Genomic DNA, 118,912 nt, shown 5'->3' with positions numbered 1-118,912 from the left:
AAGGGCACGAAACCAGTATGCATTTTTCCTTTCTTAAGCAAAGCAAAAGGTACATGCATGTTCTCACTGTGACTTGCTCTGCTCTTTAACCAAGCAAAGCAAACATTATACACGTGATAACACTATGTCTTGTTCTTTTCTTAAGTAAAGTAAAACCTAAACGCCCGACACCACAAAGTTTTATTTTTTAACCACACAGCACTAGATCATGAATTAAGATTTAATTACAGAAAATAAATAATTTATAAATCCCCAATTTTGAAACATTCTTATATTATTTACAGTATGACATTACATTAAGATTGTTGCGATACTCGAAGACTTTAATGAAATGAATCGAGTACATCCATATTTCCATAAAAGAACAAAGACATACCCATGGGTTTACTTTTAATTTTCCACATCTAAAAGTAGTCATACGTTTAAAAGGGCAACATAAAAGCTGGTAAAACTATCCTACACCCCGCAAAGAAGTAATAGGAGGTACTAACACTATTCATCTCTGGTGTTTTGTTTCCCTGCCCAATCTTACAGGCCCGGCATGGCCTAGCGCGTAAGGCGTTCGACTGGTAATCTGAGGGTCGCGGGTTCGAGCCTCGGTCGCACCAAACATGCTCACCCTTTCAGCCGTGGGGCGTTATAATGTTACGGTCAATCCCACTATTCGTTGGTAAAGAGTAGCCCAAGAGTTGGCGGTGGGTGGTGATGACTAGCTGCCTTCCCTCTAGTCTTACACTGCTAAATTAGGGACGGCTAGCACAGATAGCCCTCGAGTAGCTTTGTGCGAAATTTCCAAACAAACAAACAAACAAACAAACCAATCTTACAAGAGAAAAACTGAAGTTTTCCTCATATATGTAAAGCGATAAGTATTCTATAGAGACGTTAATTTTTTATTGTTAAAAGTAAAAGTAGAGATGCACTGGACCCAAAAATATTTTTACTAGCAATAACAATAACAAAATCCTTGACCAGTTACGTTAAATATAAGACAGCATTGGGATGTCATTTTAAAATCGTAACACCAAAACAGGCACAATACGGGTAATAAGATGACAAATATAGTTTAAAAGTTCTAAAGCGAGAAAAGTTTATAGTAGCAAATATTATATTTTTTCCCCGTTATGAATCACGGTAAATCAGCCAGTTTATCAATTATTTGTTACTCTTAAATCTTATGGCGATGTATAAGGTAAACGCAAGTAACACACACACACGTACAGTTGGGTATGGCTCTAGCCTCGTACATTGGTTTCTGTGCATGTTTGTTCCAGAAATTTTAAAACAGAAATATTAACTAGATTAGTGTTAAAGGTTGCTAGAGTCATTTTTTTTTTCAATTTCGCACAAAGCTACTCGAGGGCTATCTGCGCTAGCCGTCCCTAATTTAGCAGTGTAAGACTATAAGGAGGGCAGCTAGTCATCACCACCCACCGCCAACTCTTGGACTTCTCTTTTACCAACGATTAGTGGGATTGACCGTCACATTATAACGTCCCCACGGCTGAAAGGGCGAGCATGTTTGGTGTGACGGTGGTTCGAACTCGCGATCCTAGGATTAGAGTCAAGTGCCTTAACCACCCGGCCATGCCGGGCCTTCTACTAGGGTCAATAAGCTAATTCCACTCGTTTACTATTCAGTAAGCTATATTCCTGATACTGTCTAAGGTATAGATAAGTGTTGCATATGGTTTGAAAGTAGTATCAGTTAATACCTTCTAATGGTATTCATCTACACTGAACAAGGAGATGTGCGTAAAGATTTCTAAAAACATATAACATATAACTGTGCAAAACCACGCAAGAATTTCAGATTTAGATATTTAGTCACTTAGTTAAAAGTAAAAACGAATAATTTCATAAAGCATGACATTAAAGTTCTAGTTATAAAATTAAATCAGCATTATATTTAATTTCTTAAAGAAATCACTATATAAAAACACACACATACAATCACTTCAGCGTATCCATTTTTCTTCATTTCAAAACCTTCAAACTGCCATTGTAAACGCAAGAACGTAAACCTTAACAAATAAAGCTTTCTTCATGATTTACGTGCAAGCAAAAATGGTAAGTACAGGCTTAGTGGGATGTATCGCAATACATTTATAGCTATATACAAAAAAATATAGCCCCCTCCGCTGGCGCAGCGGTAAGTCTACGGATTTACAAATCTACAATCATGGGTTTGATTCCCGTCGGTGAACTCACCAGATAGACCGATGCGGATTTGCTATAAGAAAATACACACCCACACAAAAAAGGCTGTAACAAATATACAAGATCTAGACAGATGCCGCCTGACAGAGAAAAGTCAGAAGTACGAATTAATAGCAAAAGTCTAAAACTCAAATAGGTACGTTAAAGAAACACTAAAAGTTTGCGATATTAAATACTGACCCTATCTCAACAGCTACAGTTAACGCACTTTGAAAGTATATGTATGTCATATTTTACTTGAGTATCAACCAAATATTGTTATCCATTTACAACTGAATTCGAAATAATTATCCAGTCTGTCTGTTAAAGACGTATTAAAAATGTAATATTTTTGACGACTGACCTGATGGTAATTAACAACCTCCACAAATCTATCAACAGGGTGGATTATGTGATCCTTCGGAACAATATAATTGTAAGCTATTACATTGATAAAACAATTTACGTACATCTAAGTTCTTTGTCGTATTGGTATCAGATTGAAATTTTGTTACCATAAACATAATAATTTTCAAGACAGTTTCATTTACATACAGAAACAAAAGCACAATATATATGCTTCTTATGAACATTCAAGAGTAATCTACAAAAAACACTAATTCTTACTAATACATCAAATAGTAATTTATTGGTTTTAATATAAACCTATTATAGTGTTTACTTTATAATGAACGTTTTTTAATTCATCCACACATAAAAGAATACCATTTTTTATAATAATACTCTAGAGCATTGTTTTAAACTTACTCATTCAGTGATACTGGTTGTTCAGTTAAAAGCTTGATAGCTTATAATTCTAATGTTTAGGGTTAGATTCTTGCAGTGGGCACAGTGCGCAATAGCCCTTGGCGTATGTTTTCGTTTAACTACAGTCTTAATCAATTATATTTTACTGCATAACTCTTTGATCTTCATTGAATATGATACACTATTATTACATTCATCATTTAAAAACTTATTTCGTTACAGAAGGAAGTGTTTTCTGATTAGACATATTGTTTTGGTCGATTTTTGCTCAGTTTTCTTTCTAACATTTGATAAATTTACAGAGGCAGTTATAATCTACCATGAACGATTTCCACTTTCCGATAGATTATCAATCACAGTCTTACTGGTTATTCATTTATTTTTACTTCTTTATCATTTCTTCCTTACCATACTATTAGCAGTATATCTACACTTAATTAATTCTCTAACACGTTTTACGTCTTATCTAAAGTAAAAGAAGGATTAGTCAATACTTAGATATAAAAGTTTAGAGTCACGTGTGATTAGTTTTATGATATTTTACATTTACAGCACATAATATTTTCATCACAGCTTTATTTTTTTTTTCAAAACAAAACTGAAACCACTAAAATAAAAGCCCTGAACAACAGATGAGGATCTCGGGAGATTAGTCCTATCAAGGTACTGTTATTCTAAACAGTTTAAACTTGTTTGTTATTACTAAACTCCATCTCATCGACAAAATCAGAGAATCCATCTTATCTCCAGTTAAGCATGATACACATATAATTTGAGAAGTGAGTTTAATCTGCCTTTTGAGTCAAAAATATTGTTTGAACGTGTTCGCATAAATGTATTTATTATAAGTTTCCTAGGCTTTCAGGCGGACATGGAGCAATACACTGATATTGAATAATATTTGTTATTCATGACAAAACAATTCCATATAATGGGATTCTTGTTTTTCTTGTCGTTTTTTCTTCAAATGAATAAATTAAACAAACTTAGTTGTTAGCGATAATGTCATTACAATAAAGGGTTTTGTCTGTTTGTTTTTGAATTTCGTGCAAAACTACACGAGGGCTATCTGCGCCAGCCGTTCCTAATTTAGCAATGTAAGACTAGAGAGAGGGCAGCTACTCATCACTACCCACCGCCAACACTTGGGCTACTCTTTTACCCGCGAATAGTGGGATCGACTGTCACATTATAACGCCCTCACGGCTGAAAGGGCGAGTACGTTTAGTGCGGACGGGATTCGAACCCGCGACCCTCGGATTACGAGTCTAACGCCTTAACCTACCTGGCCGTATCGGGCCTACCATAAATGGAAAAGGGTTTCTTTCCTATTTCTGCTTCAATTCAAAACCAATGATAGGTTAGCAAAGTAAGATTAAATTGTAATTTTCTCAGAAAACAATAGAGACTGATGTGTATCTAAGATGTGATTTAGAACTCTAATTAAATATGCTTATTCTTACATGTTTCTTTAAATATTCCTTAATCAAAAATTGTCAAAATATCTGAGAAGGTCAAGTCTTACTTGTGTGTAATACAGTAATGTAAGATGCTTATTGACGAAACAATGAGTTTTTAGGCTAATGTCAAAATATTTACGGTAGTACCAACATTATCAATCCACGATTATTCCACCCAGAATAATACCTGTATGAATACAATCATCAAAAATGTTTTCGAACAAAACCTACACAGTGGGTTATTTGCGCATAGCCACTTCCCCTTCTGAATTGATAGACTAGAGGGAAGGCAGATATACAAAAACACTCGACACCAGCTCTTGGGATACTCTTGCGTAAATGAATAGTGTAACTTGACTGTCACTTTTATATCGCACCAGCATTTCTACGGCAATCGGATTGGGACACAGTCAAGGGTCATCGGATTTACTGTTTGGAAGTGCTAACTGTTGGTCATGGTTAGCTCTAACGCAATGTAACTTGCATACCAATGTAAATATATCAAATTTCTATTTATTGCTATAACAAAAAGCACGTAGATTTAAAACTATATTTTGTTTCCTACTGGCAACAAATTACAATCTTTCTTCGCCTATCGCACTTTATTCGTTTTCTCTCACATCTCTCGGTCTTTCTTTTTCTTTTACTGAATTCCTGTCTTTTATATTTCTTTCTGAAATCTACGCCGAGCAAATCCTTTTCTTTTTTACTTTCACAACTCTTTACCTAATATCATTTTAAAATTATAAGACGTCCCGTGACCTTTAAAGCTGAACAAGAAAGTGGCCGCTCACTTCAATCATTTTCTAATGCCTTAGAGTACTGTAATTCTTTAGTTCCTTATCAAATGCTGACCATTTTCTCACCTCTCTGAACTAACATCGTAACACGCAATACGAATGGTTGAATGTTTGTTTGTTTTGGAATTTCGCACAAAGCTACTCGAGGGCTATCTGTGCTAGCCGTCCCTAATTTAGCAGTGTAAGACTAGAGGGAAGGCAGCTAGTCATCACCACCCACCGCCAACTCTTGGGCTACTCTTTTACCAACGAATAGTGGGATTGACCGTCACATTATAACGTCCCCACGGCTGGGAGGGCGAGCATGTTTGGCGCGACTCGGGCGCGAACCCGCGACCCTCAGATTACGAAGCGCACGCCTTAACGCGCTAGGCCAGAATGGTTGAATGTTTAAATACAGTGCAATTAAAATGATTTTATTTGAAAGCCCAATATTTGCACTATTTTTCTTAGCAATTACAGAAAATGTGTACATAATCAAACACGTTCTTGTAAATGTGTATTAATCGAGCATTGCACTCTCCTTTTTGACACAAATAGAGTCATATTTAATCAAAAAGACGTGATCTATGAAGTTAACCAGAGCTAAGTAAAAGGAAATATTAAAACTTCAAATACGATTAACATTAACAATAAAATACTTATAGCAAATTTACAGTCAAAGTTAATAGAAATTTTACTTCCAATAATTCTTCACAGTGAAAGGTATTTAAACGATTTTTTTTTTATATTAAGTCTGTATAAAATATTACTCAAAACTTACAGAGAAAAATCAAAATAACCCGTCTTACAGTGTTAAATTTGAGATTCACAGACAATTCTACTTTCTATTTCGTGTGATCTAAAACATACATTGACTGCCCATTTAAAAATTTGCTCACACACAGTGAAGAGTTGGTATAGACAAATGGTCTTTATTACCTGTGCAATTAGTTTCCAGATAATTTAATTGATTTAATGTGGAAGACAGCAAACGTGAAGGTGGAGTAGAGCTCGGTTGCTTAGGTGATCAACTAAAGTTTTGTGAATGCTCTCCTATTGGTTCTTACGTTCATTTCACGTTGTTTGTTTCCGTGAGAGTTGTCACAGAAACAAGCAACTTGAAATGAACGCAAGAACTAACGAAAGTATGTGTTCTGCTAAGCAATAAGCGAACATAGAAAAGCACTATCGTCACGCCCAGTTGAAAGTTTTCGCATGGCCGACAATGTAGCTAAATAGCCAATAATAACAATTCTGAGATAAGCAAATCAGCTGCTGGCGGGTCCATTGGCTTACATCAAGTACAAAATATAGTAAAAACTGGAATAATAAAAGTAATATATTGTAAAGTTCAAGAACTATCTTATTGAATAGTATCTCTGAGTAGGCTCGGCAGAGGCAGGTGATTATGGTGCTCAAGTTGTAATCTGAGGGTTGCGGGCTGGAAACCCAGTTGCCCCAAACATGCTCCCTCGTTTAGCCATGGAGGCGTTACAATATAACGATCACTTCCACGATTCGTCAGTAAAAGAGTACTCCCAAGAGTTGGCGGTGGGTGGTGACGACTAGATGCCTTCCCTTTAGTCTTACACTGCTAAATTATGGACGGCTAGCGCAGATAGCCGTCGTGTAGTTTTGCGCGAAATTCAAAAATAAACACACAATCTCCAAGTAAAAAAGACTCACGGTAAGAGTATAGACTTGTGTAGCTTTGTATTTAACTACAAATAAACTGACTAAAGAATTAAAAACCGGGATTTACCAAAACGACTGCAACACCGCAACCACAAAGGTTAATTATTAGTCGCTTAAAGCGACTTTTTTTTTTATAAAGGTAAAAACAACCGGGAAAAAAAGACAAGAAACTATCCTGTGAAGATAATAAAAGATAAAGTCACCCAATGTGTTCGTAACGTCTCAAAATATTAAAATCTATTAATTCCAAAACGCTGCTAAAGACCTAAAAGGTCATACTTTAAAAGAAAATAACAAAATAAATGATATAATAGGTGCTTCTTTAATTAAAAGTTAAAAAGTACAAATAGCTGAAAACGGAATTCCAAAATACCACAATACCACATTTCTCTGCCTTTCCTTGGTATCATATATCCAACAATAAGCCCTCATAAACTTAAGCCTATTTATGAATTTTATCAAGCGAATTTATTGTAACTTTATTACAATTCCTTATTTTATTTTATGTTTATTAATATAAAGTTAACAACAAATAACATGACATTCTGACTGTGATGTTATGTATCTTTGAATTGTAGGTGGACCATGTTCATGTCATTCTATTATTGAATCTAAATTCTGTATAGTTTCTCATATAAAAAGGTTGTTGCAATCCATACAATATATTTTTTCAGTATCAGATCGTTTAAGTTGTCTTTTTGTGTTGGAAAAAAACATTCCTAACAGATAGTTATTTTCTCCCTGTTCAAATGTTCTTTATATTTTAGTTCATTAACCAGGTTCATACAGAATTACACAGTAAACCAAATTTTCTAAATTCATCATGTTTTGTTAGGAAACTATTTCTGTAATTAAATTTTTAACAACATCAATAGAAAACGTTTCTCCTATGCCTTTTAGAAATATTTTATTTCTTCTTTCAACCGTTATTTTGAATTAAAAATAACTTTAGGTGCAGCTAATTATGTTTTATAACTCTTTTTTTTTTTTAGATCAAATTAAAATAACTATCAGTTGTGTCTGACGCCTTTCTTTTGAAAGAGGTATTGGTGTTTTTAGGTATTAAATTGATGAAATAAGTAATTATAGAGTTTTCAAACAAATTGAATGTTCAGACTTAATGAATTTGATAATGTTAGGAACTGTTCAACTATTAGCCTAGTAATGTATTCACAGATATCATCAACATTTCTGACATAAAGACAAATTCCTAATTTAACCAAACTCTTGACTTCATAATTAAGTATGTTCGTGAAGACGTTAATTAGAATGGGAAATAAAGAACTACCTATACTCATTTCTTCTATTTGAAAATAAAATTAAAGCATTATTGACTTTTTTACTTTATGTCTGATAAGAAATATAAGTTTCAGTTTTAATACACTAGAAGAACGTAGTGTTCTTGGACTTCATCCTTCTGCAGGCAGAAAGTGAAAGAAATGAGGAATTTTGCATTGTTTGTTTGTTTGTTTTGAAGTATGCACAAAGCTATACGAGGACTATCTGCGCTAGACATCCATAATTAAGCAGTGTAAGACTAGAGAAAACGCAGCTAGTCATCACCACCCACCGCCAACTCTTGGGCTACTCTTTTACCAACGAATAGTGGGATTGGCCGTACCATTATAACGACTTCACGGTTGAAAGGGCGAGGATATTTAGTGCGATGGGGATTTGAATACGCGACCTACAGATTAAGAGTCGAGCGCTTTAACCACCTGGCCATAAATTTTTATTTAGATACATATCTATATTTGAGTATTTTGCACCGGAGAAGATTGTTACATACCCTTTCCAAACCCCCCCAGTGGCTTAGCGGTATGTCTGCGGACTTACAACGCTAAAAACCGGATTTCGATACCCGTGGTAGACAGAGCACAGATAGCCCATTGTGTAGCTTCGTGCTTAATTCAAAACAATAACCCTTTCCAAAAACGACCAGTCTTTAGGGGCATTACACTACCTACACAACGCCAAACAACAACAAAATTTAGTTCTGATATGTGAAGTTATAATGCGAAAATAATCGATTGTGACTGCCATTCGACTTCCTTATTTTGTTATTTAAATCGCTTTAATTTAACGCACTCGGTCCGCTGTAGCTATCTCCGTAAGATTTACCGTAGGTTGGGAGATTAGTCTTACAAAGTAGATAAAAAATACTAATGTTAAAGTCATATCTGTAAAACAATATCAGGAACTCTGAAATCATTTGATAACCACACTTTACTTAACGCTCCAAACACATGCCTATATTTGTTCATATGGAGATGGAAACGTGGTTGAATCCAAAGCTGACTTCCAAATGTAAAGTAATCAAATGTCCGACATTTTACAAGTGCAGGAGGTGTGGAGGCGATTACAATGGCGAAACCAATTGCTCAAAACGTTAGCAAAGGTAAGAGAAGCTTCGAACAAAATAATAATTATCATGCGTGTAGGTGATCCACTTTGGTGAAATAATAGTTATCATGCGTGTGGTGGTCCACTTTGGTGAAATATTAATTATCATGCGTGTGGGTGGTCCACTTTGGTGAAATATTAATTATCACGCGTGTGGGTGGTCCACTTTGGTGAAATAATAATTATCACGCGTGTGGGTGGTCCACTTTGGTGAAATAATAATTATCATGCGTGTGGGTGGTCCATTTTGGTGAAATATTAATTATCACGCGTGTGGGTGGTCCACTTTGGTGAAATAATAATTATCACGCGTGTGGGTGGTCCACTTTAGTCAAATAATAATTATCACGCGTGTGGGTGGTCCACTTTGGTGAAATAATAATTATCATGCGTGTGGGTGGTCCATTTTGGTGAAATATTAATTATCACGCGTGTGGGTGGTCCACTTTGGTGAAATAATAATTATCACGCGTGTGGGTGGTCCACTTTGGTGAAATAATAATTATCATGCGTGTGGGTGGTCCATTTTGGTGAAATATTAATTATCACGCGTGTGGGTGGTCCACTTTGGTGAAATAATAATTATCACGCGTGTGGGTGGTCCACTTTAGTCAAATAATAATTATCACGCGTGTGGGTGGTCCACTTTGGTGAAATAATAATTATCATGCGTGTGGGTGGTCCATTTTGGTGAAATATTAATTATCACGCGTGTGGGTGGTCCACTTTGGTGAAATAATAATTATCATGCGTGTGGGTGGTCCACTTTGGTGAAATAATAATTATCATACATGTGGGTGGTCCACTTTGGTGAAATAATAATTATCATACATGTGGGTTGTCCACTTTGGTAGGATAGAAATACTTTCACAACAGCTCGAACAGAAAAACAAAAAACAATTCAAAATTACCTCTGGATCATGCCAGACACAGCCATGTACCATGCTATTGGGGGTTCATGATCTGCCGGTAACTCCATCTCCTACAGCCAGTCATATTTTCTGCCTTTGAGTCACAGATTCTTCAGGAAACACAAACCGCCATGTTACAATGGTATGAATGTAAGGAATACTATATCTTATGTGTTCATTGTAAGCAGAACTCGGATACTTTGTTTTGTTAGTATATACAGCATACATTCCAGTTTCTATATGCGTATATAAACACACACATGTATATACGAAACACTAAATATTCCAGATGCTTTGGTGGTTTTATTTTAATCTTTAATTATTATACTCTCATAAACACTTTTATGTGATTATCAATAATTACGATTTCCCTGATCGTTTTACACCATCTTTGGGCTTCTCGTATTCATAAATAGTAGAATGTTAACTATGTTGGACGATGCTGGTTTCACATCTCAACTTCAGTCTTAAATCGATACTTTCACGTTGTCTTCTGGGGATGGAAGAGAGGCAGTACTGTGTGTGACTATGTGAAAGCGATAACTCAATTCAATTACAGTATAGGTGTTTCAATCCATGGTATAATCTCCATGACAAGTGGGGTAAATGAAGAGTGCTATAGTAGAAAGTCGTAACCGCTCTCACATAAACAGAACAAGAACTGGTGCCCTCCTTGTATTTGACAGATACGAAGGAACTTCGTGATTTATCGCAGTGTTTAACATTTTCATAGGGAATATTGCGAGGAAGAGAACTGGTCATTACGCAAGCAAAGCAGACCAACTTACAAGTCCTCAATAAATCGCTTTGATGAAATAGCCTATAAGAGGTCTATGTTATGTGAAGTTACAAAACTGATTAAAAATATATATATTTTTTTATAAATCGGTGGTTTTCTGATTTAAAATATTACATCGAAAATTGGTCGTTGTTCAGAATTACCATGTTTTTCACTGAACAAACTGAAACTTTGACGTCGAACATTTATTAAAAAAAATATGTTTTACTAAAATTAATTACGCCTAATTTTAATGGCAAGAATCTTGTTATGAACTTGCAAAGACTATAAATTATTGTTTTGCGATAATAACAGAGCTAGTATCTCAGACCTTTAACACTTGCCTTTTATACTTGATTATATTAAATCGAACCTGTCCCAAGATTAGACAATTTCATTTGCAGTAAGTACGTCATATATTCTTCCATATCCTAATATTCGAGCTTAAAACGTTCACATTAATTATACTTTATAAAATATTAGACGAGCAAATATTTAATACAGCTTGGAAAAATTACATCTAAATTAAATCCCAAAATCTAAATGTCATTAGTTATGTCCAAGTTCATGTATCTTTCTGCAAGTAAGCTAGGCTGTTTTTGACACATTTTGCAAGATCTATCTACTTTGGAAACATAATATCCCCCATTTCATGTTTACATTTTTAATCATGTGTAAGTCTACTATTTTGGTAATAGCTTCAGTTTTAATTACTGCTTCCCTATAATCGTGTGACAGTTTAAATTGTTTGTGATAGATGGGGATATGTGACAATCACACATTAGAAGAGTTGTTCAAATAATGTGAAAACACAAAAATAAGTGCTTTTAACCTTGATTCATCAGGATTAATAGTGAAAAGGTTACAGTCTCGCATTCATATATTTTTGTATGAAAGATTAACGGATTTTACAATTACTAAATAAGTCAGTAGAAATGAATGTTAAATGCACGAAAAACTTAGCTTACATTTCACTGTGGTAAGCAATCAAAAACTTGACACAGATGACTTTTTTTGAATATAGTATGGAGAAGTGGTCTGTTTGTTTTGAATGCTGGGCCATTGTAAAGAAAAGCAATGAAAGAAATGTGAGTGTAGTTCATTAAATGAAACTGAAAATATAATCCCATACACTCATATATATATATACATATCTTTTGTAGTTCAGTAGTTCTGCTATCTTTGTTTTTTGGTATTCACATCAGTAATAACGCTAGGAATATTGGTACTTCTTATTGTTGTCTCTATCTATTAGTCTTAACTTTGGCGTTATGAAAAATAAAATAATAAACATTTATTGGAAGGCCTCAACTGAGCAAAGCTCTAGTCTGAAACTTTATTTTTTTTTTTAAAGATCTATGGCTCAACAGGAAATCTGAAGATTTATCACGCTACAATCCGGGTTTCAATATCAGTGGTAAACACAGCACACATAGTTTTGTGTAGAGCCTTATACTTAACACCAAACAAACTAAAATAAGCTAATGGCACTATATGTCATATCATTTATATGGACAGAGAATCAAAATTAGGCCTACTATTCTTCTACAAACTTTTCATACGTTTCTTAAAAATTGTGACTGATATTTTTCCTAAAATACAAAATAATAATAATAATTGTTTCGTCAGTCGTTATCGTCTCGTAATGTATTACCAGCATAAATAATTATTGGAGTAATTCATTACTGTTTGATTTACTGCAGCGTGACATAACGTAATTAGTCAAATGTTAGCATGTTTTATATGTCAACTGTTAATACAAATGAATAATAAATTTTATTTAAAGTGCACCATATGTCGGTATATACTGAACGTATTATGTATCCTAAGTAAGATAATGATTTCCGGTAATCTGTGGGGTATATCTTGTCAAAATGGGCCCATTAGTTTATCAGAAAGAGCCAGAAAGTCATTGAAGGCGGTAATGCCTTAATCGTCTGTTATTCCTCTTTGGAAGTAGTGCACTTCCATTTACGCATGCTCAATGATACTTCTAAAATCCGTGGCAAAATTATTAAACGTGTTAAGTGCTAGAAACATATTTACAAAAACTAATCCTTCATTAAAATGAACACATGAATCAAATAAAAAATTACATTAACAATAAAAATGTGTAAATTAATTCATGATTTACTACGCCCACCTTCCAGTGGCTCAGTGGTACATCTGACGGCTTCTGAGACCAAAAACAAGTTTCGACTCTCGTGGTTGGTATAGCATAGATAGCCCATTATTTAGCTTTGTCCCTCATAATTGGCCCGGCATGGCCAAGCGTGTTAAGGCATTTGACTCGTAATCCGAGGGTCGGGGGTTCGAATTCCGGTCGCACCAAACATGCTTGCCCTTTCAGCCGTGGGGGCGTTATTATGTTACGGTCAATCCCACTTTTCGTTGGTAAAAGAGTAGTCCAAGAGTTGGCAGTGGGTGGTTATGACTAGCTGCCTTCTCTCTAATCTTACACTGCTAAATTAGGGACGGCTAGCACAGATAGCCCTCGATTAGCTTTGCGCGAAATTCAAAACAAACAAACAAACCTTCATAATAAACAATCAAACAAATAATATACTACACTATATGTGTAAAAACACAAAAATTAAAATTATGAACCATTTTGTAGTCAGTACAACAGACTATCCTAGCAAACAATATAAACTGTGAATCCTGGTAATACATTACACTCACTTCCAAATAACTCCATGAGTAGTCTTCAACTTTAAATCTGATAACGATAAACTTGAGGAAATAAAAGAGAAAACAAGTATACCTTTAATGCTTAATACATGTATTAAGATGTGAAGTAACGTGGATTGTTTAACTTTTAAAGATAAACAATGTATTTTAATTTCTTTTCTACTGTACTGATAACATGTTACACCATAATAATTAATTAATTTATCACATCTTTATTTGAATATATGTGTGTCTATAAGTTAGTAATAAACATGTTGTACAGCTTCAAACAATTCATTTAATTCATCAAACATAAACTGTTTCACTTATTCGTTACCGTACATTCATATCCATGGAAACAAACAACGCAAACAGCTCCGTTTTCCTAAGTCTGATCAGCTCAGTGTTACCAAACCAGAACGGTAATTCGCGATTCTGATTTTCGACATTGAAAAATAGGAAAAACGATAACCAGTGTCATAATTACGCGTACTTGTTTATCTCGATTCCATTTTTGTAACGGCTACTATAGAAACGTAATATTTTGTTCTTGTTGTTAAAATGGTTTCACTAATTTGATGACTGAATTACTGAAATATCACTTTTACCTTGGTTAAAGTCCCATAAAATACCTAGATTTAATTATCACTGCATGGAAAAAAATTAATTTAAATTCGTTCTAAAACAATTTTGTTGTAATATTGAGAGCATACACATTTTTTTTTACTGTGAACTAATAAACAGTATGCAACGTTATGAAAGGTACACGATAAAAATATTTTAATGGTGTACCTGTTTTAACACTATACACAAATTACCACAAATATTACTCACTCTTTTTGTTCCTGGTAATTTTTTTTACAATATTAATGTTCTACAAGATACATAAACCCATGTTCTAATACACAGCATAATGTATTTTGTTATTGGGTACAATATGGGTACTACAAAATACAGCATTATCATTTACTACCTATACGACCTCCCCCCAGTGGCACAGCGGTATGTCTGCAGGTTTATAATGCTAGAATCCGGGTTTTGATACCCATGGAGGACAAAGAACAGAGAGTTCATTGTGTTACTTTGTGCTTAACTTCAAAACAAACAAACAAATACGATTTATATGGAGAGTCATTTATAAGTCGTATTTTAAATAAGGTTAGTTTCTATTGTTTTAGAAAGAAAGGTAGATTTGTAAAAACATACGGTATCTTACTGTAAAAAGCAAACAAACTGAAATTGAAACATCGTAACATGAATCTTATAATATGGGTAATGCCAACTCACACAGGGAGAGCAAGATGACAAAAAAGACGAAACGACAGCATAGTAGATTTGTTTGTTTGTGTGTTATACAAAATAAAATTAAACAGTGGTTCATCTGTACTGTGTTTACCACGGGTATTGAAATCCGATGTTTAGTGATATAAGTCCATAAACTTATCACTGAGCCACTGATACTTCAGCAGTATAGTAGGAGACCCAAAGCTATTTTCCTGGTCTCAATGCTCTATCGTTTTGAATGGATGTATTAAACAAAGAAAATCACATAAGTTTCGTCTTAACGTTTAATCTCTTAAAATATAATACCTTTTTTCACACCAGTAAACAAGTCCACATGTTTCTCAGGTGTTTCCAAAGTTAGACTGTGTAAAGCGCTTACACAGTTTTTTGTTTCATTGTTTATTTTGAAATAATAAAAATAATAACACTTTATATATAGTTTCTTGTCGACTTTTCCACGTTACCTATTCAGGACCAATAGGTACTTCCAACTTAAATATAATAACAATGAGAAAACAAGCAGTTGTTTCTCATTATATTTTACTTATTTCAGCATTTTTCACCTATGTATGTATAAACATAGATATGTGTGTAATTAAACTGAAAGCAAAATGTTATAATAGCTTTCCAGTTAATCTATTACTTATATAACTCTTTTACTAAACTTGGAATTGTATGAAGCCAAATGTATTCGATCAGTACAATATTGGGAAGCTTAACACATCCAAACAGTTTACTTAACGCTGAAAACCTACCCATTTGACGAACGACAACCGCTATCACAATGCAAATTATAAGAACTTTTAAAGTTCCTATAACATGTCACTGAATTATATAGTGGTAGTAACAAAACAGGAATATCAACCATTTTAGGATATCATCCGGTATTTATAATGTGAATTACATTCATTTTTGCAAGACAAACCGTGATCTTTTGTTACTAAAAAATGATCGTGAATTCCACCATGTTCTTAATCGCAAAAATTACTGTAAGGGCTTAACAGTGTATTCTATACATGAGACAGACTGGATAAAATCGTGAAAGATCAGCTACTTCAATAGTTCTCTGCCTATTGGATTAATATGGACTCTGGAACAGCAAGAGGGGTAATTATTAGCGAACAACATTAAGGAATATGTACGACTTAATATTCAAAAGATCCGTTTCAGCGCACTGTTAATATCGTAGATTGTTTGGACTTTTCTCAAAGTTTTTCTTTAGAAGCAAAGCCTCTAAAATTTAAAAAGAAACTTTCTCAATAAATGTATAGGTTTGGCTGTTCAAACCAACTAGCCACATGTTTTTATATTTATCATGAAAAATTCTTACTTAGAAATATTAAATTTAAACCATTAAAGTGAGAGTATATAACGTAAACCTGAGAAAGACTGAGAAATGGGGAACTTGTTTTCACTGAAAAGAGCGATACTAAATATAACATTCGTAAGTCTGCAGCCAGAACAACCTGCAGAACACACTGTGTGAGTTATTAACACGAATTACGTTTTAGCGATTTTCCACTTCCTGTAGTTCAAACTGAAGTAATCCAAACTATCACATGGATCTACTCTATTGGATACTTAACATACCAAATTTCAAGGCAATCCATGAAGAAATACACAAGATATAAATTTTCCAATTTTGCTTTAAACTTCATTTGAAGGAAAAATAAACATTACTTTCATAGATATTTTTCAAATTTGGTACAAAGTTATACATTTACAACCTACAATTATATGCCGAATTTGGTTTAAATATAAGCCACAAGTACAAAGTTATTAAAGAAAAACCGCTAAATTTCGAGCAAACATTTTAAGCGAACTAACGCAATAAGTCACGTGAGCTATGGGTCTAGAACTTTTACTACAGTTTCACTTAAGAGTTAAAATGAAACATTTTTATTTTTTGTCATTTGGATTAAAGACAACTGATTTAAAGCAACAAAACTATAGGGTGAAAGCCCATGTAGATACTTAAGTATTCGTTAGGCCAAGGAAACTGGATTAGCAGTTTCTAGTTCAAGGTTTCAAAAGAACCGTACGGGTGGACGGTTATTAGTGATTGCCAATTTTTCAGGACAAATTTGGAAAATGTTACGAAATGTTTTAAATTAAAGAGCGTTTAGCATCACGTGATATTATAGCAATTATTGTAAGTTATGGCGCACGATACGGTTGTACCGATTCCATGCGGGTGATAGCATAGAATCTAGATTCTATGGCGTTACTATAAACGCGAGATAATAGGTTCGTTCAAAAAAGGATCGAGCATGTGACTTAAAGGCGTGAACTCAAAATTGGCAGCCAAACTTTTATAGTGCTGACAAGAAGTTTACGGCAAATATTCATTCATTGGTTAACTAGGCCGCGCAAATATTCATTCATTGGTTAACTAGGCCGCGCATTTTGTTTTACTCACTATCATACCTCAGATAAAACAAAAACTCAGCCTAACTAACTAATAACTAAGTATTTGCTGTCAAATTCCTATCAACGCTATTAGTTTGGCCACCATTTCTTCTTTCATTCCTTCAAGTCGCACGCTCAGTCCTTTCTTATATCTATCTTTTTTTCATATCTAAGATGTTTTTGATTTGGTCATAATTGCATTGGTAAAAGTTTCTACCACCTCGTTCTTAACTAACTCTTAACGAAATTCAAACAGAATAATGCACTTTATTTATCGCACGAACTGCTATCAACGATGGACCGCCATGGTCAGGTGATTAAGGCACTCTGAGAGTCGCGTTTTCGAATCTCCGTCACACCAAACATGCTCGCCCTTTCAACCGTTGGTGCGTTATAATGTGACGGTTAATCTCACTATTCGTTGGTGAAAGAGTAGCCCAAGAGTTGGAAGTGGGTGGTGATGACTAACTGTCTTCCCTCTTGTCTTACACTACTAAATTAGGGACGGCTAGCGCAGATAGCCCTCGAGTAGCTTTGCGCGAAATTCAAAACAAAACAAACAAACCTTTCAGCCGGGGAGGTACTTTAACAAGACAGCTATTCCCACTATTCAATAGTAAAGAGTAGCCCAAGAGTTGGCGGTGGATGGTGATGACTACCTACTTTCCTTCCAATCTATCACTAGAAAATTAGGGACGGCTAACGCTAGTTGACCTCGGGTAGCTATGCGCGAAATTCCGCAAATAAACAAATCGATAGACTGATTAACTAAATTTATTTAAAATCCAGGTACATCACTAAAGCATATACTATATAAAAACTACACTGACAAACATAACACCAACATTGTTTATAAAATGCAACGTAACAACTTCCACGACTTCTATGTTGGAGAAAGAAGTAGAAAAATGAAAACCAGATTCAAAGAACACAAAAAACACTTTCACACGTTTTTGAACACTGCAAATCAAATAACCATAGCAAACACTGAGACAGTAAGTAAGGAAACAAATATAAAAAACGCAAAATCAAAGAATCCCTACTTATACGACAAGTAAAACCAAATTTAAATGAATATAAAGGAACACCTTTATATCTATACTATTTAATAACCTAACACCTAACTGCAACGCCCCCTACAATCCTGTACCTGTTTACATTCTCGTCTCTAAGACATGCTCCCGGCAACAGTCAATTGCAAACTGAAGATGACCTAAGAAGGTCGAAACGTTTTTTCTGCTTTATTAGTAAAAGTGTTAATACCCATACTAGCCGTCCTGAGATACATTAAATAAAACTATTCTCGCTAAGCTTTTCTTAATTTCTTATGATTAGTTTATTTTCTATTTAAAATTAATCAGACTCTCCAATGAAAAAAACAAAAAAAATTCCTTTATAAGTAACGTTGTCGAGATGTTTTTGTTGATTATATTTGTAATGACAAAATTTAATGCGCTCAAGTAGTTATTTAAGTACTTTGATAGGAAGGATTATTAGTGTCTGTTCTATGATAAACAGTGAGAGTAACCGAATGAAACCTTAAGTTGTATTATTCACGTAAAAATAATAATAAAATAGTTGTTTCTCTGTTTCGAATACGCTAATATTTTTCTCCAAGGTTCTCCTTTCGATGCAAAAACAAATGCGATAATCAAAAGCTAAAGACTGATTTATTAAAAATTAATCATCATTTTTTGTTGCACTGAACTGTCTGGGGAGTAAAAAAGTGAATTGCTTTCGAGATTCAAATGGTATGTAAAGAATTTAATAGTGTCCTGAAATCAAGCTATTAGCCAGTTAATTTTGGTTCATTACATTTAATCATAAATAAAAATAACCCATACCATTTTCATTCTCTTTCCCTCGGTATTTTATTTCTGAAAAATCAAACGTCTTAACAATTTTATTACGTTATAAAAATATTTCCATTATTCTGGCGTATTTAGCACATTTTATCTACAAAACAACAGGTAACATCATAGCTTTCACTTAAGAGGTTTTGCTCAGTTTTCCTTGTTTGTTTGTTTTACCGCAAAGGCTATTGCTATCAGTCTACCACGGGGAATTGAACTACGGATTTTAGGGTTATAATTCTGTAAAATTATTTCCTGATCCACTTGGAGTCTTAATTTCAATATTATCCTTTTATATTTCGGTATTTTCTTAAGATATGCAGAATGATAATTACGTTTGATAAATAAAAATATCATCTGGTGGAACAGCGATAAGTTTGTGGACTTACGTTGCTAAGATATGTGGTTCGATTCACCAAGGTGGATACGTTAGATAGCGCAATATAGCTTAGCTTTACACCAAACAGAGAAATAAAACCAAATAAAACTGTATTGGCCATCATTCATAACAGCTTTAATCTGAAACTTTAATTTATACGCTAGGTAATTATATCCTCATGTACAAAAGACGTACATTCTGGTCTCAAATATACATTTATAATTAAAAACAAATACGCCAGAATATTTAAAATCTACAATGAAAGTATTCTTTGGCCATGACAAAAATCTACAATGAAAATATTCTTTGACCATGACAAATCGGTACTAAAATGAAATTTTTTAAAGTGCATTTCTTGCAATATGCAATTTTATCATATAAGACCGTTTTTTTATATGCCTGTAACCTTACACCGCCTTCGTGTAAGGTTTAACTTCTTTATACGATGTCATAGTACCTTCTCAATTTTAAGCCGACGACTTTCACGAGCGTTCATAAGCAACTGTCACTGAAAACGATCGTTCTTGTGAAGAAGTCGTTGTGCCGTTCATAGAACGTACAACATTTAAATCAAGTTTTCTTTATTACATCACGTTAGTGAGGTTAAAAACTAGTAAATTCTATTAAAACAATATTATCTTCAGAAACAGTGTTTCATGCGAGTATTCTCGCATATTTTAAACCCGAAACATCCACATTCTTGTATTTGACAAGATAATCGTGAACAATTAGCATGTTGTATTAAAAAAATTAAGAGCAAACGGCAAAAACAAAGACTATATTTGATGTCATAAACTGTATTTACTGCTTCCGTAGTTCTTTATCTTGTGATTTGTTTAAAACTTCTGGACAATATAATCAATATCGTTTATATTTTTCTTCGAGGTGTATCGTTGTAAACATAAATGAAATTTTTATTGTTGCAGGAAAAATATTATAATATTTTATCTTTTACTTTGTTTTTGTTTTGCAAAATAAGTTTCTATCAGAAGAACAGAAACGGTTTATCTATGCTGTGAATACTAAAGTCAGAGCACATATCTCTTATGGACAGATATTAAAAAATTACTTCATCACATGATACTTTTAATAACCTTTAAAAATATAAAAAAATCAACTTGCAACTGAAGTAAACATTTCATACCTGGACTATAAATACTTCTGTACTATAAAGAGGATTGTGTTTATACGTCTGTTTACTTACTAGTAACGGAATCTTTCTAACTTCTCGAGCTATGTTACCATAAAACTTTTGTGGGTCTTGGGGTATACACCAAATGAATTACGAAACTTCCTACTTAATTCATTTTACAAGTTTAACAGCCGTTTCAGCTTTACCCCTTGCTATTGGTTGCGAAAGACAAATACGCACTCCATTCCGTCATCCCTGTGAGGCCAACAAAATAAAAATGATGCTCTTGCCTCAGATACCTTTGCTAGTAACCAATTGAAATTCGACAGCAGAATACTAGAAACTGGGTAAGTAAGGTAATTTCCCAAGGGCCTAAAGGTATAGTGGTTCCTAAAAGCCCACCGAATATTATATCAGTGTTTACATAAAAAGAAGAAACAACAAAGAAAGAGATAAAAAATATCAATAACTTAGATTTTTATCCTCGCGTTCAAGCTTTTAACTCCTCTCTGGTAAACTGATAAGAAATAAGAGACAGGCCTATGTTTAAAAGATAATGTGGTAAAAACATTATGTATTTAGAGCAGAATATTTAGCAAAGTTTAAATAAGGTATCTCCCTAACGTTATCCAAATTTGACTTTGCCATTAATTTTAGACAAAAAAATCACCCAATTACCTATCATCACAGTTTTGGCATTTTTATATTTTTATTCTGAACAGAACTTAAGCCACCTGTGGCCAGATCAAAAACTTTTAAGAGTAAAATGTAGTCATTCCTAAGGAACGAATGAACAAGGAAGCGGGGCAGCCAAGCAGCGCCCTCTTCACTTCCAAAGCATGCACAGTTTACACGATGTTTTCAATCATTTCAGTGACTTTTCCAGCACAAAACAACCACTTTTAAAATTGAAAACGATAAAAAGCTATCAAACGTTTGATCAGTCAAGGGGACTAAGAAGATCTGATATTCAATCAATCGATCAGAATACAGCCCGGCATGGCCAAGTGGTTAGGTGGCTCGACTCATAATTTGAGAGTCACTGGTTCGAATTCCCGTCGCACCAAACATGCTCGCCTTTTCAGTCGTGGGGGCGTATGATGTTGTGGTCAAACCATTCGTTGGTAAAAAAGTAGCCCAGTGGTTGACGGTGGGTGGTGATGACTAGCTGTCTTCCATTTAGTCTTACACTGCTAAATTAGGGACGGCTAGCGTAGACGGCCCTTATGTAACTTTGCGCGAAATTCAAACCAAAAAAGTTATTAAGACAAAGACAATCTGATGAAAGTGAAGAAAGAAAAAGAAAAACGAAGACCCAGAAAAATAAATAGTGTGAGATAGCGAATGTTGCCTTTTTTTCAATAAATTCGTACACTCCTAGGATTTTCCGGATAATAATATTCATTAGAACAGTGATAACTACAATCTTACTTATTTGAACTAGCAACGAATAAAAAAAAAGTCACATTCACAATTTTTATCTTGATGTAACCAGTGTCACTCTGTCCCTTTGCAATTTTTTCGAATTTTATTACTATATGTTTATTAAAAATATATAGTTTGTTTGTTTTTAAATTTCGCGCAAAGCTACATGAGGGCTATCTGCGCTACCCTTCCCTAATTTAGCAGTGTAAGACTAGAGGCAACGCAGCTAGTCATCACCACCCACCGCTAGCTCTTGGGCTACTCTTTTACAAACGAATAGTTGGATTGACCCTCACATTATAACGCCCCTACGGCTGAAAGGGCGAACATGTTTGGTGTGACAGGAATTCGAACCCACGACCTTCAGATTACGAATATATAGTTGACAAATGAATTTAAAATTACTACAATAATATGACACATTTTTAATGGTAATATTTTATTTCTCATTTCATAAGATATTTTCGGTTCTTTGAACACACTTTAAAACGTGTGTACAAGCATAACTTGTGTTTACATTTGTAAAGTATCCTTACCAGCTGTTGACATAATAATAAATGATAATAGTCAGTTCGTTTTAGTCACAGTATATCTCGCCAAAATGATGAATATTTCTAGAGGGGCAGATTTGTTGGTAATAATAGTTACCAGTTTTAACTTTCATATAGCAGAAAGCTACATAATGGGCTAAATGTACTGTACCCATCATGGGTATCAAAATCCGATTTTTATCATTATAAGTTCTCGGACGTACCGTTTAGTTACTGCGTAGGAGACTTCATAATCAGGGAAAATATCTTCATCAGGAATATGGTAATATTGTTATAGTACTTGACTCCCAAAATGTGGATCGTGGACTCGAATCCAGTTGACGAACGTGTTTGGTTACTCTAAAGCAACAAAAGCGTTAGTTGTGGGTGGTGTTGACTAACTATTCGTCTTTCCTCTTGTTCACCGCTTCTAAATTTCATTTATCAAACATAAAACATATTATTTTCAAAACTAGTTAAATAATTTGAAAATAAGATAATGAATTCATAACTACCGAGAACATTATAGACCTTACCATTTTATAAACGAGCTTCCTAAACTTTTTATGCATTATAAAGAGTTTCTAGATCAAAGTTTACCGATAGTCTCTCATTTTCATTTTACACTAATCAAATCTTTCACCTCTTCCTAGACAGCTGGCCTATGTTGGTGACGTTTGGATCTTAAATAAATAAATTATATAGGTGTGTAGAAAACAAAATGCAGAACTTAGATTTTTGGACTGTGAAATTTTCTCGGTTAATAGTTTTATATTTTGGACATTTTTTATGTTAATACTTCCAATATCTCGGTACTTGTTCAACTATTACAAAGTGATAAATGTTCTTTAACATTATTTTTTCATTAGGTTATATTTGTAAACTTCTCACATCATGTTAATTGTTGGTTTTGTATTGCCTAGTTTTTCGTAAAATGTAAGGCATAAGGGAAAACATTTGAGGAATTTTCTTGCTTAAAATGACTCAAACTAATATCTTGAAACTTGTCCAAACGTCTGAAAACATATAAATATGTTACAGTTCCTTTAGAAAGTTCCAAGCCAATGCTTAGTGAGTGACAAATAACAAAATAATTCCATAAACTGAGCGCCAGAATTCCACGTGAACAATCAATATCTGTTAGAAGGAAAAAGAAAAACACATGTAATACCAGCAGTAAACAAACTATCTGAATCCATGTTGATCATTAATCTGACTCAAAATTTAAACATAATTCAAATGCTGTGATGTTGTCCTCCATTCACAGAGGCTCTTTCAATATTTGTTGTGGCCATAACACAAATAGTTCATTGTTTAGCTTTGCGCTTATCAGCAAACAATGAAGTAAAATAAATCTACCCTAGTCAGAAAGAGACGTGTTTTAATGTTCCGTTGTGCATGTTTTGGAACTATAAAAGTAGTTAGCAAATGTTTTGTTTTTTTTTAATAATAGGAGAGTACGAATTGATACTCAAGTTTTGTAGATATTTGGCATACAAGCATTGCAAACTTTCTTACCTTCAATATTAATGAATACCGTTCACGATAGGCTTTTGCAAAATTCTGGCGTTCAAAGATGAGGTATGATCGAGATAAATAAACTTAACATATTTCTTGTAATTAAGCAGTTTAGAGATTAAAACTCCGTATTTTATAAAATACTGTATCTATCAGTTGTTTTACATTTATAAATAATCTTCATTCATCATGAAACTGCTGTTTGAAGATATGAATACTTTCAATGAAAAACTTCGTGAACGAAACTTCCATTGAAATATCACAAAATTTCAGTTTATGCATTAAATTTTGTATTTTTCAACTAACTTGAAATATTATCTTTGGTTTGGTTTCTTTTCAATTTCTCGCAAATCTACACGAGGGCTATCTGCGCTAGCCGTCCCTAGACTAGAGGGAAGTAAGCTAGTCATCACCACCCACCGCCAACTCTTGGGCTACTCTTTTACCAACAAATAGTGGGATTAACCGTCATATTATAACGTATCCACGGCTGAAAAGACAAGAATGTTTCATGTGACGGGGATTCGAACCCGCGACCCTCGGATCACTAGTCGAGTGCCTTAACAACCTGACCATGCCAGACGTATCATCTTTGTAATGTAATTCTATAGAGATGTCGGCGGTAGATGGAGAGGTGTAATGTTGTTTCCATATTTTTGTAAGCGGATCTTATATACACGTGTAAACACACATGTATTTGTATATTTTTACCAGAATAGGGCAAAATAAATCAGTTCTATTAGTTAAAGGTTCATTGAACAAAAGTGTATTACAAAAAGTTCTTGTCTTTTTTCTGGTTGTTGTGTGTTATTTATTTACTTTGGTCTTGAGACCAATCTATTTCCTTGAAATTAGTTTGTCCTACATACAAAGATTATCGCTGTACTTTGTAAGTGATCGCTATTACGTCAGACATACACTTTAATCGACCAGAAAAATCCCATTTTCGGTAAGGTTTGCGTTCATCCATTTCAATTGCCAGCTTTCATTAGTAGTCACCCGAGCACGTGACTAAGCAAACCATTACAGAGTAAGTAAAGTGCAGACACCCTAAAAACTTGCAGAACTCTTTATATCGTTGTTTTGCTAATTTTCCTTTTCAAACAAAAAAAAAAATGCGTCTAGTACACCAGCGTTTATTTAATCTCTTGACAAAAAAGTGGAAATATTTACAATTAGGCTAATTTAATACTAATGTCTTTTTGTGCAATTTTATGTGTTGTATGATTGTGTAGTGATATGCAACAATTACAGCGGTATTGTTGTTTTAGCGCAAAGTTATACAGCAGAATTGCTAAGCTCTGTTCAAATTGGGAAAATTGAATCTCGAATTTTAGCGTTACAAGTACTTAAATTTACTACTGACCTACGGAAAAAATGTACATGGATATACAGAACATCAACGTCATCTTAAATGTAATTTCAGAAAATATAAATTGTTGTTTCTTTGTTTTGGAATCTCACGCAAAGCTACACGAGGGCTATCTGCGCTAGCCGTCCCTAATTTAGCAATATAAGACTAGAGGGCAGGCAGCTAGTCATCACCACCTACCGCAAACTCTTGGACTACTCTTTTATCAACGAATAGTGGGATTGATAGTCACATTATAGTGCCCCAACGGCTGAAAAAGCGAGCATGTTTGGTGCGACCGTGATTTGATCCCGCGGCCTTCAGATTACGATTCGAACGCCTTAATCCACCTGGCCATGCCGGGCCGTATAAATTGTTTATTTACTGTGCTTTCATTCAGTTGATATTGTGTTAAGTTTCCATATTTCTGGTGCAGTTTTTACCGTTTTCCCTCTCTTCAATAATTTATCATTCTTTCGGATAAAAATTAACAAAGCTGGTAACATAAGAATCAAAGATGGAATTGCTATTTCAAATCTTCTCCTACTTTCTCGCTTGCTTGATGTGACTTTTGTTCTCCGTGTTCCTCAACTAGCTTAAAAACTGTGATGTTTAGGACTTTCATTTCATTTACCTGATCCGTTATTATATTTTTGATTTGAGGAACTTATTTCTATTGTTAGCTTACTTTAACTCAAAAATTATAAAGGTATTACGCCAGTGATTTCGTTCACATAATATGTTTGTAAAGAGCATAACTTAGCAACTCTATTTATAAGTAAGGGATACCAACACTACGCATCTGGGCCTACACTCACGCTCTCGCATCAGTGAGTTATTGTGTCTATTCAGCTATTATATCGACTAGCAAAGAAATTTTGTAAGTTTATTTATGAGTTAGGCATACCATTAGTCTCGGAATTTTTGTTCAAACGTTGTTTGTAATCTTAGGCATGCAACTTGTGTCAAAGTGAACGTAGCCTGCAACAAACGTTATTGGAGAAATAAATTAATTATTTATCGTTGTGTGGAATGGACCTGGCTCTATTTTTGCCAAATACACGTAATCCAAAAGCACCACGTGAGTCATAGCATATGGTACAACAATACCACAGTAGTTCTTTTAACCGTTAAAAGTCGCTCGTAGTGTGGTATGAATCTTACTGCCTCAAATGTACTATTTTAAAATGTAAGAATCTGATATAACTTCATATGATTATGAAAAATAAAGCCATAACACGGTGATTATTTTAGTAGTTTACGTTTGCATGTCCAGCAAAAGTATAATATAAAATTAATTGTCAACTTATCTATTTATCCTAATAAACGTACTTTAGAGGAGAAAATATAACAGATAACTCTAAAAAAAAAACAGCCATAGAACTGAAATCATATTACGTAGCATCACCTCCATGGGTCATGCAGCCACAAAAGTTAAACAAGGGGTTCCCTAATTTTCTCAGCACAAGACCCCCAGAATATTCCGCATACTGAGTGAGGCACCTCACCCAGTTAATCTATACATACTGTGTATTTTACTTTAATCTATACATACTGTGTATCATTGTGAACAACATATTAAAATTAAATGTTGACTATTTAATTTTTTCATCATTGTTATAATCTATACGCAATCTTATTTTGTGAAATAATTTGGTCTATTTGAATATGACCCCCATGAAACCTTTTTTCAGGCCTCCGTTTGAAGTACACAATAACCAAAATATATACAGTGTGTTCAAGTAATAATAAGACTGTCTTTGAGAACGTTCAAACCTCAACACTCTAAGACTGCGCGATCAGAACTCGGAGCTTTTGTGAATTCCTTCAAGCGTGCTAAAACACGAATAAAATCATGGTCGAAGGAAGTAATGTGATCGTGTGGTTTTGGAGGTTAAGTCCGGCGATAGTGCCCATTTAATTAAGCCTTAGTATCGATCCCTAACGAATAACTATTAGGAAATAAACAGCCAATTCATTTCGAAATATTCGTTCCTGAACCAATGATTACTTCTTAGTAGTTACAACTGGCGATAAAAAAATAATATAACTTCAACGAGGACCTGGAATTAATTGATTACCCCAAACAAATGGTAACTCTATGCTTAAGCTATTAAAAAAAACAAAAACAAGTGACGTTTATCAAATTCTGCAACCATTGATAATTTTATCTTTTTTGCGCCGGAACTTCCGCATAACAAAATAGTACACGTCGTGTCATTAATTTTTTTTTCATCTTCTATAAATGTCAAACAAAATTATAAAGAGAAAAAAATAAGTAAATAAACTAACTTTGTATTGATTATTACTGACAAAATATCTCACTCTAAATAGATTAACGATAGACTTTTTGTATGAAACAATTAAAGATTAGCAGTTGTATAGGATTTTCTCCCCGAGAATGCAATATAGTAACCAGATCTGCTAATGGCAAACGTCACTCGTTATCAAAAGGAAACAGTACCTAATATATGGTGAGAGTTTTCGAAGGATTTGTTCTATGGTCCATTTCTTCGATGACTCCCATAAGACCATACTTCATGTGGAATTAGTGGAGATATAAAGTTGACGTAGTTACACACTCTCATTTTTCTTTGATATGTATACGTGTGTTTCCATTTTATCTCACAATATTTCATACATGATACTAACCTAAAACACAGTAAGGAATTTTTGTATATGCTCATAGCCATTTTAAAGCCACAAACTAACAGATTCTATAACAACAGTGCTTGAGTTACTTAGACTTGTTTACAATAAACAGTATATTGCGCTGATCTATAAGGGCAAGGAAAGATTTATGCAAACAACTACTGTCATGATAAGGGTATGCTTATATAAATAATTATTATTGTCAAGATACCCTTTTATATGTTTACACTAGATGCATTGTATTAAATAATCTTCTATAAAGAAGCAAGAATTGAATGACTCATTTTTATGCTGTCTAAGAAATAAAAAAGATGAAAAGAAATGTTGCGATAAAGAGTCATTAATTAAAGTTATTATATATATAACATCTCTAATTGGTTATAAATCTTTATTAGCAATAAACTTGTTTCTTACAATATAGTATTTAAATGTACTTTTCATAATTAAAGCGTTTATACTACGAAAATATAATACCTACTGATACGAAATCAATTAAAATGTTAGTTCTTAGATGTTTTCTAAAACAAGTGAGACCAATTTAAAACATTTACATGTTATTAAGATTTAAATTTGTTACAACGCCGTGGAGGGCTTTCGCTGCTGGCTGGAGGTGGAAGGGGCTTTTGGCTCGAGAACCCAAAAGTAACGACGGAAGAATCGGACAGAAGAGACCGAAACGGTGATAACCTAACGAACTGTCACTTCGTTCTCAATCTTCACTCCTTACAAATATTTTTCCATTTTAATAAAATTATTAAAAATAGGTAAAGAAAATACTGATTTTGCTGTTATCACTTGCGAAAATTATGTTAATGTGAAGGATGCACAACGGAAACTTTGCTGAGTTAAAGAAACTTCGTTAAGTATGTAAAAACTCCGTCTTACAGGTATGAATAGTAGCTCCGATAACAATAAGGTAGGAAAGTCTGTGGAGAGTTTAGTCTCTGATTGCTGGTCATTCAACAAGTGAAAACAGGAAGGATAAAGATGTAGCCATCAGTTGCTCATCATGTCAGTATTATATGATGGTTAACCACCTGGTCTTCAACAGAAATATTCTACACGAGAAAGTTCAGTTCAGCAACGACACAAGGATGACCTATAACAATGGCCAACAGAAGTACTAGTAACTTAGCTGTACATCATTTCCTATAACAATGGATAACTGAAGTACTAGTAACTTAGCTGTACATCATTTCCTATAACAATGGATAACTGAAATACTAGTAACTTAGCTGTACATCATTTCCTATAACAATGGATAACTGAAATACTAGTAACTTAGCTGTACATCATTTCCTATAACAATGGATAACTGAAGTACTAGTAACTTAGCTGTACATCATTTCCTATAACAATGGATAACTGAAGTACTAGTAATTTAGCTGTACATCATTTCCTATAACAATGGATAACTGAAGTACTAGTAACTTAGCTGTACATCATTTCCTATAACAATGGATAACTGAAGTACTAGTAACTTAGCTGTACATCATTTCCTATAACAATGGCCAACAGAAGTACTAGTAACTTAGCTGTACATCATTTCCAGTTTCTCTGTTGTTAACTCTATATTATGCCAAGACGTGCGTACATATATGAAAAACTTCGAGAATTTTCGGTGAAAAATCTGTATGAATTAAAAAGAAAAAAAGAGTCTGGTATATTTTAAGTGACACTAATGAGTGTAAACTGTCATAGAAAAACTATCTAATACAGTGAAGTTTTATAGTAATAACATGAATTCTTTTCCGGGGATACATAAAACAAAAAAGTGTACTATCACAAACCTATTATACGAAAGAGCGAAATACAGTGATGAAAGAGCACACATTAACTTTAACAGAATCCCCATACAGAATAATATGTCCAAACGACATCATCATTTTGTATTTGCTCAATACAAGTCAGGTTAGGGCGCTCGACTCGTAATCTGAGGGTCGTGGGTTCGAAACCTCATCACACCAAACATGCCCGTCCTTAAAGTCGTGGAGGCGTTATAATAATACAGTCTATCTCACTATTCGTTTATAAAACATTAGTCCAAAAGTTTGCGATAGGTGATGTTCACTAGCTGCCTTTCCTCTGATCTTATACTATTGAATTAGGGACGGCTTGCGCAGATAGCACTAGTATAGCTTTGCGCGAAATAAAAAAAAACAAACAAGCACGAGCTAATGCGTAGGGTTGGAGCTCCATCAAACATCGGCACGGTACTATAACTAGTTTATGTCGATACGCTGTATAATGGAACAAGAAACAACAGTGTTTGCAACTCTGTTTCACGTAATTGTAATAGCAAGGACGTATCCAATATTTTCTAAGGGGAGGTGCTTACTTTTATAAATGTCTTATAAACACAATACGATTAGCACAATTCTTTTTCAATGCATAGACTGTAACCCTCCATATTATTATTGTACTACACAGTGAATAAAGTCTGGTACCATACAGAAATGTTATCACGAATATAAACACAGATAATCAAATCATCACGCCCAATCTCAGTAAATAGATGTACATCATCGTGCCAGAGTTTAATGTATTAGACTCTGAAATAGAACCATTCGCTAGAAAATATTCTATATTTATTATTCTAGAACTTCGAGAGGGGGCGCTCTGCAGAACTATTTTTTGCAATAGCACATATTCTACAACTCAAACTTAAGGTTGATGAACATACTGAAAGGAGCGTGCTATTGATGTCAAACGGTCACTTTTTGTGAGTAATTATAAATCTCATTCACTATCTGTTATTAGGTATCACAAATTAATTTTGTCTTGGCTGCCTTCTTGTGTTCAGATAAACGGGAAACAAATATTTGCAGTTTTTTTTGTAATGTTTGTCCACAAATACGAAGACTTTTGACACAGAAGTGTATTTTTATACTAGAGATCTTGTAGCCAGGTGGAAACATACTCAGCTATTGAATTATTATTTCCCTTGTTTAGAAGATAAAAAGTTCACGTATTTTACAAGCAACGTCCATAGGTTTTAAGCCATTTTGTTAGAGTTTGAGAAGGTTAATGTCACTGTGGGTGTCATGACAACCGTCTCAGAGCAGAGCGCTTCAACTCCACCGTTACTAACCCCTTTTCATCTTCCTCTCACGCGCTTTTGGGTGTACTTTTGTTTCTTGTAAGCTTTTCTTAATAACCTAAACGTGTGAAAATATTTCATTCCTATCCAAGAAGCTTATATGTTCTTTTCTGTTTGATCTTGTGTTATAGTTTGCGGGCTTTATGCAAATTGTAATCAAAAATAGCTTTTACATGAAACACCAAGCTTACTAAAGTGTATTTCACAAGCATGCTGGCGAATATGCCTGGAGGCTAGCTCTAATGATCTTCTACAAAAGGTTCGTTACATTTTGGAAATGCATAACTTGTTTAGTTGAAGCTTTATTTGAATAACGTGTTGGCATTTGTATGAAGCAGCAAAGAAATAAGCTGAATATTCACTTCTGAGTTTATTTTTACTGCCATGTTTATGATTATAATATGTAATTTGTTCAAGAGTAAATTACTCTCTAATCTCGAGCGAAACAGCGGTGTAATAACTATTTCGTATAATTAGCTGTGTTATAACTCTCAGTTCCAGTCGATTAAGTTATAAGTCTATGTTGTGTGTAGCACGTGACAAAGGAGATACTTGAAATATAATTCATTTTAAGTTAAATTGTAAGTTTAACAGAGAGGAAATCATTGTTAATACTTTATTATGTGTCTGTTTGACTGAAGTTAAGCACAAAGTTACATAATGGGTGTTCTGTGCTCTGCCCACCACGGGTATTGAAACCTGGTTTCTAGCGTTGTAAGTCCGTTTTAGTGGAGTCCAGTTTTCTGTACATGCAGAAGTTTCATACAAAATTATGTTTTTAAATCAACATATCCATGTTTACATCATCTTTGATCTGGAATGGATTTTGTTTGTAAAGCGTAAAGCTATCTGTGCTGTGCCCTCCACGGATATCAAAACACGGTTTTTAGCAGCGAACCACTGGGAAGTCTCTATAATGCAAGAGGGATGTCATTAGCCAAACGTCTAAAGAAGCGGTCTTCTAGAAAGATTCCAATGGAGGAGGTTTAACTGCGCATGCGTTATTGATCTGGAACGCGATTGAATGTGTGTTTTCAGCAGAAGATTTTGTCATGTTTTCCGTCTCTTTTTAAGATTAACTTCAGCGACATGATTTTTTTTTTCTTTTTAGCATAATCAAAGTTAGGATTGGGGTAACACACGGTTCTACTAAGTTTCAGTGGCCCACTAACCCAACGCAATGTCCAGATTGACGTTTAAATGTATATTTAATTTTCCCTATCAAATAACTTATTTCTTCCGAAACTCGTGTCGTTTCGTATTTGTTGTTGCAGCGAAGTTACAGCATCTCCGTTGTTTCTACTAAAATAAATTATATTATACGACTGACAGTTGAAACTGTAATTAAGTATAAGCATAGTGAAACTCCATAATTACAGAACCGAGGAAAAACAAGATTATTTTAGGCTTCACAAATACATAACTTATTCACGACCATGGTTTCGCCATGATGGATTTTACACGCGCAACCACGGTTGTGCATAAGTAACGTATCTGCAAAAGGTACAACTGTCTTGTTTTTCCTTCAATTCTGTGACTCGCTTTTCTACTCTCTTTTAATTAGCCTGTATATATGTACATAGTTGCATATGATTCACCTACTGGTGGACGTAGCTACGCCCATCCAGAGGTTTGACGTATTTTACGACGGATCCTATCTCTTGGATATTACAACTCAAAGATTAATTCTGTCTTGGAAACCTAGGCCTCATTAAGCAGCGTCCCGCATGACAACTCTAACACATAGCCCATTTAATTTTAATTTAATGAACAACAGGAAATAGTTCACACTATTAACTCCTATTACTCTGTACTACATATATACAAAGAAAGCTTTCACACTTCTCTACTGTGTACCCTTGTAGAGACTCGCGGTAGATTGTTAGATGGCTTTAGGTTTATTATAGCTGCTATCAATGAAGCACGTGATCGGTGTTGGCCTCAATACTACGCACATATTAAAATTCTCGTTGTGCTACTGAACACAGTTCTCCATTGTCAGTGAAAGGTAAGATATAAAGTATCACACAAAGATCGTGTGACCTCAAACGTTAACTGTAATTTATGTTTACGTTAAAAGAAATTTAGAACCAGCGTTACATTTAATTATCTTTCATAACAGAAAATATGTTCTTCCATATGTTAGTTAATGATATTAATACTACACGTGCATTTCGTGCATTAACAAAATATAATATTAATTAAAGTGCAAAATATATAGATATTTGAAAAAAAACAAACAGGAATCGCTTTGAAAAATTTTGAAACTAACAGGCTGAAGCAATGTTTCATTTTAATTTTCAGTCTAAACGCCTTTCAGTGGCGCAAGGCCCGGCATGGCCAGGTGGTTAAGGCACTCGACTCGTAATCTGAGGGTTGCGGGTTCGAATCCTCATCGCGCCAAAACATGCTTTCAGCCGTGTGGACGTTATAATGTAACGGTCAATCCCACTATTCGTTGGTAAAAGAGTAGCCCAAGAGTTGGCGGTGGGTGGTGATGACTAGCTCCCCTTCCTCTAGTCTTACACTGCAAAATTAGGAACGGCTAGCACAGATAGCCCTCGTGTAGCTTTGCGCAAAATTCAAAAACAAACAAACAATCAGTGGCACAACAATAAGTCGGTGAACCTGCAACGCTAAAAATCGAGTTTTGGGATCCTTGGTGCGCACAGCACAGATAGGCTTTGCGCTTAACTACAAACAAATAAGCAAATTCACCTTAAGTTACGTTTATGTAATCACTGTTAAAACTTATAGGGTGGAAGAGAATTTTAAGTTTTGGAAGATATTATGTTAAACGTCATTGATACTACTATTTGACACGAACATGGAAGGGATTAATACCTTTCACTGGTTTAAAAGAACACCCAAAACAGATGTTGAATCTCAAAAACACACCAAACGTTAAATCCCAATTTTAACCAAAATCACATTACACAAAGAGCGTTTCGATGACATATTCTTACGCTAGCAAATCATTTTTTATACTATATTTCTTAATGATTAAATGTTAGGTTATGTTTAATATAAATTAATGTAAACGACATTTATTTGCAAACGTTCTATAGTTAACTGTCATCTTAATGAAGTCTGTTACTTAGAGTCAATAATTCTAGGAATTATTTACTATGTCGCAACTTTACAAATGCGATTCAACTAGGGTCGAATCAATAACAATTACGAATTGTGACATAGGTTCGAAGGTACTCTTTACAATATCGATTTCCACTGTAATTTATTATATGCGCTTGTTAAGACATTGATGGCAATTAACTTGTGATCTTAGAGAGATGTGATTAACCGAGTGATATATTGTTGTGTATTCGCAACCTTCAGAGATAATTAACATACACGAGCAGTTTTCAGAATACTCAAAATTTTTCGTAGAACGTTTGCGATTTTCATTCATATGTTCTTCTTATTAAAAATACAATAGCAGCAACACTTTTGAAAAGTTTAATTTTTTATACACAATTTTAACTGAACATGCATATTTGACCCGATCTGGGGGTTATGGGGGTGGTTCGGTTCTAAATTTTGTCGTAGTGATTTTTATTAGCATACCACTCGTAAAATTGGTAAAGTAACAACGAAACAAGATGTAGATGTTACGAGTTCAACATGAGATTTTAAATGATGTTTTCAACAAGGCCGTCGGATTATAATAATAAAATCCAAGATTCTGATACCCGTATTGGGAACAGCAGAGTTGTATCATTGTATAACTTTGCACTTAACAACAAACAAAAACGTAGACATGCATGTTTCACTAGCCTACTATTGCATCGTATACACTAATATTTTTTATAGTAGTGGTGGTGAAAGACACTTAAGAAAACTATAAGCTCTATATGTGATGGAAGCTATGTTGTCAGTTGTTGTTATCAAGTTAAAACATGTTCACAACACCGAATGTAATGCAGGACCTCTAGCCAAGGGATGCTGCTGTCAGTTCCTACGCCCCTCATTTCATCGTGTAAATAGTGGTATGTAAGTATTTCCATCAAAGAAATATTTAGGAATACTATTAATATAAGAAGATAACAATAACACAAAAAAAAGAGAGTTGTAGTGCAAATATTAACCTTAACACTACAATACTTAATACCTTTTCTCCTTTTTACCACTACGGTTATCAAAAATAATCTTTAAGGTTAAAAATAATTTCGAACTCTAAAAAACCTTCCCTGTGACTTAATACTTGCAAATTAAGACTGTCTTTTCTAGAACTACTCAGATTCAATACTATAATCTTCGTTAACATTTATCACACTTAATTCACTTAAATCCCATAAAGGGGTCTAATTTTACTAGAATGACCGGCAAGTATTTATTAGAAATTGTAACGGATTTACTGTTATACATTTATTTTAATACCTACGTTTGTTTCACTTTGATTTATGTGACGTATAGTGTGGGATGTGTATTGCAAAAGTTCCACCTGTTCTCTAAATTTGTAGAAGATTCTCGAGAGAAAGAATCAACAATATATGGTTTACGAAAACACTAGAATACAATACAATGTTTGGTCGATAGAGTCACAAATAACACCATGTAACACAAGTTTTGTTCCTGGATAGTATGTCTTTTTACTTAATTGCTTATGTTGTAAAAGTATAGAAAATGGCCATTTATTCTCTTCAAACTTTGTTTTTGTTACCTGGATAATGAAATTTAGAAATTAACCTATTTTCTATATAAAAACGGGCAAATTTGCACATTTTCATTTACATAAGGTCTGAATAAAACAACATATGAATCAAGATTTACATGTATTTATACTATAGTTATACAAAAATGAACAAAAATGTTTAGAAGTGAGTAGGTTTTCGAGATATGCGACTGTAATGTAAATCACTTTCACGTACAGCCCCAAATATAGTCTCCCATCATGTTTTCGTCAATACGCTCCTTGGTAGCGGCGTTCAAAGTCTAGTATATCTCGGTGCAAGCGCTCGCCTTGCTCCTCTGAGTATGCTACCATGTTCTCCTTGAATTTATCAAAATGAGCGTCAAGGACATGGACTTTCAGGGACATCCTACAGCCCATTTTGCTGTAGTTCTTCACCAAAGCCTCGACCAGTTCCACATAATTTTCGGCCTTGTGATTGCTCAAGAAGCCCCGAAACATTGCGACAAAGCTGCCCCAAGTTTATGTCTCCCTTCCTACTGAACTTCTTTGGAAATTCTGTGCACTCCAGGATATTCTTTCTTTGTGGTTCAACAAAGACACCAGCTTTCACCTTTGCTTTAGACATCTTAGGGAAGAAGTCTCGAAAGTACTTGAAGGCTGCAGACTCCTTATCAATAGCTGTGATAAATTGTTTCATAAGACCTAATTTTATGTGGAATGGTGGGAACAACACTTTCTGGAGGTCCACTAGTGGCTCACATTTGAACTTGTGCCTCCCCACAAAAAACTCTGTCCGTTGTGGCTAGTGCTTCCTGTTGTAGTGTGCTGCGGTGTTTCTGCTGTCCTTGGAGACCCATCAGGAAAGCCACCATTTTGAAGTCGCTGATAACCTCCCAGCTATACTCATCATACTTCAAGGCTTTTAGCAAGGTCTTGATGCTGTTGTATTGCTCTTTGAGGTGCACCGAATGAGCTAGGGGAAAAGACGAATACTTTTTCCCGTTATGGAGCAGAACAGATTTAAGGCTTCTGGATGAGCTATCAATGAAAAACCGCCACTCGTTCGGGTTACAGGCAATTCCAGTTGCCTCGCACAGATCGGATACATTGTAACAGAAGCAGAGCCTATCTTGACGAGTGAAGAAGCTTGAGAAATGTCGGTAACGCTTCCTTTGATTTGCGACTTCCACTTGAAAATTCTTGTAAGTTCTACAACATTCTAGAAAGTTCTTGAAAATTCTTGTAAGTTCGAGAAAATTCTCTAATAGCTTCTCAGCACTGAATCTACCTGGAATGTTCTGGAAAATGGGTAAATTTGAAAATTTCACTACCCAGGCTACAAAAGCAAAGTTTGAAGAGAAAAATAAGTCTTTCCCATTTACTTTAGGCATAAGCAATTGGGAAATAACACTTTCTGTCCAGGAATAAGAAAAAGTAAAAAAGTTTTGTTACATAGTGTAATTATGACAAACGCTTATTAATCAGAAAATTACAGACATTTGACCAAGAACGTTTGTACATCTCGAACATTACAAACCTTTCAACTTCAGTGAATTAGGTTGAAATGTTTATGTTTCTATGAGAACATTAAATATCTTCGTCGGTAAAAAGTCAGCTTCTTAGCGGTGTAAGGCCAACCAAGAAAAGACAGCTACCTAGCTTAAGCAAGGTGTAACAATATCAACTCACAATTAATTTACTCATCGTAGACCTGAACCGTCGACAAAATATTCAGTTCTAGATCAAAGAGAAGATTTAGTTTAGTTTGCAAGTTTGTAAAACTTTTGTATATAAACAAATATTTCTAATAACAGTTTGTAACAACTGTTATCATAAATTGTATCGTTCTTTGTATATTAGAATATATTAAATAGAGTGTGTTTATCAATCTTGTTACCAATTATCGTGAAATTGATACATATCGAAATTCAATTAACTTTTAAATTTAAATTAAAAATTCCGGCTATTTGAAATGTAACGTATAACATACTAAATCGGAGAAGACCCGACATGGCCAACTGTGTTAAAAGCGTTCGACTCGTAATCTGAGGGGCGCGGGTTCGAATCCGGGTCGCACCAAACATGCTTGCCCTTTCAGCCGTGGGGGCTTTATAATGCGACGGTCAATCCCACTATTCGTTGGTAAAAGAGTAGCCCAAGAGTTGGCGGTGGGTAGTGATGACTAGCTACCTTCCCTCTAGTCTTACACTGCTAAATTAAGGATGGCTAGAGCAATAGTCCTCGCGTAGCTTTGCGCAAAATTCAAAACAAACAAACTAAATCGGAGAAGCGTCGGAGACAGATTATAATGCTTTGCAATGTGTTAGTGTTTGCAACATAAAACAGGATTATGTTATCAACAATCGTATGACCTTGTCATATCGCGCCAGTATTAATAAGACTGCTTGATGAGTTGCAACTAAAACAAGAGTTTAAATAACTATGATGATTTGAACATGAAACTTGAGTGATGTTTTCTGTAATTAAATGTATGCATTAGTCTACTAATTAGCATACATTTTAAATTAAAGATATTATCACTGTAGGATTTTTATAAACTTTTAATAATCATTAAATTAAACACGTAGGAAGCAAGTTTATCTAGCAAATAGGTCCAAACACTTATCACTGTGAACTTCAACCGACTTGAATTCTCCTAGCGATGAACTAAAACATTTTTCATATTAAAACCATCATCGCACTCGAACAAGTTCTTAAACTGGGGTGCTTTTAATTCGTGAAATTTAGCAATTTAGTTGGCAAAACTTATTTTATATTCTGAATTATAATTGTTAAAACGTTCTCAAATTTACAAAGATTATACACACACGAGACAAAAAGCTTCCACTTCTTTGTCTGGCGAATATTTAATTTTAGTGCTCAATCAATCGCATATGGTGAGATTAAGCAAATACTTCTGGCTTTAGATGTTCATTTTGAATTGTATTGTTTTAGAAATACTAGTATGTGCTATACTTTTATTCATGTTCACGGTAATAGTGTTATAAACATTTCCCATCGCTCTCCTACTCAAAATTAAAAAGTCATGCATGCATGTGTATACCATAGTCTCGAATTTAATCATATCAAATTACTCTTGAAATTTCCAGAAATAAAATTCTCTGATTCTCTCTCAAAATCTCTTCAGCGATTACAGATTAAAATGTGATATTAATGTTTCAAAATATCGCAGCTTAAATTTATTGAAAATAATCAAATTATTAATAGTAAAATTGCCAACGTCTTATTTTGTATTTATTTTTACATTCGTTTTGGTTGTTTGAAGATAAGCACAAAGCTACTCAATGAGTTATCTGTATCTAGCACGGGTATCGAAACCAGGGTTTTTGGCGTTGTAAGTTGTCTTTTAAGACGCATAAGACACTCAAGAAAGAGAAAAAAACAACAAAAATATAAGAATAACATTACACAGTATTTTGATAGATAACTTTAAAGAAATAATAGTCGATGAGAGAGTGTGTCTTAAAATAATTATGTGTCAATAACTAATTACTTTTTTAAAATATGAGTGAAGAAGCATTTAACAAAGTTCGAATAGCAGTAAACGTTCGCCTGCTTTTCTTATGGATATATTAAAACTAAAGATAATTTACCTGGCATGGCCAGGTGGTTAAGGCGCTCCACTCGTGATCTGAGGGTCGTAGGTCCGAATCCCCGTCACACCAAATATGCTCACCCTTTCAGCCGTGTGGACATTATATAGTTACGCTCAATCACAGTATTCGTTGGTAGAAGAGTAGCCAAAGAGTTGGCGGTGGGTGGTGATGACGAGCTGCCCTCCCTCTAGTCTTACACTACTAAATTAGGGACGGCTAGCGCAGAAAACCCTGGTGAAGCTTTACGTGAAATTAAAAAAAAAACAAAACAAAACGAATGTTATACACTGTAGCCATTTTCATTACGTAATAAGTATATTTTGATTGAAGCGATATTTTTAGTTAAGGAATGACTTGGGGTTAAAAAAAAGACTGTAACATAAGTATAAATACACAATGAAACTAAAACTTAATTAAACTTTACATTAGGATAAGTTATAGATGATACTATAGCATTCCAAAAAAGAATTAAAAATTCATCGTAAAGTTACAGCAAACCCACTTATGAGTTTTATCTGCCAATAAATCAAATGTTCTTCATTTCTTTGATATCATCATTAGACAATTTTGTGATTAGGTGATTTATTAATATGCATGTTGAGCTCAGTATTAATTATTAAAACTACTTTCTTTAATTCTGATTGCCAGATAACTAAGTTAAATGAGCACATGAAATTCAGTATGAACATTATGTCGGAAAGGTATTTAATAACGCAGTGAACAAATGTCGTCACTACAAGTTTCAGTGATCAGAAACTGGACTAAACGTAGATTGAACCCAAAACAATGTTTTCTTAAACCTAGTCAGATTAAATATGCCTCAATAATTTATATTTTAATTAAAGCATTACTGCACTTAATTATGTAAAGACACAACTGCAATATAACTTTTAATATTACGCATAAATGAAGACTTTTTCATTTGTTTCTTTTTTTTAGAACACGTCCATTATGACTATTTCAGTTACAACAAACCTGTTAACATTCTATTGACAAAACGAATACCAAACATGCTCACCCTTTCAGCCGTGGGGACATTATACTGTAACGCTTAATCACACTATTCGTTGGTAAAAGAGAAGCCTAAGAGCTGGCGGTGGGCGGCGATGACAAGCTGCCTTCCCTTTAGTCTTACACTGCTAAATTAGGGACGCCTAGCGCAGATAGCCCTCGTGTAGTTTTATGCGAAACTCAAAAACAAACAAACAATAAGCCACAAAGTAGATAATTTATGCATACAGCGCACTTTAGAAAATGCTTTCACTCAAACTTATTACTTGTGCTTTTGCAAAAAGAATGAATGAAACAAAATGTGCAATAAGAAATATTTGGTCACTGCACGTAAATGTTTTTGTTAACTAGTATATGATATTCAGACACTCCGAAGTCGAGCAGTAAAATCCAAAAATGTCTGCAAAACGCAGGTACAGAGCCGTTAAACAACGAGTAATTTGTAAACGTACAGTATAACGTAAACAGAGAATCGCGAGTTTTATTTGTAACACAAAAACTCTTTACTTGATGAACTCGGTGTTCTATATATCACAAGTGGGCCAGGCTTATTTTTCCGTGTCATCTGGCTGTTGGGGTTGAAAAGAGCAAGAAAAAAAAAACAGAAATTGGAAGCAATAAAAAAAAATCAAAAAACGGAATTATGAGAAACGTGGCTTATGTAACTGTGCAAATTAAACAGAGAGGCAGACAGGTATTCCTAAAGTTTACAGATTACTTCATACTTCAACTAAGCCAGATGCACAACTTTCTCTGTTGCGTTTTTAGTAGACTACCTTTCAAATAATCTAAACAGAAAGAAATTCTATATCACATCTTATACCTTTTTCTGACACAAATGCTTTTCTATACGAGGCAGTAAGGAACAGACCAGAACACCAAGTGTCACTGGTACCAGAGTTATATTTTCCAGACACATACGTAAGCCTACATGAAAATGAAAGTAAAACAAAACGATTTATAGGATGGAAATTTACGTCACAGGAGGATTATAGACAGCAGTAGATTATTTCTGTGAACAAAATTTGACATAGTTTCGGAAACAACACTATAATAAGCTAGTCTGAGACTTAAAATCAAAAGTTACACTATGTAGCTCTAACCTTCGTAAACAAATTCATTCACATTTATGGCGTTGAGACGTATACTAAACGGTAATATCGCAACTACAAGTAAAAACTGCGTAGAAAGATATTTATTATCTTAAAATATTCGAATTAAAATATATTCCATAATAGTTATGGAAAGATGCAGTTCATTACTATTTACACAAGACGTCCTGATTTTTTTTTTTTATAAATGGCATTTTAAAACCTTCAAATGAAAAAAACAAAGAAAAATAACCAAATTAAATTTATGTTATAAATGTGGGTGTGCTTTTCTTGTAGCAAAGACACATCAGGCCATCTGATACGTCCACCGAAAAGAATTGAACGCCTGATAGTTTTAGCGTTATAAATCCGAAGACTTACCGCTGTGCCAGCTGGGAACATACCATAAATCCCATTTAATCAAAGGTTGAAATAATATAAACAGTAACTAAATAAATCCAAATCATAAAAACTAAGCAAATTTGATAAGTACTAGAATAACAAATAATAATAAAAGTAAGAACACATATTTACTAAATTAAAAACAAAGCTAGTTGCGTTAACTAGAGAAAATTTGGAAGTAATAGACTAGAGGGAAGAGTTGGCGGTGAGTGGTGATAACTAACTGCCTTCCCTCTAGTCTATCACTTTCAAATTTTCTCTAGTTAACGCGAAATTCAAAAACAAACAAACAAACAGACTGTCAATACTACCCACCCTGAAGTCTTGGACTATTTCTTTACCAATAAAGCGTGAGAGTGATCGTTATACTATAACGTCCTCATAATAGAAAGGACGAGTATGTTCGACGACAAGATTCGATCCCACGACATGCAAACTGAAAGTTCCTTCTTCACAGTTCAGCCAATCACGATCAAGAAAACATTTTGAAAACTGAAATTCTTGATTCTCACCTGCGTAATCACACACTTTAAAACCTAGTTTTGTCACTGAGCAAAGTTCATAATTAAATATTTCTAGGATCGTTTCAGTGTTAACATTTAAGGTGAGGGCTAAGTTTGATGTTGGTAATGTCTGCTTGTTTGTTTAGGTTTTCGCGAAATTGTTCCTAATTCTGAAATGATAAACTAAAGGGAAAGCAGGTAGTTAGTATCACTCGCCGTCAATTCTTCTTGAGGTGCCGCCCTTGTCAGATCAAACAGTGAAATTTGACTGTCATTGATATAACATAACGTAAAGTTTTGGTACAACATGGAACGTATTGGTTTATCTCGACTGTTCAACACTCTAAATTAAATCAACTTAATAAAAACAAAAAGCTCAGAGCTAGCCCTTTGTATTCACACACTTATCAAGACTTTACTTAAGCCCGTTTAAACTGACTCTCTTTACAGCATATGAAGGAAACCCATTCCATAGGCCAACCACCCTGTAAAAAAATAAAATTTTCTTAGTTGAAGATGACTCCTATCTGCCAAAAGTTAAACTTGAGTCCCCTAGTCCTACTATTATCACTGTTAAGTATGTAAAAGTGATGCATCAATATTATAAATTCCCTGTACAATCTTAAACACCTAAATCAGACACCTCTTACCTATTATTTTGTAAAGAGAAAACAGTTTGAGAGGCGCCATTCCAGTAACCCTTCTATGAACTCTTTCCAACAATTCGATGGTTTTACCTTAAGTAAGGAGCTCAAGCCTGAATACAATATTCCAAACGTGGCCTAACCAGTGACCTGTACAATGAAATAATAGCCTCTTTAGACTTGTATTAAATATTTCTCTGAATATAACATAAAATTCTATTTGTCCTACCACTAACAACAGTGCTTCGCCTGGATGGCTTTATAGGCTGGTTGACTATTATATCAAGATCCATTTCTTTCACAACAATGTTAAGTTTATTCCCAACAAATAGTATTTATAATTTGAATTATGATAACCCACATGCATTATCTTGCGCTTATTATAATTACAACCCATCAGCGATTTACTTGCCCAGCTTACTAAATGACCTAAATCCTTTTGTAAATCAGCAGCATCTTCTTCACAGCTGGCAACACTCAAGACCTTAATATCATCTGCAAATTTAAGTAATTTATTGACTATTCCTTCATCTGTGTCACTGATGTAAATAAAAAAGAATAAATGTCTAAGATTGACCCTTGACGTATAGAATTTGTGACATTAATCCAGTTTAACCGAACTACAATGTAACAACTCTCTGCTTTCTTCCATCCAATCATTCTTCATTCTTCTATTCAATTTAGTAACTTATCCTCCACACCTATAGTGACGTTTTTACCAGCCTTTTATGTGGCACTTTGTCAAATACTTTCTGAAAATACAAATACGCCAAATCTACACTTTTACCCTCATATGCATAAGCAGGAGCCTTTTCAAAACATATCAAAAGATTTGTAAAGCATGATTTTCCCTTAATGGCAGATGTTGACTATCAAATGAAATTCTAAACTTTGTTAAATGAATTTGCAAAGCGTCTTTGACAGACTTTCCAAAACTTTTTCCACAACTGATATAAGACTAATGGGTCTATAATTACTGGGACAATTTTTATATCCTTCCTGGATAAGAGGAGTTATATTAGCTAACTTTGAATCATCTGGTACGTATCCACAATTCAAGGACTGACAAAAGATAATAGAAAGGAACTCACACATCCAATCTTTAACTTCCTTCAAAACCATTGGGAAAATATTATCTGGCCCAGAAGCCTTATTGCTTTTCAAACTTCCTTATGTTTCTTAACCAGCTCAGAATTAATGCAGTCATTTTGTTTGATCTCGTTTCCATTTATCAGTTGCTAAAAACCGATGAAAAAGAAAAATTTGATGACTCAGCCACCCCACAATCATCAGATACTAGCCTTCCTTTATCATTCCTCAAGGGTCTTACCCCCGTTCTAACATTTATACTCTTAATTTACTTTAAAAATCCTTACTGTTAACTTTTAGATTTTTAACCAACCTTTTCTCATACATCCATTTGATGTCTGATTTTCTGTTTCACCAAATTTCTTGATATTCTATTATCTTCTAAGATTCCTGTCATACCAGTCGATTCAAACTTCTTATACTTAGATGTTTTTCTTTAATTTTATCTCTCAAACTCTTTACGAGCTAATATGATTTTTATTTGAACTTACCCTATTATTTCTGTAAGAAATATGTTCAGCTTAAATGTTTAAAAAATCTTTTAAAATTTCACAGATTTGATCAGTATATCCAAACAACTTAGCTGTCCTATTCACAACATATAACTTTTGTCGCATACCTTCAAAATTTGCTTTTTTTGAAATTTGTAACCAAAGTACATTATTTCTTATTACCATATGCAGCAAAACATTGAACTTATTAATAGAACAAAGATCACTTGCACCCAGATATTCTCCGATTTCTACCCTCTCGATCATTTATGTATTTGGATTTAATAATAAATATAAAATATCATTATTTCTAGCAGGTTCCTTAACTAATTAGTAAAGAAAGCCATCCTGATGAGTTTCCAAAAAAATTCTTCTACCTCATGATTGATCTATAGCATTTCCCAATTTATATGCTCGAAATTTAAACAACCAATAATTATATTCATTAATAGCTTAAATTAATTTTGGTTATTAACCCTGGCAAAATTAAAATATGACCTTTTTATTTAAATGCATATATCAAACCTTTCTACTTATCAATTACCTCCTCTGACCGACCTTTCCATTCTTCATTAGCCCCTAATGCACCACTAAAATTACATCTCTGTTAGCCTCCTTTATTATATCACTTGCTCTGTCAGTTAAATCCTTCACTTATGTGGCTGGGTAGCATAATCTGATTCTGTTATCCTTATTTACACCACAGAATATTCTATCTCTATACCTTGTCAAGGAATTATCAATAACTATAATCTTGTTATCACCCACATCTTTCTCTGACCCTTTTGTTTTCCTTCTTTCCAATAGTTCCTCATCTGCAGAAGTGCTAAAATTTGTTGCTCAACGGAATAGGCTAATCATAACTAAATTCACTACTTTTTACTCTAACAGCACTACTTCAAACTTCCTGAGAGTCAGTGGTAGCAGATGCATCCCTTGTATGTCAAAGCTTAGGCTTCTCCTGTAATCCTGTGCCATTTCCCCAGTCTAGACTACTCTTTATCTACTACCTCTACTTTGGTTAGGATAATTTCCAACTTCTCCTTCACGATACAAACTCTAGATAAAAAAAATTGCACAACTTCATTACTAACTTCCTTAGAAGTACATGGCACTCTCGAATTCCCGAACGAAACTAACTCATTACACCCATTACACGTAACAAACTGTGAAAGGCAAACTGCTACCCTAATTTTAACCATTGTATTTATACTTAAAGTAGCCTATTGTTAACACTGTCACTGTTAAGCCTAACGTTCAAGAACCAATATTATTATTTTTAATCACTACTTTATATTCGTACTTAAGTAACAATGTTTATCTCCAGGTGTATAGAACTTAAAAACAAAACTTATTAATTTATAATAACTGACAGTATACATAACGTTAATAATAAGATAAAAATGTATTTAGCCTGATTTATAATCTACCAATGTGCATAACAGTATAAGCTGAATTTAAACTAACGGATCTAAGCTGAAGTAAAGAAGTTAATTCTTAAAACACCAAGAGAAAACAAACTAGTTTCTCGATTGTATTTCTTCAATAAAACAATGTATCTATACTATTTTACGATATATCAGTAACTTGAAATATAACTAAGCCTAATGTGCCCTTACACGTACTAAACCTATTTTAACGTTGAAATAAAATTTAGACCAATAACTATAAGTTAAAACTGTTATCGTCATGTTTTTATTTATCCAAATTACAATATCTAGTTGTTATTGCGTTATTTAACCCAAATGACTACAAATTATAATATAAATAACTTTCAGAAATCTGTAAGACCTTAATTTTTCAACATCCTACCTCTTATACAACGTTACAAAAGGCATCCGAGACCCTGAAATGTTTACGTGCAATTCTTTTTGTTAACGGGACTCGAGCCATGGAACTCAGGTCTATATTCCAGCGAGCCAATCACTGGGCCGCGTTTGCAGCTGCTGATAATGTCTGCGTGAATTAATACCAGATATTTGTTAATACTTATATATATTGTTTATGTGGCATTATGTCATTTAGTTTGTTCTTATTTGGGCCCTGCCTGGCCAGTTGGATTAAGGCGTTCGACTTGTAATCCGAGAGTCGCGGGTTCGAATTCCCGTCGCACCAAATATGCTTGCTCTTTCAGCCGTGGGGACGTTATAACGTTACTGTCAATCCCACTATTCGTTGGTAAAAAAGTAGCCCAAGAGTTGGCGGTAAGTGGTGATGACTAGCTGCCTGTCCTCTAGTCTTACATTGCTAAATTAGGGACGGCTAGCGCAGATAACCCTCGAGTAGCTTTGCGCGAAAATTCAAAAACACAAACAAAACAAAAAACAAATTGTTTTTATTCTCCTATGTACCCCTAGGTAAATTTGAGGCTTTTACTAGTACAATTAGACGTTCAACTCTTGTAACGAGTACAGCAATGACAGCTACATTGCTACATTGCGAAAACAAAAAAATGGTAGCGCCCTCTTTCAAATTTGAAGGTGAACTATTAGAACGTGAGTGTGTTGAAAGTCGTGTTTGATATTAATTTTGCCAAAGCTTATACTTTATATATTTTCCTTAGAAATAATAAGTGCAAAAGTATTAATTGCGAATAATGAAGCTGATAACTCATAATATGCTGACATCAAAGTCTCTGAGAGGAGTGAATGTTGGATTTCCTCTAAAAATCTGTGTAAGTACAGATTGTAACGTGAATTGTATGTTGTCCATGAAAATTATCGAAGTTGCTTATCCTGATTTCTAGTTTTGTTATAAGTAAGTAACTTTTGTGTTCCAAAACTATTGTTAGATATTAATAAAATTACGCACATAAGTTTCTGTTACTGTTAGTCACAATTATCATCGTAGTCTCTAACTAAACTTCAATAGTTTAAAAGCAATAAGGCTAAAGGCTTACGTTTGTCGAATTAACATTCGCATAAAGTTGAATAATATTACACTCATGTTGCATAACTGAATTTTGTTTTCAATTTTAAACATTAACGAAAAAAGGTTAACTAGAAAGTTCTGTTATTGCTGTAAGATAATATAACCATAATTGTACTTGCAGTAAGGTGCAGAACTAAAAACATTAATAATATGAACAGAAAAAAAAAAAGGTTTTGTGGTAGAAAATACTGAATATATACATATATTTTGAATGACGTTACGAGGTATTATTCGGCTTGTGTCCATTGTATTGAGCAGGAAATTAATCCCAGTTGCAGTAGTGTTAAGATAATAAAATATTGTTTATATTTTTCTTTAATTTATACAGATTTGTTGAGTACATAGAAAATGCATTTTATTAGAACAATTTTTGATAAGCAAGTTCACATCTTATTATAAGACGGACTGAGTGTAGCCTAATGGCTAGTGTGCTGAATTATTAAAAACTGTTTGGTTGGTTTGTAGAAAGCATAAAACTGTTTAGATTTGATGACAGAAACTATGATCTTTGATCTGATTATTGAAGCTATGTCATCTTTTCCTGTTGTTTTTAGGAAACAGCACAAAGAAAATAGAGAAGCCTGTATAAAGATATATATTTCTATAATTAAGTGATTTTAGAAGCAAGGATGTTTTTCCTTAATATTATTTTTAAAGTTAGTTAATGATATTTTAAGTTTACATATACTTTTCACATTGATTCATAGTGAGTAATAAGAGAACATTTTTATATTGACTTGTTTGTTTTCCTCCTTAACATCGTAAGGTAAAACTGAAAATTGTATTACAAATATTGATTACAATGTTTATTAAATATTAATTAAAATTTGTATGTTATATAATATTTTCAGTTTTAATTTTTAATCCATCAAAGGCCACAGAAGTGAAGGAGATTGCAGTTGATTTTAATCCTGAGTTTGTAGCTCGAATGATTCCTAAGCTTGATTGGGATGCTCTGTGTCAGGCTGCAGAAAGTGTAAGTACAGATAATATTTCTTTAAAAGTGTGGACTGAACATGTCTCATAATAGTTATGTTGCAATTTAACAATTGTAGTCCTGAATGTAATGGAAAAATTATACACCTTAGAGATGTACTGGCATTATCATACTATTTCTGTGTTCGTTTTTCCAACACTTTCATTACTGAATATATGCCAAGCATGTTCTGTAATGATTGATGGATAAGATTGTGATAAGGATTATTTATATCACTGTTAATAAGCATGTTCTGTAATGATTGATGGATAAGATTGTGATAAGGATTATTTATATCACTGTTAATAAGTAGTTCAAGTCTGACTATTTTTTTTTTTCAGGAATTCAGTGATTCACTTTTTAAACTACTGTAATATAACAGCTTAAACTACTATGTAACCTTCTTTTTTAAATACTAAAACTTTTGTTATTTTGTTCTGTTGTTTTCAGGATACAACATTAAGAAATTAGAGGTCATTAGCCCATTTTTTTCTTGGTTATTTTTGTAAATGTCAATAATATCACCTTTTAATTTTTTATTAAGAGCAACGAAATTAGATGATCTTAACCTGTACGTAAAAGATAACCCTTCCATCCCAATAATATGGTAGCGCTTGTACGAACCTTTTTTTTAATAAATTGTGACACCAAAACTATACACAATACTCAAAGTGAATCATAACTAATGATATGTATGAGGATATAGACTGTAAAGGGTGGATTTATTTTTTTCTGGATCATTACAGAACTATAGGTGATTTATGGTACATGTTTAATATGAAACACTTTTATTTGATATTGTTAAATCTGGTAATATTACCAGCTGAGAACTACTTTTCAACTAAATATTAAATTTTAACTGTGGTAACCATGTTTTATAGTTGACTTATATTTTGATTTGGAACTAACGTAAGTCTTTTAAACTGGCTAAGCTTTGTAAGATATTAAGATTATGGTAAAAAATATTGTTAACAGTAAGGGATACCTGACTGATAAGTTAGTGCATTCTAATCATAATAAATTTCTTCTCTATCACTTCACATACTCATAGTAAGGAAATTATACTAAATTAGATGTATTCATTGCTGTGTTAATTATTAGTTCTGATCATAACCCAGTGGTGGCTAAATCATTTGATTAGAAGTTATTATGACATTTAAGTACCTTAAAAATGTCTTCATGTTATGGTATAGTGATATGGAAAAAAAATCATTCATATTATAAATTCCCTTAAGAGTCTTGAATATCTCAGGCAGATACCCTATAACTACTTTCAAGAAAAACAGTTTTAAAAATCTTAACATATTGTCACTGACAACCTGTCTATTCCAGTTATAATCCCGGTAAACTAACAGTAGTAACATTCTTTAGAATCCTGTACAAAAATTCAATGTTCTTTTGTTAAGGAACTCAAAATTGAACATAAACTCCAGATGAGGCATAACCAGTGACCTGTAGGATGAAATAACTTCTTTAGACTTGTGTTCAATATTTCTTTAAATGCAATCCAAATTTACCAAAACAGTAAACTGCTTGGGTGGCACCAATCATCCAAAGCACCAAGGTCATTTTCATCCATAACATTTTTAGAATTATTCTCATCAATATTATACTTGTAAATTATAACCAACATGCAGTATCTTGAATCTATTATAATTAAAACTCATCTGCCATTTATTTACACTACTTACTAATGATCTAAATCCATTGTAAAGCAGCAGCATACTCTTAAGAGCCAACAACACCTAAGACCTTGATATCATCAGTAACTTATTGACTCTTCCTATTTCATAATATAAACTGAAAACTTGTGACAGTAACTCAGCTTGGCTAAACTCCATTTATATAAAATAATGTTTTCTTTCTTGCAGCAATTTTTCAATTTAGTTTGTTCTCGTCACACCTAGAGCTAATTGTTTATAACATGCTTCTTATGTAGCATGCCCCCCGCTAGTACAGCGATATGTCTACGGATTTACAACGCTAAAATCAGGGGTTCGATTCCCCTCGGTGGGCCCAGCAGATAGCCCAATGTGGCTTTGCTATAAGAAAACACAAACTTATGTAGCATCTTGTCAAATGATTTCTGAAAAACAAAATACACCAAATCTATACAATTACTCTCATCAAAGAATTTCAAAAGATTAGTAAGACAAGATTTTCCCTTAGTGAAACCATGCTATGTATCCAATAAAATTATGAAGAAAAGTAAAAGCTTTGAGGATAGAACAGTAGAAGCTTTTGTTTTTAATAATTACAATGCTAGTCTTCCTATTAATAATATCAAAAAGTAATTCAGGATAATTTTTTTATAAAAAACGATCAGGGAGCCAAATAGAAGTGACAGCATTTTGGATTTACTGTTAACCAGTAACAAGAAAATGCTTGATAGAGTTGAAGTGGAGGATCATTTTGGGAATATTGATCATTGCATGATAAGGTTTTATGTTAAGATAACAAGCAAACAAAAAAAATTCTGTTTCTGACTTTAAGAAAGCCAGTTTTTAGTCATAAGAAGATTTGTTGTAAATGAATTTAGGTAACGAGTTGAAAGGTGATGAGAGAACATGTGAATATGAAGTAATTGAAGGCACTGACTGGTAAAGTGTCCAGAATTTAATAATTCAATGACTTGTAGAATGTGACCATTCATCTTTTTGAATCATTTAATGCTGTAATTGTTAATTATTTATTATTGTCAGAATTTTTGGAATTGAGATATTAAATACTTAATAAGAAATACAGATTTGAAAGTAAATTCAGAAGCATTGTCAGAAAAGATAATCTGTTACTTGGTGCATTTAAGAATTCTAATAGTTGATCAAAAGGACATCAGTAGCACAATGTGCTTTAAATTACAGTTCAACCTATGTGTTCATATTACTAGTAAAGCAACATTTAAAAAAAATTCAAGTACAGTTAAAGTTGGTAAGAATACACAAAGTTTTGAATATGTGTAAGTCTAGAAAATAAAGTGTTTCATTAAAGGTTATAACAGTTTGGTCTTACTGTACCTTTCTTTTTTCCCTGTTTCTCACAGTTAGGATGCTTGAATGATCTTCCAAGATCAGTAAATCCTAATCATGAAAATGATGAAGAATTTTTAAAGAAAGCTCATCATGTTTTACTTGAGGTAAGTGAATAATACACAAAGCTGGTAAAAATAAGCAGTTTTTGCCACAACACAAGGTTTTACTTGAGGTGGGTAAATGATATACAGAGCTGGTAAAAATATAAGCAGTTTTTGCCACAACACAAGGTTTTACTTGAGGTGGGTAAATGATATACAGAGCTGGTAAAAAATAAGCAGTTTTTGCCACAACACAAGGTTTTACTTGAGGTGGGTAAATGATATACAGAGCTGGTAAAAAATAAGCAGTTTTTGTCAGAACACGAGGTTTACTTGAGGTGGGTAAATGATATACAGAGCTGGTAAAAAATAAGCAGTTTTTGTCAGAACACGAGGTTTACTTGAGGTGGGTAAATGATATACAGAGCTGGTAAAAAATAAGCAGTTTTTGCCACAACACAAGGTTTTACTTGAGGTGGGTAAATGATACACAAAGCTGGTAAAAAATGAGCAGTTTTGCCACAACAAGGTTTTACTTGAGGTAGGTAAACGATACACAAAGCTGGTAAAAAAATAAGCAGTTTTGCCACAACACAAGGTAATTTGAGGTGGGTAAATGATACACAGAACTGGTAAAAAATAAGCAGTTTTGCCACAACACAAGGTTTTAATTTGAGGTGGGTAAATGATACACAAAGCTGGTAAAAAAGCAGTTTTTCCACAACACAAGGTTTTACTTGAGGTAGGTAAACGATACACAAAGCTGGTAAAAAAAAATAAGCAGTTTCACACCACAACAAGTTTTAACTTGAGGGTAGGTAAACACAAGGTTTTATGAGGTAGGTACACAAAGCTGGTAAAAAAATAAGCAGTTTTTGCCACAACACAAGGTTTTACTTGAGGTGGGTAAATGATACACAAAGCTGGTAAAAAAATAAGCAGTTTTTGCCACAACACAAGGTTTTACTTGAGGTGGGTAAATGATATACAAAGCTGGTAAAAAAATAAGCAGTTTTAGCCACAACACAAGGTTTTACTTGAGGTGGTAAATGATACACAAAGCTGGTAAAAAAATAAGCAGTTTTTGCCACAACACAAGGTTTTACTTGAGGTGGGTAAATGATATACAAAGCTGGTAAAAAAATAAGCAGTTTTTGCCACAACACAAGGTTTTACTTGAGGTGGGTAAATGATATACAAAGCTGGTAAAAAAATAAGCAGTTTTTGCCACAACACAAGGTTTTACTTGAGGTGGGTAAATGATACAGAACTGGTAAAAAATAAGCAGTTTTTGCCACAACACAAGGTTTTACTTGAGGTGGGTAAATGATACACAAAGCTGGTAAAAAAATGAGCAGTTTTTGCCACAACACAAGGTTTTACTTGAGGTAGGTAAATGATACACAAAGCTGGTAAAAAATGAGCAGTTTTTGCCACAACACAAGGTTTTACTTGAGGTAGGTAAATGATACACAAAGCTGGTAAAAAAATAAGCAGTTTTTGCCAGAACACATCTATGATAAAATAGTAGTCATAGGTGGTAGTACAAGATAACCTTGAAAATAAATGAGTTTGATTTCACTTTAAGAATACAAAAGTTGTATCACAGTTACACCAAATCTGTAGTAAGCCCTCTGTTCATTTCACCACAAACTTCAGATAAAGTTAGACATGATAGATAGCAGAAGGAAACCTATTGTAAATGCTATATGTTATGCAGTGTTGAATTTGATTTTTTTTTGTTCACATGTTAACAATAAGTAGTTTTAACAGTCCTAGTAATGAATGAGTTTCTGCATAAGACTTGCATCTTCTAATGATGTCATGTGGAAAATAAATATGGTCTAAATGTTATTCTTTTCATAAATCTGTTCCACGCAAATTTTCATAGACGTTTTTTTTTGTGTGACGTTTTTGTAAGTTTTATTTTTCTCCTACAACATGTACATTTATATCAAGGAGTCTCTAAAGTCAGTGGAGTGATAATTTCTGGTGTAATCCATTAACTTAGCTATCACAACATTATCAAGTTCTTAGAAGGTGGAACTATGTTGTCAATCAAAGGAAACATGACATACATTATGCGGAGCAGAAGTAAACTGTGTACATAAAAGTAAAATTAAGCAACATGAAATATGTATCAATTTGCATTCAAACTACAATTTTTGGTCACATTTGTATCCATTTCTTTGCATAACTACCACAATGGCATTGTTAGATCTGGCTTGGAATTTAATGTATGGACATCAAGAAATCATGCAGTAATCAAGGCTGTGTATATATGCCCACCTTTTAGTTTTCAGTAATTTGTTAATTCACCTCTTGAGCTACCATAAAGTGCTGGGCTCTGCTACTTCTAATGATACATGTTTGTGTAAGCTAATCACTCTGTTAGAAAAATAACTGTTTTGACTAGAGTCTAACCAGTCTTCCAGATGCGAAACTCGTGTCCTTTAAACCAATAGGATAAAGATGCCTTTATCCATTTATCATATTGATACCCCTGATTAATTTTATAAACTTCAGTAAAATCACTTAACTTTTTTTCTACAAGATAGATCTTAGTCTTTATCTATAATGCAATCCTTCCATTCTCAGAAACATCATACTAGTCTTTCTCTAAACACTTTTTAATAAGTCAACATCATTTCATGCACAAATTTTGAGATCAAAATTGTAGACAGTTTTAAAATGAGGCCTGATTACTTTTTAACTTGTAATTAATATTTAAAAATACATTCTAAAATTTTATTGGGTTCAGGGTCAACTGGGCAATAGCCAACCCAGCGACACTCAATTTGTTCACTACTAATATAGTCAACAGACAGCTTGGCTACAACTCATTTGTTTGCAATATTGTCACTTTCTGACATACCAATATACCAGTAGTATTGCTGATAGTATGCTTGGCAAGTGTTTATGGCTATAGAAGTAAAATAATTTGCTGAAGTTTTTGGTAAGACTGTAGCTTTTTTACTGTATAAATCATTATTATGCCATTTTTAGTGTTCGCTGTAAGGCATCTATAATGTATTAAATTTCAATAATTTTATATTCTTTTCTTATTTGGTTTATTTTTTGGAGTACAAGTTCAGTACTTGACAAAATCATTTCATCTCCACCCATCAAATCATTGTATTTTGTATTTATTTATTCAAAATGCAATAGATTACTCATAAACATTGTAATCCATGTACATGCAAGCATAGATGGATTCTTCTAAGTAAATGTAAATATAATAATAAATCCATCTAATGACAAAATTGTCAACAATCTGCTGTTGACAACTGATTTTCAACTAGTTGTATTTCCACAACTTGTCCAATGGACAACCTGTCTTTAGACATAATTTACTGTTATTGTCCAATCCTCTGTCACTGAATTGTCATGTCGCCAAGTTGGCTCTCGCCCAATTGTCACCTAACCATTTTATTGGTTTTATCTGTGCAAAACCACAATGAAGTGATTGAATATGATTGGCAAGGCACTATCTACTTTAAGATGTGTTACACATTATGATTGAAAGGCATCTGTGAGGTGTGGTAATTCTCTCTCCATTTATAAAAAAAGACGTTTAAATGTAAAATAAAAACACATTTTTAAATATTTTATGATACATAGCTAAATTATTTTTTTACTTTGAGTAATGATATAAGTTGAATAATTTTGATAATGTACTTTGGATTCTGACTGCTACATTTTCATATTATACACCACAGGTCTCCAAATTATTTTTGGACAAGAGTTGGGAGGTAGATCTTTTAGGCGTCGTGTATCAGAATAAAACCACTAATTTATTTCTTGTAAAAGCACATAACGAAAATATTTAAGACACACAATCGTCTTTTTTAACATTAGTTATGAGCATGAAACTGGTGCTTTTCTGACAAAATTACACTTAATTGAGATTCAAAGTCAGTGTTCCCTATCATCAAAAGTGATTGTAAATGTTCATTATATAAGGCTGATCTGTAACTCGCTTTCATGTACTTCATCTTTGAAAATGTCTTATCACAGAAATAGGTCAAAAGCTGAAATGAATCCACGAGTCAAGTTTTTAAACGACATATTTATCACTTGGAAGGCATTTATAGAACTTTGTCAGTTTTCCTTCTTTGTATTTGTCCTTCAACATGTCATTGGACTGCAGATCAATCACTTCCATTTGAACTTCAGGTGACAGTTCAGTAATAACACAATCAAATGGGTTTTGGAAGATCCTTATTTCAGTTCCTCTCGCATCAAGGTCAGAAAAACATTCCTTGAACTGTAGTTTCAGGTCAGAAAGGATATCTTGTGCAAACATGTGTGGGAATAGGGATCCAGCTTCTTACATGAACTTTTCACAACATGGAAAGTGTGTGAAGCAACTCCACATCAACTGGGACTCAAAAAAGAATTAGTTTTTGCTGAAATGCTTTCACTTCTGTGTACGTATCGCAGATAAGCACCATTTTACCATGTAATCTAAGATTGAATTAATTCCAGTTTATAGTCAAGTGAGTAACACTTGAGGATGGTTCTTTTCATTTAAGAATATTTCAATCTCAATTCTAAGCTCAAAAATAGTGACATAACCTTCCCACAACTAAATTATGGAACTTAAGTGTGGTATGGCAAGTCAGCATATGTTGCTTTTATTTCCACCAAAAATTCTTGGAATTAACGATGGTTGAGGCCATGAGAGCAAATGAAGTTCACTGTTGAAACTACAGGTTCCATGATGCAACAGATCCAGATGTTTTCCACATAATGCCTGCTGATGAATAATGCAGTGAATAACCATAGGCTTGAAATAACCTGCACTTTCAACAGCTTTGTAAATTTGCCCAACTAAACCTTTTCCTACAACACATATATTTTTACCACCATCTGTTGTAACGCACTTTAGCCGTTTCCATTCCAGGTTGTATTGAGTTAGTGATTTTTCCACCTTGTTGAAAATGTTCTCACCTGTGGATGTTTTATGTACAGAAGCTAATTCTTGAGTTACTTCAAAAATAATATCAACACTGTGAATAAGCAACATCAACTGTGAAGTGTTAGACACATCTGTTAACTCGTCAAGCACAATGGAAAAGCATTCAAACTCTTTGGCCTTGTCTTTCAGCTTAGACACAATGTTGCTTCCAATGTCCTCAACTATACGAGCAACTGTATTTGCCAAAAGGCTAATAGTCTTAAATAAGTCTACTTTTTCTGGGCACATTTCTTTGGCTGCTTCAGTCATACATAATTTAATTAGCTCTCCATCAGGAAATGGTTTTCCTAGGTTGGCTAACAGGTGTGCCAGTTGGAAACTTGCTCTTATCATAGTTTCATTCTCAGATTTCTTCTTAAATACAAACTGTTGTGATGATAAGTTAGGTTTCGAATTTATCTGAACATAGCTTTCCCATGAACTGAGAATAATAGGTTGATGAGTGCTTGGTTTGAAAATGTTGTATTCTTTTAGCACTGCGATACTCTCCTTTCGTATTAATCACAACAGTTTATGTTATTCAATAATGAAGTAGTCCACTCTCCACTATTCTTTAAAAACATAACATTCAGAGTCAACTTCTTCCCTTGTCCTGACATAACAACTAGGAATAACTGAATTCAAACACTGAGACATTCTGAGGTGCACGAAGCAGGCGAGGAAGTAAGCACACTGCTGCAGGACACTGGGGTTGATAAATGAAATAATGCAATACTGAGGTTCAAAACATTTTCCAGCAAATAGAAAAGTGTATTGCACCTAAATTGGCTTTTGTTCAATTGTTTGATTTTCATATCATTAAAATATATTATTTTAATGAACTGTTGGAAGGCTGTATTACAATTAATTGGCTTTTGCTCAATTACATTTTATTTTTTTTTTTTATAATATCAAAAAATTATATTACTACTTTAATAAATTGTTGGAGGGCTGGATAAGCTGAAGTCTTGGGCCATACTTTAAAACCCTTGTTATACACTGACAACCATTGCCAATGACTATAATCTAAGACACATTCAAAAGAACCTTGTGTGGAAAATCTGTTATTACAGTATTACTGCATTTAAAAGCAAACGTGTGAAATAGTACATTTAAATAGTTAATTTTCAAGCATTATAATAAAAAGTCCTCATAACTTTGCAGAACAATTTTATGACTTGATCCATGTGTTCTCTCAGTAAGAAAAGGTAGTAGAATAGTGTTATATTCTGTTGTATGCACAGTATTTTGTTTATGGAATTTTACTTCTCAAATACAACAAATTGAAAATGCCTTTTAGAGAATTTAAACTACTTTGTAAAGTCATTGATCCTGAATGTTGATTTTATCTGGTCTTAATCTCACTCATATTTGATCAAATGTAAAAACATACGAGACTAATCATGATGTATTTCATAAAAAAATAAGATAAAACATGATGGCCACATCCATAGTAGTTTTTCTTTTCCTATACAATTCTGAAGTGATCTTTACTATGTTTAATATACTTAGGAAAAGAAACAACTTGGTGTAAATCTGTAGGGAAAAAAAAACCCTGTGTACAGTTTGGAAGCTATTATGTGACACTTTAATGAATTAGTGTATTTCAATGTTTTTGCATGTGTGTGTGTGTGTGTGTATATATGCAAAGCTAATATTTCTAACTTAACCTACTAATTAATATGCAAACATTTTTTTTTTAATTGTTAAAGTAAAAACTTAGTGGTTATCCTTGTAGAGAATGAGCTTTGCAGTGGAATGAAACTGTTACCTCTGTTTCATTGGTACTTTGACATTATACCAGGCAGTTTATATATATAACCTACAATAAAAATGCATTTTCTCTCATTGTACATATACCTAAACTTGTTTTAAAATCATACTGCATTTCAGAAGGGAAGATTTTTCTCATAAACTGCCTAAAATATATTCCATTGGCATATAGTTTCTTTCTATACAACAGATGATGACCTCATGAAAATCAAATATAGTGAAATCCTTTTTTGTTTATTTTTAAGGTTGAAGTGATTGCAGGTGAACTAGTGTGTCCAGAAACTGGTAGGAAATTTCCAATTAATGAAGGAATACCTAACATGCTCTTGAATGAAGATGAAGTATGAACCATTAACATTATAATTAATGTTATGTCAATAGATGTTTACATAATTTGTTGTTTATAAAAGTTGCTGTCCTTAACTTTTCATTTTTATTTCTTATTAAAACAACAATTAGTTAATTTATCGTGTTTTATTCTTCATACATTTTACATAAAAACAAAAATGTGAGAAACATTACCTCAAAAAGAAACCTCTTTAGGTATAAATTTACTTTATCTTCAATAATGAAGTGTTCAAATACAATTGAAAATGACAAACTATTATAATAGTACAACATCAAGTGTGAGAAAACATTTTAACTTTCTCATTGCCATAAACACACATCTCCCTCTAAAGTACCATGCAAGTTTGTACCATAAAGAAAATGTCTTTACCCTTCACTCTTTCTAAAGTTTGCTACATTGAGGTGTAAGATTAGTTATGGAGTATTAAGATGTGCATACTTATGCATTGAGTTATTTATCAATAAACATGGCAGCAAAAATTAATTATGAGGAAAATGCATTATTTAAACACTATAAAAATAACTGAAAATATAGACACAGTGTAAATAATTTAAGTAAAAAATGCAATATCACTAATATATAGGATGGTCCAAAAGTTAGTTGCACCATACTTAAACTTCATACATACAAAACACTAGCTCAAAAATACGTAGGCCCACTGTATAGATATATAGTAACTTGAATCATTAAAAATAAAAACTTCTTTAAGAGCACACAAGTATTGGACTATCTTGTATTTACAGCATTTCAAAAAGCTAACATTTTTTAACACAATATAATTTAAAAGCATGTAAAGCAACAACATAAAACATATTTACAACACCATGAATGTTACACATCACATGCATTTGTTAGCTTTTATATCAAAGAACAATCAATGCATAATAAATAACTTCAAAAATCTCGAAATGTTGAAATATATTTGGATAAAAACTAATCATTCACAAGAAATTGCTAATGTAAAAGGGTACTTACACTATTTTTCTTTAAGGGGTATGCAAGTTTGGCTACATTCTCAATAAACTTTTGGTCATCGCCATAGAGCACACATTTTGAAAACTTTTCCAGTGACATAGTTATTAAAAAGGGAATAAGGTCTAAGAAAGTAGCAGGTGCACAACATTTATGAGAAAATGCAACTAAAATCATGTAAAGTTCAGATATTTATAAAAGCCAGTGTTAAAATTAGGATCTGAGATCATGTTTGAACAGATCTGATCAAGTGAATTTTAACAGCATGTAGTTTTACATATTTTTCTGTGATCTAATAGATGTAACAAATTAACATTTGCAGGGGGAAGGGGCACTTTTTTTTCTGTCTACCTCCTGCAAGTGTTATGGCACACAGAGTGTGTGTGTTTTTCTTATAGCACAGCCACATCACACTATTTGCCGAGTCCACTGAGGGGAATCGAACCCTTGATTTTACCATTGTAAATCCATAGACCAGTGGGGGGAGAGAGAGAGACAGAGAGTGGTATTAACAGAAACCAAGTACACAGCCAATGTTTTTTAATAAAAAAATTAATCACTTGTTTAATTTAATTCAGTTAAATGTGTTTTGAATTGTCACAGAGCTGATAAAACTTTATATCATTCATATATATAAATTTTTTTCTAAATTAATGTAAGGCATTGTGATCAAATTTAAATCCATAACAAATATGAGTTATATTAAAGAATAGGAATTAGCAGTTTTTTGTCTGTCGAGAAATCTCAGCTTCTGGTATCTCAAACTACTTTTAAGAAATAGGTTTTTCTATTTACTGTATGAAGACAGGCTGAAAATTGCCAAAATAATTCTACTTCAAGACAGTTTGGCTGCATAATTAAACAGTCTCTTGTAAATACATCTGAGCTGACAAGTGGTTTGACAAACTAGAGCACTTACAATTATTTGGTGAATGAAATCACTACACTTACAGGATTTGTCAAACATTTTTTGGATACATATTTACACAATAAATATATGAACAAAACATTTTAGAAGAAAATTCTTTTCTTATGGGGGCATTCAGTAGTTTTCACTACATACAACAGCTTGAAGAAATCAGTATTTTAACAGATTGCTCAAAGCAACAATGCAAAATCTTATGGCAAATACTTTTGTACAGTCAAATATGAGTATTAGACCAATGGTCACAAAGCAATATTCTTAAAGATATTAATGTATTGTACAAATACAAAAAAAAATATAAAAATTAACATACCACACAATTTCTAACAAACTTGTTAAATATGGATTAAGATGTTTGTTTCCTACTTTGTAGTAAACTGTGTGTTCAATATAATAAAACAGAAATACATACCACAAATGTGTTAATAAAAGGAAAAATTACTGAGAGGACTAGAAATGACAAAGAATGCTGTAACATAGATGAATCCTAGGGCACAACTTTACTTCATTTAACATTAATATAATAGTAATATTTTTCTGTGTGCAATAATATTCATTCACAAGCTTTTTTTAAGTAAAATATAACAAAACATCTCATGACACTTAAATGAATAAACAACCAAGTAACTATTTCATGAAAGCCAATGCATATGCACCAGTTAAATATCTGAAACTAAAACAGAACCCAACATCCTTGAACTTGTTCCACCAGTTGTTTCACTTTCAGCTACAAAACTGTTCGAGGCTGGTCCTCTTCTTAAAGCAGGGTTAGGACCTTTACGATTATTAGGATCTGGACCACTTAATGGCACATAATCTTTCCTGAATATATATATATATATATATAATAAAACAAACTAGTATTAATATTTCAAGTGCCAGAAAGGTTTACTGAAGTAATAAAGAAAAACTTTAAACCACCACCAACCTTTTCAATCAGTAATAACTAATAAACACCCATAATAAATTAAAATACTTTGGCAAAAAAGTATTATTATGATTCCCTTACTCGAAATGTTTAATTACTTTTATACAGTTGCATGTTATGCCTATTAATAAATTCACTAATGGGAAAAATATTTAATTTATAGTGAATGTTAATATATAAATCAATTAGTATGTTCTTTTTACATGAAAAATTTCAAACATCTCTGTTTATTATTGACAAACTTATGTAAATATTACAGTATCCATAGAAAGTAGAAAATTCTTAATAACTCGTAATCTTAATAAGAAGTGACAGCTACAACCTTTCGAAACAATTTCACTTTTAAGATTTGCTATAATGAGAAATTATATTAAAACTAATGATCAATGCACAAAAGTATTACTAAAAATAATGAGGAAAACACCAAAATAAATATTTTCATAGCCTGTGATCTCTGTACCTATTAAATTCTCAAAATCTATAATAATATCAACTATTGTTGCAGTTAAATGTACTGTTAATTTCACCCTTTCCAAATTCTTCAAGTATACCCTGGTAATTTTTCTAAATTTTCAATCAGATGTTCTGATTGTGATCAGAGGTGTTCATATGAAGGATGTACATTTGCACTAATCTTCCAGTTTGTATAAAGTTTACCATAATGATTTTTCTGCAAGGCTCATATTTGATTGGCTCTGTTTCTGTGCCACTTCTTCTGAAGTTAAAAGTCACAGTTTTTTCACTTAGTGGTACAGACTTATACAAGTTGATATCAGTTAGGGCTAATGTTCCTTTACTGTTAGTAAAGGAATGACTGTTGATGTAAATAGTCTAAAGCAGGGGTAAAGTTTTAGTATGGTCTTAAACTTTTGACCAGCTAATATTTAAGCTAATTTCATAGTGTTCATATTTTCCGTATTAAATGCTAAAAATATTTTCATTTTTATTTTCCCTTTTCTTATTGTCATCTTTCGAAGCTCTACTCAAATAAGTGGTTGAGTCTAACAACGCAAAATGCTTTTTTTTTCTTTATGTTCATTGGCCTTAAGATTTTGGCCAGCAGTGTATGTAATAGTAAATATAGAATCCTAACGTTCAATCCCCAAACGATGTCAAGCCATTACGCTTTTCCTGTAGTTTTGGTACTATAATATACTCCCAAGAGAAAATACCACGAATTTATTGAAAAATCCAAAAAAAATCTGCTATAAAAATAATGATAATAATAGTGCCTTATAAATATATATTTAGTGATGTTGTGGTCTTAAATAGGACACAAACTGTTATGTTGTAACTCTTCACTTACAATTGAAAACATGACACAATATGAATATGACACAACCTTAAAGCGTAATATTTTAAATATATTTCCGGGCAATTAGAATCACTTTACAACCCTTTACTTCCAAACATCTAGACGTTTCGTGCCATAGTTATCGTTATGCCAATAAATATTGATGTACTGTCCCATGTTTCATCATTTTGTGTAGAAAAAACACAGAAGAGACTCGTAAGGCTTGCCAGTGTTTCTGCCAGTATTACTAAAAATATTGCTTTCTAAACAAAATCGTCAAACAAAAAGTTTGGCTTGTTTTGAATCTCGCGCAAAGCTACACGAGGGCTATCGGCGCTAGCTGTCCCTAATTTAGCAGTGTAAGACTAGAGGGAAGGCAGCTAGTGGTCATCACCCACCGCCTACTCTTGGGCTACTCTTTTACCCTATGAATAGTGGGATTGACCTTAACATTATAAAGCCTCCATAGTTAACAGGGCGAACATGTTTGGTGTGACAGGGATTCGAGACCGCGACTGGATTACGAGTCGAACGTCTTAACCCACCTGGGACTTATTATAAAATATCTATGAGTAACGTCCAGCTGTTTCAATAAAAACTATATATATATATAAAGCTTGTTCTTCTTAAAAAAAAAAGATTGTTTACGATATATAAGCCATACAGGAATATCTGATAGGTATAGAGCAGGGGTGTGCAACAGGCGGCCCACGGGCCACAACTCGGCCCGCCAAGCCATTTAGTGTGGCCCTAGTTGTTGTAATCTAACCATGTGGCCTGATCTGTAATCCAACGCAAATGGAATATTTTTAAAAGCATCGATCCTACGGGATTCCCAGGCTTCGACTCGACAAACTTCTAAAATTATCTTTGCTAGAGAGGAGCAGGCCGAATTCGATTGGTCGGCCTCCTTAGGGCATGAATAGGTGACGTGCACTAGCACTATTGTCTACGACTCAACGTCATGTCCTGAACCTCGCCTTCGCCCGCTGGCGACAATTTTCCCTAACCTCTGCTGTCCGTCATTCATTATTGGTGAAAATTTTATTACCTTTACAGTTACTACAAGAGATTGAAGGTAAATTGATTATTATTTAGCATATTGTTGTGACTTTACTGAATTTATTAAAATTTTTGCTTTCAGATGCATCTGATTCTATGTACAGTGTGACCTCGTTATTCGCGGGGTTACGTTCTTTACCCTCCGCGAATAGCGAAAACCGCGAATATTGGACGCAGTTTTAAAACGTATATGTATGCCATTATATACTATATGAAATGCTTCCCAAACACTAATGATACTTATACTCATTGACAAGCTGAGGCAGTCAGCCAATAGCAGTCAATCTTGTTTGGTGAAGACGACAATTGATAAAACGGCTTGATTGAGTAAATACAACAGAAATCTCCTCGAAAAGCCCTTTCAGTCTCTGTGACCTACAAAACGCAGTTCGCGCATAACCCGCAGAATGGCGAACCGCGAATAGGCGAGGTCACACTGTATTTTGCTATTCTCAATTAATTTAAGTACCGGAAGGCTATGATCAGGATGCCAATTTAGAAACATGTGTTTCTGTCCATAAGAGGTTCCATGTAAATAAATTCTATGTTTTTTTCTACTTTGCTATTTTCGTGAGAATAATTTTTGTTTTGATTTCAGGGCTAGTAAAATGTCAGCAGTTAAGAAACGAAAATTGATGATGAGGAAAGGTTATTCAACAGTGAATGGTGCACAAAATATCTTGTTGTCCCACATAATCAAGGTGTTGTCTGCCTCGTCTGTCAAACTACAATTGCAGTCATGAAAGAGTACAATATTAAGCGACATTACGCAACTAAGCACTCCTCCCAGTTTGATGAAATTGTTGGTCAGGCACGAAAGGACAAAATTGAACATTTAAAACATCCATTGAAAAGCAACAAGGTGTTTTACCACTTTCAAGAAAAATTCAGAACTGGTGACAAAACTGAGTTTTAAGCTTTGTGAATGTATGGCAGAAAAGGAAAGCCTTTCAGTGATGGAGAATTTATTAAAATTGTTTAACAATATTCACAGAATATGCATGTCCAGAGAAAAAATATTTGGTGGAGCAAACTAGCCTTTCCCGCTTTACTGTCTCATGGGGACAAAAGATCTTTCAGAGGACATCAAAGAAACTTTGAAAAGAGAGAGATTGAATTCGTGTGAAGCTTTCAGTCTGGCTTTGGATGAAAGCACTGATATCAATGACACATCCCAACTTGTCATTTCATCAGAGCTGTTACTGCAGGCTTTGATGTTTTCGAAGAGTTTTTAGATATGGCAAGCCTTTCCTCCACAACCACAGGACAGGATATTTGTGAACAAGTGCTTAAGGTTGTAGAAAGTTTGAACTGAATCCTTATAAATTATGTGGTGTTACAACAGATGGTGCTCCTTCCATGACAGGTAGGACAAATGGATTCACCAAGAAATTTCTAACTGCAATTGGAGCACAAGACGTAGTTGTAAGCCATTGCATTATTCACCAAGAGAGCTTGTGCACAAAGTTCTGGATTTTGCAGAAGTCATGAAAAATCTTAAATCATCGACAATTTAAAACTTTTTTAGATGAGCTGGACAGTGAGTATTCAGATGTTTTGCCTCTGCTGTACGTTGGCTTAGTAGAGCTGCTACTTTGAAGAGATTCTGGAACCTGAGAGGAGATTAAGTTCTTCATGGAGAGCAAACGTCAGAATGTGGACTTCTTGAGCAATGAGAACTGGCTGAATGACTTAGCATTCCTCACAGACATTACACAGCATCTGTCTGATTTAAACTTAAAAGTACAAGGGAAAAGTCAACTTGTGAATAAGTTGTTTGAGCATATTTGTGCTTTTGAGAAGAAAGTGGAACTTTTCCAGGTTCAGTTGAGAAGAGCCATATTGACCCATTTTACATGTCTTGCAACCAGGAAACTGGAATTTCTAATCTGGATTGCACCAAATATGGAACCAGTGTACAAAAGCTGCGTGATGAGTTTGCAAACAGATTTCCAGATTTCAGACAAACTGAAATTAGATTGAAATTTTTCGCTCAACCTTTTGATTTGGCAGTGGAAGACAGTCCTGATGATTGCCAAATGGAACTCATTGAACTGCAGGCTGACATGGACACTAAAAAATTCTCTGAAAACAGTTTGCTAGACTTTTACAAACTCTGTGTGCTCCTAATTTGTCCGTCATGCACAAGAATTGCCCCTTTTTGGTAGCACCTACTGCTTGAGCAATTTTTCTCAAAATGAAGCTCATCAAAACCAAATGTAGAAGTCAGCTGACTGAAACATTTGACCAGTCAGTTAAGCAACCACTTCTGTCAAAGCTGATATTGACAAGCTCTGCAAGGACTCTAAATTTCAAGTGTCGCACTAAAATGATCACTCATGCAAAAATATAAAATATTATTGCTTGCATTTTGAGAATTTTTTTTAATTTATTGTGCATGTACACGAATAAGCTTGTTTTTTAAGTGGCCCCGCTTGATTGATGAAGTTGGTTATATGGCCCACCGACGAAAAATGTTGCACACCCCTGGTCTAAAGGATGTGTGACACCCTCATCAGAACGTTGGTCTGACCTGAATATTATCATTATTCAGATTCTCGTTTCTGTCCTGTGAAGATTAAAGTCCTCTGTCTCTCTGATCCAGCAGTTAAATGTTTTACAACAAACTTAGAAGCTGTCTAGTTAAGAATTCAACCAGCTATAAATAAAGACCTTATCTATTCATTTGCTTCTTTCTGTTGCTGCCTATCTTTGAGATTATTTTCATTATAACATTTATGGAATATGCTTTATCAGGATACTTATAATTACCTGTTCAACGTTACTGTACCTTAACACCAATTACAATTTTGTTATTTGAACAGCTAGCACATACTTGCTATAAACTCACAAAGCAACTAAAATTGAGTTTTATATACTATTGTTTAACAAAGGAAATAACAGTTAAAACAACCACTCACAGTAGAAGATCATCACATGGTCCCTTGCGAAGGCTAGGATCTGGACCTTTAGCATGAGTCCTGTACATAGACGTATGCTGTTGATCTTCCTGAGTACTTGTACCTTTTGAGATTCTGCAAGTTATTGGAGTGAAAAGACATTATGATATCTAAAACACATGACTATATGCCTGTTAAAATACAAAAATATTTTAAAGTAACAAAGTGATTTTTCTGTGTACTAATAAATTCTGAGCTATATGAGAGAGTTTATTAACTCTTACTTCTCAGATTTTCTTACTTAACATTTTCAGACAAATTCTATTACTATTCGATCAGTGGTACTGAAACAGAGCCACAAAAATAAGTTTATATGAGCAAAAATTGTAATCAAAACTAAATATTAACCTAATGCATAACATAGTATGTTCTCTTACACAAGATATTTGAAAAGTAAAAATATTTCAGATATTACACAGTGCCTACTCTAGTAACACTTCAAGTACAAAACTATGACACACGATAATATATATCACATTATACAAAGGCAAGACACACTAGCTTTTAGTGTCAATGGTACATATCAATGAATCAACTGTATCACTGAAAAAAAATTAGCCACAGATAACAAACCAAAAATACTTAGTTTTTGCATTGTTGATGTACATGTACCAATTTACACTTGTGGAACAAAATAGTAAAGTTATGGCAACACTGAATTTTTCATTTTGCACTTTAGCAATACAGATCTCTATTTCACTCCAAGTGTAATACCACATACCAATAAAGATCTCTATTTCACTCCAAGTGTAATACCACATACCAATAAAGATCTCTATTTCACTCCAAGTGTAATACCACATACCAATAAAGATCTCTATTTCACCCCAAGTGTAATAAGTGTAATACCACATACCAATAAAGATCTCTATTTCACTCCAAGTGTAATACCACATACCAATAAAGATCTCTATTTCACCCCAAGTGTAATACCACATACCAATAAAGATCTCTATTTCACCCCAAGTGTAATACCACATACCAATAAAGATCTCTATTTCACCCCAAGTGTAATACCACATACCAATAAAGATCTCTATTTCACCCCAAGTGTAATACCACATACCAATAAAGATCTCTATTTCACCCCAAGTGTAATACCACATACCAATAAAGATCTCTATTTCACCCCAAGTGTAATAAGTGTAATACCACATACCAATAAAGATCTCTATTTCACCCCAAGTGTAATAAGTGTAATACCACATACCAATAAAGATCTCTATTTCACCCCAAGTGTAATAAGTGTAATACCACATACCAATAAAGATCTCTATTTCACCCCAAGTGTAATAAGTGTAATACCACATACCAATAAAGATCTCTATTTCACCCCAAGTGTAATAAGTGTAATACCACATACCAATAAAGATCTCTATTTCACCCCAAGTGTAATAAGTGTAATACCACATACCAATAAAGATCTCTATTTCACCCCAAGTGTAATAAGTGTAATACCACATACCAATAAAGATCTCTATTTCACTCCAAGTGTAATACCACATACCAATAAAGATCTCTATTTCACCCCAAGTGTAATACCACATACCAATAAAGATCTCTATTTCACCCCAAGTGTAATAAGTGTAATACCACATACCAATAAAGATCTCTATTTCACCCCAAGTGTAATAAGTGTAATACCACATACCAATAAAGATCTCTATTTCACCCCAAGTGTAATACCACATACCAATAAAGATCTCTATTTCACCCCAAGTGTAATAAGTGTAATACCACATACCAATAAAGATCTCTATTTCACTCCAAGTGTAATACCACATACCAATAAAGATCTCTATTTCACCCCAAGTGTAATACCACATACCAATAAAGATCTCTATTTCACCCCAAGTGTAATAAGTGTAATACCACATACCAATAAAGATCTCTATTTCACCCCAAGTGTAATAAGTGTAATACCACATCACTTAAAAGTTATACTTCTTTTTCATGACTCTCATTAAACTCAATAGTTAGAAATTTTTTGTGAGATAATCTCAAGCTAAAAGCAGAAGTTAAATTTATTTTTAAGAGTTACCCTAAGATATTCAACTAAGGAAATGAAAAGCCTTGACACTTAGGCATGAGATTATATATAACAAAGTCAACATGGCAAAACAAAGAAAAATGTTTCCAAAGATAAACCTAATGTCTTCTTCCAAGAAGAGTTGTAAGCATTACAGTTAAAAGTGGTCTTTGACCTTGTAATTCTCACCTTGAAGTTACATTCTTTTAAAACTTGTGTTGCTGGGATAAAACACTTAACAGCTATTATTTTAGGAAGAAATGATCTGACAACAGATAAATAAATTACGTTTAATTTTTCTTGAGGTAATAAGAAAGAGCATTGACAGAAGGTTTACAAATCATATGCATACAAAACGAGAATATCAGAGGTAAATGTAAAACACTTAGTAGGTTTAGTCTGTCCTATAGGTATATCAACAGAAAACATACCACAATGTGCATATCACTGTCCACAAACATGGATATATAACAGTACTATTAAAATCTTGAAAACTGATATAATTTGTATAAAATTAAATATTTTAATACTGAATTTCAGTAAGCAAATTCATAAGAAATAACTGGTACCAGATAAGAACAAGGAACAACAAATTCCTGTGCTAATTTTACATTTATAATCACACATCCTTTTCAAATATATACAATTGTGCATAAATACACACAGACACATCACTGTGAAAGAAAAATTACAAAATGAATAACCAAATATTATACACAAACTCTGACATTTTGCAAACAAATTACATGATTAGTTAACATTTCTTTTATCTGACTTTCAAGCGAAATCCTTTGACCTGTACTTCCTACCTTAAATGATACGATCGAGGCTCCTCGTTTCCACTTTCTCCTACGTAATCAACATAAGAAAAAAATAATAAATGATTATTACAAAATGTCACAATATTATGAAGTGCACACACAAAGCAGTGCTTCATTGAATATATTACTAAATGCACATCTAAAATAATACAACTTGTAACTGTTAAAAATAAACCCCGAATGTTAAATATAATTTTGGCCTAAGGAAATGCTACTAAATTTTACTTCAGATGTTTTTTTCTTTTTTAAAGGTTTGATTATGAAGATACACACACAAATACACATGCACATTTCAAATTTAAATAGGTTCTGTACTATGTGATATGTCTGTATAATTTTTGAATTTCTTTGAAAGCTCTTCTGGAACTGTATAACCTGAATCCACAGGTATAGAATCATAATCTTGAAAACATAATTATTTATAACAATAGAAGACTGGTAGAAATGTAATTATTAAATAACGTGATAATAATCTTAAGCAGTTTTATACAAAATACATAAAGTTTTATAAACAGTTACCTGTTATTATACTGAAATATGATAGTAATTTATAAAACTTAAAAGACTGCCAAAGAGACCTTAACAGAGCACTACTGTATGCTGTAAGTATCTCTCTTAGATAAGATTCATCAACAAGTATAATATAAACCAACACAACTAATCTTAGCAATTCATATTTAACACACTAGACAAACGTTTTGCCAAGATTAATAATATGGAACAAAAGCCAGATAATTACAACTATTATTACTTTAGTTATAATATTATTATATGTCAATAATATTATAATATTATTAACATAGAACTAGGCTTCTCATTCTTCACTTCCTATTCTCTAGTATCTATCATTTTATAACATCGTACCTCTGCTATTGTTGAAATATTTTTTCATGCTCTATCAGATATCTCAATACTTCCAATATTCACATTTTTAGGATAACCACAAGTTTTGTTACAGTGGTTTTACTAGATTATGACATTGTGTTCAACATTAGGTGATAAAACTTTCTCTTGACATTTCCAGAAAAAAAAGATTTGTTGTATTTCATGCAAAGCTACTTGATGGCTCTCTGCATTAGCCGTCCTTAATTTGGGAATGACAGGACTAAAAAGAAGTCAGTTAGTCAAACACTATCCATAACCAATTTTTGGACTACTCTCTATCAACTGATGGTCACATTATAATGCCCCTAAGGGTGAAAGAGTGAGCATGTTCAGTGTCAAGATTCAAGTTCACAGATTGCAAGTTGAATGGCATAACCATCAAACGAGACAAAATAAATTGAAAGATTTCAGTGTACAAGTCTCAAAAATTTCTTTTTGAGTTTAAAGCTGTCAGTGATGCTTTGTATCATTATTACACATTCCAAAATAAAAAGAATTTATATATAAGTAGAGCTGCAAAGTTGAGGCAAGTAAAATAAAAAAAAACAACACAAAAAACATGGTTTGACAAATTTTGCACTTGCACTTATCATCTGGGAAATGATCCTTTTCAAGTCTTGTATTGCATTAAAATAAGATACACACCTGTATTCATGTTAGTTACAAGAAACAGCCTCTTTGGTTTCTATTTATTAATTTTTTTTTTTTATTTGTTAAGTTTTGGTAAAACTCAGAATATCTGTAAAATTCAAATCTCATGCTGGAAAAAGTTGCAGCTAATGTGAGCTTTTGTACCACTAATTAAGTAAAACACTGGTGAGAGAAGTTCATTCAAGTCTATTATAACCAACTTTAAAATAAACATGGTAATTATAAAAGTCGTTTTTGACACCCCAAACCGCCTTTGACAATAACCTTGTTTTAATCCTGACTGTGACCTTGGACATGACTACCTTTGCTCAAAATATACTCTTCAAAAAAAGAAATGCAAAAAGCAAAATGAGACAAATTGTTAACAAGTTTATTCTGGGTAGTTCTGTATGACATGTGTGAAACTTTGCACATTCACTGCTGAACATCTAAAGTCTGCAAAGGTGAAGTCCATGCTCACTAGTTGAAGTTCAACGTTACTCAACATCAATAACGAGTATGTTTCCCGTGAGCATCAATAACTGCTTGGCATCTCCTGCCCATGGAAGCGATGAGATGACGAATCACATACTGTGGAATGGCTGTCCACTCAGCCTGCAAAGCTGCTGCAAGTTGAGATAGAGTCTGCGGTTGAGTCCACTGCAGCCGTGCTTGACGATGTTGCTGGGTGAGGATGACACCTCTGATTAGACGTCGAGGTCGGATTCCTGCATCTCGTAGACGGTTGCATACGGTCTGATCGGAAATCCTACGCAGCCCTGCTATGGTTGAGGCAGTAGACGCGTCAGTGGTGGTCCTATCCTCGAAGGTGACGCAACCGGATGTTGCGATCTTGTGTGGGCGTGGTCACACGAGGTCTGCCAGATCATGGACGGTCACGAGTTGATCCATGTTGTTGGTGACGATTCCATAGCCTTGTGATGGTGCTTGGGTGGACATTCACAGCTCTGGCAACATCTGATCGAGATTCGCCTGCTTCCAGCGACCAATGGCGTTGTTGCGTTGTGCTTTAGTCAGTCTTGGCGTAACTGTATTGCGTTTCGGTGGCTTAACACTGAGCTATGGAAACCGAGAACCCGTCACTTTTATAGGGATTTTGCACATGTTGCACTTGCAGAACATGCAGATCTCTCAAACAAATTTACTGGACACGCATGCGTTTTGGCGAAAAATCCGATGTTTTCCTCCGTTTTCAAAGTGCACAACTTTTATTGTCATTTTGGTCTGATAATCAGTGCCTTAACACATGTAACATCACATACTTTGAGCTTGTAACGTTATTACATATATTTCTCTTTAAAATAACAAAAATATCCATTTTGTGTTTCTTGTTTTGAAAAGTATACCAATACATTATATATAAAACTTTCTGCAACCATTTTCTCTCCATTATTAGAAAAATATTAGACAGGTTGAGAAATTACTGAACAAAACACACTGAAAAATAAAACATGAATGCATAGTATTTCAATATTCATGTGTTACAAATTATACTAAATAACTTTTTTTTCAAAATTAATTAAAGGAAAACAAGTCACACTTGTTATAACACTCATGTTTAAGTTCTGGTTTGTTCTAACCTAAACACCACCCACTGGGCATCTTCAGTGTTCACTCATATTATTACAACAGATGTATGAAATTTGTGTTTAATAAAAAAAAAATGCAGCTCAAATGGATCTCATTAGTAATTCTAGGGCTAAAAATATTTTTGTCTGACCCACACTCTGGAAATTTCCTTTCTTTAGGTTCTTGCAGAAAGAATGGGCTTTTTATATGCAGTTTTGGCACTTTTGGAGAGAGGCATTCAAAATTTTGATGAAGGCAGACTGTTTGTTGATTAGAAATGTCTAAAATCTCTAGCAGTAGTCTAATCTTTTATATTGTTTTATTTCTACTGCTGATTGTGCATGTTTTATTCTATTTCATTTGAAGTCTTCTAAACCTGGAATACAAGTAATCCAGTTATACATGGAGCATGAAACAAATTTAGCACTTCACTGTGTTGATCAATCTTCTTTGTGTCTTCTTTTCTGCACTTGTTTTAACATTAAGTTTCCCTTCAACCAAATCTTCAAACATCTTGTAATGTGTAGGTAAGTTTACCCATGTGCTATAATTACTCTAAACCAGGAATATTACACAATCACATATATAGTGTCATTTCTTTACAGTGTGGTATATTAATAATGTATGTATGGATCACATGGTGGTAGTAGGCCCCTCCCTCAAACTCTCACTTCAACATGAGAACATAGTAATTAAAAATGAAACAAAAAGCAACAACTTTATGTTATTTCTATCTAATGGGAAACACCTTAGGTGTGGAAAACAAGAGAACAGCCAGAATAAGGATTAAGCACCTGACTTAAGGTATGAAATCAGTATCAGCAGCCAAACTGGTTGCTACATTTATAGCACTCATAATAATTTTACAGTGAATAATCATTAATTAGTCAGTCAGGCCATGATTTCTGTTAAAACTAATGGCATGATGGTGGGTAAAACAAAATATGCAGCTTCGCTAACTGATGAATGTATATCTGATTTAAAATTCTTACAATGCTGTAAATGTAGCTACCAGTTTGGCTGCCAATTTTGGTTTCATTCCTTCAAGTTCATTTTTGGACAAACCATTTTTCCACACCTAAGGTATTTGTGGTTAAATATCACTACTTTTTGTCAATACACACCAATAAACCACAGCAAATAAGAAAGTGACACTCAATAGTAACCCACATCAGCTTTAGGATTACAACACTAATACTTGGAACAAACCTCTATGTTACTGAACAAACCAGATTCTTTAAAATATATGGTGCTAGTTTTTACTTTGTAAAACAGTGTTAATAGCTTCCTTTATAGAAATATGAAAGAATTTAGATTACCAGTTCCTTCTTATCAATACAGCTGTATCAAGTATCATTATTTATGCTAATTGCTTAAGCTAATATAATGTGATACTAAACACTTTAAATCAGAATAATTTCATAACATTTAGTAAATTTCTGTTGAAAAGTTGGCAATGAATAACAACTATCCACCCCTATGATTCTTTTGAAAACTTGAGCTAGAAACTGCTAATTTAGTTTGTTTGGCCTAATCAATACTCATGTATCTGCATGTGCTTTCACCCTATAGTTTTGCTGCTATAAATAAGCCTTCTTTAATTTGAATGACAAAAAACTAAAAATGATCCACTTTCAAATGAAGCTGTAATAAAAATGTTTGACTGAGAGCTCAATTTCTTCTTGAATAACTTTGCACTTGTGGCTAATATATTTACACTAAATGAGACTCCTAATTGTAGGTTAAACAGATCTATCAGTGTACTAACTTTGAAAAAAAATTGTTTTTCTATTGAATATAATTTCTATACTTTTGGTGCAAGAAAAACAAAAAGAGGAAACTCAATCACAATTGTAGATGTTATATCTTAAGTATTTATTAACAGATTGCTTTGAAATTTGATGTGCGACATAAGAATACACTGGAGCATATCTAAAAAAAATATGTAATAGTTTGTATTACCAAAAACTGAGAGAAAGAAGCTGGAAAATCATTAAACTATCATTCTTGTTAATAACACATAATGTATTGTGCAGCTGATTGTTTTGGCTCCATGACACATAACCATGTGTATTGATGTTAACAAGTAAAATACATGCAAATTTCTATTTCTAAATGCCTCAAAAAAAGATATCAAATGTCATGCTTTTCATGGTGTTTTCTATGACTCATGTGAATTATTTTCTTTCACTCTTTGATTTTATCTACCTGGATATTATTGGTATTGTAAGTGCAAATTTTGAGTTATTCTTACAGTTTTTCTTTTTAAGTATCTCTTTTAGTTAAAGTTACCTCAGACATAAATAGTGCATTTCAGTGGCAGAGTGCTCTAACAACATGAAAAAGAATAATGTTACAACATTAATATTCATAACCATATTTATTTAGCAGCTAAAGTTAAAAATATTTTTAATTTTAAACTTTTCTACCTGAAACTTTTATTTTTAATATTCCTAAATAAAAATTTGTACTTAATTAAATACTTAAATAAAATTACGTTTTTCATGTTTGATGGACCACTTTCTGGTTTTTTCATGAGTCTCTTCCACATTAGATGTTTCACTCACACTCTGAACAGGAATTTCTGGAGTCTCTTGTTCTTGAATAGATGAATCAGTCACTTTACTGGTAGAAAGAGCTTCTTCAGCTGATGTCTGTTTTTCTTCCTGAGTTTGAGTTCCTGAAATGCTATAATATAAAGTCAATAAAATTAGCTTACAAAATTCACATTTTATCATCATTTTTACTCTTAAACTGAAACAACTGATTTCAAATAATAATAATTACAAAAAACACTTTTGATTATAGGCTAACATAGTTATTTTAAAACAACTGTTTAACCCAAGAGAACACTTGTCAAACACAATCTAAAGTAATTTTTTTATGATCTTGAAAGTGATGCCCATATAAAAAAAATAATGAAAAACTTAATTCTAACATAATTACTTATACTTAAATGTTTAGGATAAATTTTGTGAGTTAGAACTTAACTTGTTCCAGTATTGTTACATCCAATATGCTATAAATAACCATGATTTGGGTGGCCAACTTAAAAATAGTTCTGTTGAGATAAAGAACACAGAAAAAAATATATTCAAAGTGAAAAGGTAAAACTAAATTTTTGCAGTCCAAATGCTAAAAAAACAATTAATCAAATGCTTCAACATACTGATTAACAGTAATGGAATACCAAATTAAAAAGAAATAGCACATGACCTCAGGCAGGCTGGTTGATCAGAGGGTAACAAAACAAGCCACAACTGTACAAACATATCACTAATTGAAAATGGCTAACCTCTGTAAATAATACATATTGGCTCTAGTATTTGAGAAAATGTTAAACTTCTGACAGAATGATGCTTACAGTTATTATATTCTGGAAACTGTTTTTGTGTGTGTCACGGTGAATCAGTAAAATACTGTAATAAAACTTAATTCAGATATTTTACATCACAAATATAAAACAAAATAACATTCACATCTTGCCCTTTATCAATTTATTCTTTATGCCAAAATTTGAACACAGTACCATCATAGAAATTCTTTTTTATATATGTCTTGGGGATGGAACTAATGCTTCACACGTGGATGTTTACTCTCTACCATATGAACGACTTTTACACCAATGATGATAAAATGTTGTAAGTAGCATTTAAAGTTAAAGTTTAATATTCATTTATTTAGTTTACAGCACTTACATATCTGAATTTTTCATTGATGTCAGCATGACTTTACCATTTGCTTCATTGTAATTGCAGCTTTCCAGAACCATCTGAATCACATATTTATCAAATGTTGGAAATTCTTGCTCCAGTTTTGCTTGAACTAGAAAAATCAGGGCTAAGAATTTATTCTTGTAAACAATAAAGAAAAACAGTTACTTACATACATATATTACCATAATCATTGTTTGTTGCCTTAGTTAATAAATACACTTTCAATAAAACATGAGGCATTATTATTTTTACTGAATAACTTCTATGCTGTCAAACTAGTCCTAAGAAGGAACAACACTCTTCAACTGTTCTTTATTAATTTTTCAGTTTTTTACAAAGTCAGAAATGGCACTGCATTCACACAAACTTCACTGCAAATGACAACAAAGTACTCACACTTAATTACACAAAAATGCTAGTGTTCAAGTACATAAAATATTAGGAAACCTAACTTTTAAAATAAAGTATTAAGTGACACTAATGAATTTGTAATCAAGTTTGATATAAGTGTGAGTTATCTGTTAACACAAATAATATTTTAAATGCTTCAAAGAAAATTAAATTACACACTAAAAGTTTTGGCTTCCAAGATTAAAAACAATTCCGGAAGCTTCTACAGACACTTTTAAAATACCTAATAACCATTCTGAGTGATCCATAAAAATCAAATTGATTAGGCCCAATAAGTGACACAGTTTGAATTCGGTTACTCATCTAGCTGAATCCTATGTATATTACATGGAACTATGGTATACTAACTACACCACCTGGGAAGTTAGTATACCAATATTCTAAGATCACAGTCATTTTTATAAAATACACACACACACATATATTGACAATATGTACACGATACATGGATTGGCATTTTCAGTGACTGGTGTATATACTTTACAATGAATTAGTCAAGATTAATAGTTCCATGTAATATACATAGGATTCAGCTAGATGAGTAACCGAATTCAAACTGTGTCACTTATTGGGCCTAATCAATTTAATTTTTAAAAATATTAAACACACTTTCAAATATGTATCTAGTAACCATGACATTTTGGGCATTATATATTTGTTATACACCACAATCTTCAGTAGATTTGTTTTAACTAGATTATTATTACTAATTTGAAAAATTAAACTGCATTTATCAGTCTCTCAATTTACAAACTTTACTTAAAATAGTGCATAACATTAAAAATCTTCATGGAAATAAATTAGCTAATCAGTAAAGCATGTGTGTGTGTACATTCCCATTAATAAAAGCCATGTACTCCTCTTGAGCAATTTCACAAAAAAAAAAAAAACACTATATTTAATGTATTTGTACAAATGACAGTATATCTTTTAAATCAAAATAATCAGCATATTAACTTAAAACTAAAGCTTACTGGCATTGCTTCTAATACCTTATGACTACATTTACCATGTACAATGCTGTTAAGCCATTTCATTTAATAACTGAGCTCATAAGACCAAATAGGTTACAACATAGTTATAACTGTTGAAGTCACAGTTGTCATTAGTAATTTGTTTGTGAGCATTTTATAGCTTTTAATCAACAGTAACATACACCTTGTAATCATGTTTTTAAGTTTCTGAACAAACATGTAAAGTACCTTCAAGATTCATTTAAAAACTATTGTAATGATGTCACTTTTAAGATTTAAAACTGTTACCTTTTGTAACAGCATACATACTTGACTGACTCCTATAGTACTTTCTTCAATTAGAAGTATATTATTTCTGTTATTGTAACAAACTTTAATAGATAAAGAAATAGGTTTAAAAAATTGTTACCATGTATATTTAATACTTATCACACTAATTAATTCTGTGAAAATTTTCTTCAATATTACCAGTAGCATACATGGTGAAAACATTGTAAAGATGAGAAACAAAATATAAAGTAAAAACAAAAACTTTTATTATCATTAATCAAATATTAAACTTTAAAGACCCAATTTATCTTAACTTCTTTTATATGAATTGACAGTTATTTTGCTATAACTTTTTCAGGTTTTCTTTGTATGTTGAAGTAATTTTGCGACCTATTAAAATGTAATTATTTTGCTTGAATAATAAATAATTTATGATTCAATGCCATTTGTATAACCTTTTAAGCCTACACATTTCCTAACCTTAAATATTCTTACATTAATTCTTGTAATAGACAAACATCTGTAACTTTCAGAGAAATAACACAAATCCAGTACCACCACAAAGAAAAAGTCACCAGAAATTATATAAAAAAACTGAGCCTCTAATTAGTTGAAAATTGAGATTAGCCTAACCTTATAATATGTATTCCCTTTAAACTTACTTTTTAATACTGATGCTACTATTGCACAATATAGTTATTTATTCAATTGCATAATGCTCAAAAGAACACAAAATAATAACAGGCAAAAGCAGAATATGTTCCATAACTAAATAATTAGTCTGGTTTTATAAATATATCACAAACATCACTAGAAATTAAGCAAAGCTGGTCAGTATGTTTTCTGTGGGAACAAAAGTGAAACTTAAACTACACAAACTCTAGTATGAAAAAAGAAATAATAATAATAAACCATTTCCAAAGTGGATCCCTTGGTTTTCTGTTGGTTATACATAATATAGAATTAAAAGTCAAAGAAAACTATTTGTAAGTTCTGAAAGGGAGGATTGACAAGTGAGTGTGGAAAGAAGGGTTTCTTTATTTGCTAGTTGTCTAACTAATTAAGATTGAAGGCTATAAATATTATAATTTGTCTGAGTGATGACAATATTATACTGTCCCATGCAAAAGGGTTAAAATAAAGACCTAGGCTTGCCTTTCTCAGAAATACTGGTAAGGTCTTCAAGACTATTTTTGTGGTGAGCAGCTGTGATAAACATGGACTTACTATATACCAAGTTATCTTGAAACTTTCACTTTGCACTTTTTACAAAGTTTTTTATTCAATTTCTAGATCAAGAGATCACAAGTTTCTTTCAATGATACATTTTACAGCTGTTAATTGTTACATGAAGTTGGTGTTTTGCATACATGTATACACATCAAGTTTTACTATTGAAAAAATGGATATCAGAAAATTTTGCAAAAATTCCTCATAAATCCCAAGATTCCCAGAAAGACGAACCTATCAAGGAGATATGTGAACCAAGCAAGAAACATTAAAGGGCTGGAGATTAAATATTCATACTTGAAGACCCAAGGGAAGATAGACTATTGAATCAAAGAGGCAGTGTGGATACCTCTGATCAGGAACATGAAGATATATTGGGCAAACCTACTAGCATTGGAAAATTACATGAGCCAAGCAGCAGAAGTGTAAAATTAACTTTACCTAGGCTAACTCTTGGAGTTGATGGTCTTATATATCCAGAACACCTGACAATGAACCAACATGACCTGGTCTCAATGAGCCTTTCTGTTTCTCAAAGACTCATGTATGAAAATTCACACCTGAATGGCATAAAGCATATCCTTGACTTGAATATTGCACATCTACTGACAAAGTTTACTGTTTTGTCTGTCATCATTTTACTAAAGACACTGAAGATCAAAGGGAGCATGTTTCTGTGTCTGAAAGGTTCATTGCATGTAAAAAGTGCATGGGTGAATCCCACCCAAAAAATTCAAACTTATAAAATACAAGCAGTCTGATGTACATTTGATTAAAATGTGCAAATATAATGCTTATTGAGAATCAAAGTTTTTCTCGGCAAACACAAGCAGATCATGTTAATGAAGCTCAATGGATGATTGTGGAGAAAAACAGGGAATACATTGAGTCTTATAGCTGTCCACAACAAGGCTCAGAGGGGTCCATCATGAAGGACACACAGCTGAAAACAAAGGAAACTTTTTGAAAATGTTAAATTTTTTAAAAACTCATTACCAGATTCTAAATGAACAACTGCATAAATAACCTTAAAATTATAAATACACACTTCACAGTGTACAAGGTGCAATTTTGGATATCCTCATAGAGAAATAAAAGGAATAAGAATTCAGTACTCCTCAATTTTAGTTGATGAAACTAAAGACCCATCCAAAAATAAAGCAAACGAGTTTGGTACTTCAGTACTTCAATGATCAAGAAGTCCATGAAAAATTTCTTGTTTTTAAAGTCAATGATGAACTTGAAGCAGAATCATTGGCCAAAGATTTCTGGAGGAGTTAAAAAACAACAGACAATATATGTCACAAACCTTATTGGTCAAGAACATGGTGACAGTAACAAGTGCTCTGAGGTTCAAAAGAAAATAAGAGATATTGTATCTCAATTCTCAATGCTTCATACTTGCATTTTTTTTCAAGTGTCCTACTCTTCATGCACAGTGGATTGCTTTCCAAAGAAGAAAAGTCATGTATCCAATTGAAAAGCCTGCAGAATTTAAAACAACATTGGAAACACAATGGCTTGCTATGTGTATGTACTGTAAATGCAACTGCAGCAAGGTTTGACAGTTTTATTAAATTCCTCTGGCATGTTAGCATAGGTGACAGCAATTGAGACCATATATTAAATCCTATTTGGTGCAACTTGATGAGAAATTCATATATTATTCTGTCTCTGAATGACATCTTATAAGAAGCTAAAGGAGTGTCTACTTAGGTTAGACTACTTGAAAGCAGCAGATCTCACTGAGAGGCTTCTAGCAGAGTTGCAGACCTAGAGATGTTACAAGAAAGCACATTATATTCCATGTTCTTGTGACATCGCTACCAAAAATAATCTGAAATGTTGTTGTTGGCATCACTTACAAAGCTCCATGCCCTCAAACATAAGCACTTTTGCAGTTATAATCATACATGGGAAGTGGGAATCCATACAAGATTCATTTGATATGAAACAAGCCATCTTATTTCCAATCAATGACAGTTTAAATTGGAGAGCTACACAAACAATTCAGTGGAAAAATCTTAAAATGCTCTGCTCCATTTCAACAATTGACCCCAAATCTGAAAAACATTCTCAATTTTAAGATTATTATACCTCTTGTAGCCCATTATAAGTTGAATTTTGAAGATTTACAAAACGAGACTAAGTTAGAGAAAGAATGAATATTCATCTGCAACATTTAGAGTAATCAAGCAGTTTGCAGAACATCTCAAACACCTATTTATAACTTCTATTGGACTTTACAAGGTTATAAAGATAGCAATAACTCTCTTAGTTAGCACAGCCAGCTGTGAAAGAAGTTTTCACAAGTTAAAACTGATCAAAAATCACCTTATAACTAACATGGCAGATAAAATACTGAAGAGTCTAATAGTAATTATCATGCACAGAGAACACGCTCTTTCCTTTGATTTTGTTGACAGTTACATTATTAAGTTTCCAAATACAAGAATAATTTTGGTTGATGTCTTGGTAAGTTGATATTTTTAAGCAATGTTTATCAATCCACTTTTAAAGGGATTTCTTATCCTTCTACTCCAAACAAAACAAAGAAAATAATAGATATGCTTGTATGCTAAAATAATCAAAAACCTTCTGATCCTTTCCAAGGTCTGCAAGTACTTTGGAGCTTCAAAACTCAATACACTGTATTTTTTGAAACACAACTTTGAACTAATGTAATTTAGCATGCTAAAACTTTGGAGAAATAATGAGTCCCTTGGAAAGTTTAGGTGAATATAAGATGTTTGTTTTGCCCACATCAACTTATTATTTATAGCCCAGTTTTTTTGTCTGTTGCATTTTCAATCTATGCAAATACAACAGTTCTGTATGTGTATGTGTAAACCATGAACCATTACTTAAACTCTTAATGGTATATACACACGCATACAAACTGACAGTCACTTTACCAGTTTGGAAGATTAAACTAAACCAAGTGATATGAAATTAAAAAGTTAAACATCAAGTTTTTGCTTTTTATTTTTCAACTGCTACCATTTTCTAGCTGCCTTAGATATTATAAACATTTAATATTAATTAGCCATTAGCTTCTTCAGATATTACACACTTAAATTTTCTGAGCTATTAACACAAGAACCACATTTTGTTTTTACAGAAACAAATTTAATGTAATTTAAAAATAATTAATAATATAATAATTAACAACATTTCTACATGAAATGCTCAATTAAGAAAAAACAGTACCTGCTAACTTGTCAGCTGCATGCATCACAACAAAAGAATCAGCTGCCTGATAAGGCTGAGGTGCCCCAGCTGTATGAGGCTGTTGGATAGTAACATTCTGGTTTATATTACCGACATTTACTGAGGAAGCCAATGTTTTGGATAATCTCTTCAGACGCTTAACTGCCAGATGAATTTCACCATTACATCTACAAAGTAAAGTAAAATACATCTACATTAATGTAAGTAGAAACAAAGAGGAAATATTTTTTTTAAAAACATTATTTCTCATGTTACCTATGTCAAACAGCCACAATGATACTGGAAATGTGATTATGATACATCAGGATTTCCCTTGGTTTGAGAAGTACAACTAGATTTGTCTGAATTGATGTACCTCAGCCTTTAGCATGTCACACCTAATATCATTTAACAACATCACACGTATTATAAAAGATAATACACTATGGCCAGGTTACAATGAATAAAATAATTTATGTATTTACAGGGATGCAATCTGCAATGATTGTAGACAGATCCCTTTATCATTTGCAGCTACTAGGCCTGACCAATGTCTCTAAGCTGTTTATTATTATATTATTATTATAACTATTATTATTTATTAATGCTATAGATTGCTCACTTATAACTGTGTTTTATGTATTTAATAAATAAATGTAAAAACTTCTTTTGAAATTATGTCTTTAATTAGTTCAAAGTGACAAATATACTGGTAAAACAACATTGAACATGCACAAACAGTAAGCAAAAAAAGCCTTTGTGTAAGAACTAGTTTATATCATATTTATGACACTTATTGTAATAGTTTTGCAGCTGTTGCAGCCTTTGCTTTCATGAGAATGTCTCTGCATGGTTGGGAGTTACAACAACATTGTCCATTTGACTGCATACACATCTTGTCTGTTATAATACTACTCAAAACTGAGGTGCTCAACTTTGGTACAAATTTGCTTTTGTCTTTAGTCACTAAACTAAATATCCTTTCACTGTCAGCATTAGAATGGAAGATTGTAAGAATTCCAAGCATAACCCTACACAGAATGTCATACTTCTGGTTGCCACTTCCATCCTTAACTGTAGACAGCTGAACTCAAAACTTGTCAACATTCAACTGAAGGACAGTTTCTGAGAAAGTATCAATTTGATAGTTCAAATATTGCCCTCCAAACTTGTCAATAGTGTTGTGCTCATGTGTATTGACAAGGACAGGATACCTGTCTGAGAGAAGAGAAATCTTTGCTGACTTTCAGTTTTGGATGAGCAACCTCTGCATGAATCAAAAGTTCATCATTTAGAGGGAAATGTTTCATCATGTAATTTGTAGCTGCAATATAGTATTTCTTAACACTGGTGTAGAAGCTGATCAGGTCCAGGTCCTTTTCATATTTAACAATGTATTCCTTGGCAGCATTTCCAGTAGAAACTGCCTCATCAGATTTGTGTAAGGATTCATTGTTGTAGTCAAGTTCAGTGATGTTGCCTTCAAGATATTCTGGCTTGATGTATCTGACAAGTATATTTTTAACTTATGTAATCAGAGTTCTATGCATAATGTGTGCAAGGTTCTTCTCTTTGCAATATCAAATTGGCTTGCTCAAATAGAGGAATTGCAGACTGAAGAAAAAAGACAAAATAACAAGTTCATTTTGTTGTCCAAGAAAACTGTTAACTTATTTAACTTTCTCTGCACATAACCTTTCTTGGTTACTTCCTTGCTAGCTTTTGTTTCATTCTCTTTCTTCACTGATTGTCTCTTTTTTAGTTCAAGATCAGACTGCCTAAACATATATTGAGTTATATCAAATGTTTCTTTGTCTACTTTTGGAGACTGTTGTCTTGTGCAACTGTGTGACTAAGAGGATGTCTTGATCCCTGTGTGGTTGAGAGGGTGTCTTTACTGTGTCCCTGGTGTGGCTAGGAGGGTGTCTTGACTGTGTCCCTGTGTGGCTGAGAGAATATCCTGTCTGTTAAAGTCTTGCCGCCTGACTGAGCTGCACGTTTAGATCCTTTTGAATTTACTTTTTCCTTTTCACAGTGAAAATACTTCTTCAATGGCATCAACATGTCCAATATTCTGTTGAGGCACACCCCAAGTAATAGCCATCTTATGTTAACAAGTTGTAGAATTTTTCTTGTTTCTTTGTCATACAATCCTTGAAACTCTTTAAAATGTTTTCTGCTGGCACTTTTGTCCAGAAAATGGTAGATATCTATCAATATGTCAGAAACTGGGCAGGGCAGTTCTCTGGAAGCTTTCTGGGCAGCAATATTCATGAGGTGACAGGCACAGCCCATGAAGTAAATGCTAGGCTGTCGTCTTGAGATGTGTCCCATCACACCTTTACCTATACCAGACATAACTGAGGCAGTGTCTGAAGAAAAATTAAGGCAGTTTTCCCATGGAATTTTCCTCTTTGTCAGTTTGTGGTCCAAAAGCTTGAAAATATTCTCTCCCGTTGAAACTTTTTTCCATTCCATGATTGTCAAAAGAGAACAAACAATTTTTCCAGGCAAAGGGTCAAGATATTGTACAACCACTGGATAAAGTTTTGAGTCATCCATGTCTGTGGATCCATCTGTGACTAAACTGTAAACACTGTTAGTAAGTATGCTTGAAATCATTTTGTCATCTTCACAACCCAACATTTGTACAATGGCTGTAGTTTTGGTTCTAGCACAGCCATATTTTTTCACTATATCAGAGTCTGGGAACATTTTTCTGAATAGATGTCTTGCATGATTGGCTGCAGCTAAGGGTAAATTATGAGCAATGATGAATTGCGTGAACATCACTTCTGCATTTATGGTTTCAAATTCTGAATTCTTACTCATAAATGTCATTATCTGCATTGTTTTTGTCTTTGCCTCACCCTTTTGTTGGTGAGATTTTTTGTATGTCTGAAACAATAGTTTATCCCACCATGTGCCATAGAAAAATCGATGTGACAAACTGTACAAAACGCATGACTGTCACTGACTTTTGATGCAATAACCGGATATTTTGCACTATACTCTTTCCTAAATTTTTGTTTCACAGTTTTAGTCCTTTTAAATTTGCCAGAAACAAGACAATCTGGTGAATGAGGCCTCTTTTTTTCCATCTTGTGAACGATCGCATTGGTATTTCTATGTCACTTAGAAGACAAGAAATACCCATCTATGCAAGTGCTGATTGGCTGATAAGCACTGATGATGTAACTATGGATTCCCTCATGTACTCAGTATGGAGAAGCACCGCACTCAAACTATTGGTAGACGTTAAAAATACAAATATTTTTTATTATTTCAAGCACAACCATGATTATTGCAAGTAGCCATTTATGTCTTTGTTTTTTGTTTATTATCAAAATTTATTTGTATCTCACTAGAAATACTAATAAATAATTTGGGAATTGCAACAAGTCGTAATATTTGTTTGTATGAGTGTATAGTCGTAATGTATACACCAAAATCGTAATGATTACGCTCAAATTGTAATGGTTGGCATCTCTGTATTTTCGTAAATGGTGTAAAGGAATAAAAATACATAAAATCTGAAATTATGAAACAGTTTGTACACTTGCTTTAAATATGCAGAACTAAGAGATCAAAAGCCCAGGGCCACCTAAGACTCAAATGCTAAAGAACTGCAAGTTTATAAAAACACAAAAAAAACATTTGCACAGATTTAATTCATAGCAATGTATTCTCAGCACATTTAAAAACATTTCAGATATTACAATGACAAAAAACCCACTTGAAGTAAATATGCATTCCAAAAAAGATTGGTATGGGTATTAAAACCTTCATTAAAATAAAATACAGAACAACGCTCCAACCTTCTTAGGTCATCTTCATAAAACATAAAACAAGATGAACTTAGCCTGCTGATGTACAAAAAAAAAATTCCCTGGAGGAAGAGGAATTCCAGAGAATGAAGAGTTGGTAAAAAGAGCATCAAAACTATACAGTAAAAAATGAACAGCATGAACAGGCACAATTTACTGTACAGGTGAGAGACAGAAGGAAGGGAAGTAGCTCAGTCACATTCCCAAGTGGCTAAAGTATTACAGAGGGAAGATGAGTCAAGATAAAGAAGACAAAAGCAATTTAAGAGGTTATGGGAAGAAGATAATAGCATAAATAAATAAATGTTAGCAACCAAAGACGAGAAGAGGAAATAGCTCGTGAGAAAAAAATGGAATAAGATGCAAGTTGCTCATGCTTTAATAGATACACTGGTAAACACAAACAGTAAAACAATGAAATCCTGATTACACAAGTGCAGAGCAAGAAGACCTACGGAAAAGGAGAGAATAGAACAAGGTGTAGAATTTGTTGAATTATCATATAAGGCTACTCAAGGTCTATCTAAACCAGCCATTACTAACTTGTAAGTGAAACATCAAAGTGAAGATATCTAGTTAATGCCACCCACTACCAACTCTCACACTACTTTTTACCAATGAAAAGTGTGACTGACTTTTACATTATAATGAAATGTTGAGCAGGTACGGTGATGGAATTCCAACCCATGAATTATATACTACAAATCAAGCACCCCAATACCAATAGACCATGTCAGGCCATGAATAAGTATGTAATTTGTGAAGACGTTTGAGCTTCTCTAGCTTATTGTTATTTAAATATATCTAATTATATTCTCTCTAATGATGTGTTATATTGCACATTTAAGTAAAATGAAGAACAGCAGATTAATAATAATCACAGAATACATATAGTTGTTGGTTCAACATTCAGGAACAAGAGGTTAAATTTAACACCACACAATAAAGAAAAAAATGCATAGAAAGTAGTTTGGATGAAACACAGACACAGCTGAAACTGTTATTTACTTTTAAGGTGGAGAAACATACAAGTTTATTATATTTAAAATTCAGACACTGGCTTTTTTTTACATTAAGATACTAATTACAATTAGGAGTGTACAGTGCTGTTTAAAAGTGTTAGAACAGGAGAATATTTTGACATTCTTTCCATTTTATGGGGCTAATTCTTCCTTGCCATTACAGAATATAAATTTTAACACTATGGTAATGATTTACTGATCCCTGTTGACAACTGAATGAGCCAAGGTGAGAATACTCATTATTCTTTCAAATTTCCATATACTTGTACAAAGGGCATGTCATAAGAGTTCTGCTTAAATTAATATACTGATCAAATTTATGGTATTCTAAGCAGTGTCTTAATAATGTAGAAAGAAATTAGCATGTGGTACCAGTATATGCTAGAAGAAATCAATTTAATAGCATTCCACAGTGTTTAACACTACATAATAAGCTTTGTTGTAATGTCATGGCTCAAAAAATGTAGAGAATTGTCAGTAGAGCAGAAGGTTCTCACAAAGTTTTACGTGATGCTGGTTGGACTCTCTGACAAAATGTTGCAGACTTGAAATATTTCCCAAACACAGTAAAGTACACCCTAGACTGAGACTGAGACAGGTAAATTTGAAAAACAGAAAAGGAAGAGACATAACACCTACACTCAATGATACTGATGTCAAGTATCTTTGTTCATGTAGCTTTCAGGACAAAAGGAGGACTGCCATTGATCTAAGATCCAGATCTACAGTATCAAGAAAAGTCAACGAGAACAGAATATTTGGTTGTGTAGCAGTTAAAACACCTTTACTTCTATCTCCAAATGTTATCAATAGAATGAAATTTGCTAAAAAGCACAATACTGGACTGTCAATGATTAGAAAAGGGTGTTGTGGATGGATAGGTACAAGTTTGAAATGTCTGGTTCAAAGCATATGTTGTATATCTGGTGAAAGAAAGGTGAAAGATACTTACCTCAATGTATAGCACCTACCATGAAGAATGGGAGAGGCAGTGTGATGGTTTAGGGGTGTTTTTCTGTTGAGGCAACAGGAGATATATGAAAAATAGATAGAATAATAGACAGATACTGGTCTGTTATATTATACCCAGTGATTTGCATATTATTGGTATTGATTCTACTACAAAGTAGACAATTACCCCAAACACTCATCCACAGAGCTCCAATCTCAACCAAACTGGCCAGATATGGGATTTAATAAATCAAAAATTTGACAAGTCAAATATTACTTCCAAAAAAAGATTTAATAAAGAAATTTGGAGTAAAATCTTAAAAGACACTTTGATTAAATATGTTAAAATAATACTTGATAGACCATTTACAGCTATTAAAGCAAAAGGAAGACATACACAATATTAACTATTTGCTGAACTCAACCTTTTCAAAGAAGTTTCTGTTGTACTAAGTATAAAGATTAATAAACTTTTGATGTTTCTCCTGTGATTTACCTTCCATTGTTCACAGAAAGTAGCTTGAAATCTAATTTTTCAATTTGTTCTAACACTTTTTCCCAGTACTGTAAATTAGGAATATTCCATAGTTTCAGATGATGGTAATAAATCAAAAAAGAACTTGAAATATAAAGCAGTGTCAGGGTGTCTGAATAAACAAATTTTCATACACTATAATAAACATTGGTCAGCTTTTGAACTTTATTTAGCTTCAACAATACTTACTATTTTACTTAACTCTTTTCAGACTAATGGTTGTTGTTTTTATTCTAGCAGTGAACTTTCTTGGCCAACTTGCAGAAGATTTAGTAAAAACTTCTTAAATGGTAACTAGTTCTGGCTTTCAAAAATCATATAATTTTCTTTCAGTATTTAGACTTTGAAATTTCAAAACTTTGTTGTGAGAAATTATTTTGAAAAACAAACTATTATAAATACATGTATTTTCTTTCTTTCTTAGAACTTTTTAAAATTATTTTTTTCAGAAAGCTCCATTTTATATATCCAATTAGTTTTAACTTTATTAATATTCATTACATTTTTTTAGTTTATTTTGACAATTGCAACAGTTGCTAATTCTGGCTATAAATCATGAAGAACAAAGCAAAACTGGCAAAATATATCTTTGACCAACAATCTGACCTCTCACAATAGCATCGGATCAGTCCAGATAACAATAGTGTTGCTAACAAAAGTCATTTAAACTTATATCCTTTTCTATTTACTCTGTTAGATATTACTTTTCTAAATAATAACATTAATGCAAATCATATTATGTCTACTAAGAAAAATATTTTAAACTTCGGATAAAGAGAATGAGCTTATTATACTACATATAAACATATCTTTAATATTAATAATGATTCAAATATATTAAAATATATTTGGTATGAAACACTCTCAATATCCTTATAAAGTCTAAACCAAATGTTTGTAATGGAAATCAGTTTTTCCCTTCCCATTAGATAGCCCACTGTTTAAATTTATGCTCTGTCTACCATGAGTATCCAAACTTTAGTTTTAGTATTCTAAGCCTGTAGTGTTATTGCTAAGCCATTGTGAGGGGTGAGGTAGTATTTTGTAATCAAAATAATCACGTCATTTTAGAAACTTTTCTACTACCTGAAAACTGTACATCAAAAGTTACAAAACAATTACAGACAACTTTAAAAAAAGTCATTTTATACAGAACTGTACATAAACTGAATATTTTCATTATTCTCTTAAGTGAGAATAGCAACAGATTTTTTAATGTCACTCTAGTCACAGAAATTTTCCCATGTAGTTCTATTTATAAAGAGCAAATATAAAATCAAACTTTCCACAATATTTACAACCACATTTACATCATTTTATATAGAAATTCAGAAGAGATAACTGATTAAAATATTTTTTAAGAAATACCCCAATAACAACTTTTTACATACGATAACAGTGGAATTTATCATAACAAACAGAATAGTTTACAGCATAAATGAATAAAAAATTAAGTTCAAAGCTTCTAGTGCACAAATTCAGGTACATTTAATCACATTACTTACTCTTGTAAAGTATCTCTTATATGATCAAGAGAAATTTCAGGAAATTGACCGTGGAGCTCAGTTACTGTTTTCTCCAAAGTCAACTGATAGTCCCCTTGTTTCTAATAAAAATAAATTGGCAGTCAGAGTAAATAGAAATAACATTTAAATTAAAGAGAAAAAATATTCATTAAGGATAAACATTAAGTTTTATTATACTGTAACAAAAGGAAATATATTATAAGCCCTTACTATTTTTAGTGATATTAAGAAAAACTATTTTCACAACTTTTTATTCCATAACACCGAAATATTTTGAAATATTACTTTATATTCAATTTTACTTTGATTGTTTGCAATTACATATGTATTTTATACATTTATAGAGTTGTATTTTGTGAAATAAATAAAACATCACTTTTAACCTTGAACTGAGTATCACTTAGTCTATTTATTCATTAACTAGTTTATAAAGTGCATATATTAAAAAGTTAGTTTCACACCTATTTCACTCATGAGTAGTTTTGTTCTGGTTGTTTCATGCAAATCTCTGATATTCTGATATCACTAATTTTAATATCATTTATATTTGTTTTACACAGGACAAAAATTAAAAGGTCATTTTTGATATATTTTGTAAATTTTTAGTTTAAAAACATGATCTCACTTCATTCAAGATATAAATATTTAGAAGTTACAAATTCATCAAAATAAATATTACCTGAATTACATACTGAAATAGGTTTGGAAAGTTGACTATACAAAAAGTGAGATTTTATTTTCTTACAACTACTTAAAACTCAGAATATTACTGTCATTTTTCAGAAAACAAATGCACAAGAAGCTATTATTTACTGTACTATTTTCCATTGACTTTTATATTTGACAAACAAAAAACAAAAACTTCAGTATTTGACTCAATAGTTTTTAGTTATAATCTTCCCACACTGAAAATATATTTCTAAGAGGTACTTACTTCTTCTGACATACATAGCTACTTTTGTTCAATGCAGCCCTTTATTTGCATTTTTTTTTTTTTTTTTGCATTCCACAAGCTTTTCACTCCCTTGGTTCACATGGTTTAATTAATTCATACATGTAAATTCCTATGTGACAAACCTCCACCAATAGATAAGCTCCCTGCACATATGCCTCTTTGGACTCATTCTATACTATTCTAACTAACTATCACTTTGAGTTTAGGCAGAAACCAAAGAACCTGTTGTCAGTAGGGAAAATATGGTCGGAAATGGGAGTAAAAGCAAGTACCTGTTGGAAATATATATTTAATATAAGAAAACTATAACTTATGATGAAATACCTTACTCTGCTCACATGCATAACTAAAATCTCACAATGAATATACTGAGGGGTTGGTACAAGGGAGAAAACAGGATCATCCTTCAAAAGCATCCAAATGGCATCCTCATAAGAGAACTCCTTAATAAGAGGATGATACATGGGATACCACATTACTTCTTTACCAGGTATATTTCTTGTGCAGATGTGGAAAAGGTGAGATGGATCCAGATGGGCAATTATGAGGAGCAAATCCCAATGGGAGAGAAAACAGTTGGACAGTGATCCTAACCCAATATATAATAATTTCAATCTCCCTAATGATAAAATGTGGGTAAAATAAGATATGTGTTCCAACATTTAGAGTGGCTAGGGTGCAACAGACCATTTATAGCAAGTCAACTGCATCCAAAACTCAACTTTTAAGAAGCAATATACATGAAAGGGTAGAAAAGAGGATCATACCATCTTCACCTCAAGGTCAGCAAACTGAAGGAAAATATTTCCATCGCCAGTCAGAAAACAGAACATGTCATCAGATCAAAATATAAAGACCAGACCACTTCAATCATAGTAACAAACTTGGCATAATGACATCTAGGGAGAGCACAATAGAAAGAAACAGAACAACCTACAAGTGCACTTATCATGACTCAAAAGACAAAAACAGGGCATCAGAGGCAAAATAAGTGAGGCACCAAGCAATCCTCAAATACGTGTGATGACTTATGGTGATTGGTTCAACTCTAAATATAAAACTCAACTGCTGGGAACCAAATTCCATGTGGGGGTAGAATGGAGAATCCCAACTGAAGAGGGTGAATTATATATATGCCAACACACGCCATGTGCTAGTACATCATAGCGAGTGCTTCAGCTATAAATCCAGAGCTCAGCCACTAGGAACCAACATCCATGCAGGAGAAAGATGGGGGATCCTAGTCTCACTACCTTCAAAACAGAATTCCCCCCATCTGCAGTTTAAGTAAATGTGCTCATAGAAGGTACAATCTTTAAGGTGGTAACTTGAATTTCAGAATTCATAAATGCAAATGAAGAACAAAACAACTGTGTTGGTAAAGAAAGAAAAGCATAGAAAAATTATTAAGTTCTGTAACTAGATAGAAAATTGAACAATATCATGACAAAATTGAGATCCAAATAACAGCTGGTTAAAAAATAAGAAATTAAAAAGGTAAATAATACAAATGTTTAAAGTTTGAAGAAAGCACTACATAAAATGTCCAAACGTGAGCACCATCAAACAAGCATAGGAGTCATGAGTCATGTAGATGCAGCATGTCTATTGGTGAAGGTTTGTCATGTGACAGTTTTATGTGAAAGGCAGTTAAAACCATGTGAACCATAGAGTATGTGGGAGTGAAAAGCTTGTGGCAAGTGAAAAAAAAATATTGCAAAGAGAAGGCAGTACTGAATAACTATGTATGCATGTGGAAGTACAGTACCTTGTCAAAAATTAACTTCCTTAAAAGTATTTTTTACTGGTTTACTATTGTTTTTTATCTCAGTACCAAATAGAAGTTAATGCAGCTTACATAACTGTGTTGAGGAGAAACTGAGCCCTTTTTAGGACTTGAAGAATGATCTGTGACCACAACCTTTTGTGTATGTTTTTGATTACTGTGGTACCTATAAACAAAAAAATAAAGGAACAATCACTGAAATACAATGATCTATGACTACAATCTTTTGTGTATGTTTTTGATTACTGTGGTACCTATAAACAAAAAAAATAAAGGAACAATCACTGAAATACAATACATTTAGATCTCAAAAAGTTTAATACAACAGTGATGAATTTCATAAGGAGTTTATAATAAATCCACTTAAAACTAATGTGTATGAAACATAATTCAGAATTTTGAGTTTTGTAATTCATAACACAGAAATTAATCAATGGTTTTCAAAATAATAGTGCCTCAATGAAATAATGTTCAAGCTATGTTTATTGCAAACACGGTTCCAAACTGGAAGTCTGCATAAGCACAAGAAAATAAATAACTGGTAATTTACATGACAGATACAAAAAAAAAAACAAACTTGTAAAGTATCAATTTTGAGTTAACTGGCACAAGCAATAGAGCTCAATTATTACTCCATCCAAACACTTTTTTTGAAAATCATAATAAAGTTTGTTTCAGTGAAAGGATCAAACAAGCATGTCTTGATAATCAGTTGTAAATATTGCAGATCATTCTGAGCTTTGAGAAATAATAAATTGTAACTTTGAGTTCAAGATGTATAAATGTTTCTATTCTGAACAATCTTATGTCAAATCCTCAAAAGTACTGAATTAATACAATCAATACTTGTTAAATGGTACTTTTTCAAGCACTCAATTCACATCATGAAAGCAAATTATTAAATGAAACTAATCACTGTATGCCACACTGGTGCTGAGACATAAATAAAAAATACAATATTCAATAAGTGCCAAATTGTAAAAAAAATAGAATTAACTTCTCTGAATGGGGTCATGATCAAACCAAACAGAAATACACAGTCACAGATGTAAAACAAATTTATTAGTACACCTTAAAATATTATTTTAAGACAGATTTTCATGTTCTTAAACCATAAGTTAAAATTTTTTATGTTTATAGTTCATTATATATTAGTAAAGAAAAGTTACAATCTACACAACCATTCACTTCACATTGTCAAATAAAAAAGATTTTTTGCTTCAGATGTGTGTTAACAAATGCCAAATTCTTAAGAAATGTTTTTACTGAATGGATTACTTACATAGTTTTCATTTTATTAAATCCTGTTCTTATAGACTATATTTTTACTTTTTCCAACTACTTATAATTATAAGTAAATCTCAACTCAAAAGGCTATGTGGCATATTTTATCAATACCTAAGTTAACATGAGTGCCCTTCAACTGTAAATAAACCAATACACACAAATGCAAACATATTTGGTTATCATCATGAAATTTTCAATTGCTTTATAATAACCATATGTGTAAATTTTACAGAAGATCTCAACTTTCATCATTTTTATAGTAACAAAATTTAACACAAGTTTAGAAACAAAGCAGGAATGTTCATGTTAATGAACCAAAAATTCCACTCATAATTATCACAACAATGACACTATTATTGATATTATTTGCAGAGGTGTGTAGGTCAATTGGCAATTAATTAGTAATCATCTATAATAATGAGTTATAAATAATAACTACCATTGACTACTTTGAAAATTGAGAGCAGTTTTTTTTTTTTTTTAACAGCAACAGTAAACTGAAAAGGAACAAATAAAATATAAAACTTTAAGCACCAGTGCTCAAATTATATTTTAAAAAATATTAGTTACAAACCACATACATAAAAGTAATTTTTTTTAAAATTATATATTCACATACAGAGGTAGCATAATAATAATTTGTTGGAGAATTTCATTGCTGTGGTGGCTAAAGTTATCCACTAAATAGAATGGTGGTGTGAGTGGAGGTTTTGATAATTATTGTTGTAGAAATTCAATTAAAGCATTTTGCATTTGTTATATTTTAAATTAATACATTTAAGTATTCAAAATCTCATAACAACAACACAAAAGGATTAAAACTGCATTAACAAGTGAGCAGTTGCAGGTAACTATGGACATAAAGTTCAAAGTCAAACATTTATAAAGGTTAATCTGAATCATAATGTCAATATTTGGGAAGTAACAAAAAATATTTCATCAGAACAACTGTGGGTCATTCTATGTCAAATCATCCAAGGAGCTGCAGGTGACACCCTCAGAATGCCTTGAAAAAATTTCACATGTGCTCATTTACCCATATAATGAAAAACTGCCAAAGATTACATGAATATCTCTAATAGTTTCTGATTTACAGCCATGTAAAATTTAATTAATTTTGTTTTAAATTTGGCAAATTCATTTATTGGCAACTTTGGTTGCTTAAAGCTGCAAGAGTAATGGTGGTAGAAGGCTGAAATTTGCTAAACTGACTAAATATCTCACAGAATTCAAACATGGTCTCAAACCAAGTTTATCTCTCTCAGGAATTTCATATTGAGGCTGTAAAATCACCTGCAAACCCAAAATTGTTTAAAAACATTGGTTTATTTAATAAGCCATAGCTCTAAGACCTAATATGATACAAAGCTGAATTTTGTTTTCAAATATCCTATAACATATCAGTTGATAAATCAGCAATTGTTGTAATTAAAAGTCTATTAGATCTCTTGTAAGAAAATGTAGTTGCATGCAAATTTTTATGAATTACCTAAAAATAGCCCTACTTCAGACCACAGTTTGACCATGTCACCAGTTATTCAGTCTTTTCAAATTTTTACCATATATTCTCACATCTCTGAATATGATCTACAAAAAAAATCAAGATGGTGTTCAACCTACTTTGAGTTATAATTTCTTAAAATATCCTCTGACCATATGTTTGCTATGCAAAAAAATTCAGTTCCGTTTCTGGTGTGTTACTGAGTGCAAATATATCCATACAGTTTTGAAAAATACCTGTCAGAACTTTATGAATCTCACAGAAATATTCTAACCAGCCTTTCACAATGTTATATAATGAAGTTGTAAGAAACAAGAAAGAATTAATTCATTTCTGAACAAGTTTATTGACATAACTAGTTAGATCACATGGCAATGCAAATATATTGTGTATGCATTTCAGTTATGCAGATATGGCTGAGTTCCTTCAGTGAAAAATGAATCCAGTCTTTTTGGTCCAGTTTTACGGCAATACTTGTTTAAGTGGCATGGATCAGCTAAGTGAGTTCCTATACTGCACTCAGGTAAATCATACATACCCTTCATCTCAGTGGTAATAATGGTCTGATGACTCCAGAGATTACGTCACTAGCTTTTATACTGATCCATTATTGTGCAATAAATTAGAATTATGTCATCATCAAAATTTCTTCAATTATTAAAAGAATTTAGCCATTCTTGTGCAATATGACCAAATGTGTTTGGACAGATTTCTAATATTTCAGGATGATGTAAGAAACAAAGTCACTGGTTGTACAGTATGTGATAATTAATTAAATAAATATTGCAGATGTATCATTTATCTGAAGTTTATCTAAACTAATATCAGCTTGCTGAGAAATAGACAGAAGTGAATTTTTGTGTAACACATTAATTGAGTAATACTGAAGCAATCAATAGGACCATAGTTTCCTACACTGACTGCAGAAATAAGATCTCAATAATCCCAAACAACCAATTTTTTTTTTTTTACAAATATGTAATTCAAATAAATCAATTAGTTTATTTAAGCTGCCTGTTAATTTGTTATTTTTCACAATTTTGATTTTTTTTAAGATCATGTCCAGCGATGTAAGAATATATGGTAAAGGCTGATAAGAATATTTCAATGGGATTCATATTTTTTTCAAAATTGTATGGATATATTTGCACACAGAAACACACCTGAATTGAAGCTTTATTTTTCAAAATCTGGGTGATTTGACATGGAATGACCCATGTGTAATGTTATTGATAGGATAGTTTAACTAGAACAAACTACAAAGACTTTTTTATGCTATAAAAGAACAAAACAAGCTTCACTTTCCCTACCACTGATGAAATAGAATCAATTAAAGATCAAACTCAGTTTAAACACAGAACTAAATTTTGTAATGTAAATAAAGGTGTAAGATGAATAATATGCATGTAACAAAATATGGTTCACACATACTGATGGAAAAGAAATTCCAGGTCTTCCCAGGACCAAATTGCCATTTTCAAGGTCTAATTTAGAGATTTTAACAGAGTATGAACTTGAACAAAATGGAATAACTAATGTTTTATTACATTTCATTCAAAACATGCAGTAATAACTGTACAAATTTTTCTAGCAATAATACATACAGATAAAGCCAAAAAAAAAAAATACATATAGTGAAATTACATAAAAAATAAATTTATTATCCTTATTTATTTAACACATGCTTTGCATCATGCACAATTGATTGAATTTTTACTTGTCTGGCATGCTTTGACTAATACCTAGCCTATCAAAAAACACTTATTCAAGAAAATATAGACAATGAAATAAGCCATAAAAAGAAATAAGAAACAACAACCATATGCTTAAATAATTAATAAATCAATAATGAGTTCTTAGTCACTTACAGTCCCATAAGTACACTTCAACATTTCCTAACATTTATTTAATACCAAGAGATAAAGCTTCATCATTTCACCCAAATACTGTGCTTTGGCCTGTGTCAAAAATTCCTCTAACATGTGACCAAACTTAAATAATATTTATTGAACATATTATTTCAACTTGTTTACACAAAAACAAGTCAACTTGTAGCTGACTGATTGCTGAACATATATCAAGACAAAACACCATGGAGCCGAACCACGGTTTTAAAATAATTTGGCTTTTCACACACAATTGCATTTCTTTATTTTTAAATAATTTCTCAATCTTATGCTGCAATTCCACCTAATTCAGAGCTGTTCAAAGAACTAGGATCCTTGCTGGTGAATATAATATTTAGTATCATGAAATACAATTTGCAAGTTTTCTTTATTAATGGTTAAACAATTTTCATTTGTTGTCAAGGGTGCATGTGATTCATTACACAAAATGATGATTGCAAGTATGAAGTACAATCACAAACTAGTTTTTAAAAATTCTGTTCCATTTAAAGATCTGAAAGAAAAACTAATAAGATTACAGAGAAACAATAATATTTACAACATAATTCACAATAATATATTTACAATCTTGACTATTCCCGAATGTGACACCAAAATGTACACTTACAATATATCAGGCAAGGTAAATTGCTGTACAAAAAATGGATAACCAGATATGGTAAAGTTGAAAAACTATCTTTAATGGAAAATATTTGATTATATTACACACAGCAGTTTGGTTTGTGAAGTGCTTTCTCTTATATTATTGCTATTTGGAACTGTCTTTCTCTCCCTTCCTCCATTTTGTTTATCACCAGTTATTACTTAAAATTATTGAATAAAGGTAGGCTTTTTCATTATTTTTGAGATTTTATGCTGAAGATGGAATCAGAAACATTCTGAAACATCCATGTTTTTATTATCCTACTTTAGGTTTCAGCAAAATGAGTTTTAAGGTTATTTCATATTAACAATACCATTCTAAGAATAGTCAAATGACAGAAATACATAGGTCAATGATACCTATTTTATGAATCTATTTTCATATAGATTGTTTTTGAAGGAAATGAAATAGACACAATGGTAAGGTTTGCTGTCAATAAATATAATGGTACTGAGAGTAATAGTGTCAGGATTTCAAGGACTATTCCAAGATCTTGATATAAAAGCAGAAAATGTTTATCAAATCCTATGACTTTCCTGAACATTAACAGCCTGTGAAAACCCAGCATGAGTAAGAAAATGTTGAAAACAATGGTTCTGTTATGTCCCTTTGTGATGTACTTCAAGAATGATTACATATTTATCTACTGTCTCAAGAAAAGATGCTGGGTATCAAAGAAAAATCAAAATATATTTATCTTATCCTCAAGTTTCATTGTTTTACCAGATGGTCATAACTGGAAGTGGCTAAATCTATTTGTAATTCTTTTAAACAGAAATAGTTTTAAAAATTCAGTTAATTTTTGCAAATATTTTTGGAAATTTGAAGACAAATTTTACAACAACCATATATAATGTTTGTGCCTTCAAACAATTTAATTTAAGAGTTTTAAGCTTTATAATGTACATGTTAAATAAATGTATTTATTTCTATCTTTTTACTTGCTTCTTTTGGCAATCTAATTTTTAATAATCAAAATATGTTTTATATAAGAAAATTACTTGGTTATGATAACTTACATCATCAATCTTTTGGGGCTGAGAAAGTGTTCAGATTAGAGAAGTAGTTATGAAGTAACCACTGGTAATATATTTATAAAAAAATAATAAAAGAAAAATACTGACAAAATTGATTAGGTGTGACAAGATAAAAAAAAAAAAAAGTTCAACTTAACTCATGGGGTGAGCATTTTAAGTATTACAGTAAAACCTGTATAAGCCGAAAATTGCATAGGGCGGAAACCTGTACAAGCCAGAAATATCAAAATTTTGCAACATTATCTTCAGATTTCTTTTATAAAAGGCCCTCTATATGCAGAACCTGCATAATGCAGATGGAAAACTATCTTTCACCTACCTCATCTATGAACAAGTAGTAGGATTAGAATGTAAGACAGAAAAAATGTTTTTGATTAAAACTTAATTTCTTATTAAATTAATAATTTCTTCAAATATTAATAAATTCTTGTTTAATTAATAATTTTTTTAAATATCAATAAATTCTTGGACATTTTGTTACAGTAGGTATTGGTTAAATATATTCTGTTCTTTTCTCTGCCATCATTAATTTTACAGTTTAATTAGATTCATGATTTGTAGAAATATATTTTGTCTTTTAAGTGCAAAATTATATTCTTCAAAAAATTTTCACAAAAAATAAATTCCTATCTTTCCTGATTTTAAATTTAGAGAAAATTTACTTAATACCCTCATTTAAAAAAAAAAGCTACTAAATACCCTCATTTTTTTAAAGTTGTTTGTTATGACAGTTCTAATGAAATACAAACTTTGATTCTATGAACATGGAACATTTTGTGAACATTAACAAGAATTTTTTAACAGAAACTGATGAAATTGATTTAAAATCTATAATAGAAGATGATAACAATGTGAGAGATTCAGAAGATGAACAAAATGAAAAAGATAGTGAGGAAATAGAAATTTCTATTTCATCACAAGTGTTAAGTTATATTAATGTTATCAAATTGTATGCAAAAACAATTGGCAATCTCTTTCAACCTCATCAGAAAGATCATTAGAAAAATGAAACAGTTGAAACTGGACACTTTCTTCAAATTAATTTGATTACGATTTTATGTACTTATGTATACTTTGAATGTCTATTTTGGTTCTTATTCTAATAAATATAGCATATACAGTATAATAACTTTATCCACAAATGTTTTACTTCCCTTGAGTCAAGCAAGTATAATGTTCTGCTCAAAAATTACACATAATTAAGGAAATGCATATTCACTATGTCTATCTAAGCTGGAAAACCTGCTTAATCCAGAAATTTTACTTGGTCCTGTGCAATTCCCCCTTAGACAGGTTTCACTGTGATAATGTGATTAATCAAACCTTAGGTAATGTTATGTAATTAATTATATTGTTTGAATTTATTCCCTTAATGATATTTTGCTATGGATATTAACTAGATAAAATGACAGATTTTGTATGATCAGCTTGTTGAGAAAACTTGGTTACATAATAAAATTTCCATGTTGTTTCCTTGTAATATGAGTAACAGCCAAGAAAATGTAAGTCAATGAAAAGTAAGGTAAATAAGATATTTTGTAACTTAACTATGCAATCCAAGTACAGATTTAGACAATTCATGCAAACCAGTCAGAACAAATACAACTTCATTGACTATCAACATTTCAGATTTTTTTTTATTAATTTATTCCAAATGAAATGATAATTCAAATACAGTGCATTCCTCAAAGCAATAATTGTGCCAATATTTCATTTCAGATTCCAGCCTCTTATTTCCTGTAGTCTAAAAGTTGATTGATCAGCTACAGAAACACTGATCTTCTGTTGGTTACAAGTAGCTGGACTGAAGCATAATGCAATCAATGAGTTCAAGCAATAAGAACGTGTTTGCTTTGTTCTTAATAGTCTGATAAACATACAGCAAATCAGAGAGTTCCTCAAACAGTCCTTGGTTGTACTCAAGCATGTACCTACTGAGATTTATTTCCATTAAATGAAAATATAAAACATTTTTAAAGACATTTACTATTTGTATGTTATTTAAATATGCTTGAAAATAATCTGTTGGGTGGAGTCATGGGGAACATTTTACATTACTGGACAATTTGCCAAAATTGCTAATTGGTACATCTGCATGATTTTAATACTTCTATGCACTAATGATATGCAAACAATAATTGTGACATTTCTAATTTCAAACTATTCATCAATGATACAACAACAGTAATAAATAACATCTAATCTCATTTGACATTCAGTTTAATAAACCTGTCAAAATAAAATTACTTTTCCTTCCTACATAAGATACACACAAAAGCATGCATTTCTGCCAAAAACTATATGAATAAGGTACAAAATAACACTACCTGTGATCAGATGTTTCTGCATTCTGAGAAGTCTGGTTAGCTCCACCATGGGGGTACTAAAACAAACAGAAATGACAAGATTAACAATGGAAACAAAATTATCTGCAGCATATACGTCTGGTACAATAAATATACTCCATGCAGGTATTATTATTTTTTGTAATGCATTACCACTACTGTGTAGTTTCTAACTCTGTAACCAAGGGCAATATCCAGTTAAGACTTTCCCCACTTAAGCTCTATGTTGCAACAGATTCATAAGGTGGAAAACAAAATCTAATTAAAGCAGGAGCACCATGGGAAAAAAAAGCAGAATGTTTAATCTTTGAACATTTTGTAATTTACACATTCCATCAACATTTAAGTTAAACTGTTTACATACAACTTAAATATCTATCACGACACATGGTAGCGTGCCATGCAGTCAAAACAATCTGCAGGACACAGCGTGTTATTAACCCTTTTGCAATGTGTCATGGATCAAAGGCCATGTCATCACATTTGTTGACTTGCATTCAAAATTTTATTGAACTACTATTTTATGAATTTATATCAATGAGTTTGGAATCAAACTGTAGGTTACAATTCAAACTTTAATATTATACACAAGTTAATTTCTTAATTTAAAAGTAAATATTAAAATAACACATCTAAATATAGATTTTTGTTGAGTTGAGAAGTACACTGAATATAGCACTGTTTAAAATTAGATTTTGTGATATCAAAATACTCAGTTTTGTTCAAATTAGGTACTCAAATTACTAATATTATCAAGCTAGATCATAAGAACCTTGAATTTTTTATTCAGCTAAGATAAGCTTTATGTGCTGAACCAAACACAGTGGTCTTGTTCACCTATTTCAATTTTTGGAAACAGTGCCTTATATTCACTTACTGCAACATATCACATGTGAATAACCAATCAACAGCTTAGAATGTCCCCAGTGTTGTTGTTTTTTTTCAGCCATTTTAATCTGTGCAAAAGCTAACTTGTTCTTTCAATCCAAGTTTTCAAGGAGGTAGGCTGTGTCTTTAATCTACTTGGTTTCACATTTTTTATAATCTAAATAAATCTTAGTTATTAAGCTGAATACATTATAGTGGAATTCTATGGCATCAGTGTAGTTGTTTATGATTTTTTGGTTTTTCAACTGTATATACAAAAGAACCTAAAAAATAATTTTACTTAATATCCTCTGTGCAAAATTTTAAAAGGCTTAGCTACCTATGTCCAGCAGCAACAGAGTACAAAGATCACAGCATGAAGAGATAACTGTTTGCTTTACTCCTTGATTTGTTGTTCTGTATTTTAACAAAAAATAAATTTAATAATTTACTTCTAAGTAGTAATAATCTATATACATAAATATAATGCATAATAATTGAAATGTGACCATGTATTATAAAATACTAGTCCACTGAAACACAGCCAAGACAGGAAAAACTAAAGGTCAGTTTTACTGAATACATAACAACTGCACATGAACAAAGTCAATACATGTTATGTAATGTTAACCAAACATGACTGGAAGATCAATATAATAAAAAATATATGTAAATATATAGTGTTATAAGACTTAAGTTACTAGCATGAGAAAAGCATAATTTATATTCATTTCCTAATTTTTTATGATGTTTATGAGATTGGTCAAGTGACAGTTGATTGATTGATTTAGTGTTTTATGGCACAAAGCACCAAGGCTATCTGCGCCAAACATTCGGTAAAAATGTAAAAAAAATAAATAAATGTAGTAATAGACATAAATGGAAATGAAGGTAAAACAAAAAAGTATAAAACCAATGTTGACACCTAGTCTACAATGTTAAGATAGAAGGCAGAGTATAAAAAGTTGTAAGGTATTTACTCTAGCAAAAAGGTAATGATCATAACCCGCCAGGAAGACTAACAGGTAAGTTCAAGAACCACCGTCAGTCACCTGAAGTTGGTCTCTCCAGTCCTGGTTCCGGGTTATGTGTCATAGCAGCTATTATCAAAATGTAAAAGAATAAAAGTTTTAAAAGACACTCCGCAAAATTGTAATAATGAGTAGCCAAATGTCCAGTAAAAAAGATAAAAGTCAAGTAAATGGAGTAAAATTTGTAAAAGTAATTGAAAATAAAAGCAAAATGGCAATTAAAACAGAAAATGGCGTAAAAACCAATGTTGACATCCAGTCAACAAAGTTGTAAAGGACTACCTGTAGCAGAATGGTAATGATCATAACCCGCCAGGAAGACTAACAGGTAGTATAAAAACCACCGTCAGTCACCTGAAGTTGGTCTTTCCAGTCCTGGTTCCGTGTTATGAGTCAATATGGCCAGTACTAAAAAGTAAAGTAGTAAAAGTGTGAAATGATATGCAGCAAAAGTATAATAACAACTCCCCAGGACGACTAATGAGTAGTTCAAACAGTAGTGTTAGTCACCTGAAGTTGGCCTTTCCAGTCCTGGTGTCGAGTTATTTAATGTTCTGGCCATTGCCCAATGTCAAATTGAATAAGAGAGATTAAAACTGTAAAAAAGGAACCACAATTAAAAAGGTGTAATGAATAAATATGAAACACTTAAATGAGATTAAAAAGATTAATGGCCATTAAAAAATTAAAAACATTATCAAGGTGGACAGAGTCACCATCACCAATAACTCTGTCCAATGTTACAGACTGACCCTGGGAAAAAATATGTTTAAAATATTGCCGTCGTTGAGAATTGTAACGATGGCAAGAAAGTAAAATGTGGCTGATAGTGATTTGAGTGTTACACAAACTACACATTGGTGCATCAGTTCCAGATAAAAGAAAATGATGAGTTAAAAAACTGTGACCAATGCGTAGCCTAGTGAGAACAACTTCCTCCTTCCGAACTTTACGGAAGCTAGATGGCCAAAGTCCAATTTTGGGTTTGATTTGAAAAAATTTGTTGTCGCATTGCTCACTCCAAGTGGACTGCCAGCTGGCACGGAGCTGAGCCTTGAAGACAACACCATAGTCCATGTACGAAATAGGCATAGGAGTGATGGTGCTGAAGCAGACATATTTAGCTGCCATGTCTGCAAGCTCGTTCCCGCGAATACCAACATGGCCTGGTATCCAGAAAAACTGGATTGAAGTAGCTGGTAATGAGAAATGGGCCAGTTGGTTTCGAATATCAGCGAGAATAGGATGTCAGCTAACGTGTAGCGATTCCAAGGCAAGTATAGAACTAAGCAAATCAGTATAAATAGTGCAGTTGGAGTACTGCTCAGCTGCAATATGATCCAGGGCAAGAGATATGGCATACAGTTCAGCAGTGAACACAGAAGACGTAGAAGGGATTCTGCGCGCAACTACTGACCCATAGCAAACCATAGCAGAGCCCACTGAATTACCTGATTTGGAACCATCTGTATAAATGGGAACTGAATAATTGTTTGAAAGATATTCATTGAATAAAAGATGGTACTTCCAATCTGGAGTATCTGCCTTTTTTAGGTGACTGAAAGAAAAGTCACATTTGGGGGCTGTAATAAGTCATGGTGGGATGGGCCGACCTGTGGAATCTGCAATGTTATCCAAGGACAGACCCAATTCATCCAATTGCTCCCGGATGCGAAGACCAAACGGAGCAATGACAGATTGTCTGTTCTGAAAAAGTACTGCCCACCGAGGAAGGAAAACACATTTCCAGGTGGGATGCTTAGGTAAGGAATGAAGTTTCGAAGTATATTGTAAAGACAGTTGCAAACGGCAAAGGTGTAGAGAAGGTTCATGAGATTCAATGTATATACTTTGAACTGGAGAGGTATGGAAAGCCCCAGTGCAGAGTCGAAGTCCTTGGTGATGAATGGGGTCCAGCATCTTTAAGGCCGAGGGTCTGGCAGAGCCATAGACCATTGATCCATAATCGAGTTTCGATCTAATAAGAGCACGATATACCTTTAACATTGAACAGCAATCTGCCCCCCAACTGGTAGAAGAGAGAACACGGAAGATGTTCAGTGCTCTTGTGCATTTGACCTGAAGCTGCTTTAAGTGTGGTATAAAGGTCAGTTTACAATCAAAGATAAGCCCAAAGAACTTGGTCTCCGGGACCACTGGCAGCAAAACTTCACCAATATGAAGTTCAGGATCAGGGTGAATACCCCGTCAATGGCAAAAGTGCATGCATACAGTTTTGGAGAGAGAGAAATTAAAGCTGTTCGCCAGAGTCCACTTCCGTACACAATTGAGGGCGGTTTGTAGTTGCCGCTCAACATATCTCATGTTTGACGACTGACATGAGATGTCAAAATGTCGTCGACATACAGCCCATTCGCAACAGTGAGAGGGAGTTGTTCAGTGATGGCATTTATCTTTATACTGAAGAGTGTAACACTCAATACACAGCCTTGAGGGACTCCACGTTCCTGTACAAAAGAACAGGAAAGTGTCGAACCCACACGAACTTGGAATCTCCTGTCCATTAAAAAATTTTTAATAAACATGGGTAGATGGCCACGTAACCCATATGTATGGAGGTCTTGCAAAATGCCATTCCTCCATGTTGTGTCGTAAGCCTTCTCTATGTCAAAGAATATTGATACAAGATGTTGGCAGTTGAGAAAGGCTTCTCTGATAGATGTTTCAAGACGAATTAGGTGGTCTGTGGTGGAGTGTTGTCGACGGAACCCACACTGGGTGGGTGAGAAGAGGTTGTTTGATTCAAGGAACCAAACAAGACGAGCATTAACCATCCTTTCTAATGTCTTACAGAGACAGCTCATCAAAGCAATTGGACGGTAGTTTGAAGGAATCTTGGGATCTTTCCCTGGCTTAGAGAAAGGTAAAATAATAGCCTGGCACCAGGCATCAGGAAAAACATTCTCCTGCCAGATCCGGTTGAAAACAATCAGAAGGACATCAAGAGAAGCAGAAGATAGATGGTGCAGCATGTCATAATGAATATCATCAGGTCCAACAGATGTACTGGCAGACCGATGAAGGGCCATTTTAGTTCCACCAGGGTAAAGGGACAATTATAGTCAAAGAACCAGTCAGTTCGACAGGAAAGAGGTGATCGCTCTGCCTGAGACTTGATGGCCAGGAAGGTGGAGGAACAAGCAGAAGTGCTAGATACCCGGCAAAAGCTTTCACCTAGAGTGTTAGCGATGTTCCAAACATCAGTCACCTCCTGACCATCAGAGAGTAAGATCGAGAGGGGGACAGAATTGTAGTAACCATTAACCTTTCAAATCCTGTCCCATATGATCTTGGAACTGGTGGTAGAAGATATGCTGGTTGTGAACTTAATCCAAGATTTCTTCTGGCTTTGACGTCTTACCCACCTAGCATGTGCACGGGCCCGTTGGATGCAACCCGGTTTGAAAGTGTGGGATATCTACGAAAAGTATCCCAGGCCAGCTTTTGAGCCTTCTGTGCTAAGTGGCAAGCAGGATTCCACCACGGACGAGGATATCATGGAAAACGTGTCGAGGTTTTAGGAATACACTGAGCAGCTGCATGTGTAATACAGTCAGTTACCACTGCTACACAGTCGTCTATTGATGGCTGATTTACGATGGCAGGATCAAGTTCTGCGAGAGCAGTGAAAGTGGACCAGTCTGCCTAATCCAGCTTCCACCGGGGCACGCGGGTAGGGTGGCATCGACCATGGTCAGTCTCTCTCAAAAGGATCGGAAAATGATCACTGCCTAGTGGATTACTGTCAACCCTCCATGAAAAATGGTAGAATAATGAAGGGGAGCAAACTGAGAGATCAATAGTGGTAAAGGACTGACTAGGTGCATGAAAGTAAGTGGAAGAACCAGTATTGAAAAGAGAAAGATTGTGATCAGAGAGCATCCGCTCTACAGATCGGCCCCTCCCATCTATAATAGCACTTCCCCAGAGGGGATGATGTCCATTAAAATCCCCTAGGATTAGAAATGGAGATGGCAACTGTTCAACGAGAGCATCAAAATCTGATTGATCATATGTCTCTCCAGGGGACAGGCACAGAGAACAAACAGTGATGGTATGACCCAAGGAAACACGGATGGCTACAGCCTCCAAGGGTGTGTTGAGTGACAAAGACAGGGTGGGCACGTGTTGATCAACCAACAGTGCCACCCCTCCATGTACTCAACCATCACACAACCTGTCATTTCTGTACAGAGAAAACTGCCAAATGGAGACCGTATCAGCAGTTTTGAGAAATGTTTCTTTTAAAGAAAGACAAACAGGATGGTAGGAAGCAATCAGCATTTTGATATCATCCAGATTAGAACGTAAACCTCGACAGTTCCATTGTATCAAGGTGGACATTTTTAAGAACAGGTAGGTGAAGTGGCTGGAGAACCCTTCGGTTTACGACCACGTTTTTTTCTTTACTGTCTTTAGTCGGAGGAGGTCTATCAACCTCCATGGATCCTGCTCTGGGTTGGGTGGGCAGGTTTTTGTTATTGGAAGGGGAATCCAGTGACTGAGGACGCGAACGAATAATTGTTTTGTCTCTTGTGGTAGGAGAAAAAGATGTATCAGAAGAAATGCCTGTATTTGAAACTGAAGGACGTGGATCTTGAGGTTTGTTGGAAGGTATGGGAGGAACAGAGATGGGTGTGGAAGTCAATTCATCAACCTTTTTAACCACGGAGGTCAAAAGGCTTTTCATTTGTTTTGAAAACGATTCTCTTGGAGGCACAGAGAGATCTGTCTGCACTCCCACTGTAGTTGTGGAATGAAGTGCAGCAGCATATGTTCGAGATGGAGTTGTGGACAGCAGTTTCCGAGCCTCAGGATAACTAATGTTATGTGTCGTTTTCAAACGCTGCACCTCTTTTTCCTCCAACCATTTTGGGCAAGAATGAAAGTAAGAGGGGTGAGAACCATTGCAGTTTACGCAATGTGGGTGCATGTCACAGTCATAGGCATCGTGGTCCTTGCCTCCACAACGAGCACATGTCAGGGAACCACGACAAGATGTCTTTGAGTGGCGAATCTCTGACATTGGAAACATCAAGAGGGTTTGGTATGTATGGCCGAACCCTGCAAATGAGATAACCTGCCTTGATGTTGGCAGGTGCACGTGGTGAAGTAAATGTTAAAACGAGGGTATTTGTTGGCAGTGTAACTCTATCTTTGCGAGTGGAAATGCGCCTCACTGCAGAAACTCCTTGAGTGGAGAGACCAGCGAGAATCTCTGACTCGGGAACGTTCTTCAAATCCCTTTCAACAATAACTCCTCGTGAAGAATTCAAGGTAGCATGGGGTGTAACCTCAATAGGTATATCCCCAATTGCCTTTGAATTCAAGAGGAGTTCACTGTGTTGGGATGTGGATGTTTCAACCAATATGTCACCAGATTGAAGTTTCTTTACTGACTTTGGAGAGCCAGCAAGTCCCTCTAGTCCCTTTTGAATAAAAAAAAAGGGGACATTTGCCCTAAAGGTTTTTCCGAAAAGAGAATGTAATATAAGAAAATGAGGTACGTGTGTTACTGATGTTGAAGATTGCTGTTCTGAGTATTCAAGATGTGGTCGCTACCCATTGACTGTTTTTTTACAATTTTATTTAAATTTTTTGGAGGATCCATAGGAAAAGGAAAAAATTTCAGTACCCACTGACCCCACCCACCATGGAGCCCTACAAGGGGATGCACTACAAAGTCATGCAAGAACAATGCAGCAACGCCAGGGTTTCGTGAGCACTATACCCAAACACCAGCATCAGGCACAATGTCCACAACACCCGTTGAGAACTTCCAACACTGGTACTTGGCTGACTCTAGCCCAAGTGGACCAGCCGATTGACCCAAGGGAGGCCACCCAAAGGCCGCCCGTCTACAGGAATTCGAGGCCAAAGTGGTGTGTTAGGGTTGTACCCCTCAACCACCAGGATCCTCTCCTTCCCTTCACGGGTCGCCACGCACGGCAAACACGTGGGTGGATGTTTAGATCCCAGAGAAGGTAACCAGATAGAACAGAACCTTCCCTGGGAGGTCCCCTCACCACATACAGGAATCCACACCGAGGGGGTCAAGTGACAGATCCCATATAGTTACAGTATATAAAATAAAATGGTGTCTTATTGAAAAAAAATGTTTGAAATGTATTTATGAGGTTTTTAAGAGATTACATAAATATTTGAGATTTTTGGAATGAAGAATAGTTTTTTTCAATCATAACATGAAATCACTTTGTACTCAGACTAGTAACGAAACAGACTATATGTTCACAAACAAATGTTAGTAAATATATTTCAGTAAAAAAATCTGATATTTTGTATATAAAATTACTGTACTCTTTACTAAAAGTATAACATTTTGTGAAGATACACATGCTGTCTTAAACATTATAGTGCAAATACTTAATGTGTGCAAATGTGTAGATGAACTCGTGTATGTTATATCGAGCCTATAGCAAGTGTTAAAAGATATGATAGTTTAGCAATTTTCCACTTTCTGTAACTCCAACTGTGGTAATCCAAACTATCACACATTTTTGTTTGTATGTCCTCTTGGACCTTTACTTCAAATACCAAATGTCAATGTAATCCATTATGGAATACACAAGAATTTTTTCTTCTTCTTTGCATCAAAAGTATAGAAAATTTGACAGAAAACAAATATACCTTTCAGATTTTTTTTTAAATTTCATATGCTGATATATATTTAAAACCTACAACAAGGTGTCAAATGTGGTCTACATATAAGTCACATATGCAAAGTTATTTAACAAACACTACTCAATTTTGATGAAACTTTTTCCACATGCCTAAGCAAAATGTCATGTGAATTATTGGTCTGAGGTTTTATTAAAGCTTCAGCTTAAGCAATTAACATATGTAATGATGCTTGATACAGCTGTGAAGAGTACATACAGTTAATTAGAAGAAATTGTTTACTGAGATCCCATGGGATTACTATGACAGAAGTTATTGACACAGAGGAAAACTATTACCACCATACTTTAATGGAAATTTTTTCTTATATGATACTAGAAAAATATTTTTATTACATGATGTGCAATCCTCAAATTCATGAAATTTTTATCCTATATGCATGTATATTTGCAATAGGGGTCAAGGTTTGCAAGTTTTACCTCTGTTACCTGTCATGGAGAACTTTATTTTCTCCATTCTCAGGATGCAGATGTGACATCATGAATATGTCACATGCAGATTTTAAATGCACTGGCACAATGGGTAATTAAAAATAATCTTTCAACTTATGAAATAGTAGAACTTATCTTCCAAAAAAATAATGTTCAGACTAAATAAGTAAATCTGGAAGCATCGTTATGATCACTTGAAACTCACTGTGACAAATAATGCAAAGGTTTGAACCCAAAACAAACACATAAACCTATTTGTATGTTTTAAAGAATCTGGTTGGTTCTATAAAGTGCAAGTCTGTTCCAAATAAAGTGGTTGCAATTCTAATATTAATGTTGGTTACTACTGAGCATCTCTTTCTTTTTTCTTACTTAGGTTTGAAAAAAGTATGGACAAAAAAGTATTGAGCATGCAACTTAAAGGAATGAAATCAAAATTGGTGACCAAACTTTCAGCTATGTTTATAGCACTAATAAGAGTTTTAAAGTAAATATTCATTCATTAATTAGCCAGACTAAGATGTATTTTTTTTCAGCTTAAAACTTGATGGTGGGTAAAAGAAAATACACAACTTAGCTAACTAGTGAATAAATATTTGCTGTAAAACCTTTATAAATGCTACAAGTGTAGTTACTAGTTTGGTTGCCAGCTTTGATTTCATTCTTTTAAGTAACTTGCTCGATCCATTTTTAGTCACACCTTTTTTCACATCTAAGGCTTTTTTTGATTAAATACACACACACATATCATAATAAAAAAGTACAACTTTTTAACACAAAACATAAAAAGTTTTATTTTGATGACTTGTCAACTCGTATAAAGAATTTACGTCATTGTAAAAAGAAACAAACAATACTGTTAAAGTCCAAATACCTCTGACAAACTGGCAAATGCAATTATAACTAATTATGCTTGTCATACAACATTAGTACTAATTCTATTATGTTTCTTATCACTATCTTCATCATCTAATCCCTTAGGTAGTTTTGAGAATTAGAAGAGTGTATAAAAACAGTATTCTATCCACATTATATTTGTCACATCTATTCATAACAATCCATTTCACTCAATCCAGAGCTCTTCAGGCCAGCCAATATACAATGAACACATTAGTGGTCTGAATATTATTTATACGTGCCATTTATTACAAGTTATAAATGTGTGAATGCTTTTTAAAGAGTTGGCAAAACATTATTATAATTAATTGTACTTGTCATAAGACATTACTATTAGGCCCTTTATGTTTTAAAATTCTACATTGCTTATCTAGTCTCTTAGTCTGTTTATGTGGATATTTCTCACAAATGTTTCAAATAACTCTCTACCATGCCTATACCTAACAAGTAGTAAACACTTCAAAAAAACATTATCAATAATTTCAGTTTTTAAGCCATCTAATTAACTTCTTAAACAAAGTTTTCCATTACAAATATAAATTTCTGAAACATAATAAAAAAAACTACTTACTGCCTACCTTCTCCAGAACATTCTTAACATACATGGGGTATTCAATAAGCAACAGAGCAAAAGTACTGATGATGTGTAACATTAATATTACCCTACATTTCAGAGAAGTTAACTGCATTCAATTGCTCTAAAACAATTTTTTTTAAGAAAATATAACAGGCATCATTTGCATTCCTGAAACATCTGTTGCTTATCTAGAAAGCCTCAGATGCTGTCATTCTGTTTCAATATTTACATGGAAGATTACAAGAACATGCCTTCTAACTGTCTTGAGACAATTTATGGAAGAAATTACTAAAAATACCTATGATGATGAAATCTACTTCTATACTGTTGAAGCTAGAAAATTGTTATTTCCCTTTCCACTTGTAAATTTCATAAAACAAGTAGATTGGATTATTTTTGTGTTATATATATATATATATTTAACAATGAAAATATCAAAAACTACATTAACACATGACAGTGATTAAGTTGATTCTTACACTATATTTGAAAGTGACAGTAACTTTTTGACAGGTTATATTTTTTTTTCCTTTCTGAGTAAAATTCAAGCTGCTAGTTTCACATGCCAAATTTCAGTTGCCTAGTTATTAATCCTGTTACAACAATCATAAATTTTTTCAAACAACACATACTGTTTTCTTTTATGAAAAATTATAAAATAAAAAAATGTTAATAAAAATTTAAAATAAAGGTAATGAGTGTTACTTAAGAGTAATATGCAAAATATAAATAGCTTTTATGACCACTCCACCTCAGGTCATTAGATGAATATCCTCAATGTTAACAGTGGATTACTTTCATAAATCTTTTGTAAATATAGTCAAGAAACATTATTAATCTGAAGTACTCCTTAGATTTGAGAAAGCTAAATACTTTTGATCAATCATTCTTTGAAGCAATAATTTTTGTTGTTAAGTTATTAAACTAATTTCATTCCCAAACAACATAAATGTAGGTCAATAAAAATGAGAATTTTAAGCTTTGATATTAAGTGTAACAATCTAAAGATTTAGATTTGCATATCAAAGCAACAATAACATTTGTTTAAACAGTATTTGCAAAGGCAAACCTGAAACTGAACATAAATAGATTGATATTATGTAATAAAATATCTTAGTTGAAGTTGCTTTTCTTAATGTTTTTGAATTATTGTAATCTTTATGTAATACTTAAAATACATAAACCAATAGTAGACAGCTATACTTAAAATATTATTTGCAACTTAATAATTACAAGACAGAATAATGATCAGTATTCAACTACTTTCTTTTATTCTACATGCATTACAAACTATATTTATGGATAAGGGTTAGATATAAGTGGTTTCTTTAGGCAGTTTGGAGTAACATAGTAGTAAAAACTAGACAGCTGAAATATGCACTCAGTACATCTCCATTTGATCCTACAGACTTGAGCTTTATTCTACTTGGTATCCTTATTTTAGTATTCCCAGTATTACATTATTTTTGCTATGTTAATAGAAACAAAGGTTTTTAACAATTTAACAGAAGGTGGTAATAACACTTCTTAACATTTTCAAAACTTGCTAACACAAAAAAGAGAAAAGTATTACAAAATGTATTAAATATTACCAAATACATTTATACAAAATTATAAGCAACATCAGGGATGTTGGCAACAAATAGATTTAGGCAGTTAGTGGTATTTGCTAATCAATCGATGGCTCCATCTGTCAATAACAATTAATTATCAAATTAGTACAGCAGTCCTCAAATCATGGTTGCCTTCTCTCAAGTCAGTAGTTAAATAAAAAAAAAAAACATTGGCAGCATATGCTGTAAGCCAATTACCTTTCTTCTAGTCAGCAGTTTAAGGAAGTTTATTCGTTTTTGAAATTTTGCACAAAGCTATACAAGGGCTGTATGCACTAACCATCTCTAATGTACTGCCAACTTTTAGGCAACTCTTTTACCAACAAGTTGTAGGAATAACCATCACATTATAATGTCTCTGTGGTTTAAAGGATGACCATGTTTGATGTGACAGGAATTCAAACCCACAACCCTCAGATTACGAGTCAAGTACCTTAACCACTTAGCCATATCGGACCAAGCTTAAGAAAGAAAAAAACATGTTGGCAACAAATGCTGGTAGAAAGTTGCCTCTCCTAGAGTCAACAGTTCAAAATTAGTGACAGTGGCAGATAACCTTAATAGTTTGCCATAACAAGTTTGGCAGCAATAAGAAACAAATCAAAGACCCTCAAATCACAAAAGCTTAACAAACGAAATAAAAAAACAAATTGTGAAGATAAAAGAGAGCAGAAACACAAACAGTCTATTCTCCAACTCTGCATTGAACAACAAACAATCAATACTTCAACTGCTTGAACAGTTTGTTTAATCAAAAATAATAACAGTTGAAAACTGAATTTGATGATTTGATTACTTTTGTGACAATTTATTTAATTGTAATTTAGATTAATCGAATGATACAATAAGTGAAAACACTGAAAATAAAGACATTAATTTTGATTATTTGATTGCATTCATGACGGTTAATTTGATTACTGTGTATAAGTAATCAATTATATTGAGTAAATCACCCAGGCTTGGCTTATACAACACAATGCTGGATACAAAAGTATTACTAAACAAATTTAGAAACTCAGTGTTTAATACCCTAATGAACATGTACAAAATAAAGATGCTTCACTAACCCTGTGGCACATGTAGCTTTTCTGCCATTTTTTGCCAATGTAAACCTAAAATATTCCAAATATAACAAGGTCTTAAACCTATTTTATTATTTTCTTACCTAGAGTATTCATAATGTTCAATCATTGTCATCTCTAATAACTCACCTAAGTAACAGCTCTGATGAGTGCTTTAAAATACACATATACATTGTCCTTATTGATGTCTAGATAATTTAACTTAGAGCTTTAAATCAATCTATTATTTACATTTACCAAAACCCTATCGATTTAAAAAGGAAAATAGAATTGGTTAAAAAAACTAAGATAATTGAAAACAGACAACCAAGAAAGTTGCTAACATTAAGTGTTGTGTGCTTACAGAGATACAGGCATTGTCTCACCAGATAAAAGTCTCACCAGGTTTTAGAAAAAAATTGTAATGTTTCACCCATATTATTTGTATATAGTCTACCTTTTTATTTAAGTTGAAGACATCTTGAAAGTTTGTTTGCAATTATAGGTCTGTTTGTTTCAAAGTTGATTATTTCAGGAAAATTACTTCAAAACAGTGTTTATTTCCAAGTGAGAATCTAATTAGGAAGATAATTTGGTAATTATAACTTGTATTTTTCAAGATAAGAAACTACACATTGTTGCAAAATATTTGGCACTTTATTGCTCAAAATCAACATATTAGAAAGAAATGGTTCTATTTCAATAAAACAATTGTCAAACACATTTTTCAGTCAAATACAAGAGGTTAAAATTTTTCAAAAAGTGATGGGAAAACAGCAAAGATAAACTAGTATGAAAAAAAATTTTGTCTGAAGACAAAACAAAACATAAGACAATTTAATTCATGCCAAGAAAAACTTAGAGCAATTGTTCACAATTAAAACACTGTTCAAAAACTTCTTGAATATTTATAAAAAATCAGAGAAACTTTGGTAGTCAACTTCACTTGATTACCACATTCAAGAGTTAAAATTTTTCACAAAGTATGCATCTTATGCTTTATCAAAGTATGCAACATTACAAGCTAGTTTAAGGCAAGAGTCAGTAATCATAAGGGTGAGACACTGTCCTGGTTTCATGCCTATCAACAGTAATCCTTACCTCAGCCAGGTTCTAAGAAAGTAATACTGTGCTGGCCCAATTATAAGGCAGTGATTTTTAAATTAATAATTAGTCTGTAAAATTCATGGTCAACTTATAATCATGGCTGGCCAAAGGTCCTTTCTCCCAACACTATCTTGTCACACTGCTGAATGTCCAGATTGAAACCATCTATTTTTGCAAACCAGATGTTTCTTCCAGGTCATTCCTAATTCTTGCAACTAATCCACCTGCCAGACGTAGTACTGATTTTATGGATCTAAAAATAGGCCATTATGACACACAATGTCTTTCTTTCCCATGGCTTCTGAAAATTGGGATCACCTTATATTCAAGATTCCCCTAAAATCAAGGCCAATGTGATGTACACTGAATCAAATTTAGTATCATTTCACACACAAGCTTAAAACAGTAAAACAAAAGAACTTAACACAACTTACATGCTGTGTTAACTGCTGAGGCTTCTGCCATGTGGTGGTATGGTTAATGTGATTGATGTAATAGCTGTAAATGAGAAATATATACTGAAGAACAACATTACAAATACATGAGACATGTAATACAAACAAATGTGCTTATTTTAAATTTAAGCTCACTAGCTTTCTCTAACAATAATCCTGTTACTAATTATACTGTAACATTTTTTTTTCTTCTATCAAAATCACAAAAATTTACATAAATTGAAACCCCACAAATTTGGTTAAACAAATATACTTTGAATTTCACACTAAACTATCCAAAGCCTCATTTAAATAACAGAGAATAATTATTTAAAAATAATTTAAGCTCAAGTCTAATTTAAAATGTGTAACTGTTACAGATCACAGATGACATTCTTACAAACGCCCAGAATTTAGATCCACTCGCCGTTCCCATCCTGGTGGTAGTGGTGAATGACTAGCTTGGTTAGATTTCGATTTGATCGGTCTGTGTAAATACATAAGCTAGATATAACTGAAGCAATTCACACCAAAAAACATTAATACTACCAACAAGTACTGCGTATTGGAATACCAAAAATACGGATTCTGTATTATTACACCAATCTTCTACTAAGCCTATTATCTCTCAAAAAATTAAAATGGACTTTAATCAACCTTTGCCGTAAGAAGTTGTTTAGGAACTAGATCAGTACGTTTCAATAAGCGTTTCAATAAAAAGTATGACAAGCAAAATGATTTAAGATTTAGATTTAGCATTATTCAACACAGAAAACTAAGTGTATTATCAGAGAAAATAGTCTAATAGTAAATAAATTCGTAACAAAAGAAAAACCAAAAGAAATAGAGGTAAGTCTATTGCCTACTGATATAAAAAGCCTTAATCAACTACTCATTTACGCCACTATTGCTAAGTTGTTCCACAAACTAAGTCAGTCATTTGTTTATTTGCCTGCTTGAAGTTAAGCAAAAAGCTACATAATGGATTATTCGAGCTCTGCCCACCAAGGGGATTGAAACCCAATTTCTAACATTGTAAGTTCGCAGAAATACCGCTGTGCTACTTGAAGGGGGTGCAAAATTCTACCAACCTGGCCATAAAAGATATATTCAATGCACAAATATTTGTAGTTAAATCCCAAGACATACAAAATAAATTTTAAGTCTTAAAAGTAAAAGCCGAAAACAAACATCGGAGCTTTGATACCCCAGTATCTATTATCATTTAAGCGATATAATATTATGACAAGTATAGTCAAGTCTACATAAACTCCTTAGCCTTTCTGGTCGATTGCGTAATTTCTTTCTATACACAGTGAAGTTCTTCTATTTTTATTACTTCTATTTCACATAATCAACTTTGATATTGACGAAATTTTTATTTCATCAATTAAAAAGTCTTCCTGTGAATCATCTGTAAGCAGTAGCTTTATAAGGGCAAAATTCAGGATTCAATTACTGCAATGGGCATAGCGCAAATAGTTTACAGTCTAGCTCTGCGCTGAAACAACGACATCGTCTAAAAAAATTAATTGAGTTACAGCGTTGATTGTAATAATTTTTCATAGCCATTTTTTCATAAGTGTCATCTCAAAATTTTAGAAAATCCTGAAAACTTTCTGGAAATTATTGAAACTATATTATTATGAATTACAGACGAAGCAAGTTTACATGGTGGAATGTTATCCAGCTTTTTCTTACACTTGCTGGTATGTTTGCTATAAATATAAGTTGTTTAATATAAATCTGAAATGTGTAAAGAAATAAACATTACAATTTTACAAGTTAAAGTACTTCACTTTAATATTGTTGTAAGCTATAGTTGTAATGTTTTTACTTATTTCTTGGATAGAGGGCGTTGAAGTTAAGGTGTGTTTTCTTATAGCAAGGCCATACCGGACTATCTGCTGAGCCCACCGTGGGGAATCGAACCCCTGATTTTAGAGATGTTAAGGTAGGTCAAAAATGTCTAGAATGTTTTTAGTTGGCCTTAATTTCTTTTCTGCAAAGGAAGCTAAATTATAAATATATGATAATTGTTTCAAGAATAGGGTTGGTTAAAAGATAGTCAAAATATAAATAGATTTTTTTTCAAGATGATAGAGT

At 33.0% G+C, this 118,912-nt stretch overlaps 2 protein-coding genes across 3 annotated transcripts; one reads left to right on the top strand and one right to left on the bottom strand.

Annotated features, from left to right (window-relative positions):
• The first annotated feature begins 47,243 nt into the window (after nt 1–47,243).
• On the top strand, nt 47,244–58,953 carry Trmt112 (tRNA methyltransferase subunit 11-2). The gene is made up of 4 exons (XM_076465119.1): nt 47,244–47,454; nt 48,586–48,687; nt 51,728–51,820; nt 58,736–58,953. The coding sequence occupies exons 1-4, from the start codon at nt 47,377–47,379 to the stop codon at nt 58,835–58,837; spliced, it is 375 nt and encodes a 124-aa protein (XP_076321234.1). The 5' UTR covers nt 47,244–47,376; the 3' UTR covers nt 58,838–58,953.
• Nucleotides 58,950–117,613, bottom strand: LOC143230855 (uncharacterized). Of its 2 annotated transcripts, XM_076465117.1 has the most exons (12): nt 117,207–117,613; nt 116,807–116,870; nt 102,051–102,106; nt 93,421–93,514; nt 90,587–90,687; nt 88,548–88,610; nt 82,747–82,934; nt 76,634–76,760; nt 75,433–75,623; nt 69,819–69,858; nt 66,942–67,055; nt 58,950–61,558 (listed from the first exon to the last, which is right to left on the bottom strand). In XM_076465117.1, exons 1-12 carry the CDS (start codon nt 117,305–117,307, stop codon nt 61,396–61,398), a joined length of 1,302 nt encoding a protein of 433 aa, XP_076321232.1. In that variant the 5' UTR covers nt 117,308–117,613; the 3' UTR covers nt 58,950–61,395. The 2 variants fall into 2 exon arrangements, with proteins under 2 accessions (XP_076321232.1, XP_076321233.1); XM_076465118.1 differs by lacking the exon at nt 88,548–88,610 and having other exon boundaries at nt 117,207–117,608.
• Nucleotides 117,614–118,912: the final 1,299 nt, after the last annotated feature.

This window comes from Tachypleus tridentatus, chromosome 10 (genome assembly GCF_004210375.1).
Source record: "Tachypleus tridentatus isolate NWPU-2018 chromosome 10, ASM421037v1, whole genome shotgun sequence".
Taxonomy (NCBI): Eukaryota; Metazoa; Arthropoda; class Merostomata; order Xiphosura; family Limulidae; genus Tachypleus; species Tachypleus tridentatus.
This window is presented reverse-complemented; position numbering and strand designations above follow the sequence as displayed.

Coding starts and splice junctions, on each gene's coding strand:
- Trmt112 (XM_076465119.1), top strand. CDS start 47,377: ATGAAGCTGATAACTCATAATATGCTGACATCAAAGTCTCTGAGAGGA. Junction 47,455..48,585: donor GATTTCCTCTAAAAATCTGT/GTAAGTACAGAT, acceptor AATCCATCAAAG/GCCACAGAAGTGAAGGAGAT. Junction 48,688..51,727: donor TGTGTCAGGCTGCAGAAAGT/GTAAGTACAGAT, acceptor TGTTTCTCACAG/TTAGGATGCTTGAATGATCT.
- LOC143230855 (XM_076465117.1), bottom strand. CDS start 117,307: ATGTATTTACACAGACCGATCAAATCGAAATCTAACCAAGCTAGTCAT. Junction 116,871..117,206: donor GATCTAAATTCTGGGCGTTT/GTAAGAATGTCA, acceptor TCTCATTTACAG/CTATTACATCAATCACATTA. Junction 61,559..66,941: donor CCATGTGATGATCTTCTACT/GTGAGTGGTTGT, acceptor ATATATATTCAG/GAAAGATTATGTGCCATTAA.